At 38.2% G+C, this 138,997-nt stretch overlaps 16 protein-coding genes and 3 long non-coding RNA genes across 36 annotated transcripts in view; 8 read left to right on the plus strand and 11 right to left on the minus strand.

Annotated features, from left to right (window-relative positions):
- Positions 1-476: 476 nt before the first annotated feature.
- LOC135593787 (transcription factor UNE12-like) lies at positions 477-7,129 on the minus strand. Of its 3 annotated transcripts, none has more exons than XM_065084062.1 (7): positions 6,732-7,129; positions 6,486-6,662; positions 5,561-5,680; positions 4,831-4,896; positions 3,901-3,966; positions 2,653-2,727; positions 477-1,176 (listed from the first exon to the last, which is right to left on the minus strand). In XM_065084062.1, the coding sequence occupies exons 1-7, from the start codon at positions 6,981-6,983 to the stop codon at positions 946-948; spliced, it is 987 nt and encodes a 328-aa protein (XP_064940134.1). In that variant the 5' UTR covers positions 6,984-7,129; the 3' UTR covers positions 477-945. The 3 variants fall into 3 exon arrangements, with proteins under 3 accessions (XP_064940134.1, XP_064940133.1, XP_064940132.1); XM_065084061.1 differs by having other exon boundaries at positions 6,486-6,575; positions 6,732-7,116; XM_065084060.1 differs by having other exon boundaries at positions 6,486-6,632; positions 6,732-7,116.
- Positions 7,130-7,491: 362 nt separating this feature from the next.
- Positions 7,492-10,794, plus strand: LOC135585312 (uncharacterized). Of its 2 annotated transcripts, none has more exons than XM_065084065.1 (3): positions 7,492-7,668; positions 9,928-10,052; positions 10,598-10,794. In XM_065084065.1, the coding sequence occupies exons 1-2, from the start codon at positions 7,537-7,539 to the stop codon at positions 10,027-10,029; spliced, it is 234 nt and encodes a 77-aa protein (XP_064940137.1). In that variant the 5' UTR covers positions 7,492-7,536; the 3' UTR covers positions 10,030-10,052; positions 10,598-10,794. The 2 variants fall into 2 exon arrangements, with proteins under 2 accessions (XP_064940137.1, XP_064940136.1); XM_065084064.1 differs by lacking the exon at positions 10,598-10,794 and adding an exon at positions 10,131-10,322 and having other exon boundaries at positions 7,493-7,668.
- Positions 10,795-11,960: 1,166 nt separating this feature from the next.
- On the plus strand, positions 11,961-13,059 carry LOC103999025 (chitinase 2-like). Its single transcript, XM_009420654.3, has one exon. It carries the CDS (start codon positions 11,976-11,978, stop codon positions 12,909-12,911), a length of 936 nt encoding a protein of 311 aa, XP_009418929.3. The 5' UTR covers positions 11,961-11,975; the 3' UTR covers positions 12,912-13,059.
- A 7,638-nt stretch (positions 13,060-20,697) lies between these two features.
- On the minus strand, positions 20,698-22,536 carry LOC103999026 (uncharacterized). 2 transcript variants are annotated; one of them, XM_009420655.3, is made up of 4 exons: positions 22,379-22,536; positions 21,721-22,273; positions 21,456-21,645; positions 20,698-21,367 (listed from the first exon to the last, which is right to left on the minus strand). In XM_009420655.3, the coding sequence occupies exons 2-4, from the start codon at positions 22,126-22,128 to the stop codon at positions 20,817-20,819; spliced, it is 1,149 nt and encodes a 382-aa protein (XP_009418930.2). In that variant the 5' UTR covers positions 22,129-22,273; positions 22,379-22,536; the 3' UTR covers positions 20,698-20,816. The 2 variants fall into 2 exon arrangements, with proteins under 2 accessions (XP_009418930.2, XP_064940138.1); XM_065084066.1 differs by having other exon boundaries at positions 21,456-22,273.
- Positions 22,537-26,807: 4,271 nt separating this feature from the next.
- On the plus strand, positions 26,808-40,962 carry LOC135593790 (lysine-specific demethylase JMJ31-like). Of its 3 annotated transcripts, none has more exons than XM_065084067.1 (15): positions 26,808-26,927; positions 27,049-27,126; positions 28,244-28,327; positions 28,459-28,605; positions 28,750-28,818; positions 28,930-29,056; positions 30,953-31,025; positions 31,093-31,209; positions 34,615-34,734; positions 34,971-35,026; positions 36,152-36,235; positions 38,851-39,164; positions 40,049-40,164; positions 40,247-40,340; positions 40,617-40,962. In XM_065084067.1, exons 1-15 carry the CDS (start codon positions 26,829-26,831, stop codon positions 40,674-40,676), a joined length of 1,638 nt encoding a protein of 545 aa, XP_064940139.1. In that variant the 5' UTR covers positions 26,808-26,828; the 3' UTR covers positions 40,677-40,962. The 3 variants fall into 3 exon arrangements, with proteins under 3 accessions (XP_064940139.1, XP_064940140.1, XP_064940141.1); XM_065084068.1 differs by having other exon boundaries at positions 34,971-34,989; positions 36,157-36,235; XM_065084069.1 differs by lacking the exon at positions 28,459-28,605.
- Positions 40,963-42,958: 1,996 nt separating this feature from the next.
- LOC135593792 (26S proteasome non-ATPase regulatory subunit 7 homolog A) lies at positions 42,959-49,832 on the plus strand. 2 transcript variants are annotated; one of them, XM_065084070.1, is made up of 10 exons: positions 42,959-43,221; positions 45,539-45,631; positions 45,718-45,799; positions 46,513-46,609; positions 46,714-46,789; positions 46,974-47,032; positions 47,176-47,298; positions 48,866-48,923; positions 49,003-49,088; positions 49,159-49,481. In XM_065084070.1, the coding sequence occupies exons 1-10, from the start codon at positions 43,035-43,037 to the stop codon at positions 49,267-49,269; spliced, it is 972 nt and encodes a 323-aa protein (XP_064940142.1). In that variant the 5' UTR covers positions 42,959-43,034; the 3' UTR covers positions 49,270-49,481. The 2 variants fall into 2 exon arrangements, with proteins under 2 accessions (XP_064940142.1, XP_064940143.1); XM_065084071.1 differs by lacking the exon at positions 49,159-49,481 and adding an exon at positions 49,504-49,832 and having other exon boundaries at positions 42,960-43,221.
- An 882-nt stretch (positions 49,833-50,714) lies between these two features.
- Positions 50,715-64,169, minus strand: LOC135593793 (PITH domain-containing protein At3g04780-like). Its single transcript, XM_065084072.1, has 8 exons — positions 64,087-64,169; positions 63,922-64,008; positions 63,678-63,801; positions 52,488-52,536; positions 52,336-52,393; positions 52,178-52,224; positions 52,011-52,088; positions 50,715-50,935 (listed from the first exon to the last, which is right to left on the minus strand). The coding sequence occupies exons 1-8, from the start codon at positions 64,123-64,125 to the stop codon at positions 50,887-50,889; spliced, it is 531 nt and encodes a 176-aa protein (XP_064940144.1). The 5' UTR covers positions 64,126-64,169; the 3' UTR covers positions 50,715-50,886.
- Positions 64,170-65,420: 1,251 nt separating this feature from the next.
- Positions 65,421-72,624, minus strand: LOC103999401 (serine/threonine-protein kinase Nek2-like). 4 transcript variants are annotated; one of them, XM_065084073.1, is made up of 16 exons: positions 72,263-72,624; positions 71,993-72,029; positions 71,798-71,906; positions 71,635-71,701; positions 71,108-71,173; positions 70,266-70,312; positions 70,132-70,177; positions 69,925-70,005; positions 69,798-69,840; positions 69,637-69,686; positions 69,470-69,551; positions 69,291-69,340; positions 67,488-67,561; positions 67,352-67,403; positions 66,773-67,225; positions 65,421-66,190 (listed from the first exon to the last, which is right to left on the minus strand). In XM_065084073.1, the coding sequence occupies exons 3-16, from the start codon at positions 71,881-71,883 to the stop codon at positions 65,609-65,611; spliced, it is 1,779 nt and encodes a 592-aa protein (XP_064940145.1). In that variant the 5' UTR covers positions 71,884-71,906; positions 71,993-72,029; positions 72,263-72,624; the 3' UTR covers positions 65,421-65,608. The 4 variants fall into 4 exon arrangements, with proteins under 4 accessions (XP_064940145.1, XP_018686924.2, XP_018686923.2 ...); XM_018831379.2 differs by lacking the exon at positions 71,993-72,029 and having other exon boundaries at positions 72,312-72,624; XM_018831378.2 differs by lacking the exon at positions 71,993-72,029.
- An 855-nt stretch (positions 72,625-73,479) lies between these two features.
- LOC135593795 (uncharacterized) lies at positions 73,480-75,293 on the plus strand. 2 transcript variants are annotated; one of them, XR_010479823.1, is made up of 2 exons: positions 73,480-73,735; positions 74,286-75,293. It is a non-coding gene; the product is annotated as an uncharacterized LOC135593795 (long non-coding RNA). The 2 variants fall into 2 exon arrangements; XR_010479822.1 differs by having other exon boundaries at positions 74,326-75,293.
- A 3,309-nt stretch (positions 75,294-78,602) lies between these two features.
- LOC135585331 (protein NETWORKED 1D-like) lies at positions 78,603-87,318 on the minus strand. 3 transcript variants are annotated; one of them, XM_065084074.1, is made up of 6 exons: positions 86,645-87,271; positions 86,446-86,499; positions 85,935-86,240; positions 82,463-84,246; positions 80,248-82,140; positions 78,603-79,896 (listed from the first exon to the last, which is right to left on the minus strand). In XM_065084074.1, the coding sequence occupies exons 3-6, from the start codon at positions 86,035-86,037 to the stop codon at positions 78,796-78,798; spliced, it is 4,881 nt and encodes a 1,626-aa protein (XP_064940146.1). In that variant the 5' UTR covers positions 86,038-86,240; positions 86,446-86,499; positions 86,645-87,271; the 3' UTR covers positions 78,603-78,795. The 3 variants fall into 3 exon arrangements, with proteins under 3 accessions (XP_064940146.1, XP_064940148.1, XP_064940147.1); XM_065084076.1 differs by having other exon boundaries at positions 80,248-81,786; positions 81,862-82,140; positions 86,446-87,271; XM_065084075.1 differs by lacking the exon at positions 86,446-86,499 and having other exon boundaries at positions 86,645-87,318.
- A 2,982-nt stretch (positions 87,319-90,300) lies between these two features.
- On the minus strand, positions 90,301-92,675 carry LOC135594391 (probable L-type lectin-domain containing receptor kinase S.5). Its single transcript, XM_065084772.1, has 2 exons — positions 91,379-92,675; positions 90,301-91,313 (listed from the first exon to the last, which is right to left on the minus strand). The coding sequence occupies exons 1-2, from the start codon at positions 92,664-92,666 to the stop codon at positions 90,475-90,477; spliced, it is 2,127 nt and encodes a 708-aa protein (XP_064940844.1). The 5' UTR covers positions 92,667-92,675; the 3' UTR covers positions 90,301-90,474.
- Positions 92,676-96,412: 3,737 nt separating this feature from the next.
- LOC103999031 (protein tesmin/TSO1-like CXC 2) lies at positions 96,413-104,405 on the minus strand. Its single transcript, XM_009420664.3, has 11 exons — positions 104,147-104,405; positions 102,133-102,302; positions 101,332-102,037; positions 99,818-100,290; positions 99,666-99,740; positions 99,289-99,469; positions 99,104-99,199; positions 98,965-99,031; positions 97,190-97,343; positions 96,686-97,109; positions 96,413-96,599 (listed from the first exon to the last, which is right to left on the minus strand). The coding sequence occupies exons 1-10, from the start codon at positions 104,198-104,200 to the stop codon at positions 96,695-96,697; spliced, it is 2,391 nt and encodes a 796-aa protein (XP_009418939.2). The 5' UTR covers positions 104,201-104,405; the 3' UTR covers positions 96,413-96,599; positions 96,686-96,694.
- Positions 104,406-107,064: 2,659 nt separating this feature from the next.
- LOC135593798 (uncharacterized) lies at positions 107,065-109,663 on the minus strand. 2 transcript variants are annotated; one of them, XR_010479826.1, is made up of 5 exons: positions 108,817-109,663; positions 108,310-108,409; positions 108,089-108,200; positions 107,725-107,796; positions 107,065-107,635 (listed from the first exon to the last, which is right to left on the minus strand). It is a non-coding gene; the product is annotated as an uncharacterized LOC135593798 (long non-coding RNA). The 2 variants fall into 2 exon arrangements; XR_010479825.1 differs by having other exon boundaries at positions 107,725-107,793; positions 108,805-109,663.
- Positions 109,664-109,712: 49 nt separating this feature from the next.
- LOC135593797 (signal recognition particle subunit SRP54 2-like) lies at positions 109,713-112,574 on the minus strand. The gene is made up of 3 exons (XM_065084077.1): positions 112,393-112,574; positions 111,188-111,287; positions 109,713-109,966 (listed from the first exon to the last, which is right to left on the minus strand). Exons 1-3 carry the CDS (start codon positions 112,459-112,461, stop codon positions 109,779-109,781), a joined length of 357 nt encoding a protein of 118 aa, XP_064940149.1. The 5' UTR covers positions 112,462-112,574; the 3' UTR covers positions 109,713-109,778.
- Positions 112,575-113,479: 905 nt separating this feature from the next.
- LOC103999032 (non-specific lipid transfer protein GPI-anchored 15) lies at positions 113,480-114,528 on the plus strand. Its single transcript, XM_009420665.3, has 3 exons — positions 113,480-113,840; positions 113,926-114,099; positions 114,165-114,528. Exons 1-3 carry the CDS (start codon positions 113,519-113,521, stop codon positions 114,272-114,274), a joined length of 606 nt encoding a protein of 201 aa, XP_009418940.2. The 5' UTR covers positions 113,480-113,518; the 3' UTR covers positions 114,275-114,528.
- A 1,596-nt stretch (positions 114,529-116,124) lies between these two features.
- Positions 116,125-117,199, plus strand: LOC135594392 (uncharacterized). The gene is made up of 3 exons (XR_010480084.1): positions 116,125-116,592; positions 116,675-116,731; positions 116,818-117,199. It is a non-coding gene; the product is annotated as an uncharacterized LOC135594392 (long non-coding RNA).
- Positions 117,200-118,110: 911 nt separating this feature from the next.
- LOC135585340 (FCS-Like Zinc finger 8-like) lies at positions 118,111-121,056 on the minus strand. Of its 4 annotated transcripts, none has more exons than XM_065084081.1 (3): positions 120,532-121,056; positions 119,557-120,424; positions 118,111-118,635 (listed from the first exon to the last, which is right to left on the minus strand). In XM_065084081.1, exons 2-3 carry the CDS (start codon positions 120,408-120,410, stop codon positions 118,458-118,460), a joined length of 1,032 nt encoding a protein of 343 aa, XP_064940153.1. In that variant the 5' UTR covers positions 120,411-120,424; positions 120,532-121,056; the 3' UTR covers positions 118,111-118,457. The 4 variants fall into 4 exon arrangements, with proteins under 4 accessions (XP_064940153.1, XP_064940152.1, XP_064940151.1 ...); XM_065084080.1 differs by having other exon boundaries at positions 119,557-120,427; XM_065084079.1 differs by having other exon boundaries at positions 120,527-121,056.
- Positions 121,057-131,672: 10,616 nt separating this feature from the next.
- On the plus strand, positions 131,673-132,567 carry LOC135593800 (uncharacterized). The gene has a single exon (XM_065084082.1). It carries the CDS (start codon positions 131,963-131,965, stop codon positions 132,446-132,448), a length of 486 nt encoding a protein of 161 aa, XP_064940154.1. The 5' UTR covers positions 131,673-131,962; the 3' UTR covers positions 132,449-132,567.
- Positions 132,568-135,695: 3,128 nt separating this feature from the next.
- The window catches only part of LOC135594393 (E3 ubiquitin ligase PQT3-like), a 3,547-nt gene continuing 245 nt past the window's right edge, over positions 135,696-138,997 (minus strand). Inside the window, exons 1-9 of the mRNA XM_065084773.1 lie at positions 138,311-138,997; positions 138,016-138,094; positions 137,749-137,900; positions 137,499-137,572; positions 137,219-137,284; positions 136,958-137,114; positions 136,677-136,825; positions 136,047-136,196; positions 135,696-135,931 (exon numbers count right to left, since the gene is read on the minus strand). The exon at positions 138,311-138,997 is cut by the window's right edge and continues 245 nt beyond it. Coding sequence (XP_064940845.1) covers positions 135,801-135,931; positions 136,047-136,196; positions 136,677-136,825; positions 136,958-137,114; positions 137,219-137,284; positions 137,499-137,572; positions 137,749-137,900; positions 138,016-138,094; positions 138,311-138,384 — 1,032 coding nt within the window. The 5' untranslated portion in view covers positions 138,385-138,997 and the 3' untranslated portion in view covers positions 135,696-135,800. The remainder of the gene's footprint in view (positions 135,932-136,046; positions 136,197-136,676; positions 136,826-136,957; positions 137,115-137,218; positions 137,285-137,498; positions 137,573-137,748; positions 137,901-138,015; positions 138,095-138,310) is intronic.

Genomic DNA, 138,997 nt, shown 5'->3' on the forward strand with positions numbered 1-138,997 from the left:
GATAAATGGAGACCTTGCATTTACAAAGATAACAAAAGAGAAAGGGGTTAACTTAGAGAGTTGAATTTGACTTGTCTATTTTTCTAAACCATAGTTCAAATAACCAGTCTCAAGCAGAAGTTTTCTATTATCAAATTAGGGACATGAGAGAAGAACTTTGACAAAAGGAAGAACATGTAGAGGAAGAGTGAACTTTCAGTATGTTGATATTACATGGTATTTCTTAATTACTATATATTCATGTTATAGAAGATCATATCTATAGTGCTTTTATATATTTTTTTCTCAACTAGTCAATAAATACACTGCACAAGAAAAAAGCAAAGAGTGCAGATGACAAGATGGCCAGTAGGCTCCGGTTCAAACATGAAATGAAGTTGAAAGGTGAGGAAAAGATCTCTATCCATTAGATCAGCAAGCCACACCCCAGTAAAGCACAAACCACTAAGGAGACAAGCACCACTTAACAGCAAGAATGAGTGCATGATAGAAAAATATAACATCGCGATCATTATCATCAATGATCATGTCAAACTTGCTTTCCATTTCTATGAAAAGTGTGTAAATCCACACTCATCAAGCATGCTGCCCACTACGCTACAATACAGCAATCCCCACCCAAAAGTAATAAGCTTAGTGCATAACAGTACCCGACGACAATTAAGAGCAAGTGAGCACTTTGGCAGCTAACCTCTATCACTTAGAGATACATTGAGATATTTAGGTAATCGAGTAGAATCTTTACCGTGGGATTGTAATAATAACACCTTCATCAAAAGTAGGGGAAAGTAAACAGGAGAATGACATCATCTAGCACTTGCGCGACACACAGGACCTTTTAGGTCACATCCAACATGCCGTTGAAGGTCGGAGAGTGCTGGTTTCTACATACCGATGGAGACACGTATTTGCTGTCGCTATAGAGTTCTTGTTGATTGCTCGATCCTATGAAGGGGTATTTGGTTCAGGCTTGACTGTCTTGGATTCAGATTGGTGATGTGTGTCGAGGATTGCCATGGCAAGTGAAATTGGCATCATGCAGAGGGATTTGGATTGAAGGAATTGCATTGCAGCTCCAATATCTTCTTCCATAAGTTTTGCAACTTGCCGTTCTGTACCATCTGTTGACCACTTCTCCCAAATATGCTGTGTGCTCCCGCCCTCACTAGTTTCCCCCTTCACAAGTATATAATGGAACCAGGTCAAACTATTTATAAGACAGTTTAATCGGACACCCACCTACATAAAGTATCTTCTATAAAATTGTGCATGATCATCGTGAATATGTAGAAAATGTCAACAGGCATGTAGAATATATGATGGGATGAGAACATGATAATTGGGAAGTGCTTTGCCACTTTACAATTGTAGAAAACATCATCCTATGCTCGCAGGGTCTAGGGTTTAAAGATATGGAACGGTGTGATGGGCTGAAAATTTGGAAGTCAACATTCCAACTGACTGTGTGTACTCCATAAGTAAACTAAAAAGGCTTTTATTTAAACATAAATAATGCTTCAGATATCAGCAGAATGCTTGGGGTTAAACTCTCTATTAAGGTTTAATGACATAAAATCTACCAGAGTCAAAGAAAAACGAAATCATTCCATATTCTCAAGTTTAATTTATCAATCAGAGCTGCAAGCAATTCTTTACATCAACTCCTAAACTCCTCACATTTGCATTCACTCCTTCCTTGTCTAAAAAAACCACACAGCCGAGCTCCCTATTCACATGAGCTCAAGCCACATGATAAAAAAAGGTTTGGCGTCAACTCAATCTATTTTCTCAATTTCAGGCATGCCTATGAGCCTTTTTATGCAATGCCTCAATTTGTGGCACATTATGGCAAAAGCACCATCAACAGCAATACATTGTTCCCAATTATCTCTGGTCAACTACATGAAGTTTTTTCCAAAATATAGCTCCCGTTAAGGAAAGTGTCACTGGATGATCAAAAGTCATCATCTTCCCTATATATCTGGCCCCCTTTTTTGTTATTCCAGGCTTCCACTAATTGAACTGATTCACTTTACCTTAACATAGCCTATGCATTATTAGTTCTTCCATGGAGCAAACCACTTTAGATGGTATTCTTTATTATATCTTTAATTAGTACAACCAGTACCTTTCTTTCTACTCCACCTTTCAACTAATGTCCATGGGATGTTGACATTGTTTTCTTCTAACTTTCTTATTCCTTTTAACTTTCAATATGTTCTTAAATAATAACCTATTTTCACATTTAAAGTCCACCAATTAGTTCAAAATTTTCCTTTTACCCTTTGTTTCCTCTTCAAATTTCATACACATACATCTAATACCAGCATTTATGTGACATAGTCAAGTTTTTTTCCTAAGCACAAACTATACATTCAATTATCCTATGCAACAATAAAAGATATTAGCACTAAAATCTGCAGTCGTTTACGTTCAGATTTTTTTCAAAAAAATTCGATCCATGAGTTAGCTACCTATGCACATGCAATATATTATATAGGACATGAATTTCAGCTACTACTTACCTATTTGAACTAGGAATCAACAGCAGATAAAGAAAATACACAGAAACAACTTACATGTATATTAAGAGTGACCATAGTAGTCCCTAAAAACAATGATTTTATCCACCAAATGGAGTTTTAAGCTTACCTCAACTGACACTGGAATATCAGCTACCAGCTGGGCAACAGCACCTGCACCACCTAATCTGCTCATGCTTAGGACCTGCCATTAGTGAATAAAAACAATAAAGATCTACTTTCAAGAAAGATTTACTAAAGAAATGCAAAATCTGAAAAGAAACACTTAGTTAACTTCTCAGATCTCAGAATATGCTCTTATTTGAATTACTGAATGTAAGGTTCAAGGAAAGACATACATTGTGTGGCTTGGGAGAAATACAAATAAGAAAAAGATCTAGACAAAAACAATAATAGCACAAAACAGAAGTTTTGAGCCTCAAAGCAATTCTTAGATTTACCAAAAATCAGGTAAACTTCACATTTATTCCACCTGGCTTGGGTATTTTTCATCAACCATCAAAAACTGATGCAGATGGAGTATCTGAAATTAATACAGCAGATCTAGGCTAGAGTTTACAATAAATCCTCTTTTATGTTGCTTCAAAATCATAAAAATTAACTTTAAGTATGTGTTAGTCTAGAATAATATGCTATCTACTGCAGATGGCTGTTTTTTGGAACAGAAATAGAGGTTCTGATTCATTCAAGCTATCACTAACTTCACTTCTGATTAATTTACTGTAGTTGCAAAGCTATAGTCACTCAAACAAAACAAGATGGTAATATTATTCAGTTAACGTATAATGATCCTTTAATGTGGACTCAAGAATAATGACCGAGATATCTAGATGTTTGACACAATTAAAACATATATAGTCTATGAGAAGCTCAAATATCCCACGAGCCACTTTAAGAGAGAGAGAGAGAGAGAGATACTTGCTGATAAGAAAAAGTATTCAAGGCAAATGTATTGTTTTATAAGGAAGCCAGCAAAAACAAGCTAGGGCTACAGCTTTAAACTTTGTCACCATCAAGTCATGAGACTTATGATCTCCTATAATAGGTGGGTTATAAATTAACAGCAATGGTGTATCTTTTCAAAATATTCCTCGCTTAGCATCTTGAATGAAATGCTAATCACATTCTTACAAATTTGTCAAAATGCCATTAAGTTTAATAAAAGGGTGAAGCAACTGGAACAGTAAGAGTACATCAAATTTTGTTATGTTTAATGTTTTGAAATCTTAGCAGGTAAAAACTGTTTAACACATAAATCTAGCAGAAAAGAGACTAAAAATATAACTATAAGCATCATTGTTGTTTCTAATAAACTATATATCATAAATATTGCTCATTCAAATCAGATACCAATTACCTTCACTTGCAGCCTCAAAAACTTTACATAGTCTAGAATCTCATCAAGCATGGCTGCTCTATCAGTCTGCATATGTAAAATAAAACTATTGGTACATAGACAAGATAAAAATGTTTAGTCATTGTCAATAAGAATCACACTTTTAACAAACAGGTAATTAATCGAATTTAGAGAGAAATATTCTACATTTATCTCCGGAGATTCACCCGTCTTATTAGTCTGGTAACTAAATGGCAAGAATACCATCCTTAAAAAATGTAGTTCATTTAACTAACATGTATTCTGAGTTTTTTTACCATGTTACCGTATAACTTGGATCTGCAATCAGCAGATATATCTCTTCACTTCATGCAAAATATAAAAATGTAATCCCAACAAAGCAACTCAGGGTCAACAATAAAAGAACCAATTAAGTTACGGTCACAATAAGACCAGACAAAAATGTTCTTCCAAATACCAGGCAGACAGGTATATGCCGACTCACATTTGCTGGTCTACCTACGGACAGATATCAGACCATATAGCTAGCTACAAATCAGTTCTTTTATTTATTTTTCAGTTATGCCGGACAGTACTGGTCATTGTGCCACCTGGTATATACCAGTACCATATTGGTGGGACAGGATGACATAACCAGTATCAATCACCCGGTATACAACCACCTGGTTGCATAGTTGACATATGCTGTTCTCTAAAATTTTCTCAACTCCCCAACATATAACTAGAATAATGAAAAACCAATCATTATTTTACTTTATGAACAATGGAAATGAATCACCAAGGGTTGGTAACAAAGCTAAGTTCTTCTCAAGGCAACCAAATCAGATTTTGTTACAACAAAGATAATTCCTCTAAACATGCAAAGAAACAAATAGTTACAATTCTACGTGCTTTGTATTTTTCTAATAACATAATATGCAAGATACTGACCTTATTAGTGTTGGGGACCAATTCCTGCAAAGCCCTTAGTCTTTCTGCTATTCTTTCTCTCCGTTGCTGCAACCACAAAAGGCCCATTCAAAATGCCTTCATGCAATATGAAAATAAAAAATGGACAAAATGACAAGATATAACTAGATCATAAACACTTTATGGCTTGATATTGCTGTTCTTGTTGAGTGTACTAAAAAAAATAAATCCAGTTGGAATATAAAAGATGATTGACCAATGCTGATCCACTTATTTGCACATTTTCTGACAGTATGCATCAAAAATTTCCACACAGTGTAGATCAATATTAATAAAATGCTGTTGTTCTCTAATGAAGAATGATTTCATATCCCACAACAAGAAAAAGTACAAGAGAAAAAGTAATATTTGGATCCTGGTGCTTAACAAGTCAATTGATACTTCAAGTCATGCTAGAAAAACAGCACAAAAGATCATACCTTGCCTAAGCAATTAAAGATTTAGTGCAGATTGCAGGTCTGAATAAGCAAGGGCTAGAAAACCCATTTGAGTATAGATTTGACTCCCCAAATCCCATAGTCAGATTAAAAAATAGTCAATTGAATAACTCACTGACAGAATGACAAAATGGAGATCATTGTAAAGTTTTCCTTCTGAGATTCACTAAAAAGAATTAATTTCAATATAGGAGAGATGTTGATGCAGAAAAAATGGGGAGCTGCAAAAAAGGTACCAGACAGCCAAACATTACCCGCTCTGCAATGCTATGAGGATCTGTGGCTTGGCCACGCCTGGCTCGCACCTTTGGTCGTGGGGCTGGAGGCTGTGGCACTGTAGTGACTCCACCTTGTTTCACTTGTCCATGGAAAGCCTGTAAAACAATTGATAGAAAGAACTCGCAAAAGGCATATATTACCATGTCAAACATATGAACTTTCCAAAGAATGTCACATATGATAAGCCTCTAGCCATGCACCGCATGAGAGAAGAGTGTGTCAAAGCAAGCGCATGGATTGATATGCTCCTGCTGGACGAATAGTATAAGTTCCTCTTCTCTTTTTCTTTACCCTTTGGTACTAGAGTACAAAGAAGAATACACAGCTCACCAGTTAGCATCTTTGAAATGAGAGTTCACTCCAGTAAAATGTTCTTTTTTTTTCATATTAGCCATTCACACTTGAAATTGAAGAGAGAAAATATCTTCAAAAGTTTCATCCTCCAACACAATTGACAATCGCAACAAATTAACAGTAATATACTAAAACCTATATTGTTTTGTCCTTATCGATTTTTAATCTAGAAAACCCAACTATACATCAATTGGTAAATTTATGTTTTCATAATGATAGTCAATTTAAACCTTAACATAACACCTTCAAAACTTGAAGTCACCACCACCAACACAAAGGAAAGATAAAAGACTCCGGATGGGCGTACTTCATGTTTGAGCAGATGAGACCTTCATCGAACAAGATTCTTCCTAAATGAGCGTTATGCTGACACAACTACCACTTGAATCATTTCCAGAAAACACAATTTTTTCGTTCCATTAGCAACCCAATGGCATAAAAGAACCACTTTTTCAAGTATTCAATGAGTGACATTCAAGAATTTAAATTTCCAACCAAATCAGAAATAGAATAAACAAAATCTAAGGTTTCTAGAAGCCAACGCACCTGCGGAGGAGGATTAGACCGGATTTGATGAGGATGGATGTGCCCAAAGCCCGGCGGGAACAATCCCGCCAACTGCATCGAATCCCTCTCCTGCTCCACAGCCACACCCAGTGAGCTTCCCAACTCAAATTCACCCCCAACACCAGACTGCCAATTGGGAAACGAAGGCGCAGGATTCTACACACCCAACATTAAGGAGAAATCCAACGGGAAAACAACACGAAACAAAAGAGACGATGCGCTCACCATCTTCGTGTCCTGCCCCTCGAAGAGCCGCTTCCCGGTCGAGGACCCCTGTTCCAGGCTCAGCCCCAGGGGGAACGCCCCGCCCCCGCGGGCGGCGACGGAGGACCCATCGCCGGAGCTCCGATGGAGGGCCATCCCGGCTGCCAGCGAGGCGTCATCCCCACCGCCAAAGGACGAGGGCATGGAGAGGATTTGCTCCAAGAAATCGTCGCCTAGGCCCTCCGACGGGGGCGGGGGCGGGTGGCTCGCCATGACGGCGGCGTCAGCGGCCGGGAGGTTTGGATCGAGGCGAACGCTGCACGAAGCGGGCGGCGGCTTCGGGCACCGACGACTCAAATCGCATCCAAAGGGGCCGAGGAAGAGGAAGAGGAAGTGGAACCGTGTGATGTAGGTGGTGAAACAGAGTGCTTGTTTATATACATATATAGAGAAAGGAAAAGACAGGCAGCGAAAAGGATGTGAAGAGGGAAAAAAAGAAGCTTTCTTTAGAAAGAGGGAGAGAGAGAGAGAGAGAGAAAAATATTTTTCTTTTAAAAAGAAATTGATATTATTATTAAAAGTTGCGTTCTAAAAGTATTTAATTCTTTTTATTGTCAGTACAAAACAAGATTATGTCTAATAATTTAATGACAATAATGATGAAATAAATGTGAGCTTATATTATCAATCACCATTTTTAATCGCCGTCCGTAGGGCTAATGCACGAATCTTGAAGCTCGGGCTTGGCTGGTTCTAACCCCGTCGGCATCTTAAGTCCGCTCGAGGAGTGGCGCTCGCGATAGAAAGAGCGAGGAGAGAGAGAGAGATGTCGTCGGTAGGGACGTCGTCGAGGGGGCTGTTGGAGATCGGCAAGTTCGCTCTGTACGTGACGGTACCCGTCGTTGCCACCTATTGCTTCGCCACAGACTCCAAGACCCTCCACAAGCTCATGGCCTTCGTACGCTCTTACCCCGTCTCCTGATGTCTCTCTCCTCTTTTTCCCTAAAGCCCTAGTTTTTATTTGTTTGTGTTAGATATTTGGCTGATTATGAGTAGTGAGGGGATATATGGAAACTCTTGCTCGTGATCTCTTTCTGCCAATTTGATTCCTGATTACTTGATTTTGTGTGTGTTTGCCTTTCCCCTCGACATGAAACATTTAGGGCTTTAGGTTTTCTCTCTTAATTTCGCCTTCCAATCGTTTATGAAACGACTTGGATACACGAAAAAAAATTATTTTTGTGAATGCTGCCAAGGTACTTTGATTTTGCTTGTTTGTATTCATTTTTGCTCTCAATTTCTTTGTATTCTTGTTTGCTCTCAATTTCCTATTCGGACGTATCAAATGGAAAAAAAGACGGTTGTTCATGAGTGTTCAATTCTCCTTTTGAAAAGTACAAGAAAGTGTGGGCTTTGAGAACAATAAATAAATATCAAACATGAGTTTATATGCCAATGGGAATCATAGTAACTGGAAGTGGTTACGAAGGATCAGTGGTTGTCGATCATGTGGAACAGTACACTAGCATACAATTCTTTCTGGACGATTTGTTGCGACTTCTGGTCAAGACCGATGCAGAAATTGCAGTGGCCATGAATTGAATGAACTTTTTTCGGCCTTGGCTATCCTAATTTGAAAATTAATTGGGATATGCATCAAGAGTCATGGCACCTTTTGGTTCCAAGGTGTAAACATTCTAAACAAATTTGACTGGTGGCCCCATTCTGTTCAACCTTTTCCAGGTCAATCAAGCTAGACACTTATCCATTCTAGCTTACAACCTTCATTTGCTCTACGGGGAACAAAATTTGAATATTCTCATGGGTGAACAAATAAGCTGATTGAAGGTCTGAGATCTGAGATTTTGTGAGGTAAAAACTAATGCTACATGACAATTCTCACCTATCTTTTGTTCTTTGATTAGTTGTGGTTTAAGGTTTCACAATATTGTTAAATGTGAATGTGTTGATGAGTGACTGTCGATCTTCTTGTATTGTTCATCATATTAACCGGATAATGTGGCTTATTCTCTATTCATACACAACAGGTTTATGTGATGAAGAATCATTTTTTTAAATGCAAATTTCTTAACATTTTTCTGCACTTTAGATTGTGTATCTAATCATTCCAAATCCAGAATTTACTCTGCCATCATAGATGGCACTTGGACTCATGTACCCATTTTCAATACATTTCTTTCTTCTGGCCTTTTCAATGATATAAACAAATTCTTTCTCCTGTTCTTGTGGTACTTCATCATCTCAGTGATGCTTAGTTTGAGCAGTGAGGATTTTCTGACTAAATCATACAATGTATGAGAGTTAATTTTTTTTCCCGCTTATTAAATTACAAAGTTTCAATGAAAAATAAATGGAAGGGCAGTGAATAGTAACAGTTAATCATCAGTTAGATTGTGAATTAATTTGCATTTGCACCATATCATTTAATTCATGTGTTTAATTTTTTGATAATGAGACAGTGGTCTGTTAGTGTGTCTCATCTTCTTGAACCAAATATATATCTCAAGTCAAATGGCAGCAAGATTTTGTGGCTTGTACAAATCTTGGTATCGACCAATATCAGCTACTTGGTTGTCTTGAATGCCTTGGATGAGTCCTGAATCATCACCCATTTGATATTTAGATAGTCATGTGTCTTACTTTTGATCAAGCACCCCTTATTCTTGGTTAAAACCCATAGCATATTTGCTAGAATAGTTAAAGGATGCAACTGCTGAAGTCATTACTGTATCCATTATCTAAGAAATAGGAGAACGACCAGTTTGATAATTGTTGATTTAATGGAGATCCCATACGTTTTGTTTCTTTCTTGCTATTTACCTCTGCTGCATTTGTGCATCAATAAACTTATTTCGCCTGAACTTTGTTACTTGAGATAATTCCCAATCCGATAGCCATAATTGTTTGACCTGTTAAGCAAGAGGCATTTTGAACTATTCGGGTAACTTTTAGAATGTTTAATACTTACTGCATTTTGACAAAAGTACGAATATATTGGCAAAACTAAGTAGTGTATAGCTTATTTTATAAACTTATTGCAGAAAACATGAGATTAGTCTGGCTACTTGGTTAAACTTCTTGATCTGATTACCATTCCAGTCGTTTTGATAGTGGTTCTCTTTTTGTTTTGTGAACTCAGGAGAAATTCTCTATTTAACCATAACAGAAAGTGTTACTAATAATGAGCTTTATGCAGCGTTCTTATGTAGTTTATCCACCCGAGGGTCCTCGCCCTCCTTCACCAGAGGAACTCAGGGAGATGGCCCGACAAGTTGCTCGCAAGAACAACAACCAATGAATAATTCACAGTGCAAGTTTAAGGTAACAAGAACTTCTGGTGTTGCTAAGTTACTACAACACTGATCATTGAGATATTTTTGTTGTTTGGTTCTGTGGTAGGTGTTTGCTGGCAAAAGAATGATGTTATTTGCTGGTTAATTTCAGTCTTGAAGCTGGCAATAAGTTATGTTATGAAAGAAATTACCTTCAAATCTCAACATTTAGCTTGTTTTATCTTGATGCTTGTCTGTAATTTCATATAATTTCCTACGATCCACCGATATCCAAAATAAATGAATTAATTTTGTTTTCTTTGGGTTGCATTGTTAACATGTGGTCATAGTTTGCTATGACGGGAAAAGAATCCGAAGACAGAAAACACCCAAACAGGAAATTGTCATAGAATTGGAAGGTTTAGGATATCATAGAAACTATAATTTGATCGTAAATGCTCTGACTCTCCAATTGCCTCTGATAGATGATTATATTAGACTTATGCTTGCATTAACAGGGACTTGAATGAATAATGTTCAAGGAATATCCACATCCTTTTCTCTTTTTTTTTTTTCTTTTGAGCTTTTCTACAGGTCTCATTTTGCGGCTTTCTTAACTTGAAGGCTGCTAATTAAAGATTTCCTTTCAAGCATATGCTGCGAGCTATACCTCCTCCAATTGTGGTTGAAGTTCTCTTTTGAGACATACAGTTCATAGGCCATATGTCATAAGTTTTATGTAATAAAAGGTGATTTATATAAAAGTAAATTGCAATTAGAGTTTGTTTTCATTTCACTTGGCTGTGGATTATTGGAAGTGCATGTACAGTGGAAATCAAGATCTTCTCATCTGCCAGTCAACCCCTTTGAAAATGGAAAATGACAGGATCTAGAAATCATCTGTAAGTCAACCCCATGAACAAAAAAGCAGATCAGGAAAATGGAAAAAGGCAGGTGTAGAAACTTTGAGGTGCTCTGGAAAATAGAGAGATCATGATTCAGTCGTGGCATTAGAATCGGGAGATGAGATTGATGCTTTGTTTGTGGATGTTGAAGGTTCCAAGGAGGACAAGTCTGATATGGCGACTGTGGGATGGGTGTGGATAAGAACTCTGACTTCCTTGGCCATATTAAAGTCAACCCCTGGACTGGTTGTTAGATTTCGACTGAGAAAGAGGAATCTCAAGGCATGAGGTGATTCTTTTCTAATCTTTATTTACATTTAACACAATCATTTTAATTTTTTCTTAATCCAATTTGACATAATGTAGTCTAATCAAACATGTGATGTGATATTATTGCCTCCATCTGTTAGATCATTTTTTCTTGTTCCTCAATCTATAATCTCTATTCTTTTTTGGTTCCATAAATCATCACGACCTCCCTCTCATACTCTTACGTGAGATAATGATCGACTGTCGTGGGACTGATGTAATCATCCACCACCCATTGACCGAGTGCCGTCAAACATCAAGTTCCACCGAATCCGGATTCAAGGTGTTACACGCTTGGATGCGTCGAGTAGACGCTGTGTTTCCCAACCACAGAACAGGGTCAACGGTGCCTCAACCAATCACGTAAGACTGTCGTGGGAAATCCTTAATCAGTGGCATGACACAGGCTCGAAAGCCAACCCGGATTCGGATCTGTGGGCATATTGTATCCGACCCGATAACATCCCTATCAAGTTTGGCGCACACAGTCTGTCTGTCCTTCACAAGTCATCATCACGAAGCCAAAAATTGATCCCACAAGCTTTGCCGGCTGCATAATCTATTCGACATTTTAAATGATCGATGATTTTGTTTCTACTCCTCTAAGAATAATTTAATCTTATTAGCATAATATAATGGATCACATGCAAGTTTCAAGCATATTTATGCAATAAATTTGGATATCGGGTCCGGATCCGAGAGGATCCGGATCCGACTGAGCACACCAAGTGGACGCCTATAAGTAGTGACCCCGTCACATGATCGCAGCCAGGAATCTAATGGCTTCCTTCGCTGTCTTCTCTCTCTTCTTCCTCCTCCTCCAAGCTCTCCTCTTACTGCCACCTTCCGCCGCTTCGAACTCCAACCTCTTCAGGGAGTACATCGGTGCCCTATTCAACGGCGTCCGCTTCTCCGACGTCCCCGTCGACCCCGGCGTACAGTTCCACTTCATCCTCGCCTTCGCCATCGACTACACCTCCGTCGGCTCCCCCTCCCCCACCAATGGCAAGTTCAACATCTTCTGGGACAGCCAGAACCTGTCCCCCGCGCGTGCCGCCGCCATCAAGAGCAGCCACCCGAATGTGCGCCTCGCGGTCAGCCTTGGTGGCGACACCGTCGGGGGCCGCTTCGCCAACTTCACCCCTTCCTCTATCGACTCCTGGGTCGACAACGCCGTCGCTTCCCTCACCGGCATCATCAAGCAGTACCACCTGGACGGCATCGACGTCGACTACGAGCACTTCGAGGCCGACCCCGACACCTTCGCGGAGTGCGTAGGGCGGCTGGTGACGAGGCTGAAGCGGAGCGGAGTCATATCCTTCGCCTCCATCGCGCCCTTCGACGACGATGAGGTGCAGCGGCATTACTTGGCTCTGTGGAAGAAGTATGGGCAGGTCATCGACTACGTCAACTTCCAGTTCTATGCGTATGACGCGAGGACGACGGTGTCTCAGTTTCTGAGCCACTTCGATCAGCAGAAGTCCAACTACAGGGGAGGAAGAATCCTCGCAAGTATCTCCACTGAGAAGAACCCCGGCGGTCTGTCACCACAGAATGGATTCTTCAGGGCATGTAGAACTCTCAAGAAGCAAGACAAGCTCGGTGGCATCTTCATCTGGGCTGCAGACTCTTCCAAGAGCGATGGTTTCAGGTACGAGAAGCAGGCGCAGAGCCTGTTGTCAGTCTCCAGTTGATCGAACCTCCATGATCTGTGGTTGTAGTGCTTGTGTTCTTGGTGTTCTTCACCAGAATAATTCTTCACTTCATCAGTCGAGTGGCAACTCTGTATCTTTACTACAATAATGAAATCACCCGTTGGTTTTGTTCGTCTAAAAGCAAGAATCAGAATGAAGACAAAAATTCCAATTTGTTTTCCTTGATAGCGACATGTGAAGAACATAATGGTGTAGCATTTACAACATGCATATGATCCATACAAAACGTTGACCTTCTCGCATGAGACTTTTGATGGTCTCGGGTTATCAATGGCAGTAAGCTCTTCAGATAAGTTTTTGATGGATAGATATGTCCATCAAAGACGGATCTGTCTCGAGGCAACATTGCTTTCAGTTCTGACTATTTCATCTTATTAGTCATCAATCTCCAACCACTTCTATTGATATTTTGATGCTTATAATCTGCACACCTAACATTCATCTCAGCTGACTCTTTACCATCATTGATCAAGACAAAAGAAGTTCCAAACTGCAGCTAAAATACTCAGAGAGAGAGAGAGAGAGGTTATTGAGTGGAAAATCACAAGAAATTTTATCCAAAAAGAATATTTTTTTTGGCAGCAATCTGAAACATCCACTAAAAAACCTGCAGTGTGATAGAACCAGCTTTAGGATAGGATAAAGTGGCTTATGATCAGAAGATTCTACAGATATCTATTAAACAGAACCAATAAATATTATTGAGTAACATGATGATATTTGTTAGATTGAAGATGAATCTTCAACTGAGTTAATCCAAATATTACTGAAGAATTTTTTTATTGACTAATATGTGCATGTTTTTAGGACATAGGATTATTATTAGGTGTTTGTGGGCTATATATTTTTTTTTTCTTTCTTCTTAACTCCCCGGTGGATCATGTAATTAGAGGTTGTTAGTTTGGCAAGTCCCATCGGGAAAATCAGGCTTGTTATCTCCTGTTGGAGCTATAAATAAGAGTCTGAGCTTTGAAGTCAGATGTACCACAAGTGGCACCACAAGAAAAACCTAAGTATTTACTTTGGGTTTAAGTCCACACTCAGTTAAATAGTTTGGGCTTACAGTTTGGGTTTTTCTTGTTTAGTATTTGCGGGTGTTTTATGGCCTAGGAGCATCTTCCTAAGGTATTTGTAATTGTCCCTTTTATAGTAGTGATTTGCTCCTCTTTCGTCCGTGGATGTAGGTCAAGGTTAATTGACCGAACCATGTAAATCTGATGTTCTTGTCGCTTTTATCTTTTTGCTTTATTGTCTTTGTTGGGTTGCCAAAATTATCCTTTGGTAAATTTCCTGGGGCTAGCTCTAACAAACTGGTATCAGAGCTTGGTTTCAGGATCTTTTGGCAACGATGACAATAACAAAGATCGTTGTTGAGAAATTCGACAGAAATGTCAACTTTGGCTTGTGGCAACTCAAGATGGAGGTCATTCTAGTTCAAGACGGAGTTGATTTGGTACTACAGGGAGCCGAGAGCATTCCAGATGATATGTCAAAAGAAGAGCTTGCGGGTATGGATAAGAAGGCCCGATCAAGCATCATTCTAAATCTCTCTGACGAGGTTTTACGGGAGGTAGCTACGGAGACTACGGCTAAGAGCATGTGGGACAAGCTTAAAACTTTGTACATGAAAAGGACAGTGGAGAATCATCTCTACTTGAAGCAGAGTCTGTATATGCTTCGGATAACTGAAGGTACATCTATACTCTCGCATCTTGATAAATTTGATTCCTTGATTATGGATTTGGAGAATATAGATGCAAAAATTGATGACGAGGATAAGGCCCTATTACTCTTGTGTTCTCTTCCCCAATCTTTTAAGCATTTCCGTGATACTTTGATTTATGGAAAAGAAATAGTTTCGTATCAAAAAATTAAATCTGTACTGAAATCTAAGGAGCAGATAGACAGGAATATCACTGGGAAAAGTAGAGAGAATCAGGCTGAGGGTCTAGTTGTCAAGGGTAGAATAGATAAAAGAGAATTTGACAGTAGTAGATCTAAATCCAGACATAGAAATTTGGAATGTAGATATTGTCATAAAATGGGGCACATTAAGGCTGATTGCTTTAAATTGAAAAATAAATTAAAGCAAAAATGAAAACTTGTTGAGAAAACTACTGAGTCCGCTGAAGCTAGTGTAGCATTTGATGAGAATATTGAAAATATTTTATTTGCTACTGATGACAGGACGATGTCTAAAAATGAATGGATTTTAGATTTATGTTGTTCTTATCACATATGTCCCAATAGGGATTTGTTTTCCACATATGAATCTTGCAATTGTGGAATTGTTTTGATAGCAATAATGCCGCGTGTGATGTTATTGGTAGAGGAACAATCCGAATTAAAATGTATGATGGTATTGTGAGGACGCTCACTAATGTATAGGCATATTCCTGATTTAAAAAAGAATCTCATCTCTTTAGGCACCCTAAAGGCTCTTGGGTGTAAATACAAAGGTGGAGTTATGAAAGTTTCTAGAAGTACCTTTATTGTTATGAAAGCTTGTAGGTCTGGTAGCTTATATATTTTGAAGGGAACTACTATCATAGGCTCGGTTGCAGTGTCGTTATCATCATTGTCTGATTTTGACGTCACCAAATTATGGTATATGCGTTTGGGTCATATAAGCGAAAAAGGTTTGAGCATATTGAGCAAAAGAGGTCTACTTTGCGGACAGAGTACTGGGCCACTGGACTTTTGTGAACACTGCATTTTTGGAAAGCAGAAAAGAGTCAGCTTCACTTCTCCGGCAGTTCACAAAACGAAAGGTACTCTTGACTATATTCATTCAGACCTTTGGGGTCCAGCTCATGTTCAGTTTAAGGGTGGTGCTAGGTATATGTTGACTTTCATTGACGATTATTCCAGAAAAGTTTGGGTTTATTTTTTGAAGCATAAAAATGATGTTTTTCTAACCTTTAAACAATGGAAGGCTTTAATTGAGAAGCAAACAGGTAAACAAATTAAGTGGCTTCGAACAGATAATGGCATAGAATTTTGTGAAGGTGACTTTGAAGAATTCTGCAAAAATGAAGGAATCGTTTGGCATCGCACTGTTAGGATGACGCCTCAGCAAAATGGTGTGGCCGAACGTATGAACAGAACACTCTTGGAAAGAGCAAGATGTATGATCTCAAATGCAGGGTTGACAAAGAACTTTTGGGCAGAGGCGATTAATATGGCCTGTTACGTTGTCAACCGCGCTCCTTCTGCAGCACTTAACTTTAAAACTCCAAAGGAAGTTTGGTTAGGTACTCCTGCTGATTACTCTGATTTAAAAATTTTTGGGTGTCCAGCATACATGCATGTAAATGAAGGAAAATTAGAGCATCGAGCTAAAAAAATGCATTTTCCTTGGGTATGCTTCTGGGGTGAAAGGATACAAATTATGGTGTTCTGATCCCAAATCCCCAAAATTTGTAATCAGTAGATTGATAAGACCCTAAAGTCTTATCGTAGGCTCTGATACCAAATGATAAGACCCTAAAGTCTTATCGTAGGCTTTGATACCAATTGATAAGACCCTAAAGTCTTATCGTAAAAAGAAGAAGAGAAGGGGATGATCATTTCGAGGGGATCGGCCTCCTTGATCGCTTCGAGGGGATCGACCTCCAAGGGTTTGTCAAAAGACAAAATAGTATTTTTCATAGATAAGCGAAAAGAAACAGTTATATCTCTATTTATAGAGTTCCGACTTTAGTTAAACTAAACAGACTTAATAAATATGCAGAAAATAAAAGGAAAGCACAGAAAATAAAAGGAAAAATAAAAGGATCCTAACATAGATATGTTACTTTTGATGAATTGTTTATGTTATCTTCCAAAGAGGATTATACTAGTTGTACAAATGATAGTGCGCAGAAGCAGGTGGAGCTTGAGATTGGTAGTTCAGATTCCTTTAAGTCGAACTCTTCTACTCAAAGAATGCCAGTAGGTGGTCCCGAGTCTATTGACGCAGATGATCCAAAGGAAGAGCAATATTCCATAGCCAAGGATAGATCACGGAGAGATATTCGACCACCACAAAGATATGCAAATTTGGTTGCATGTGCTTTATCTGTTGCAGAAGAGACAAGTGAAGTTGTTGAGCTTACTTCCTACTCAGATGTAGTTTCTTGTGATAATTTCGCTAAGTGGTTGATTGCGATAAATGAAGAAATTGAGTCTCTCCATCGGAATGGAACTTGGGATCTTGTGAAATTGCCTTCGGGTAAGAAAATTGTTGGATGCAAATGGGATACTATTGCTAAGGGAAAGGTCCTTGATCAGAAAATTCATATGAAGGACAATCCAACTGATATGCTTATGAAGCCTCTTCCGGTTTACAAGTTTAAGCAGTACTTAGACTTGGTTGGTGTTCATTGTTGGTGATTGCCCGTTGGGGCTGTTATGAAGAAGGTGGAGCAAGTTTTGTTGGGACATGCCAAGGTGGAGATTTGTTAGTTTGGCAAGTCTCATAGTCCCACATCGGGAAAATCAGGCTTGTTATCTCCTATTGAAGCTATAAATATGGGTCTGAGCTTTGAAGTCAGATGCACCACAAGTGGCACCACAAGAAAAACCTAAGTGTTTACTTTGGGTTTAAGTCCAGTTAAATAGTTTAGGCTTACAGTTTGAGTTTTTCTTGTTTAGTACTTTCGGATGATTTATGGCCTAGGAATATCTTCTTAAGGCATTTGTAATTGTCCCTTTTATAGTAGTGATTTGCTCCTCTTTCGTCCGTGGATGTAGGTCAAGGTTAATTGACCAAACCACGTAAATCTGGTGTTCTTGTCGCTTTTATCTTTTCGCTTTATTGTCTTTGTCGGGTTACCAAAATTATCCTTTAGTAAATTTCCTGGGGTTAGCTGGAGGTGTCTTCTAACTCTCCTACCTTCTTCTCCGGCTAGTAAGTCTGATAATTTTTTATCTAAAACTATATAACAAACAGTAAACTCAAGCATTATAATCTGGACAACAATTAGCTGTATCAAAGTAATGCAGAAAGGTATAGCAGTGAGAGTGATGGAACAATTTTCTGAGACACATGTAAAAACTTAGGGTTAGGGCCACTGAATCATTGCCTCTGTTCATAAGAAGAATGAGCATATATATATGATCAAGGACATCTTCTGCCATGAGTCTCAACTTGTCTGTCTTGAAGTCTTGTACCTTTTGCCTGGAGGTCACTTTGTGGAATGGGTTTTCATCAATCAAATCATTTTGTGGTCATTCATGTAGATAACACTATGATCAGTTCTGAGATGCTTAAAGCTGCAAAGATTAATGGCATCAAGAGACTTAAATCTCCTTTTGGTTCCTGCATTGATTTCATGACTAGCTTGGTGATGATATATAGAACTGAGCCATAACCCACATCAAGTTTTAGTCTTAGCTTTCAGGGAATCTCATCTAATAGAATGATTTCATAGATTTAGACCATCTTCCACAAGAAAATACATAGTTGCAATAGAATGATGAGATTTATCACATTAAGTATCATCTTATAAACATAAATTGCTGCTGATGTTTGTCTTGCAGAACACAAATTGCTTATACTGAGCTGAGCTGAGACACTTTGCTCCTCTGAAATCTTACAAAGAAAGGACTGATGAACTTATGATTATGCTGAAATTTAGATTTAGACACACATATAACTACAAATGTTGATAATTCTATGCTTTGTTTGATTACACTTAAAAGTTCAAAAGAAAGAAAGAAAGAAAATTTTCTAAAAAGAATTCATGCACAAAGGGAAAAATTAAAGGAAAGAAGAAATAAAATCTATATATTTAGGAGATTAGAATCAAAACAATGGTTAACCTGCCTTAGCACCAGAATGATTACCTGAACAAATGTTCATCATTGTTTCTATGCCACAGTCTCCAGAATTTTCTTTCATAGCTGACAAATGCTGCAGAAATGATTACTGAGAATAGTACACTAAGAACAGTATTCTTTTTAGGTAGGAAACCAGGTGAAGCTTTAGGTGTTGCAATTCTTGCTGTTGGCAGGGAATCAAACAATGACAACTTTAGAGCTCTGCTTTCCTTTGCTTTCCATAAGATTTTTGCAGCACTGTCTTCAAAATTGATGAGACTTTAATAAAGGAGGCCCAGAAACTATAATGACCTCAACAACACTGAGGAATGCAAGGATGGCAGAGGGTGGGAAGTTGCTTTCCTGAAAGCAATGCATAATTACTAGTATCATTACTGCTGTTGTTGTTACTCATCTCTATCTTTGCACCAAACCCAAACACATAAATATTAAATCTAATTAAAATACTAATAAATTTTATTAATAATCCAAAGCTGTCTGAAGTTAATTTTTCTGCAAATTTTTATCCTAAGATAATATCCTAAGAATATTTGAAAAAAAATATGATGAAGGCGAAACGTCTCAACGATAAAATAATGTACTAGAAAATGAATTAAAACTTAACTTCATGCGTAAAATTATGATCATAGACCTCAATACATCTCTCTCCTCTTGGAACTAATTTGGGAACATAAAATAATGGTTAAATAAAAAAATTAAAAATCATGAAATTTAATTAATGGATAGAATGTGGATCAAAATAAAATGAAATCAACAATTGGTATCATTTGGGATTAAGAGATGAAAATTTGGAGGCTTTCTTCTTGGAATAATATCTAACAAAAGGCAAGCAACATTTACATTAAACTATGGTGTGCATGGTGTGGCACTGAGCCTTTGAATTGGGAGCCACTGCAACTTTGCTGCAAATCCTCGAAGGCAGGGATGGTTGCCTCCCAACGTCCCAAAGTGAAAGGAAAAGCAGAGTTGCAAGTCTCGAAGTCATAGCAGTCCACAGGAAACAGAGAACCCCTTAGAATATTAGCACAGTGAAAGCCGGAGGCAGCTAAGAAAAGTAGATCCCACGTAGTCCTCATGGCGGTGTCTCTCCTGCCACCACCACTCGAATCGAGACGGCACGAGGCTTCCTTTCCCTTTGCTTTTGTGCTCTCAGAGTTGGGCGTCTCGGGGCTTGGGAGAGAGAGAGAGAGAGAGAGAGAGAGAGAGAGCTTTACTTTGTGTGCCCTTCTTGGTCATGCTCCCCTCGGAGAGACCACCACTGCCATGGCTTCTGCGACCCAAGAAGACAACCCCAAGTTCTACAGGGAATGCTTCGATCAGTACAATAATCTCAGTTGCTGTCACAAAAGCTTACAGCAGAGAAAACTGTGATGAATATTTTATGGATAAGAAGTGCTAAGATGTGTGCATCACTTTCTATATGAAGTCCTTTTCATATATTCTTACACAATCTCTTCATGTTTAGGAAATCAAAACTGTAATAAAACCATGTAATTTTTCCTTCTTTAGATGCCACATTAAAATATTTTGTGATAATTGGTTTGGTCTCATATGATTCATAAGAACATAAAGGTTTTATGGACTTGAATGTTCTGAATTCTTAAAGACACACTGTAACAGCTGAATGTAAAGAGTTTACAGAATTATGATCTTTCATAAATCCTTCTTAAGAGTAATAATCCATCAAGTTTTGTTTCATTAGAACATTAGAGGCAGATATCATCTCCTCAACTCTTACAACTGCAACCATGATCATATATTTCAACTCTAATCTTTCACCATCCTCCAAATAATTTCTAGCATTAGATTTCATGGCAAAATGATTCTTCTTTCCATCTCTTACAAGCATAGTCTGTTCTTTTGCTATGCTCAAATTAATTGTTAGATATTAGGATGTCCAGATTCCATATAATTGCAGTATTCTACAGATGCAGAGTTCCTCTTCTTATCAACTCTCACAAAATCCTTTTATATGGGCAAAAAAAGGGGGCAAAATTATACATATTACTCACTGAACAAAGAAAGAGGAAAAAACGCTTCTTTGCTTTCCTTCGTTTCTCTTTAGAGGACCAGAGCAAGGCCGGTAATGGCCTTAACCCCTGCTGCCGTCGGCCTCGCTGGCGACGGCCGCCATGGCGAAGCTGCCACCTCGGTCTTCTTCTTTGCTACTGCCGTCGCAACAGGGCTGTCATCCCCCAACTTTCCGACGCCGGATTCCTCGAAGTCGCCAGAAAAATGGACGGCCGAGATCGAACAGGGGATTATGCCGCCCCCGCGGCCGCTCTTCACCCCTCCGCTCGCCGACTCCTCCTTGGCTTCCATGGCGGTCGTCCGCTGGTAGGGGGAAAGCCACTTGGCCCTCGTGTACTCGGGCTGCCTCCACGGCGGAACATGGAGGCCCTTCTTCTTCAGGCTCTGCCGCCCCGCTTCCGACGCGAGGGCGACGATCGACTGGAGCCGCTCGGGTCGTCCGACGAACACGGACGGCAGGTGATGGAGGACCGCGCGGTACGACTTGCTGGGCCGCGCCACCTCGAACTCCGATTTGAAGTCCACGTCCACCAGGAGGCGGTCACCGCCGTCGACGACCACGTCGATGTACTCGTACTCCCCTGCCGCGCGATCCACACGTCAAATGGCGATGAAGGAGAGAGGAAAGGATTGGGAAGGTAAGAAATCGGAGGAAAAGTGAAACGATACCGGCCGGGAAGGAGGGACTTTTATCCCACCGTGACTTGCAAATTGCGGCATCGTAGCCGAGGGATCGAAGCCCGTCGACCACCATCCTTCGGCAAACGTCCTTGTTCTTCGAGTTCCTCGCCTTCTCGAGGATCTTTGACGCATCCGCCAAGAGATTTCGCTCCGCTACGCTCGCGCAGGGTACCAAACCCTGCTCAAATTGCCGAGACGCGTTTGAATTCGAGTAGGAAACTCCCAAAATCGAAACTTTCGAGCAAGAAACTACCTCGATTGACTCGGCCGCGTCTCCCGTGGGAGAGGAGGAGCCCGAGGCATCGCCATCGCGGGCATCGAAGCCGTCGTCGGAGCTGTCGTCGAAGCTGGCGTTGAAGCAGTTACAGCGGCCCCGCGGCGGCTTCTCGTGGTTACCATTCTCAATGAAGCTGAGGACCATCGTATCCAAGCACACCGAGCTCGGCTCGACGTCGCCACCGTCCTCCTCCCTCTCCTTCTCCCTCCAGTCTCCGGAGCCAGCGAGCTTCTCGGCCAGGGAGGGCCTCAGGACGCTCGGAAACTGCCGCTCGAGGAGCCGCTTCAGCCTCGACTTGGCCGCGGCCTTCCACGGGTCGCTTCTCGGCGCGAAAGCGATCGCCCCTTCCGAATCGATCGGCCGAACCTTCATCTGGAACGGCATCGCTCAAGCGATCCCGACCAAAACCCCACCTTTCCTCCTCCGCGCACCGCCCCAGTCACGCCATCTCCTACCACTGCCGAACCCTATCAAAAATCGCAGCCTATAACCCGAACACCAGGAAGAAATGACCGAATCCGAGGACCACCTAAAACAAGAAACACAAAAGAACTAATTTTTCGACACGAAGAAGCTGGAAGACGCACTGCGACCAAGAACTCGTTCAGCAGTCAAAAGAACTCCGCCATCTCACCTCACGTCCGCAAGGATTCACCTATTTCAACCACAAAACGGCGATCTCCGAGGTCACCGACGCGATGAGACACTCCCCGTCGATATTCCAGCGAGGGTCGGCGCCAGAGATGCGATTTCCTCCATTGATTCCGGTGACTGAGGTCGAACAGTTCGGGGTCCGAAGGAACGGAGTGGTTTAAAAAGGCATGGAAAAAACCCATCGCTTTTAGCTCCGCTACGTGGCGGACTTCGCCGAGCGGCACGAACTTCCCCTCTGATCATGGCGCGTGTCCATTCTTGGTACTACCGGTGACGCACAACCGTCCACTATGTATAAATGTAAGACGCAAAATGTCCGAAATAGATCTAATCGATGACTTAATTAACTAATTATCCTCCTAATTATCCATAACTTCTCGTTAGACACGTGAGGGGTAGATCAGTAAATCGAGACATGACGCGAATTCCGCGGCTCGGCATTAAATTTCCTTCCGATAATGACACGTGTCTCATCCGTCCGGATGAGGCGGCGCGCAGCCGTCCACCAGATTTTTCATCACGGACACGAAACCTCAGAATATAATAGATTAATGTACCATTTTACCCCTCCATTAACGAGCTTTTTACCAGCATAGCCCACGACACGTGAGGGGCAAATCAGGGAAGCGATCCTGTAGATGTACTCGATTGATGGTATTTCGGTGAATAACGGAAGCGTAGAGGATTGAAACGTCATTATGCTCACTCGTGAATAAAACCGTAACCCGAAGACCGCGATGGTCTTGGCCTTTAGTCATTCACGTTTATAACGTGACTACATAAACCGTTATTTCCAATATAACGTTTTTAAGAGAGTGCGCTCGCTCGTGACCCAAGTCGCGGGCCCGCGGGGTTCACAATCTTTTGTGGTGCTCACGTTCGTAACGTGAGTACGGCAACCGTTATTTCCGACACAGCGGTTTTCTACGCGAGGAGTTGACCGCCACGGGGACGGTGGCACTCTGGCAAATAATGGAACCGTGACTCAAGTCGTGGGAACGGCCTATCTCGACGCGGAGATTCGTGAGGAGTCGAGATTATTCTTTCCGCGTGAGTGCAGGAAAAGAAGAGAGAAGGAGGCGACGCATCGGCATTAACTCCATGTTTGAACTCTTGAGGAAGCTTCGTGTCTTTTCTGGATCGAGAAAGTATGCAGAAACGTACTGTTTGGTGTGATTTGATTTAATAAACGTACTGTTTCAGATTTTTGCAAGAATTGTGATTATTTTTATGATTAATTTGATAGAAATATGGCAGACTCTGTTGATTGATCAAATGTTTGATAATAATGTTATTATTATTATTATGAAAATGAGTGAAATGACAAATAATTGCTCTAAATCTTTAATTAAGTATGATCATATCCTATACCATGAATGGCACACATCATTAGCTAGTTGGATGTGCATTGCTTGCATAAGCATGGAGGTGTATTACTAGCTTGCAGTGTAAGATCAAAAGCCAGAAAGATAGTTTTTGGTAGGGTGATTGACAGAGAAGAATCTGAATCATATTAGACATTTTATCTATGCACCATATAAAAATCAGACATGAGAAGAGAGGACACATGAGTCAAATCTTCTCACCAAAGCCAATTACTTTGACATGAAGAAAGCATTGCAAATAAAGTTAAAAGAAGCAATCTTTTCTATGGCCAAGAGAGAGAGAAAAGCAAAGTGAGAGGGAGCCTTGTGAAAGAGAAATAGGAGTTGAAAGCACTGGCTACACTTGTGTTGGTGTGTACTCCATCTCTAAGGTTAAAACAGGTGTCTAAAGTTCATGAGAGAGGTTACATCCTCAAGTTACTTTTGCTTTAAAGACACTCAGATGCCTCACTTTGATTTCCCCACAAGTCATTCTTGTACTCTTTCTTTGTATTCTTTCAACAAACAGTCAATTGATAAGCTTTTGTTCTACTGGGGAAGGAATGTTGTTACCTTGCTATCTTGAGATGCTCAAGTTTCCCATACATCTTCATCTCTGGACAACCAATTTAATTATTGGTAATACTACTATAGTCTAGTAATTGTAACAAAAGGGTCAACACATTTCTCATAGAGAAGAAATCTTTAATATTGAAGGAATAATTAGTACAAACAACAAAATAGAACATAAAGTCAAGAATAATAAATAGAAGATTTACTTAGTTCCAGACTCTTTACTTATATTCATTCTTCATCATAAAAAAGAAAAAAAATTCCTTCTTAACTCAATTGAAATCCAAATTCAAATCCAAAATCCTCATATATTCCATCAGATTTTCTCTCAAAAAGTTGAATTTCTTTTTTTTTTCTTTCACCTCACCTCCCAAAACCTCAAATTACACATGAAATATATAGATCTATGAATTTCTAATCTTTGAAAATTTTTTTTATCAAGGCAAAAGAATTTTCAAATATGAATTTCTTATTAATTATTCAAATGCATCCTGCCAGTAAACTTATCCTCAAAGCAACTTTTATTCAAGTTTTCCTGCAAATAAACATATTTCTAATTACATGTTTTCATAATGAACTGATTGTCCAGTTGTTACAAGATGGAGATTTGGTTCTTGCAGTGTATATCCCAATTTAAATCAATATATTCCTAAAATTGAAATTATATCATGAACACTTCATCAGTCAAATCTTTTTTTTGACTCCACCAACTATAAATATGATTCTTTATTTAGGTACACCTTGCAGTCACTCATTTTGGCTAGAGATTCTGACAAAAGAATTGGTAGAAATCCTTTTCTATCAACCTGCAATGGGTTTGAGGTAGGTGAGGATTTGCCATCATCAGGCAGGACCTTAATCATGTCAGCCAAAATTCTGCTGTTCACTGAAGTAATTAGCTATCCATCTCCAAGCAGTGAATATATCAATGTTAAAAGTGCTGTAGAACCATTTGTAAGGGAAGATTAGTACTAAACTTTTTCTCTCTGAACAGATACAGCAAACCATCCAATTCCATCTGAAGCAATTAGAAACTTGCAAAGGATTTTAAAAGATGTGGTAGGTGAGATTTTGTAAAACATGATAGTTTAATTTTAGCATCACAAGTCAGCAATAGGGATCTATATTTTATTATATTTATTTTTTAGTACAAATATTAAATGATAAAGATGGGATTTGATCCGATAATTTTACGATAATAGAAAGTTTTTATCATTAAATCTTACAAATTTATTAGATAAGATTTTGAATCTTCGGTCTTTAATAAGTCTAATGCATTATTATCGAGTCAATATTTTAAGTATAAAATAGGAAACTATTAATTTTTTTTTAATGTCTAAATCATTCTTTCTTCCCCTGCTTCTCCCAGTATTTTTCTCTTCCTGCACTTTGCTCCATATCATGTTTGCAAGATCAGCCTCATCCTAAATGCAAAAGATGAGTATGATGAAAACACTTAGTTTGATGCTTTTGCATGAATATAAAGGACAAACATATTATTATTTCTTGAATCTACATACATGCTGCAACAGAAGCAACCCTCAGCTGATCTAACTTTTTTTTGACAGGTGAATATAATTTCTTGTTTCAGGCTGACAATGAAGAGATTAAGTTTGATTTGATGTGCAGGATCTTTGTGAGTATCCATGAAGCTTTTCATTTGAGATTATCTTGACAACATAAAGCTTATTAGATTGTGTGATCTAATCAACAATTTATTAGCAGATAACCCAACCCCTCAAAGAACAAGAGATGATACTGTGTTCATCCTGAAGTGATGGCTTTGAAGCTCCAACAGGAACTGCTCTTGTGAGGCTTCAAGATTCAGCAAATGACAATTAAGTCTCCCTGATTCATCATCTGCATTCTGCAAAGGTGAATTAGAAGCTAAGGTAGAAAAGAATGATTTATCTGATCAAAAATGTAGAGTTAAACTGAGCTTAATTGAGAAATTTGGCATGAATGTCACACAAAAAAAAAAATGAAGAACATAAATCATGAATATAGATAGCCATCAAGACTTAAATATGATGATAATTTGATTTCTGTATCTTTCTTGCACAGGTTATATTTATCAAAATATATATTTAATTAAGTGTTGTTGATCATGAATTGCACATATGTAATGAATGAAATTACTGTGTATATTTGAGTAAATCTCAGCTAAAATAACTTAATTTCCCATCTTTATTTTTTGCAAGTAAAAGAGTTATTAGCTAATTATAATTGTGCACTTCAATTATCGATCAAGTATTTCATACAAAGATAGAATCCGACCCGTCAACCCATTGGGTTGGCTTAAACGGATCGAGTTCCGTCGTTTCCTGTTGCATTGTCATATGCCCGATCCGATAAAGACAAGTTTTTGGAGATATTGGATCCACGCGCAGTTATCGGGTCGGGTCAAGATTGCTTAACGGGTTATAAGATTCAATTACGACCGTCATCTCCGGTTTGTTTTGCACCCCCAAAACCTCGCCCTCCACTCCGACCATGAATCAAATGGAGTCGTCTCTCCGCGTCCGCCGCTTCGAAGGGCTCCCCTCCCCCGACGAGTTCTCCTCCAAGATCGAACCCGCCAATGTTGCCGCGGTACTCGATCTGCCTCCCAATCGTTCTTCCGTAGTTTCCTTCTCGTGTTTTGATTTCAGAACTCTTCCTTTTTCACCTCTTCACGAAAATGATCTCGGTCCTATTTTTGCCCTCTTTGTAGGTCTTTCAAGGCGCTGTTAAGGATTGGAAGGCCATCTCACGGTGGAACCCTTCAGATGGAGGTCTTGACTACTTGGAGGTTAATTCTCTCTTGCTGCTTTGCCATTTCATAACTACTCTCTGTCTCCGAATAAAATCTTGAATATTTTAAAGAAAATTGTCTTTTTTTATTAATATGAACTTCGAGAGGTCAGAATGATTGGAGATGTTTCGGTTTTATGGTTGGGTAATTCTGTCAGTTTGTTGTATAAGATGCGGGTTGGGTGCAAATTACTTGTGTATTCTAGAAAATAGCTGGTACTGACAGCAGATGAATGAACAACACGTTCGGTGATAACTCTGTAATTACAGTATAGGGGTTTGGTTTGTGATAAGAACACAAAGAACTCAGGATAAGTGTTTGTTGGTTGTTGATCTGTTTGCTGATACGATGATTAAGAGTTTAAGAACGTTTAGTTACAACTGGAAGTATCAGATTGGTTCAAGAGGGTCTGTTTGTGTGGATCAGTACCTCCATCAGTATATGTGATCTCAGGCCTCGAGTTGGATGCAAAAATTTATTGCCAAACTAAATTACTGAAACAACTTCTCCAGCACTAATGAAACTTCCAGATGAATGCTGCAGAATAACGGATTCACTTTGATGTGATATTTCGATATGCTAATTCTGAAAATCCATTGTTTTACAATGTTAGGGTGGCATCCTAATGTGTTCATAAATATTGTTGTAAATATTTGATGAGGGAATGTACACTGGCTGGAGTCCTATTGGAAAGACATTTTCTGTGTTTTTCTTACACTTTTAAGGATGTGCCTTCACAAGTTTCACACCTGTAAAAATTATGGGTGACTGCTGAGGGACTCATAGGCAATTTGAATGTAAGTGCTAGATTTTGTGTGAGGCTTTTTTGAAAAAGACTGGATGCCATGGGACGAACAGGTTTTATTATTATCTTGATTGAAATTGCAATCTTTCTTTTCTCAACACTTCAATTGACATGTCACATTTTCTATGTAAACATGGGTAAAATGACCTGTGGGTACTGCCTGCTATGATCTATTTTAGGAGATCCAAAAGTAGATAACAATTTCTAGTAAAGTAGGAACTTTCATGGGCGGCCATCTTTTTTACACGACACTTTATCCTTAGTTCACAATAGTGCAATGTTATGTGAAAGATGGTAAAATAACTGCAGGAAAGTGTTGGGTCTTCTGTCTTAGAGGCTATGCTGTCAAGATCAGGGCAAATTTTCTACGGTGATATTAGAAGTCATGAGAGGGTATGATCCCCCTTCCTTCTCTCTCTCTCAATTGCTTTTTAATATTATAAATCACATATCTCTATGCACATCATGTTCATGGTTTTCACAGACTAGCTTCCTTAGCTTGGCATATCTAAATCTGATTATAGGTACCAATACCGTTCTCTACATTTATTACCTCTTGCAAGAAGCATCTCCAAAATTTGGATGTTGGTAGCTCTTTTGAGGCACAAGTCTGTTCAGAAGATTCAGACTTGGCTAACTCAGATATCCCTGGTGAACTATATGTAGCTCAGGTTGGAACCATGAAATATTTTTAATATGAATCATTTAGCACATGTAGTACAAATGGTTGAAGTTGTTCTGAAATTTCTTTGCAATCATGAATCTAAGAAATAACCTTGTTTATGTGTGACAAAATCAGCTGACTGCATCCGCAGGTTCCCATCATGAACACGGAAAGAAATGAAAGGTGTCCGTTGGAGCCTCTGACAGAAGACATCCAGATGGTTCTGCTCAGCCTTCATTTTCCTTTGTTATTTTCCTAGTATGAGACCAGATCTTTCAGTTAGGATGCATATGGACATATGTAATTGTGGTTGACTTTCTTTGTGATGTAGCCTGCGTTTCTAGGGATCAAAACTTTGGCATCGATTAACTTCTGGATGAATATGGCTCATTCTAGATCAAGCACTCACTATGATCCACACCATAATCTGCTTTGCGTGGTATCTGGTTGCAAAAGAGGTATTATCTTAGTTCATGTTTTCTTACTTGACAAAAATCCTAAATCTGTTCCAATTGGAGGTTTTTTTCTTCTTTACCTTTTTACAACTTTGTGACCATGGTTTATAGCGGTTAAAGTCATTAGTTTTTTCTCCTTTATTGCAATGTAGGTTGAACAATTTGTTTGAGAACTGGTTGAGTAAATAGATTGAGCTGTACTTTAGTAATAGATCTATTAATTGGATGCCAGTGTATGCCTTGATAAATGACATGGAACTAGATAAGCTTATATTTCAAGCCTTTCTGGCATTTCAATTGGTCTGTAGAGTTAAATGGATTACGAACTAGAATTTGCTAAACCTAGTGGGCATGTCTTGCCTTGTGACATTTTTTTTCTAACTTACCATGAAGTTTCTGATAACCATACAATTGTTTTGTCTGGATTTTTCATTTTTGACAGTAGTACATACTGCAAGTACATGTATTACACATCATACTTTAGCTTTGGTAGGATGGACTTTTAAATCATATTGGCTGGTCAATGCACAAACAGTATCGAAGTCAATCTGTGACAGAACATCATGAGGCTAATAACTTTTGACCTGATTTAAAATAAACTTCTGGTTAGATTTATCAGGTGATGGTCTGCCCTAGATCGATATGTACTTTCCACTTCGGGGACATGGATTTTTGGGAGTCACTCAAGCTGAGTGTTTGTTTGTCTGAAGTGACACTTCATGATGTAAAGACTGACAATTTGCTTGTCTTGTTGCACTTCTCTTCATGTTTGATAACTCACACATGCCGTTCTACATGGTTGTAGTGGTCCTTTATTCTTCCCACTGACAAACTTGTGTTTTTGAATGTGTATGCACATAGTGAACACAAACGATGTAATGGTTATCCAGTTAGTTCCTATAGTGGTCTATGGTGTGCATAAGCTAGATTTTTTTTTAAAAAAAAGATGTGAACTCCTTCCATCATCATTTTGTGATATTTTTCCTATATTTTGATCACGGCTTATAATTAGTGCTTGTTATATTTCGATGATCCTGCACACAAGTGGTTAGGTCTCTATATTATAATTGATGGTGCCATCATGCTTCTATCTTCACACTCTATATTTTAATAGTAAACTCAAGGATCGTAATTTCGTATCGTACCGAGCGGTACGCTATGGTATACCACTCGATATATACGTATATATATATATATATATTTATATAATAAATATATAAAAAATAATATAAAATTTTTAAATAAGGATGTGTACGTTGCCTCGGCGATGTCGCCTCCTTTTCTTCTCCTTGTCATGTTAGACGAGGAGAAGACCACGGCGTTCTTCTCCTTGTCATGTTAGACGAGGAGAAGAACGTGGTCTTCTCCTCATCTACGGCGTTCGACAAAGATGTCGAAGGCCGCAGGCATCTTCGGCCTTCGGTGAAGAATGCGGCAAAGGCTGCAAGCTTCTCCAGCCTTCGGCGAAGAAGAAGTCGAGCCGTCGCCTCTTCGTTACCTTATGGATCGGGATCATCGAGGGAGGGCGACGCCGGATCGGAAAGTGTCGAGGTTCTCCCGATTCTCCCTCTTCTTCGAGCGTCTTCTTCCTCTTCTCCCTCGACGCTTCTTCTTCCCTTGTTGCAGCCAGGCTGATACCGCCCGGTAGTGGGCGGTTCGCGTACCGTTCTACTGGCAGACCGGTTTGTACTGCCCAGTACAGACGGTATCATTCGAAATTAAAATCAAGTAAACTTTAACTTTCTTCATGAACTGTTTTGTTGATAAGCTATGTGAGTCATATCTCATTTGGCCATTTGTGTGGCTTAGGTGTACCAGTATGACACGTGATAAATAGTCATTTTATGTTTTAATATAATGTATATTGATTACACCATCTGTCAAACTCTTCCTTCTCAGCTGTCTTATGGCCCCCTTCTGCATGTTCCATATTATACCCGATGCCAGTGTATGGAGAGGCCTCAAACCATAGGTATGATGTTCTTTGATTATACAAGGAAAACTATATAACCACTTAAAATCATCATTTTTCTCTGCAGTGCTGTTAATATAGAGAAGCCTGATTTTTTGGTCCATCCAAGAGCCAAAAACTATGAGGAGCATTCCCAGAAGGTCGTTCTACATCCTGGAGATGCTCTTTTTATTCCTGAAGGATGGTAGGGTAAATTGTTTGTTTGGTTATAATACATTTTCTTACTTGTTACCATAACCTTTTACATTCATCTGTGCTATAGGTTACAATTCTTTGTTTTTGTTTTGCAAGACACGTATGCTTGTTAGTTTATTTTTTTTTCAAGAAACACGGTGCTAACTCAGCAACTTGAGGAACAAACTCTTCTTGGTAACTTTGCATCCTGGCCTACCTGGTTCTTAAAAATAAAAAGATAATAATTCTTAATTGCTATAAAACACTGAAAATATTATTAAAATCTCCAGGAAATTTTTATTTGATATACTAATAGGAGTGCTAATTGTTATTGATTGTTGAAGATTATAGTAAGTTTAGGTTAAAGTTTTGTACTTCTATCTAATGGCAATTGCCATATACTCCTTTTGGGAGCGAGAAAAGTTTATCCTGCAAAATTGACATTGCATGTGTGTGTATGGATGATGTTAGGTTGGTCATGCCCAATGTTTTTAATAGGCGCTTGGGCGAGGTGAGGCCCGATCGCCTCGCACGACCTCTAGGCGACATGATTCACTGAGGTGTTGCCTGGGTGCTCACCCGAGTGAAAGTGGCGTAGCACAAGAAATTAGAAGAGAAAGGACGAGATTGGAAGAGAAAGGGGTCTAGGTGAGGAGGGCACTGAGTTGAAAGCGAATACAATAGAATTGATCAGTGCTCTGTCACAAACGGTCGTCGCGCACCCGCAACAACTCCGTTCAACGAATCATTCGTCGCTCTCACCTACATGTACAGCTACTTGGCAGCCTGTTTTGCTTTGGTTTTGAGTCATTTTGCTTGTAAAAATGTAAGTTCGAACAAGCTGCAGCGTTACAAAGCGACCGCTCACCGAACCGAGCAAAACAGCCCCAAAACAGCCCAAAACAGCTCCGTTTTCGTGTGCCGCGGGCTGATTTCTGGAATCCGCCTCCGCTCACCAAAACGTCAGCCATCTCAGCCCCTTGGAACCCCCCGGGTGGCACAGGGCTGGATGGGGCTTCGGTATAGTACCGGGCGTTGAACACTCTTTCACAAGTTCGCACGTTGCCTTGACGGGAACTTGTGGTCGCGCCCGGGACTCGGTGAGCAGCTGTTTGTGGGCTTGCAGCTATTCGTTCAACCTTCTAAAGCCCTTGTTTTCCCCCTCTCCCTCTTTTCTCTTGTGCACGCAAGGTGCTCGCTGAATTGCTTGTAAAGCTTCCCCTCTTTTCGCGAGACGTCGGGACTTGTCCGTCGCTCGTTCTTTCGAACTAATCAACTTTCTCTTTTACAGGTCCTTCGGGACCTACGAGAGGTTGCAAGTGGGCTGATCTTTGCGAAGCAATATCGCAAGGGCGAAGCGCGACTTAGGCAACGCAAGCTAAGTTCGCGTCTTGGCCGCAAGGGTGCCTCACGCCTTAGGCAATTCCAGCTAAGGCCGTGACAGCTCGGCGGCAAAGACTTGATCTGTGCTTGGTGGTGGATGAGAGGGTAGAAGATGCAATAGATGGGAGGGCAAGTGATCTTGCTGGAAGACGAAAAGATAAGGTTTTGAAGGTGGCGGATGGGAGGGCAGAAGACTCGCTGAAAGATGTGATCTCTCTCTCCCCTCTCTTTCTCTTTCACGATCTACCTTTTCTCACACTCAAGACATGATGCATGATGGACGTGAGAAGTAATTAGTGCTCTGTGAAAAGCAATAAGTAGTGCCCAAGACACGATGCATGATGGACATGAGAAGCAATTAGTGCGCTGAGAAGCAATAAGTAGAGCACTAAGTAGCAATAAGTGGCATAATAAGTAGCGCACTAAGTACTAAATCACAATAAATAGCACTCTTGATTCCAATTCCGTTCTGTCAAGATGCCAATTGACTCATTCATTTCTAAATTTGGGTCAGGAATCACCCTATCAAATGCTATTGAGCTCAAATTATGAGTCAACTCAAGTATAATAGTTAAAGAATCACATTCCGTAATATATATTTCAAGTCGGCTATGGGAACACAATTTGATGTGGTATTTTTATTTTTATGATCATATTTATCTTTTTTTATTTTTAATATATATATTTTATATTTTAATATTCTTGAGCGTATCGCTTTGCTCGGGCAGGCATGTAGCATCTCGAGCGTTTTGGGATCTTGATGCATTTTGGTGCTTAGCACTTTTAAAAACATTGGTCGTGCCATCGTGAGCTCAACCTTCAAAATTCTGAAGCATGCCTCACCCTTTTTACCTATGCATAAAGACATTGGAATAGCCTTCTTATGGTTTTAAACGGGCCTAACCTATTGGCTTAGTTTCCATCTTGACCATGACTTTGAGTGCGCATGTCTATCTCTCTGTATAGATAACATTAATAATATTAATACAGACATATATAAATACACACACACGCACACACACAATTACAAGGATTAAATTGTGGTGAGGATGACATCATTGACCTTCCTTGTAAAATGTATGGGTGGGCATATGCAAGAGTAAGGCGAACAAGATGGAAACCAGCTGTGAAACAAGAGATGTGGAGACTCAGAATAAAAGCCAGTGAGAAATTTTATAGGCAGGGGTCAGGATGCTGCTGATGAAGACAACAATTATTCATATGAATATCGCATGAGAGTATGGGTTTGGGAGAAACAGAAGTGGAGATGTAGGAAAAGTGAGAAGGAAAGAGGAGGTTGATGAGAGCAGAAGGGAAATAAGGCCTGAAGAGGAAACATTTGGGGGTTGTAAATTGATATGTATTAAACGAGACCTGGTCTAGTTGGGTTATTTGGAAATTACTTTTCCCTGATCCAAACTGGCCCAATTGGAGCTGGAAAACTTAATATGAGCTTGCTGAAATTTTGTTAGGTTCTGGTGTCCTTTTCCTTTTCTTTCTTCATATAGGTTTTCGAGTGTCTCAAAAAATAGATCTTTCTTAATGTAGTATCTAGAGTGTATCAAAAAATAAAAAAAAGACACCTTTGATAATCGAGGGGTTAATGAAAAAGATTTGTTGAAATGATCCACACAGAACAATTCTAACCTCAGTATGCATAGTTCTATGGTTCTATTCCTTTATTATGCATATTATAGTATTAAAGGCTTTAAAGCTATAAATTTCAGTATCTATTGTATTTGATTTGACAGTTAATGCTATTGTAAGAATTTATAAAAGCATAAAAGATACAGATAGGTTGCTTTTGCTGACATTAGTTTGACTTTCGGAAGACAAATTGTTGCACTGGTGTAACTTGTGTGATTGTCTTGCTTATTATTCTTGATACAATTTTGGAGGCTCGTTGCTATATTTGTTAGCAAAGAACACTTAGTATAGTTGCTGCCATGATTACGATATGTATTTCTTCTTTGAGTGAACTTGTTCTCTGTGCTTGCTTTATATGTTTCACTGATTAGGAAGATTTTAGCAGGTTTCACCAAGTGGATAGTGATGATTTAACCATAGCAGTAAACTTTTGGTGGAAATCAGACATGATGTCTAACATGTTGGAACACATGGATCCATATTATTTGAGGCGGATATTGAATAGGTATTATGTTGCATTACCCTTTTGAAATGTCTTTTCCTTGCAGTTGCTGTATTTTGTCTGGCATAACCAAACTATATGCATCTTAACCGTTGGTATTCATATCCTAATAAATGTTAATTTTTTCTATTCTTCTGAATGTGCAACTGTTTTTGTGGATATCTAATTAGAGTTTACATCTTTTTTCTCTTCTGTTTGCCTTATGGGATGGCATTTCTATCTTCCTGATGTATAAATAGATTGGTGGAGAAGGAAAAGGTACACATTTTTCAGTTTCAATCATATTATTTTAATGGTAGGAATTTTCTGTTTTGTGGAATCTTTCTGTTTAGCCTCCACTATTACATTTTATACCTAGTCTCTTGTTACTGATAAACTATCCTTTTGTCAGAATAAGAATTATCTAAGTTGACCTTGTGTCTTAGTTACCAAGTCCTTCGAATTTTCTATGCTTTCAGTTATTTGCTTCATCAAATATAGTAATGATTAATTATTGGTCATTAATTAAAAAGGTTGGAGGTAACACTTCAATAAAATGTGAAAAAAGATAAATAGGATGAAAAAGGAAGATAAGAAAAAAATCAAGAAACTCATGGAAGCAAGGTGCTTAAGGCAAAATCAAGCAAATATAAATAATTTAGGTTGAAGATTGTTACTTTAGGCGAATTCCTAGCATATCCTAGCTTGAATCTTGGGCACCATTAAGTGCATAAATATTTAGAATGTTAGGAAAATAATTTAATTTACTTCACTGTTATTAGTCTGAAAAAGTTTTACAATTTAATAGGTTCCTAAATCCACTCACATTTTGGAACTTCTATTCTCATCTCCATGGTTGTACCTTTAGTTTTCTACATCAAAATCTCTGTGACACCATATCTGTATTTTTTTCTAAAGATTTTTAATATGTAGTTTGTGTCTCATGCAATCTTAAACCATGCTAGCAAATGTAATCTGTTGATCAGATGGATCAAATATTTCTTCTTTATGATCAAGTGTCTCTTCTTTGCCCCAAAGACCATCCTTTTAATCTTATAGTTTATGGTTCAATTAGCCTGTATCTGCATTTTGGATGTGAAGTTTCTCAGCAATAAATGTTTTAAGTTTACTACCCACACTTTGCCTTGTTTTAGTGACCACCTCTGTTCTAACTTAACTATAGCTGCATTTTGCCTTATTTATTTAATCACCACCTCCACCCGTAGTAGCTACAACAAATATATCCGAGTCTGCAAACTACATCTTGTTTTCAATGTTTAATGGGCTATATATGAAGATGTTCTGCGAAGCATGTTAGTCTTGTTGATTTGAATATGTGATTTTTTATTGTATTTTTCAATGACTCTTGAACTGATAGGTAACTTATTGAATTTCAGTTGCAATTTAACTATGTAATCTGTTTACATTCTGCTGGGAATAGGACAGAATCAAATGTTACATGAGAGCTTCAGTGGTGGTTCCAAATTTATAGAAAATTATCAACTTGCTGATGATGCCTCAGAAGGTTAGCCTTCCTGAAAAATTTTAGATTGATCCTTGCAACTGCATGACTTTTATGCATCTTTTCATGTTATTGGCCTGTAATGAACACGAGTTTGATGAAGACATGTAGACACTATATTGTCGAGTAGATTATTTTTTATTAATATATAAGTAGTTGAAGATGGAAGCTTCAATTGCTACCTTGGATGTCTAATCAACTCTGAAATTTTAATAGTTGTTTTAATCTGTGTGTGAATTAAAAGTTATCTTAGATTTATGAAATGAGGTGCAGAATGCTCTGGCTTAATATAGTGCCTTATGCCCATGGTGTGGAGTAATAGAACGAGCGTGTATCCAGAATTTATATTCTGATGGTCAACATGAGCATGCCACATGCATGCAGGCCCAGTGATGACACTGTGTATGGCTATGCCTACTGTAGTAGAGTAGTGCTTCAATCCACAGTTCAGCTTGTTGACAGGAACATGTTGGGCCATGCTTTGCTTGTGAATTGAATATTTTACTTCTGGGTCATATTAAGGTCTTTGGAGTTCCATAATATTATTTTGAAAACAACACGAGTTTTTGTATGTGGTTGAACATGCCATTATTGTGTGCCATTTGCATATAAATGAAAAGATTCATATAATGCATTCTGGCCCATGTTGAATGGGCCTTTGTACAATGCAATGACATGTAGACACAATGTCAGTTAGTCACAAAACTAGGGTTCACCATTTCGGGTATCGGACTTGTCTCGGAGATTTATCGGGCCGGTACAATATCGATTTGTACCGATGTACTGACACATGGTAGGCTTGGGCATGCCAACGGGGACTCGGGCGTTCTGCGTCTCGATCGCCAGTTGTACTTGTCCATACCGCCCATGTCGTACCAACTCGGACGGTACAACAAGCCTTGCACAAAATCACGACCTTTTTGTTGATTAACAAGTCTCATGCCTACGCATTCCCAGCACAATTCCTTTCCACGAAATTGAACATCTTTGCTTGCACCTTATGAAGTTATAAATTCCAAAGCTATCATTAACTAAAAATGCTTACAGATATGCTAATAGGTTTCTTGTACATGTAGCATTGACAAGAGAATTGAGGGGTTAAAGAATTGGTCCGGACAAAGTCTTAAGTCCACTAAAGATGTGAGGGTTTTGAGGGAAACAAAGGGTTTTGAAATTGGAAGAATGAGCAGTGTAGATGAATTAAACTTGTAGCAACTATTTAGATGCAATTTTAAAACCAAAAGTAATTTCCAAGCAGTGGTGATTTTTTATCAAGAGTTAGCATTATGTCCATATTGTTGCAAATTAATGAGAGTTAAAGTTATCTTTATCCTTTTATCCATTGCATTTTAAGATAAATGTAATATTGATCACTTTGAATAGGACACTGTTGGATGCAAATACCTTTATCAAGGAACAATTTAAGACGGAACAAATGACTTTCCTAGTTTATTTGAACATATTTTCAGAAAAATAAAAATTATTAGCCCAAATTAAGAATTTTTTTGGGAGATGACAGAAATAGATTTTTCATGTCTAGACTAAGGTTAGAAGTATTGGTTTCAGTTTTAACTATAATTTTTTGCATAGGCTCCAAATTGGTTGATCTCAAGTCAAATTTGGATCAATCAAATCCAAATTAAAAAAATAAATTTGTGGCAGAATCGATCAGAAATAAGTCCAAATTGATCAGATTTTGTTGGAATCAGCTGATTTTGGGAAAAAAAAATGGCTGAATCAAACAATTTTCAGCCAATTTTGGCTAATTTTGGACAATTGAGTCATGAAGTCTTTATCTAATGATTAAATAAAAAGAAAGTAAGGAGGAATGGACATGAGAGGAGAAACAAAAGAGAAGGAAGAGAGAGAGAGAGAGAGGGGAGGACCGAAGTAGGAAGTGGAGGGGGGGGGGGTACTAAAAGAGTGGGGAGAAGATAGAGAGAGAGAGAGAAAATACAATAAATTCGTGCTTGTACATCCTTTATTTTTAGAAATTTTAGAATTTTCTATTTTCAGTTTTCATTGTTAATATTTTTAATTATTTCAGATTGGTTTAGATCTCACCAATCTCATTCGATTGGTCTGGTCGATATTGATTCTATTGTTGCTGGCTAATTGTGACTCCAATTTTGATTTTGTATCGGGTGATGAGATGCTTTTTCTTTTAATAAAATAAATAATTAGGTGTCTTATTTCATTGCTCATATAAAGATCATTTCCTCAATGCACGTAGTTGCAAACATAGGATAACATGGTTGTTGGGGAAAAAATAGTTATCACTTAGCGAATACTGAGTTGCGATAATCTCCTACACTGGCACCCACCCATTTATTTACTTGTACAAGCAGCTAAATCAAATGAAACACTTATATTACATGCACAAGCAAACTTACAAATCTTACTACAGAACAACTGCACTTGAAATGCAACTGCAGAATTGTTTTTCTTTGGATACCAGGATTTCCTTTCATAGAATTAGGATATTTATGGAAATCTAGCAAATAGCTTCTGGTGTAGGATTCTTGATGATTCAGTATGCTGATGTATAATCTGTCCCATGTTTAATCTGTTATTACATTTCCTCATGCAATATGATTCTCTTGTAATAACTTGATCAGACAATCATGAAATGGATCGTTGTAAGCTGAGAGATACTACAGAAGAAAATAGCAGGAGGCATGGAATCTTGCAGCAGCTGGAACCCTTTGCACTTCATGTGCTATATGAACTTGTCTCTTTAGTTCATAATACTATTAGTGTTGATAATCAAAATGGATCTACTGAGTCCACTTCAAAAGATTCGTCTAGTCCAGATGTTGAAAAGGAGCAGATAGTGAAAGATAATCCACCCTTGTCAGAAATTGACACAGTTGCAAACATCCTTTTGGCTGTTGAACCACTTGTGCTCCGAAATATTCTGCTGGGAATGGTGGTAAGCATATACTTTGCTTATATTTCAAAGGCATTAAATGTGATTGACATAAGTTGCCTTATAAGCATATCAATGAGAAAATTTGTTAGTCTGAACTGTATTCTTATAATGTTGCATTAGATTGGTCAAGTAAGCAAGCAAGCACAAATGATGAACTGGAGTAGTGCATTTTATTTCAAGTACTTTATTTCCAGGCACCAATTATGAAATAAGTTGATGTAACAAGATAATTTCTTGAGATCATCTTGATTGTAGGAACAAAAGTGCCCTAGATCATCTTCTATAACAGAAGTTTATCATCTTGAGATAATCTTTTATAACAAAATTCACATCCTTGAAATGTGAAGATGAAAAGATGCAGTTCAAGAAACTAAATCTGCAAAATAGTCCTGATCCTCTACCTTAGGGACAAGGTGGATCTGAGAGACATGGAGTTGTTACGATCCAATCTAGGGACATGTGGCAATTCGTTTGTGAGCAAGTTGGCGTTCAGACCATAACATTTTAAGCTAGGCTATATTATTTGTTCAAAAAATTGCTTACTTGTTATTTATCTGAATTGATTTTGAGTGTATCATCCTTTTCATTAACTGTTTTCAAGGAGACAATATAGAAACCATTACCTACTAGCTATCTAGAAGGGTTATTGGTTCTTCTTTCATTCAGTGTAAGGCTTTTTGCTAAATTATCACAATAGAAATTACTTGTTTTTGCAAGTGAGTCACCGACGATTAGCCCTACTGGAGGGAAATAAAAAAGTTACTGTAGTCCTACTTGAGGGAAATACAAGTTACTGTTGGCTTTGCTATCATACTATTACAACGTTCTAACAGCCTACATTATCAGTCTAAATTGAACTAATAGAGAATCCACTCTTCTTTTAGCACCACTTTCCAAGGACATTGGAAGCCCTTATCTTGCACATGCTTTCACCAAAGGGAGCAGAAGTTCTGACGAGGAAGTTTGATGAGATGGATCAACAAATCATGAAAGAAGAACAGTGAGCGGATCCTAACTTCTTTTTTCATAGACATGCAACTTGAGAGATGAATTTCTTATTGCCTCCCTTCTGTTGTATCCAGGTGTGAGTTTTACCGTCAATTTTATGGTGTTTTCGATGACCAGTTTGCTGCAATGGACGCAATATTGAATGGGAAAGAATTATTTGCTCTTCAGGTACTTGATTTTCTGCAGTAGTGATGTATCCATTCTGTGAACCGTCTTCTTTGAGCTAAATATTTAGCGCAGGCATTGTGCCTATCTAACACTAATAGAAATCAGCTGATATGATGAGCTTTGATGCCATCAGCTTTTTTCCCTAGGGAAGATTTTTTCTGCATGGATACGATAGCTTTCTTTTCCTTTTATTCAGAAAAGAAAGTGTCATGCGCATAAGAGAGACTACCAAGGTTGCATTGCTTTGCTAATAATAATCATGGAACTGCATTGCAGGCATTCAAGAATGTGCTGGATAAGTACCTTGGGGCACATCCTGACCAGCGAAATAGTTGACGGAGCTAAAGCCATATCCTGACCAGCGAAATAGTTGACGGAGCTAAAGCCGTCCGAATTCAAGATCAAGCTCTGAAAAAACTTAGGAAAGGTTCCATCCTTGCCAGTGGATCATTCGAGAATGTCGAGGTTAAAAGCCCGTGCTCAACTAGAGATGAGTAGTTTATGATGTAACTTATCAAGTAAGAAAAAAAGAAAAAGAAAAACTGTTTTGATTAAAAGTTACATTATTTATTTCCAATTGTTAAAATTTGATATAGATTTGCATCTTTTGTTTATCACTCAAGTTCTTGGTATTTGTGATAACCAACCAACCCACCCAGTTCAAAGTATTTATCATGACAAGCTGTGAGCAATCTTTATTTTACTTGTATGTAACGTCTATCACTCTAGTTTTTCTTATCAATTTGCACCGTACTCTTGAATTCAATTTGGGAATTTGAGTTTTTCTTCTTCTGACAGTTTGAAGTATTTGGGTAATCCTATTCATAACATGTATCGATCAAGTGTTTGTTTTCCTCTCTCTCTCTCTCTCTCTCTCTTTTCTTCATGTGGTAATCTCATCGTAGGTAAGCTTTTTTTAATTTATTTTTCTATTGCTGTGTTTGGGGGAGAATGTGATCTGCCAGCGGTGCGAGTGGGATCTGTTGAAAAGGATTGCAAAGGATTGATGTAATTGTCGACAAATCACAGTGAAATCGACAATTAACTTGAAAAGAGTCACAAGAAGGCTCAGCAAACCCCTTTGTGACACCACATCACCATTATTTGTGTCGATACTTAACAACACAAATGTGACTTTGAACTCATGACTTTGAACTCATGATACTTAACAACAGCATTAGAAAGTATTCAAAGTTCGTTCGTTCTTGATGCATTCTAAACTCTCTTTCGCACACTTTCGTATACGATACACTCGATACATTCTAAACTCTCTTTCACACGCTTTCATATACGATACACTCGCTCAGGACAAAAAAAACATTTACAAAATACGCTCGCTCTAGGCAAAAAAACACCCAATGTAACTAATGCAAGTGATATTTTCGCCCTACATAAAGAAGCAAGTGTGTGATATGGTCAATACACCTCCTTTGAACATGATGTGTTTGTGAAAAGAAAAGAAAATTGTGATATTTTCGCCCAACATAAAGAAGTGTGTGACATGATCAATGCATCTCCTTTGAACATGATGTGTTTGTGAAAAAAAAAAAAATTGTGATATTTTTGCCCAACATTAAGTGTGTGACATGATCAATGCATCTCCTTTGAACATGATGTGTTTGTGAAAAGAAAAGAAATTTGAAGCATCTCTTTTGCATATGAGGTTTTTGACTAGGAAAAAAAATACCCAACTTATCTCAAATAGTCCTCTTTGTGTATGATACACTTTATCCTAAACAAAAAGAAAATAAAAGGATAACTATCCTACAATCAAGATTCTAAAATTGACATTATACTCTAAGAGGGATAAGATTTTGCCTCGATCACAATGAAATTATACTCTAAGAGGGATAAGATTTTGCCTCGAGCACAATGAAGATAAATGATATGATCATTATTTTCGAGCAATTAAAACTTAGACATACTAAATCCTATTAGTGCATGATGAACGTTCTATCACATTCACCAAAGATAATAAACCAATTGGGCATGCCACATCAACATAAAACCTAAAGGGAATATTACCTTATTATATTAAAGCAACCTTCATGCCTATTCTTTCATTTGAAACTCACAAAATAAAGTCATACGAGCATATATTAATTTATCATCAAAGGATTTTTGTCGGATAAACTATCATCATTGATATGAACAATTTTCGTGTAAAAAATTCTCTTTATCCAAGTTTTGAATACTTAATAAAATTTTCTACATGAAAAAATAAGCCATGTTGGATCAATCTCATCAAATTGACTTTATAATCAAATTTGACTTCATCCCATAGGATAGTTTGATAAAAAAATAATATTATTTAGGGAATAATATTGATTGTAGCCCATTGCATCCTACTTTTTCGAACAATGTCTAACTTTATATTTTCATTGTGCACAAATTACTTCCATAAATTATTTATAATATATTGTCTATTAAATTATATATATACACTTATTTATGTATATATCATGTAATTGATCTCATTGTTAGATTAGATATGTAAAACTACAAACGTATATATATATATATATATATATATATCTCTCTCTCTCTCTCTGAGGATAGATATGTAAATAAGTTGTTGTTTTTTGGATTCTATATAAGCCCTTCTTTTCTTTCTCCTTTCCCTTAATTCTCTCTGTAGCGGAGAAGAGGGGAAGAGAGAACCCTAACAAGCGAAACAGAAGAGAAGGCGGAAGGATGGATGTGGTGAAGGTACAGCAGATGTCGGGGAGGGCGGTGGAGAAGGTGATCGTCCATCCGCTGGTGCTGCTGAGCATCGTCGATAACTACAACCGTGTCGCCCGCGACACCCGCAAGCGCGTCATCGGCGTCCTCCTCGGCTCCTCCGCTAAAGGCACCGTCGACGTCACCAACTCCTATGCAGGTCAGGGCGTAATCCGCCACCAGATCCCTTTCCCGATCTCTTGCCATCGTCTTCTGGTTTAGGTGTTGCATACTTTGTTTCATGTTCATAGAGTGTCTAGAAATAATATGGAACTATAGGTTAATGATTCAGTTGTCTTGATTCTTTCCTCTTTTCCTTCTCCATTTCTTCGTGTCGAAGGTTGCAAAAGATAAGAATGGAAGATGTCTCACGGCATAATTGGAATCAAAATTAGGTTTAGGTTGTTGCCCTTTACTCATGTTTTTGCAAATAAGTATAAAGAACCAATGGGTTAGAAGTTTGGTGTAGGTGTGAATTCTTTCTTTATGTTCTTTTTCTGTTTGCTTGTGTATCTCTGTTTGTTTATTTCAATCTATTGCTTAAGAGAAGTATGGAAGACGATATTTATCTTACCTGGAAATCAAATAGAGTTTTTGTTGCTGTCTTCTACTGATGGGTATTGGCTTCAGTTTGCTGGTATTGCTACTTGAGAGATATGGTTGATTTATTATGCGGATTGATTTCTGTTGTAATCTTGACTAGGTTTGAGTATAATTAGAATTTTTCTGTACGCAATAGTTATTTTTATAAATTAATTTTTCATTATTCGTATTTGATGTTGTTAAGTGCAGATGCACTATATTTTAGATGTATGCTGAGTTAGGATAGGTTCCCAAATTCTTGGTAGTCCACCTCCACCAGTGTTGTTTGGGAGCTTAAATGATTTTTAGTTCCAGTTAAAAATGAAGGGCTACTTGAATTATGATAGGGGATAAATAGTCAATTGGAACATTTTAATTGACTGATATGGTGGTGACCCATCTTGATCAGATGCTTTAGTATAACTTCTTATGATCTGAGCATTACTCACTGTCTATAATTTCTTATCTCCTACTGGCTGTAATTTATGAGCTTCATAGTGAAACATACAAAATCAGATTAGCACGGCATTTGGGCTGCTACCAACTGTTCTGAACCAAAATGTGGAATGGTTTTGTTATCCCAAGTCACCAATGCACTTAGCAAAAGCATCCAGACAAGATCGTATGAGATTAGTCTTGTATGTTTCCAACAAATTTAACATAAATGTAAAGGATTCTAAGTTTATGTATATGCTATCTTCATGCAGCATCATGTAATCAACAATGTTATGTTTATGTCAGCACAATTTGCAGAATGTGAATAATTTACCTCCAACTCATTTGAGGAGTTTGTCTTCTCTATTTGCATAAAATATCATCTGCAGATCCTACATATATGCTGAAGTATGCGTCATACTATTAGGAAGCATTTGACTAATATCTGTTTTTGAAATAACTATGCCATGGATGCTGAAGGCATTTTGAAGTGATTCATATTTTTCTCTTTTTCCATGTATGTTAAACAAAGAGCTAATATTTTCTCATCTTGCATTTCTTTTCTCTTCTTTTCTCCACCAAATGCCCAAAGAGAGTAATGAAATGCCAACATCAAAACTTATTGTAGAAGAACAAGGATATATGTATCTTGTTCTCATGGTTTCAAGGTTTGAACAAATAAGAATGCAAAGAGCAGAATGTCTACCTTAAGTAGAACAAAGTGAAGCCAGATGACAAATTGGTAGAGCAGAGTTATATGTCAAAATAATTGCCTTTTATTTTGATTTTCAGATTACTAAGTGGTTTATGTGAATAATCTGCTTAATGTTCTAAAAAAGGTGGATTTAGTTTGCAATTAGTGGGGTTTATGATTTTTTAAGTTATGCATCATTATAATAGTGAGACAAAGGGCATTCTATACTTTGAATAGAATTAAAGAATCAAAGTTAACAAATAAATTGGTATAGGTTGGATCATGTTAGACAGCTTTTATTATAACTAGACTATCACTAATTTCTGAGACCTTGCTTAGCATAATTCTAGCTGAATGCAGATAGTTGTTCAAACAGATAAGTGAAGTAGAGGTTTGCTCCATAGTTTAATGAATTTGTGAAATTGTGAGATAATGATTCAAGCAGATAATATAATGCGGGGATGACCAATTCTAAATGATTAAGCACCATTTAAGTTGCAAATTTTGAGCTGATGCATTATTTTTATGAAAGTTTCTTGGCTATATTTCTTTATTGTGCTTCATGCAGTTAGTTGGGTTTCTTGGACATCATTCCATCCCATTATATTAGTTGTCGTTGTTATCAATCAGATTTTCAAGTACCCTGTTTATTTCATTTAAGTGTTCCTACGTTTGATTTATTCTTATATAATACATACTGTTCTACCAGTCAGATTGGTTTTGTTCTAGTTCCTTAAAGCATATTGCTCATGTGTTTTATGTGCAGTGCCTTTCGAAGAAGATGAGAAAGACCCAAGCATTTGGTTTCTGGATCATAATTACCATGAGTCAATGTTCTCCATGTTTAAGAGAATAAATGGTACCACCTTGTTCAAACTTAAATATGTGTCCTTAAAGAGTTCAAAAGTTTCATTATATGTTTGAACCAAACTTATTGTTCTGCAGCCAAGGAGCATGTTGTGGGTTGGTATAGCACAGGACCAAAACTAAGGGAGAATGATTTGGACATTCATGCTTTGTTCAATGAGTAAGATTATGAAATCATCCAACTTGCTTTTCTTAGTTGTGAACCATGATATTTTTTTGTGGATTTTTTTTCAGAAACTTTATTTCCTAAAGCTATTTGTAGAGGATCAAAAAGCTTTTCTGGTTTCTTCATGAAGACATGACTGGTGGTTCTCTATATGGCTCATTGATAGAGTTTCTATCATGTGATCATAATTTGCACCTTTGCACAATGGTAGCTAGTTTCAACATCCCAAAGATTATTTCAGCTTGAATCTGATTTATTTGTTCAATTATTCTTCGGCTTATCCTGTCAAACATTGGCAATATTAGATGTAAGACACTTTCAACAAGTCTTTCCATGTTTGTGACTTTTATGATAGTTAATGGTGGATATCACAAATACAGTGACAAGAACCCATGAGGCCTCAGTTATTTGTGGTCGACTACATCAATATATTCTTTTGCAGAAAAGACCAATACTTCACATGTTTTCTATTTTTAAAAAAATAATAGGTCTTTCAGAAGTACACAGACCCACCTTTGTGGTTTCTGGATTATGCTCCCTTTCACTTTCTATTTTTTTCACCTGTTACCTTTGAACCTGTTACCTTTGAAGTTCTTGTTATGTACTGAAGTTTGCTGGTTAAGTTTAATTTCTTTTTCCATAATATTACATATACAGAGGTAAATTGATATTCAGGTTTTAAGTTAATCTTATGCTTCTCACTGCAGTTATGTTCCTAATTCTGTTTTGGTGATTATTGATGTCCAACCTAAAGAGCTTGGTATACCTACCAAAGCCTACTATGCTGTTGAAGAGGTCAAAGAGGTAAGGTTAACTGGTCTAGTGTATTATTCTACTATGCATTTTCCAATTTTATTTGGTGTGGTGTGCATGCAAGGCTCTCACACTTTAGGACACATTGATTGCAGAATGCTACCCAGAAAAGTCAGAAGGTGTTTGTGCATGTGTCTTCAGAAATTGCTGCTCATGAAGTCGAGGAAATTGGTATACATTAACTAAGATTGTTTAATTTGAAACCAGCTTTATTTGTTTAGATAATTTAATTCTTTAACTAGTTGAATAACCCCTCGAACTGCATTATGCTCTATACAATAAAGAAAATCTAGCAATTTCTTTACCTTAATGACTCAAAATAACAATTGTTTCTTAATTGCTTGTGTTTTTATAGGGGTGGAACACTTGTTGAGGGATGTCAAGGATACAACAATCAGTACGCTTGCAACAGAGGTTATTTTCTTCAGTGTGCTGAATGATTCTTTAAAGAATTGTGGCTAATTTCAGAGATGCTATTTACAAGATTGGATATCAAACTAGTGACATGATTTAGAGATGACAATAACAACAAGCTAATTTTCCTGGACCTGATACAGGTCACCGGCAAACTTTCAGCCTTGAAGGGGCTCGATGCAAGGTTACGTGAGATACGTAGTTATCTAGATCTCGTAATTGATGGCAAGCTACCACTGAATCATGAGATTTTGTACCATTTGCAGGTACATCTGTTTTCTATTTTCTTTTGTTCATTTTATGTCAATACTTTTCACATTGCACATGCATATATATTTGCATATATGATTCCTGTAGTTCTAGCAAATTTCGGACAAGATATATTGCACTTTTGTTTCGTTAAATATTTGTTTATATCCACTTGTCTTATGTGCATGAAATAGTGGAATTGATTATGGCATAATATTGCTTGTTCTTTGGAATTGCTTGCAATATAAATCTTCCATTTATGATTGGTGAAACAGTAGTTACACAGTGACTTCTTGAAATAAATGACCCTTATCAAGGTGAGTTTAACTAGAGAAGATTTATCCATAGTTTAGATTTGGGTACTTGTTTTCGTTTTTACAAAAACGTTCATAAAAATATCTTCTCTAGTATGGGTTTTTGTATCCCAGCTTGTGCAACTTTCTTCGCTGCTAATGTTTAAAAGTTGCTACACATACTAATTACCAGTTAACAGTTTAAGATGATCGTTTAAATTAACACAGTTGATCTTAATGTATTTTGTCTTGATATATTTTGAGTACTTCAATTTCGACTAAGAATATCAATGCGTAAAAGTAAGGGATGCAATCTTGGATCGGACCCTTGTGTTGGTCTCTAGTTGGACTGGTTCATACTGCAGGTACCAGTGCTTCAACATTCGGTACACTGGTATGTATCATTTTCTGAAAAAGGCTGAAAAAATAGCTAAAAATTGAAAGATTAGAAGAGCGGAAGTGGCAGAGGAGGGAAGGAGGAAACATGGTGGTACAGAAGGAGAGAATGAAAGGTGGCTGCAGAGTATAGGAGGAGAGGTGGTGGCATAAAAGGAGAGGGAAGGAGGTGGAGGACGAAAGGGCGCAAACAGGAGAGGAGGGAAGGAGGAGAGATGGCATCTTAGCACGGAAGAGTGGAGGAAAGGAGAGGAGCACAAGGCAGAGGATAAGGGAAGAGTGGTAAGTTTGGTATTTCCGAAATTGGGCTGGTCCTTGTGCTGGTCGATGGTAGGACCGGTAAATACCAGTCATACTGTACCAAATCGGGTCAAGTTGCATTCCATTCTTAAAAGTATGTCAAATTTTCTTTCTAAAATGTCTGGTCTTATGAGAAACACTAAGCACTTGCTTGTATGCTTATCTAATTTTTGCTTGGATTTATACTTCATTTCCTGGTTACGCTGCTGAAGACAATGGGGTTTTGGCCTAATTGTTAAGCTAAATTTGTCATGAGCAATTGTGCATATGAACGTCTACTTTTTTAACAAAATTTTCTGTACTATTTCTAATTAACTTTTTTGTCTATCTAAAAGTTCACCATATGCAGTTCAGGTAAAAGAAGTATGTTGTTCGTCTATCCTTGATATTTCTAGTATTTCATTATATAACTGTAATTATATATATTTTTTGGTTTCAGTTTTGTGCATTTTATACTACTGATGTCAATTTGCATTCATCGACCTGTGCAATTCTCTCCTAGATGCCAAACTACTGGCTAGAAATTCTTGGCAGAGATTTACAAATTCTTATTGTTCGATAATATATTGAATCTCAAGTGAAATTTCTTTTACAGGACATATTCAATCTACTTCCAAATCTTAACGTCAATGAATTGATCAAGGCTTTTGCAGGTAATGCTCCTGCCGCAAATGAAGGAAAGAAGTATTGTTAACTTAGCACCAATTTACTGTTCTTTTTTCCTTTTTGCAGTGAAAACGAATGATATGATGTTAGTTATATATCTTTCTTCCCTCATCCGGAGTGTTATCGCACTTCACAACTTGATAAACAACAAAGTAAGTTAAGCTTCTTTTCCATTTTTTTACTATATATAAGTTTATATATTAATTTTGTTTTACTGGTTAGGAAGTTTCAGATTGGATAGATTTGGTTATAGATTTCAACAGTTTGGATTTTGTATGTAACGGCAGCGTTAACACCTCATCTGACAGCATACTTTTTGGGATGATTTGGTGAACATGTAGATTTTTTAAAACCTATGATTCGAAATTGGTATATACTTTGTGGTTTGAATCAACAATTTAGATTCATCTGCTGTTGCTCTCTCTCTATAGAGAGACACACATACATATATATACCATGTTCAATTAAATTAATTGTGGAAGGGCTTTCTTGTATCTGATATTGTGGTACACTTGTATTGTTCTGTATGAAACAAACATTTGACATGACACTGGTTCATGATGTTAGATGCTCAACAAGGAACATGAGAAAGCCGAAGACTCGAAACCCACTGCCATACCGAGTGCAGCAGGAAGCTAAAGTTAAAGATCATACAGCCTGAGATCTTCCCATGGGGGAGATAGACCCAATGGTCTTTATTTTCAGTAGTAATCATTGTGCTGTGGCTCCATTTTGATGTGTTCTACTAGTGAAATACAAAGAATTAATTGATCGAGGATACATATGTTGAAATTCTCTGTAATCAGTATCTCATTATGTTTTTCTAGTTTAGTACACTCTGAAACAGAGGTTCTTTTTTATTTATAGGCTTATAACACCTCAAAGGTTAATCACTACATTGTTTCTTAAATCTTTGGACTAGTGAAAGATACCTCACTTGTGTCAGTGGCTAGTGGCACGTGCATATGAGAAGCCACTAGAGATTGGTTACAGGCATTATTAACCACTGTCGTCCCTACAAAAAGCATCAAGTCTTTTTAGGTCAGGCTTGAGAGGATTAATTATGGATTATTCATTATAGTTAGTTATAGTTAATATTTTGATTTTTATATTTTTAAAAATCATACTAAGATTTTTATATTTATGAAAGTAAAATATTTAATCTTATTTTTTTTCTTAACTCTGTTTTCTTACGTCATTAATTTTGTTGATGAAAATAACATATGTATAAAAAACAATTTTAAACTATTCTCTTTGATATTAATTTTTCCTTTTGTAATTTTTATGAAAGCACTTTCTTTTTTCAGTTTTGTCAGTTTTATAGTCGTCGATGAATGAGGAGATAGGATTATAAAAATTTTACAAGTGCCCTAATCCTATGGTTAATCAAATGTTAAATGATAATTCCAACAAATTGTTTATGTAACCTTATGAACACATTTATACTTGAGATTCGAATCCACATTGGATAATATCTAAACCTGATTGATTGGGTTCTGGATTTCCATGAATATTATCTTAAAGATAATATAAGTCAATGCTTAGATTAGAGGTTGGACTCGAAGCCTCTCAAGTCATGTGAGGTTATAGCGAGGTCCAAACCTTTTTTCATATAGTATCCGCCGATAACGATCATCAAATCCATGCAACAAGAGGCACAATATGCTAAAGTAATATGCCATACAACAAGAGGCACAAGACAACGATCATCAAATCCACCACAAAAGAACACATAAAAGACACCACATCACAATCAAAAGCAGGAAGCAAATGGAATCTGAGAAAATGCACCTCAACAACTCTCATTAAAGGAGAAAACAAGTAACGTATAAGCAGTACAAGAAGCATTCTGCAGAAGCTACATAGGAGAGCTTCATTCCATCTGTTAGACGTATACTGCAGGTGAAAAAGAGGAATCACATCTCACCTCAAGCGAAACGGTAAGATGTATTAGTGCTCTTCTATCTTTTTCAAATCTTTCATGTTTGTGGTATCAACCCTGCAAGTACATAAAGTATAAGCCACTGAAGATTAAAAATTGTAATTTGCAACTTAAAGAGAGCTTTCCCTAAAAAAATATAACATATGTTTCATGGACTGTATACATGGCTGCTCTGATGAAACAAAGATCCTAGAATCACAATCGGAAGTTGAGACTTGAGGTTATGCTCAACCCGGCCTATTCGAAAGTTACTTCTAACTTCCACTAATATTAAGCGAACCTAACTAGTCCCTGTAACAAGTAGTGAAGCAATATTCTATTCATTTGGTAAATCAAGAAAAACTATTGTGTCATTATTGACTGGCTTAATGAAAGTCGCAAGAATATCGGAGATGGCGATACAAGCCTAAGCTATAAGACACGATAACAAGCGTAAGATGTTGACGTTGAACACTTTGTGAAAAAGATAATCCAAATTCAAGCAAAATGTAGCTAGCATATAAGCCGGAAAAGAGAAAGTGTGGAACCATCATCAACAAAGGATCATCAATGTTATTTACCTGACTTTGATAATTAGAGTTCCTGGATTGATAGATGTTTGAATTTATTTTATTTTGTTATTTAGATGTAAATTAATTTAATTATCATTCTATTAACCGAGTGATCTACTCATATGTGTTTCATTTGATGTTTTAGTGTATCATCTTACACAAGAAATGGTATAAAACTCATGTATCGATTGAAGTTATTGTTTAATGATTATATTTATCCTTAAAATTTATCTTTTATAATTTTTATCAGGTAAGTCAGTTTCTAACGCTTTGGGCAACAAGGGTCCTTGGTGTCTTATTGTCTAGTGCTTTTGACAACGCTACTTTCTAGTATATTAAAGTTCCCACACTACCTCTGCACATACATAAAACTTAAAAGACCATTGGTCTCATCCTCGAATGTTGCATGTGAAGAGAATATTATAAGGTTAACTGTTTGTGTTTAGCATGTGCTAAACTCTTGGCAAGTTTCAACATTATTATTGCCAAATTTGAGGGCTCTAACCACAAGGATAAATAGATAAACATCTACAACAACACAAAATATAAGCCATTAATCAAATCATGACATGATTACTCACGTTGTTCCCAGAAAAGCAATCTTCTGAACTTTTGTGACATCACTACCACCTTGGTTGTCCTCAATAAAAATCGTTAAGCTGAGAAAATATAGTTAAATGAGATAACACTTATTTCTTGTTTGAATATCTACAGAAAACATTATTAGCTAAGGTTTCATGAAACATACCTGCGAATATTTTGAAACTTGACATACTTCACCGTAACAGGCATCCCCTGGAAATGAAACAGCTAAAAGATAAGTTATATGCCTACAGGATCTTATCCAAAAAAAAATCAATGGTACAGACACAGAAGGATTATAAAGACAAAAAACATAAACCATACCTTAAGATTGTCAAGTGACAAATCAATGGAATCACTAGGTGGATAGTCATTAACATTACTGCACAATATTATCAACCCATCAAATAAACAATACAAGTATGAAACATCCAATCTTGATGAGATGAACAGTTTAGAAGCTAATAAAGCAATACCTGAAGCCCATGTGCTCTTTGTTTGCAAAGAGTTTTACTGTCTTGGGACCTGACAATACAAAGTAGAGCTTTGGCATGTGATATTTCAACTTGTTTAAAAATGATAAACATAACAGAATGTGCAAGAAGCACAAATTTCAAAATCAGGACAAAGCACTTATAGTCACATACGTGGGTCCATGTGAAATCCATGAGTAACACATGTATGTTACATTGGTACAACATGGATGACATATGTTTTGCACTTGTTGGACTGGGAACAAAAATGAAGAAACTATAATAAGGTGGAAATAAGAACACCTGTAACTGGCTAGTCATTGTAGAGTGCCAACCCAAATCATAATGAAGTTTCCCTTTCGAAGGTTGAACTTATCATGGTGAATAGATGGAACATACAAGATCTTACTTATTTACCAATGTTATAAGTCAGATAAATCACGGTTTAATTGAAAATGAGTTATATTAGCAGATGGGTTGCATGTGTAATAAGAGAAAAAGGACTCATCAGATAGAAATCTCAAGTTAAATTGAACGGTACAGGTGAGGCAGAAAACCGTTCAGGCTCTTCTAGGAGCTAACATCTAAAGTTTTTATATGGATGGCATACTATTTGCAGTTGTGGAACTGGAAAAAAAAAATGAAGACACTACATTAAGATGGAAATAAGAGCTTTTGCAATTGGCATCCAATTGTTGTCAAGTGCCAACCTAAATTATAGTGAAGTTTCCCTTTTAATATTGAACTTATCTTGGTGAAATAAATATATTAATATAAGAGATCTCATACTTCTTCTCTAATGTAAGAGTTATATTAGCAGCTGAGATGCATGTGTAATAATACATACACAATAAAACAAAAGGTAGAAGTCATATCAGATAGGAATATCTCAAGTTAAGTTGGACAGCACAGGCGAGACATCAAGTTGCTCAGGCTCTTCTAGGGGGTAAGCACCTACAGATTTTACATGGATGACATTCTTTTCCACTTGTTCAACAAATGAAATGACAAAACTACATTAACGTGGAAACAAGAATATATGTAACTTGCATCTAATCATCATAGAGAGCCAATCAAAAAAGTTTCCCTTTGGGATTGAACTTATCATGGTGAATATATAGAAGAGATCTTATATGTTGTAAGTCACTTCATTTATTAGTCACAAAGAGAACTCCTGTCAGACAGAAATATAAAATTTGGATGGTACAGGTCAGGCAGAAAAATACTCAGGATAAACATCTAAATGTTTTATATTCAAATCATGTACAGAGAGTTCTGCCACTCAGGTACCAGATCAATCCAGACCCTTGAAAATGTAGTAAAGAGCACTTGGAAACCCAACCAGTGTAAGCCATGTGTCTGACCTTTAAGATTGTGCCAAGCATTATTCTTGCAATAATGTGAAGCTCAACACAAAACCATACGAAGCAAGGTCTAATTAAACCAATAAATTCCAGATGATGGGTATGCATCCAAACAACAAAAAGCAAAGCTTTAAAGGATTACCTTCCCACTGTATACCCAACCTGATCTCCCAGGAATTAAACTAAATCAATGCCAGATCCAATATCTCATGATTTCCCACCTTCAAGTTACAAATCTCTGTGGAACCATACAGATTATCACAAAAAAGCCACATCTTGGGACACAACTTGACATTCACTTTCCACACAAAAGACTAGCTACAGCTAACGCCACCTGGTTATTATAATGTAATCAGCACACCCTTTTCCTTGTTGCTAATAGGAAGCCTAGCAACAACCACAGTGTTCCTGGTGTAGAACTTAAGGCATCTACAACTTAAGCCTTACCATCCTAGTTCAGAAACTCTCTCTCCTCCAGTCCTCCTAATTCACCAACCACCACTTTCATACAATTGTCGCCATATTCCATGAATATAACAATAAATTTGGATCATTTACCTATGTAACAAGCCAATGATCAATGAACCGTTTATCTAAGATGTATTCTTCACTTACTTGGAATTTTTAAATCACGAAGAAAAATAATATCTGTCACATCAGTCGTACCAGGCAAACCATTGTAACCCAAAATTTGTTATTCGATTGGTAATTGGTCTTGTTTCGCCTAACCTACTGTCATGGACAAACTTCTAAACAGGATGTTTGATGTAATGCTTATGTATGTCCGTGTCTTTTGGCATGTTCATGCCTTGTACAGCATGTAGAGAGACGGCCGAAGGCTTAATAGTCCCACTTTAGTTGGGTTGGTGGCCTCTTTAGGCTTGTAAATAAAGGTTGTGTCATGTGGACATGTGCGAGGGATTTTCGGTCTGTAATGGACCATTTTACCCTTTGTTGTGCAACTGTTCAGAGCTTGTAAAGTCTGTTTGTAATTTACATTGTCTATGAAGTGTTTTTCGGAGATGTTTGCTTGTGGATCCCGATTGAGGCGTTCTCTCTAACCCGTTCTCTCTTTTGTTTGTCCTAAGGGACAATGGGAGGCTTCGGGGAGGCTGACCTTTGCGGACGGACACGCAAGGGTGCCGCACGACTTAGGCAAAACCAGCTAAATCCGTGACAGATGGTATCAGAGCGGGACAAGCACTCATAGAAACACTTAGCATGCAAACGTAGGAGACCTAGCGGGGCTGCGTTGAGGGCAGTCAGCACATGCGCGACCGTTTGGGGGAAAACGGGCATGGAGATGTGGGGAAAAGGAGTCGCTCGGAGGAGCGAGCATCTGACATTGGCATTCAGAGGAATGGCCAACCCTTCGCGCAAGAGGCACCACGAGAACAGACAAGCTTGGAAGAATGCGGAGCGCACAAAGGTTGGGATGGCTGAGTTTGAGCTACGGCTCAACGTTGACAACCATACTTGATGGTGCTCAAGGCAAGCGAGGCGCTTGGTAAATGATGAGACCATCCAAGGTGGAATGAGTTGCTCAACGACCAAAAGAGTTATGTAAGGCTCACAGAGGTGAGGGGAATTGCTAACTCGAAGAATTTGGTACTCATGCATGGGCTTGTATGCGGACGATGGAATGTTCGTGGCCATCCCAAGGCGACCGAAACTCGGCGCCATGGAGCATTGAAACTTTCTTTTCGGAATGGGAAAGATACGTCCGTAGGAGGCTGAAGTGTGCAACGAGTTCAGCATGTTGCTAGGCCTTGAGTGGTGCAGCGGGGGCTGTATTGACGTGGAGTCGCAATCTAGCAAGTGCGTTTGCAGGAGGCAGAACAATGCATAGTTTGTTCAGCAGATCGGAGTAGTCCAAGGGGATGGTGGTCTCTGAAACGAAGAGAGATGTTGCTCCAATGGGACAGTTATCCAGGAGGGATAAGTCTCGGCTCTCTAGAGGGAGAATCATGTGAGACGGACCTCACATGTTGAAGAGGAGTGCCTCGACAAACAACAACTCCACGAAGCTCAATGGACTGAGCAAGCGGCGAGGAGTTAGTCGCATGATCTCGCTCGAGAGAATGCATTGGTGGATGCATTGCGAGATCAAGTGGGGGAGCGACCCAAAGCAACTTAAATGAAGGCACACTTGGAGTCGATGTGGAGATCGGACTCAAGGGAGGGCTGACCCGTGGAATGGTGGGCACGAGGGCCACCATCGACTCAATGCGAAAACGAGGAGCGGAGCAACTTGGGTGTAACTTGGCGAAGTACCAAAGCCGCATGAAGGGAGCCAGCAGAGAAGTTGGAACATGGAGCAGAGGCACAGTGCTTTCCTTAGACAGAGGTCAAGGACATGAACTCTTGCAGAGGCAAGAGAAAGATCATGTTGTTCCATGGGTCCTTCATTCTGACGGAGTGGACTCATCTTGCATGGTGCCAAAGACGAAGGGAGCTTCTGGGCACATGCACCTTATCTCGGAGGAGCATTTGATGGAGGAACTAAGGCGACTCAATTTGCGGAGGCGAAGTTGGGTTCAGAAGGCCTTAGCACGGGGCAAGAGGATGCAGAGGCGGGTACTCTTGAAGAATATGCCACAGTGTTGCCATTCAAGTTGCCGTGAAGGAAGCGGTGCGCAGCGGAGATTGTGCTGGTAGGGGCAGAGGCCCAGGATCCAGGCAATGGTGCACAAATTACAGTGAAGTCGGTGGACTTCGGGAGCTACAAGGCGACGGACTGTCCTAGAGCGGTGCTTCATCTAGGTGTGACCCAAGAGTGGGTGGATGAAGGTCGATTGCCAAAGGAGCGAACAAAATCGAAGGTGGAAGAGACCTTGCGATGTATTGGCAGAGGCCACACATGGAGGGTTCACAATTCGAGTTTATTCCACAAGGATCAGAATGCAATAGAGATGTCACCAGGAGGCGACATGGTGCAGCGGATCGTGATGGAACAGTTCGTGGGCAATGCGATACACACGACCTAGTCCCGTGAGGGATTAGATCATATGGAGGTATGATCGAGAGCTACTGGAAGCTCCACTTCGGTGAACAACATGACGGCAAGAAGGGCTATGGATTCAAGGAGTGAAGGCCATGGTACCGCAGAGGCGGGTCTTCCGGGCGTGCATCGAATTTTGCATCGGATGAAAACCTTGGTCATCAGCATATGGGGGCTGTGTTCCACCAAGGGAAAAGTTTGAATGCAAGTACTAGAGAGTTCCATGGGAGGGACTTGATCATGCAGAGGTATGATCGAAGCAGCTGAAGAGTTGGACTGCTCCAGAGCTCATATTCGCTTAAGGGAGCCCGGCAAGTCAGAGGACAAGGTCGAGTAAGCGAACGTTGCTACCAAGGAAGCTAAGGAGAACAGAATCGGTGCAAACCCTACAACGTGATGGCAGAGGCCATGCATGGGAGTTGCAGTCTGTATTTCCATCGACCAAACGGACTGCTTGGAGAACACAGAGGTGTTGAAGCAGGGGGTCGAAAGGGGCGAGGAAGCGACGACAAGTCCAGAGGGACTTAGCTACCCAAAATCAAGCATCAGTTAGAATGGAGGTGGACTCAGAGGAGTGCCACGGAGACATATCTACTGATCGTGAAGAAAAGGGATACAGATGCGAGACGACGGATAGTCGGGCCATGGGCATGGCAGCGCCATGGTACCGCAGAGGCGAGACTTCCGTGAAAGTCATTGATCCCTTGCTCTCATGGAGGGAGAGCGCTTGATCGTGAAAGGGGCCGAGGAGGTGGAGCATGCAGAGACAATTGATAGAACCCTTGCAGATTCTAAACTTGGGGTTGATCTCTTTAGGAGATCGGCCTCCTTGGAACTCTATAGGGGTTCCTCCCTCCAAGTTGCTGCTCGAAGGCTGCAGAAAAGATTCATCTATTGCTTAAGAAAAGAGAAGGAATACATGACTATTTATAGGGCTTCTAAACTCTAACTCCTAATAGGACTCCTACTTAAGACTCTTACTTCTAACCAACTCCTAATAGGACTCCTACTCAAGACTCCTATTCCCTTACAACTCCTAATTCTTCTCTAAGAAAAAACCTCCTACATGAATGCCCCTGTCAATTAGGACTCTCCTAGCTAGAGTCCTAATAGAATGTCCCTCTCAATTAGGACTCTCCTAGCTAGAGTCCTAACAATTTTATATGAATGTCCCTCTCAATTAGGACTCTCCAAGCTAGAGTCCTAACAGACCCGCCCTCTTCAAATCAGCCTTGTCCTCGAGGCTGATGATTTGTGAATTCTGGGAATTTGATCTTCAAGTCGTCATAGTTCTCCCAAGTGGCATCTTCTGTTAGTAGGTTTGCCCACTGTATTAGCAATTCAGTAGTGGATCGTCGTCGTCGAGTCACGATCCGTCGATCAATAATGGCACTTGGCTGAGTCTGAAGTTCTCCTTGGGTAGTCACATTTGGTGGGTGGCCTTAGGTTGTCTCCAAGCACCTATTTACAACTTCCGTCTGGCCGTCGGTTTATGGGTGATATGCCATACACCTTTTCAATTTAGTACCCTGCATATGGAATAACTTTGTCCAAAATCTGCTCGTGAAGATGCAAATAGAATTTATCATAAGCATAATGCGTCCCTTATAGTGTAATTCTTTTGAGTCCCAATTATAATGAGCCACGGAGCTTGGTGCTTCCTCCAATTTTTTTTTTTTTTTTTTTTCTTACTAGTCTCCGAATTTTCCTGCCATTCCATCTTAATATCCTCAAGGAAGTCGCTGGTTGGAAGTAAAACGACCAAAAATTCAGCTTGCTCAGGTAGCTGCGAAAGCGCATCTGCAACAACATTCTCTTTCCACATTTTGTAAGTTATTTCATAATCAAATCCAAGAAGTTTTGTTACCCATTTTTGCTGCTCCAAGAGATATTTTAGGCTTTTATGGTCGATCTTGATTTGAAAGTATCGCCTGATCAAGTACAATCTCCACCTCGTTACTGCACGCACAATGGCGAGCATCTCCTTATCATATGTTGACATATTTTGATAGGAGGGAGATAATGCCTTGCTAGTGTATGCGAGTGGTCGACCATCTTGTATGAGAATGGCTCCAATTCTGACTCCAGATATGTCGGCCTCAATAATGAAGGGTCGGTTGAAATCTGGTAGTGTTAGCACCGGCGTCGTCGTCATGGCTGCCTTAAGTTTGTCGAAGGCAACGGAGCCTCTGTCCAACCATTGGAAGACATCTTTTTCTAGTAAGGAAGTAAGTGGTGCACTGATCTTTCCATAGTTTTTCACGAACTTGCGGTAGTAGCCTGTTAAACCCAGAAAGCCATGTAGCAATTTTATGTTTCTCGAGGTCGGCCAGTTTTGCATTGCTCCAATTTTGAAGGGGTCCACTGCCACACCTTCCTCTGATATGATATGCCCAAGATATTCCACCTTTTGTTGAAGAAAGCAAAAATTCGTGGTTGTTGTGTGTTCAAAAGGTGGTTTTCCATATGTCTTCTTCGCATGCTCGTATTTGATGATACCCGGATCAAAGGTCCAGCTTTGTAAAGATTTGTGCTCCCTTTCATCTAGTAATTCATCTACTATTGGAATAAAGTATTTGTCCTTGATGATTATGCCATTGAGAGCTCGGTAATCAACACATATTCGCCTTGTTCCGTCCTTCTTGCGTACAAGTAGCACCGGCGAAGAGTAGAGGTTGCAACATGGCCGAATAACTCCTGTTTCGAGCATCTCTTTTATAATCCTTTCTATTTCATCCTTCTGGAGATGTGGATATTGATATGGCTGAGCATTTGCTAAAGATTTGCCTGGAAGAATCATTATACAATGATCATGCCAACGGGTAAGAGGTAGGTTGCGCGGTTCGTCAAATATATTTAAAAATTCAGCAAGCAAAGGAAGTAGATTTGGATCTTCAAATTCTGTTGGCTCTCCCTTAGTTTGCTGCTCAAGTTGTACCAAAAAGCCGCTGCATGCTTTATGCAAAACATTCTCCATTTGTTGTGTGCAAATCGTTGTTATGTCGCCCCCACGTTTCCCGTGCAATGTCACCTGTTTCTCCTTACTGTAAAATTTCATAATTAGTTTCATAAAATTCCAAGAAATATCACCTAATATCGTCAACCATTTAATTCTGAGTATGGCCTCATGATTGTTAAGAGGGAGAAGGAAGAAATCTGCAATTATCTCTTGGTCCTGCAGCAATAGTTTCTCCTGCAAGCGCCTATGATCACAATTCAAAATCCGTCCGTCGGTGACCTTAACATCAAACCTGCAGCGATTCTCGATAGGTAATGATATCCGAACAGCAAGCTTACTATTTAGGAAGTTAGTAGTACTGCCCGTGTCGATGAGAACAGTGATTGGTTGTTGTTTGAGAAGGCCTCCAATTTTCATCGTTTGCGGGTTTGAGTAGTCAGCTAGTGTATGTACCGTAACTTCGGTCGGTTGTGGCTCTTCTTCTGCATCTTCTTCTTCATGTTCAAGGCTCTCTTTTGGATGTTCAATGACCTCTTCTTCTATCGGTTCAATAATAAGAAGACCCCCTTTACGACAGCGATGCTCACGGCTCCACGGCTCGTCACAATGCCAACATAACCCCTTCGCATATCGCTCCCGAAGCTCTTCTCTTGTTAACCTCCTTGGTGTAGGGACTTGGTCGACGGTAGGGGGGGCTAAGGGCTTCAATATTACTGGTTGAGGAGAGACCCTAGTCCTCCGAGCTTCATGGTTCAATTGCTCCTCTTGATGTCGTGCGAAAGAGATGGCTGCCATAAGCGTATACGGTTGTCGCGCTTTAACTTCTCCTCGGATCTCCGGCTTCAAGCCCTCAATGAAGGTCCTCAATAGCTGTTTTTGAGACCAATCATGAGTTTGATCAGATAACCTTTCAAACCTGGTTTGGTACTCCTGAATGGTGGAGGTTTGTTGGATCTTTGCTAGTTGTTCGTCAATATTCTCGTAATCGGTTGGTCCGAAGCGAATCAGCAGTCCTTCTTTGAATTGTCGCCATGAAAAGACTCCATAAGTATGTTCAAACCAATCAAACCACTGTATAGCATCCCCTTCAAGATGTATAGCTGCAATTTTCACCATAGATACATCCGCGGTTTTGTGGTACCGAAAATATCGCTCCGCGCGCGGGATCCAACCAATCGGGTCTCCTTCTTCCCATCTAGGGAAGTCCACTCTCATGCATGGATAGTTGGGGTTGGTCATAGAGCCTACCCTCTCTTGGAAGTCATCTCTTCGGGCTTGGTGTGATTGGGCAAAGCTCTCTCCTTGATATGATTTCTTCGGGCTTAGTGGTCGGCCCAATCTGAGTTCGGCAAAGAGCGTCCGAATCTTATCCTTCATTCGCGCCTCCAAGGCTTCGAATTTAGCATTGATTGCCTCCTTAGATACCATAGTATATGGCCCCAAATCAATGATGTTAAGATCTCTCTTTTGCTGTTGGGTTAAAGGAATGTATAGGTTGAGAGAAGTGATGGTCGAAAGTGTTGGTGGATTGGTGGATGTAGGCTGCGGTTTAGGCTTATTTTGTGGCTGTTTTGGGTGTAGCTTGAGGGTGTGGTTTGGTAGAGTTTTAGGGCTGTGGATGAAAGTTTTGGATCTGTGATAGATGGTAGCAAAGGTTTGACAGAAATTCGTGGAAGTTGCAGCAAGTATGTGCTGTCTTGTAAGAGTAGAATTGTCGTCGAAGAAACAACGGTTTCTCGACGTAATTTCCACCAAAAACTTGAGAGAATTGAGGAGGGAATTGATAGAAAAATCACAGTTTATATGACAGCAAGGATATCTAATTTAATCAAGAAAATTTCGACAGTATAACAGCAAGGAAATTGGTGCAAGTTGCAATTGCAGAATTATCGTCGAAAAATTTCAGCGGGTTACGATGAAAATTTGCAGCAACATAAAATCGTTTTTAGAGATGAATTTCTTAATGGATCAATCTTAGATGGAAGCCAAGATGATCTATGAAGTGTATAAGAAATTTCATTCAAAAAAGATTGCAAATAGATGGGTTAAGGCAACGATAGGCGAAGGCCAGTAACCAGCTCGATGCATGGAGTACAACCTCGAGGAGGCGGGCGAAGTCAAGTAACCTTTGCCTTCTCAACTCTTAAGAGAATGGGCGAAACTGAGTACCCCAATTCTCTTATCTATCCAGCAGAGGAGCTCTGCACAAGTTCAAAGACCCTTCGAAGATAATGGAAGATAATAGTTGTCAAATCCTCACCAACAGTGATCAGTGCTACTGAGAGTAGATTGTCCGCTTCATTTCCCAACGAAATGCCAATCGAAAGCGGAAGTGATGCGAACCTACTTGGATGTGACAACTAAGTGAAAGAAGAGTCGATGAGCAAATTTTGTGGAGGAAGGACCCAAAACTTCAGAAGTTTGCGAGACGATGCTCGTTAAAGCTCCAACAAGCATCCACCCAGTTCAAGCAGCATAAGGAATTTGAGAGACTGGCGCAGTAAGGATGGTCTTTTCCTTCATCTGGGGGATCCGCAGGAATCAACAAAGATCAACACAACTCAGCCAACCCCACACCAGAGTCAGAGTCATTGGTGAGTTAAAGCAGCATGGCGGATCAAAGGTTTGACTACTCAAAAACAACAGCGGAAAGCAGCTAGGAGCCAAGAGGCGCATTGTAGCTGGAGCAGAAGATTGAAGACTCAGCAAAGGCGAGGAGTTGCAGTGTCGACAAAGGCTTCAACGAGGACATCGAAGGAATAAGTGGGGGAGAATGTCACGGACAAACTTCTAAACAGGATGTTTGATGTAATGCTTATGTATGTCCGTGTCTTTTGGCATGTTCATGCCTTGTACAACATGTAGAGGGGCGGCCGAAGGCTTAATAGTCCCACTTTAGTTGGGTTGGTAGCCTCTTTAGGCTTGTAAATAAAGGTTGTGTCGTGTGGACATGTGCGAGAGATTTTCGATCTGTAATGGACCATTTTACCCTTTGTTGTGCAACTGTTCAGAGCTTGTAAAGTATGTTTGTAATTTGCATTGTCTATGAAGTGTTTTTCGGAGATGTTTGCTTGTGGATCCCGATTGAGGCGTTCTCTCTAACCCGTTCTCTCTTTTGTTGGTCCTAAGGGACAATGGGAGGCTTCGGGAAGGCTGACCTTTGCGGACGGACACGCAAGGGTGCCGCACGACTTAGGCAAAACTAGCTAAGTCCGTGACACTACGGTTACTAATAACGTTTGCATTTTGATTAAAGAGTTCCAATGATTTTGTAAAGCTTTCTGATTTGGTTTTTATGAAGTTTAGGGTTGCAGCACTTACAGGTAGGAAATCTATAACCTTAACATAATGAGATCTCGTTTTCCATGCAAAAAAGTTTCTCAACCAGAAAAGAAACTAGAACCATATAACGAGCATAGTATTTAAATCAATAGAACATACAAAAAGCATCAAATAAGAGAAAGCAGAGGCAGCATACACTTTCTATGAATATAGGAAACATCGCATAACAGTTTAAAAATCACAAGACTACTTAAATTTCATTAGGATGCATCTCAAAGCTGCCAATAGAAACATCAAGCAACTGGAGCACGACATTTGATAGTGCATAAATTGTAAGCGCGACTTGACATTATCTATAACAAACAAAGAGTGCAAAGAGTGCAATATCGTGAACACTATAATTGATGAAGGTACAACTAACTTCTGATGAAAATCATCGAAGAAACAATTAAACCAAAGTTTAATCATTTGTTCACTGATTTCTCTAATTCTCTTCCTCATCCATGAAACTATTCTTGATGCTTCAATCAATTAAAAGAGAATGAACTAATTCTGTAACATGATATTATGACAGAGCTCTAGAGCACCTTCCTCTTCCGGTCCCACGATGACAACCGAATGAAGCTTTATGACTTGGAGAAAAGGAACGTAAATCAAGAGCTGCTCATCCGCGTCGCTCTCCAGATGCAAACCATCGTCATCCCTAGAACCCTAAGATCAACAAAGACGCAAAATAATGAAACAGGACAGCAGATTCAGTAGAAATGCAGGAAAGCGCATCAGATACGAGCAAGGAACAAAGAAGATAGCTGCCACATGTGGACGGGTCACCTGCTTCAAGGCATTGACGATGGGGTGACTCGTTGTCTGGTTGAGGCACTCGACGCCGCTCCAGTCCACGAATTCAACGAGATCCACCTTGAGAAACAGCAATCGAGGAGCGATCTAGGCAGCGAATCGGGAGAAGATACTAGGGTTTCATCAAGGGGGAGTTACCTGTCCCCGCGGGATCGAGGAAGAAGGCGTCGAAGTCATCGCCACGAACGAGAGGGAGAGAGGAGACTCGGGTCGGATCGAGGGATTATGACAGGGCGGGTGTTAGTATGATCTATTAATATGATCTATTAGATCCGCATCCGATAATGACATGGATCCAAAATGGGGATCCATGACACATATTTCGGATTATACTCGAATCGGGTAAAATATGGATCCGAATCACTTGTTGCAAAATGCAGTAGATCGGCATCCAATAAGATCACGGATCCAACAAGTCCGAGATTTTGGATTAGATCCGAATCGATAGAACACCTAAATCCAACGGATCCATTAAACTGATCCCAAATCCAATTAGGGGACATTTGAACTAATTTAAGTGGATCAACGAACCCGAATATCCGAGAAAATCCGATCCGCTATCATATCTACTTACATTAAATATATTGCATTATCATTTAATAGAATAATGCATAAAAATCATTGATATGTTTATTATAAATAAGATGTATAATTCACAAAATTGTAACTTCTTATTTTACAATTTCCCATTTCACAATATGGAGGAATGCAAATTTTGCAATATTGTATATTTAATGTCATGTTAAACACATTTTGTAGAGCAAATGGATCAATCCAAATTCTCTTCATTCCCTTTGATTTGCTGGAGAATTTCTTGAAAAGGCAATGGATATTAAGAAATCATAGAAGAGTGATTAGCATATGCAGCAATCAATGGTTATCATAACAATATTACTTGCTTCATATGCTCATAATTGCCAGTTAGTAGCAATTACACTTTATAAGAAATAGAAATGTGGTTCTTCAAATTCCATAGAAATTGTCTGGGAAAATGAACCTGTTTGAATGAGAGGTTGACTGCATTCTAAGAATAAAATTGATTTTGATATCCTTTTTTTTCACTTGTTCTATAAATGCATGAGTATGAAATGATACTATCCAATTAGATCATTTTTTGGATTGACAAATTAAGGAAATGGACAAACAAAATTCTATTTGTAATTCAATGCATTAGGATTGCCAATTTCTCAGACATGAAGTAGGATCAGTTGGAAGCATTAGATCATTGAGAGTTAGCCAGCACAATGGGACCTCTGGCACAACAAGGCCATAGCCAAACTGGACTTGGTTCATTGTAGCAGGGAAAGGTTGCTGCTGATGCAGATAGAACCAGTGATAACAAAAAGTTCAGTAGTCTGTCATCTTAGAAACAAAATGATGGTGTATAAACTTGTATCATATTCTTAGGGAGACATGACTAACTCATCCCCTATTGGTTCAAGAAAAGGATAACAAGGTTCTGCAAGCACAAGTGCACCCAGAAATCTTCCTGATTCAAGCCAGCAAATGCACTTACAAGGCAGGAACAATATTGATACCTGTAGAGACTAATCTTGAGCTAAATTGTCAGCCTATAAAACTATTTCACATTACAAAACTGATGCAAGACCTACTGAGATCTAGCGTCAATAAGTATAGTATATGGACACAAGTGATTGAGTCACAGTAGATTTTCTTTGAAGCTCTTGGTTAGCCATATCGCTGTTTCCCGTGGTGAGACCTTTCCAGGACCAAAAGGCCTTAATAAGATTCCCAACTCTTCAAACCTTTCCTGTTGCAACAACAGAGCACTGAATTCAAGCAATCCCTCTAAGGCCGCAGCTCGCTGCTGGTACGATGAGGTATCAAACCTATGCTGCCTTGACTCTGATGATCCCCGGCTTGAGGCATCTGCAGCTGTTGAATTCTGGTCTGAAGGACCTTTCCTGTTGTTTCCTTCAGTTTGGGAATTTTGGATGGTACACTTGTCCTTGGTGATTGAATGATCTCCATAGTTTTGAGGGGTGGTTGAGGAACCATGAGCTGAAGAGAGTTTATGAATAGATGATAAGGGATCTTCCGATGAGGCTAATGGAAATTCTTCAATTCTACCAATTTGAGGGGAGTTGACTGAGACATCAGGGGATTCCAATTGGTGGAAAATGCTGAAATTGCATTTGGAATGCGTTTCAAATGAAGGTAAAGGAAGAGAGGCTCTTCGAGTGGTTTGTTCAATCCTATCTGCTGGAATTCGCAATGCAAGCTGCAGTAGAAATAAAATTAGTGGTTGTGAGTACAGTTAATAGATGAACCAATGCACCTACTGCATCACTAATAGAAAAACTAGTCACTGGATTATTCAAGACATTGAGACATTTGATTTAGAACATGTCAACCGAACCATTATACGAAGAGTTTACATGTGACTAAAACCGCTGTGATGAACTAGTCTAAAGAAAACCAACTCAATCTTTAAAAGCTGAAGTTTTTCTTTATCTTGATCAGAAAACTGATCGATAGGTATAATGAGAACAAAAATGTTAAATCTTATCCTTCTTAGAATAGCAACCACAAGAGTTTGCTACATCCCCCATGAGATTAGCATGTCAAAGACATTTATCATTTTAAGGAACTTTTATGTGATTACATTATAGAAAAGAAACAAAAACAGATGTGCATTTGTGTTTCGTCAGTGCTATCTGTGCAACAGCTTATAAAAGCTTCACAATCAGGCCAGAAAAAAAAAACTTATTTGTTTAGAAGCTAACATTCAAATTCTTTCAAGGAAGATTATTATTATGTTCCATGGTGATAAACATATTAGAAGGAATATGTATGGCCATACCACGTCACGCTTTGGTCCAGCATGCAATGCCTTTGTAGGCTCCACTTGAGTCCTAGGAGTCATGAAGATTTTAGCAGGAAGGTATTTTTTCACAGTACTTGAGTGCTTCTCACCAATTGCTTTGTCAATACCTCTCTCTGCAGCTCGACTGCTTCCTGCAGAAAGATCCATTACTCTTTGGTTCAGACGATTTGAAGAATCTTTAATAGTCTGAGTTGAACTTATGGAGTCCTCCATAGGCTTGCTCACTGTCAAGATCCTCTCGTTTCCTGAAGATTTTCTTTTGTCCTTGTCTTTATACATGGCATCATCTTCATCATTTTCAAATCTGATTTTTCTGATGTGCCTTTTGGTAGCTTGGTGGACAGGGAGCATTTTCCATGTAGGATGATACTTTAAATTGACTTGAAGAACGTAAGGCTGAAGATGTGGATGCTTGAGCAGTTCTGCGGCCTGTTAATGTGAACAGTCACATGAGATTCTGTTGACTATAAAATAAAGATGATAGAAACTATTTGTAGAATCATAGAATATTAGAGAACCTTTAAACACAATCATAATGCTTTTATGAAAACATACACTTGGCCTATGTTCAGGGATTCTTCTAAGCATGCTTCTAGTGAGTCCCCTACTGCACACAATAGTCATGATCTGTCACAATCACCAATATTTGAATCTACAAGAAGAAAATCTGTAAAACAAAAGAATGGCTCACAATGGACCAGAGAAAGAACTTGGTAGAGGAGCCACTATGGACTTGTTAATTTTGTTCACCAAAGCTGGCATATCCTGCATAAACAACAAACGATGTAGTCCAACATAGTAGACAGAACGACAAGGTATCACATAAGTTGCATAACAAGTTCTCCAATTAGGCATAAAAAAATCCAACTGCATATACTTTTCACCAGTTGGACCAGACAGAACACAGTTTAAATACATGCATCACTAAAGATGTAATTATGTTTAACATGTGATGGAAAATAGAAAAAAAAATCCAAATTGCTGCAGAGAGGTTGAGTTCTATAATTAGTTTTCGAGAAATTTATCTATTAATTGTGAAGTTATTACCTAAAAAATATCAGCCACTATTCTCATAAGTCAAGAGCTGGCTGCCTTATTGTAATAATGCATACACCATTAATTATTAAAACAACTCCTTATGGATATCTACATTCCTTCCCATAGTATATTTCATTAATTAAATAAACCCGGATGATTAGTAGTAGCTGAGAGGCTAATATTCCAATTATATTCAAAATTCTTCATCAAATTACCATCATTCCCTTCTCAGTTCCTTTCTTCATCCTTTGTCCTACCACCAGGATATCAAGGAGAGGATAAGATGAGGTTGTGTTTATGCTAGTTATAGGGATCAGGTGATCAGCTGGTGATGATGATAAAAGGGATGGAGAAAGATGAAAATAAGTGGTGATGGTGATAATGAGGAACAGAATAGCAGGTGGTGCAGATGGAAGAGGTGGAGTTAATGATGATGGTTAATAGTGCTGGTGACACAGGGTAGAGAATTAAGTGTGTCATAGTAGAGCTAATGAAAAGGATGAAATACAAGGGCATTCAGGTCTTTTAATTTATATTGTACAGTTATGTATTATCAGAAAATTTGACAAATTATTGTATGAAAGCTAGCAGAAGGCAGGGGTAATACTTCGATTATCTTGTGTCTTTTTGGGTGAAAATACTACCAAGGGGAATAAATGGACAATGCAAAGGTATGTACAAAGAAAGTTAATTTTTCAAAAAAAAAATCATGCAATATGCCCTGTAAGATCTCAGTATTCACCAATAAAAAATCTGAAGTCTGTTTTACCATAGAAAAGAACCTATATCTATTTAAAATATAAAAAAATTAAGAACAATAATGTGAAACATTTTCATATCATCTGTGCACTTCAGTTTGTGGGTTCTTGCAGTGTTGGGACCTAATAGACCATAGTTCTGATTGACCATAAGAACATCTATATTCTGGACATCATGACACTCAACTCTGATGCCATGCACTCAAGTAACACTAATTTTTCATCAAAACTTGGCAAAACTTCAAAACCTGATTCAACACATCATCAATAAAACATTATGACCAAAATAAAATCAGAAAGCAATAGATTCACAAGATGGAGTTCTGATGTTTTATCTCCTTTTCCGGCATTTTGGAACTTTGTAATCTTCCTATTTAAGCATAGCAATAAAATCACATGACCTAGTGACACTAGAGGATATTGTTGTAAATTGTGATATAGCTAAATGATGGGAAAGGTCCCCACTTAGCCAAGCCCAAGAGGTTCAGAGAAAAGAATAACCTACGAGTTGTATCTCAAAAGTAAGATGAATAGTTTGTTCAGTTATAGAACAAAAACCAATGCAGAATAAACAGTTCATGGTAACAGAACAGAAAGCTCTATTGCCTTGGAACTAAGTCTCAAAGCCCAATTGATTTGGAATCCAATAGTAAAGCAATATAATATGCAAATTGATAATCCAATTTCCATAAACTTACAAATGCTTTGAATGCAGGCTTGAGGGCCATCATCTCGTATATACAGCAGCCTGGACAATAAAAATATGTTAAACCCTAGGCAGTTTGAGAATCCTGAGATTGAATCTTCATAATGTAAAGTGAGCAGTTTGAGAATACTGAAATTGCATCTTTGTAATCCAAGTGGGAGGGAGCTTTACCAAGAGACCAGATATCAGACTTGGAACCATAAGGTATATCGGCAAGAAGTTCTGGGCACATATAGCTAGGAGTTCCTACGACCTGCATCAGGAAACAACAGCTTCCAGTCATAAGCAACAAGATGACTATTTTAAGATGAATTGGTTTTAGGAGATTTAGCACTCACTGAACAAGCCAAATCATCCGAGGTTAGTATTTTAGCAAGCCCAAAACCACCTGCAGAATGACAAATTCAGAATATCATGTCAGCTAATATGTCGAGTTTAATCCAATTAATAATATTTGCCAAAATGAAGATGCTAATTGCCATAAACAATAAGAGCTTACCAAGACGTATGCTTTGATCTTTTGTAAGAAATATATTTGAACACTAAAAAACATTAATGCATCATAATCAGTAAACATAAATTAGGCATCCACAGAGCATATCCAATAGCATCATGATGTCACTTACTTTTACATCACAATGAAGAATATGATTCTGATGCAAGTAATCAAGTGCCATAAGGAGCTGGACGAGCCACTTACAAAGCTTCTGCTTGCAGAAAGATAAAACCAATTGAAAGTTAGGATGCAGGGAAAGAAGAAATTGCAGAAAGTGGACACCTATCATAAGAGACATACTATAAGCATACTAGATATTATTAATAAAATAAACAACCTCCTCAGGAAAAAGATGTCCATTGGCTTTTTTTATGGCTTTAGCCCTGTAAAATTGCAGGAGATAGCCATGCATTCATAAGCATATCTCAGCATCATCAGACTACTAGACTTCACTTAAAAGGTAAAACTTACATGTTACCTCCCTCACAATGACCTGTTACGATGTATACATGGCAGCCCTGAAGGAAGCATAAAAGATAAAGCTCTTAAAATATGACAAAATACACAGAAATACAGCCAACGATGTCACCACCAATATAATTTCAGAAAGCATCTCCCCATAATAATGAAAAAATGAATCATATACAAAGTTAAAGTGGAAAAACATCATAGCAGGAGGAAGATTATTTATCACTGAAGTAATCATTATCTCCTAAAAAAAGATGCATCATTCTGATATTAGCTTTAGAGGTGTCTATCTAAACATGTATGCAACATATATTTGTCAAGATGCATGTATATTGTCCAGTGCATTACATGGTATACAATGTATCACTACGTTTATTGCTAAATAGGTGTCAGGAAGTTTGACCAAGTCTTCTAAACTACAATCACCTGAGGTTTCACTAGTGGTCAGAAAAAGAAATGCTCGCAGGTAAGGCAGGGAAACTAAGAGGTGATTGTGGAACCATTTTTCAGGTTCCCAACCACTTTCTTATGTCTCCGGTTGCCTATCCTCACACACAGGTAAGTGAGGCTGGCAATGGTAGGAAAATAGCTCTCAGTCAGAAATGATAGGAGCAATATGATAGAATAAGGATGATTCTTAAATGAATTATTGAAACATCAAAATAATGCTTCATATCATTATACAAGAGGATGATACTATGAAATGAGATATGGTAAAAGAACAAAAATTATGTCTTCATAGAACGTAAACAAGAATGCAGCTACAAATTTATGTAGACATGAGATGTTGATGAAAAGGAAGCAAAAAGATGTGCTTAACAATTTTCATCAAGAGAAATGCAAACCTTTTCAACCCATGAATCTTTATACTCCACGATAAATGGGTTTTTTACATTAGAAATAAGCTCCATCTGCACAAACAAGGAAGATGAACAAAACATTAAATCAAAACTCACCAACTTTTGCAACTCATGTAGCATAGAAAGAAGGGAGACTACAAAATTTTGTCACATATGACACAACAAACAACTGAAATCACCATCATCATCTAAATCTTCTTCAAAACTTTCTTACCCATCACACCTGGTAAGCCATACAGAACAATTCTGACCCAACTATGGTCCATACAAATCTTGAATGACCAAACATCAACAGGCAGTTCACACTCTGAAAGTGATGTCAAATTACCAGTAAAGGCATGTTTAGGAAAGAGGAACTTTGCTGCGATGTGTGACAGAATTCAAAAGAGAAACGTGTCCAAATAGGGAAGATGGGATTAAAAAGTGACTCAATAGTTTGAAAATAATTCTTGGTTCGATAGGATTAATGAGCAACAAAAAATGCTAAATGAGGACAGAGTAAAGATGCTCACTTCCTGGTGGGCGGACCAACAGGACGTTTCTGTCCGGTGTGTAAGACGGATCTTTTTCAAGACATACCTGCAACAACTCGATGCGAAAAGTGAAACTACACTCAGCAAGTGGAAAACAACACAAAGCACTGAAACAGAAGGATCGAACGTCGTCGTCCCTCACCTCTTGTTCTCAACCTTATGCCTCACCAGCAAAGCTGACCCAAATGCTCCTTTTCCTATCTGCTCCAAAACCTCATAATGCTCCATTTTAGGCCCACCGCTCGCCCAACCTGCCTCCATTTTAGTAAAAATCAAACCTTTTCCTTCCTACACCGAAACCAAACAACTCACAAACGCACAGCTCGGACTCGCTTACTTCTTGATCAATGAAGACATAGTCTCATTTATTGTAGCTTAACGCCACAGACAAAAAAGGCAGATGTTAGATCAAGAAACAAAAAGAAGAAGATAACTCTCTCTCTCTCTCTCTCTCTCTCTCTCTCTCTCTCTCTCTCTCTCTCTCTCTCTCTCTCTCTCTCAAAGGCGCACGAGAGGCAAAGACGCCAAAATCCAAATGCATCTTTAGAAAAGCAATGATTTCTACCAAAAACTAGAGAAAGCTACTCAGAATTCAAGCGGAGGAGACCTTGGTAGTAGGAGAACGAGAACAGGCCACGGAATGCAAAGAGCCGCACCGTTTCGAAGTGAATCGAGTTAAGGCTCAGCAAAGATCACGCATTTCTAATTGGAGTGTTGGAAGGGAGAGTGAGGAAAGGATTTCTTCGCTCTTCCTTCTTCAACACCATCTTCTTCTTGGTCTCCTCTCCATTGACAGGCTCACATTGTGCAGTCCTCGGGAGAGAGAGAGAGAGAGAGAGAGAGAGAAGGGGGGGGGGGGGCGGCAAAGTGGGCTAAAGGGAGGGAACGACAGCGGAATTCAAAGTCTCCCTCCCTTTCTCTTCCTCTCTTCTCCGTCTCGTCTCCTGTTCTGCTTTGCTTTCGTCGGCCTGCCCTTTTCAGTGCAACGACGCAAGTAACGGAGATGTCATACGAGCGCACCATATTAGCCATTTAGAAGCCGCTACGTGTCGTGCGTCCATTGGGTTTCTCACCTGTCCATGTTGTGCGTCAACAGGTTCACGGGCCTCTTTCCACGCCGTCCGTTCCACATCCACATAACTCATCCGACCTGTGACTTTTCATGTGGGGTCCGCGTAAAAGCCCCCGCGTCGTCTCGGGTCCCAGGGCCGGGTATCGTTTGGGTGCGAAAGAGCAAGTAGGAAAAGTATTTTTTGTGTCGCATGTTGCGGAGCACGGCCACACAATTCACGGACTCAAGAACCGTGTCCCTTCCGATATGCGTGGGACCCAATTTATGGGCCCGTCGTTTCACCCGATCACTGGACGGGTAATAAAATGGGTGAGATACGATGAGTTTAAAGGTTTTCTTGGGATAAGATTTTGCTTGTGCTCTGGTTTTGGATACGATGCAACAGTGGAAATGGCAGTCGCGGCGCAGTCTGGTTTACTGCTCAAAGCGTTCGCTAAGAATGGTGGGCTGTAGTTTTCACGTCTACTGTTCTTTTGTTCTTCTTCCTTGAGATATTTCTATTTGTCTTCTTGTTGGGAAACCGTATGCCTCTCTCACTGTAAAGTTTTCTGAGAGATGATTTATGATTATGTTTGGAAGTTCTCAGACCAAGACAAGAACAGTACGAGTGTGTCTATCTGACTCGGCAAAACTCACAGAGCCATCCTTCTCTCTCTTGCCATTAATGGTAGAAACCCCCACTTAGAAGTAACAGCAGAAGTCTGCATCTTAGAACTTGGTATTGTCAAGACTATGTTTGGATTTTTGTAGTTTTGAGTATAAGCAATTGCTTGTAGGATTGACAGAAGGACCAGCTTTAGAGTCAGTAGTTGGAAGTCTGTTCAGTAACTTTGTTCACTGTGTAGATTATAAATAGCACAAAATTAATTAGTGCTTAATCAGCAGCTCATCACTTGAAGTACATGTAAGAGCCTGTGACCGATACCAAGATCTCAATGACTGCCAGGGAAACTGGCAATGTTCAAAGGCTGCAGCAAGTGCTCATCCTTCATCACTAGCCTCAGTGTGGTATCTTCTGCAATCCTTTTACTTTGTTATCACCTTGCAAGAGCTGGGAATGATCAAACTTTACCATGCTGATTTCTGAGTGCAGTCAAGGGTGATCCTACTTTGTTTACTTCGTTTGCTGTCATGATACCAAAGTTCTTGGTTTGTGTGTTTGTTGTGACTGATATAATACTTCCACACTGCTGCTTCACAGTTACTGTAGAGCATCTTTTGACCTGTTAGAAGAAGGAAGTTGGTCCCTCTCACCATAGATCAGACTGCTCTATCTGAGCTAACCAATAGGAGAGTGACTCTGTTTTATGATGAACATGTATTGATGATCCATTTGAATTTTGCATTACATCTAGCTTAAGTTGAAGTACTACTTTCTTCCTTTTTCTTTGTGATCTGTTATACGCATAAATTAACATTAGAAGTGTCCACTGAATGAGGATCATGCAATCTTCAAAAGACCCATCAACAAGATGAAACATTATGCAAATGTGCCACTGGCTTTACCTGTTCATCCATGGCAGTAGCTAAGGAATTCTCCTGTTTTTTTATCTTCAAGCAATCAATCTAAAGCAGTGTGGAACTGTGGATGTCTTCAGTATCAGAGATTCTTTGGCTGTCTCTGCTGCTGCTTCTCCTGCACCACAAGTTTGTGTGGAACTGTGGATGTACTGCCAGATGTGTGGAACTGTGGATGTACTGCCAGAGCTTCTTTGGTTGTTTCTACTGCTGATCCTTCTGCACTGAAAGTATAGTATGGAAGTGTGGATGTCCTCAGTAGCAGAGCTTCTTTGGTTGTTTCTGCTACTGCTTCTTCTGCATCAGAAGTGTAGTGTGGAACTGTGGATGTCCTATCAGATCTTTGGTTGTTTCTACTGCTGATTCTTCTGCATCAAAATTATAGTGCTGAAGTGTGGATGGGGTTAAGTAGCAGAGCTTCTTTGGTTGTTTCTTCTACTGCTTCTTTGGTTGTTTCTTCTACTGCTTCTTCTGCATCAAAAATATAGTGTGGGACTGTGGATGTCTTCAGTAGTAAAGCTTCTTTGGTTGTTTCTGCTGTTTCTCCTGCTGCTGCTTGTTCATCAAATGTAGGTTTGGGACTGTGGATGTCCTCACAACCAGAACTTCTGTGGTTGTTTCCTCTGCTGCTTCTTGTTCATCATATGTAGTGTGGCACTGTAGGTGTTTCTGCTACTGCTGCTTGTTCATCAAATGCAGTGTGGAACTGTGGATGTCCTCAGCATCAGAGATTCTTTTGGTGGTTTCTTCTGGTGCTGCTTCTTTTTCTTTTTGCCTTCATCAGCCTTAAGACAAAGGAGTGAAGCTGCACCATGAATGCCTCTTTCCATGGGATGAAAGAAATAAACTCTTGCCATTGATTGTAGCTTTGAGGAACAGCTGCATATATCAAGGTTCAGGTGGTAACTCTTGTGAGCAGGAAGAAGCCTAATTGCTCTTCTTTCTTACTACTTGATGATCATGATAGATAAGGATTCTTCATCCTGTCTTGTAATGAAAGTTCAACATTGAAATAATATTGAAATCAGACTTGTCTTTTGTGCTTTAATAGCATGGATTGGACTATACTGAAACAATGTTTAAAGTAATTTTGAGTGCATCACTTGGGATTCAGAGTGATAAAGTTTGAATACTATATTATTAATATTTATATCTCAACACAAATCTTTTGATTTACTCATATTCAAAATTAATACAGTACCTGACTTACACTCAATTATTATTCCAACCAAAATTAGACTCATCTTTCAATCCCCTTTTCCATGATCATGCCTCCTGCAGAATTTAGATTAGTAATTAGATCTTTAGATACCTTCCTTGAAGTGTGTGAGTAGTTCTTTTCAATCCATATCATGCCAAAATTCTTGGACCTCATTTGTAACATAAGAGGCAAAAAAATAAATCACATGGATCTTACAGTTCCTAACCCTGAACATTTCATCTCACCCTTCTGTGGACTATATCTGCATAGGATCTTCTCAAAAATGGCTATGCATAGCTTGATCCACTAGAAGCTCTATAAAATTCCAACATAAGCAGACAAACAACAAGAGGAATCAGACTTGAGCAATGTTTTCTTTCTGCAAAGAACAAAATAAAGCAATGTTATAATACAGAGAAGAAACTGCAGGAGACAGGCTGAATTTTTGTTCAGATTTCTCATTCCACAAGATCTATATATCTTTCTGTTCTGCAATTGATTTTGTTACAAGAAAATGGCAGAAGTTGCACTGGGATTCTATGCCATGCACAGTTATACCCAGTTGTGGATCTATCAGTAGCTAAGTTTTTGCAAGGCTCCATCAATCAACATTAACTCAATATACAGTTCATTGCTTGTAACTGTTTGTTGCTACAGGATTCTCCCACAGATTCTTTTTCCAGTGAAAGAGTCTTTGTAAGCTCAAGTTGCAGTTCTGCTTCTGATTTCATGAAGTCATCGTTTTGGAGAACAAAACAAACACTATTGTGTTCTTTCATGTGATTCAAGTGCAGTTATATTAAAGGATATTGTGCATTAGTTCTTTGGCTGAAAACAGCTGAATCTTTTCTAGAGAGAGAAACATATTTAATTCTGAAATGGCATTGAATGTAATACCTGACAGAATAGTTTATCCCCAGTCAGATTAGCTGCATTCTCCTGAGTCCTGACTGATAAATATCACATAAATTTTTAATTTCATGAAAATTTTCATGGAATGATCAACAAAAGAAAGTTAAACTTATTTCATAATTTTATTCTACCAAACTTTTAGTCTAGGTCTTGATCCCCTACAGTGGTGATTGCTGTAGTACCTACACTTCTGTATGCACATCTTCCTCTCTTGAAACTTTTAAATCTCAAAGCAACTGGTTGGGAAAAAAAATGAGGCTGAAAAACCCAAAATTTCAGCATACTATTAGGATCTTAATCTCTACATTCCATGCAGCTTGGAAGTTCTTGAATCATTTGGCACTTCAGGAAGCAGGTAGAAAAGGCTTTATCATATTCTGAACATAGGTTCATAAGCCACATGATTGTGTCTGCCAACACCATGTCACTGCTTGCAGGTATGAGTTGGGTCAGATAGACTCTCTGAAATGTGAGAGCCTGTTGTTGCCATTAGAAGGTGGTTGAAGGGCCCTACTACTCAGTATAGTCCACACAAATACAAAGTGGTCAAGGGGAAGCCCTAAAGATGGCATGTAACATTATACTAATCAGTTCCCCTGATGATTTAATGTAGCAGAAACTACTCTAAAGGCCCATCATTGAATTAGTATCACCAGACAATGTTCACTGATCTAGTTGATGATAGAACAAAGGGGAAAGATGGAAATTTAAGGACTTACAGCTAGCAAGCATATAGATTGCAGAACAAGGGTTTAAAAGACCTTCCAAAGCTTGACTAGTAATAGAAAGCAGTATTTAGTCTACAGCACAGGGATGAAGGTAACAATAAGCATGAGTACAAGAAGCAAACATATCTTGCACCAATAAACTCTTTCCTGTTCATCTAAGAGTTGATCTGATATTGCCCAGTGTATGGAGAAATTGCTTTCATTGTTTCAAGCATAATTTCTAGACAGTAGTATTAGAATGAAAAGGTTTGCAAATATATACAAACAAACAAGAAGGAAATTTTGTGAATTGCAATAGATGATGTCCAACTGTTTTGGAGCATAAAAAATAGATAATGTAGATTGAAATGCCACACTATCAAGAACTGAACAGTATAGCAAAAGGGTGGAAAAAAGTTCTTTAACAACAAAGTTGAATAGAACTCATTTAACATGGTGCTTACTGTTATGAGGAATGATAGCTTGTCAAACATAGACCTAAAATTAAATAAGAAAGAAGGGAGGCAACAACAACACTGGTTTCAATCCTTCAGAAAAAATAATAACCAGCTCTTTTAATAGATAAGGAAGCATTTAAATGGCATATGCTAAGTGTCAGGTGTGCAAGATAGATGAACTCAATATGAGGCTCTATTTTGTAGAAAAATAACTTCATAATCTTATTTTCACAACTTTTGCACTACTTAGTCCCTGATGCAAATGAGAATGACAAAAAGGTATAATAATAATAATAATAATAATAATAATAATAATAATAATAATAATAATAATAATAATAATAATAACAACAACAACAGTGGCCTGTCATTGCTGGAGCTCATATGAGATCATTATGATTGGCAGATGCATGTATCACTAAAGTTTTGCATGTGCTTGGAACAGCACTTTTTGGCAAGATTCGAAGTGCAGTAGGAGCCAACTTCGTCCAGGCATCTACAATTTGATGTTTACAAAAAACAAACAATAACCATATCAGCTAGTCTGTCCTCATGAATGAGCCACCAAGCTAATGCTACAACATTAAATCTAGAAGCATACTTTAGATGCCTAACTAATACTTGCAACAAAAAAGAGAATTCTTCGAACCTCAGCTTGAATGTGCTGGTGGTACCTCTGCTGGGTAGAAGTGGTGGTTGAGTTGCAGGAGAAGAAAAATTTAGAAAATTAGAAAAATATGAGGATAGAAAAGGTTCCATTCATGACAGCTAGGGTCTGTATATTAGATTCTTTCAAAAAGGACAGTAATTGAGATGGAAGGATTTCAAATGCTTACCAATTAAGTACCAAATGGTTATCCAAAAGGACACTGGAATCCAATCATTTTCTGGGAGAGCAGGATAACATGTACTAGATTGGTTGTCAAAAAGGAAGAATAGTATTGCCTCAAAAAAATTGTGCAGTATTCTTGAACACAAGAAAAAAAATGCATTACAAATTCCAATTTTTGGGAAAATTAGTAGAGCTTCAAGAGATTCTAATGAGAAATAAATGCAAAAAGCTGTTAACTCTTGTCACATACTAAAACATACAGAGGTAAATTTCCATGAGCAGCTTATACAGATTAAGCCTACCATGGACAACCTCTTATCAAATTAGTTGCTAATCATCCATAAGAGATTGCAGTTCAGATTTCAAGTAAAAACCAACATAAAAACATTCTTTTTTACATCAGACAGGATGCAAAGTGGTAAAAGCAACATGAAAGAGAGTTAGTCACTATTTCCTGTTGGCCTCATACAGCCACAGGAAGAGCCTTCGTTTTGTCTCCTACTGTTTCTCCTTCCATATAGGTATTCTCTTAAACGAACCCTTGATCTTCTTTTGACAAACCTTGCTCTCTTACTCGGGAGCTCTTCCTCAAATTTCAGCAAATTATATTGAATTTTCTGCATCTCCAATTCCAACCTTCCAATTTTCTCAGAGACCTTTCTTGCCCGATCAGAAATTTGCTTGTGTCTTTTGCTCACACTATCTTTTTTCTCAGCATAATTGTCAGGTGATGCAGAATAGTCTTCCACTTTCTTTGTCAACTTACTGTTCACATCAATGAGCTTTGTTATGGTTCCCTCAGCTTCTTTCAATTGTCCCTTGAAAGTATTGAACTCAGATCTGGTAGGCTGGTTGATCTTTTCAGAAATTTCCATATTACTCTGGAGTTCCTGTATGCTTGATTGAAGAAGCAACAACCTCTGAGCATCAGAAAAAAGTCTTTCTACGACCCTTCTGTTCCATTCCAAGTGGGGCTCCAACTTTCGGGACAACTCTAGCTTGTCAACTGCCAACTCTTTCTCAGCTACCAATTCATCTGAAGTGTACTTGCCCTCCACCTCTTCAATCTGATAATGTGCCATACTGTTCTTGAATATCAAGGGACTTTTCTGCTTTTGGTTGCTGCATCCCTCTTCAGATGTCCCCCATAGTTCAAGCATCTCACTGGTGGCTTCATCAGTTCCTCTAGCTCTTCTATGTCCATGAGAAAGAATGTCATTCCCATATCGAGAAGAATTTAGAACAATATCAAGCTGTATATCTTTCATAATTTGTTCGTATTTTGATTTAGTGATTTCATTGTCCGGAATTCCCTTTGACTTTAGCAGTTCAATTTGTTTCCATGCAGTCTCCAAACTAGCACTTGAATCCAACCTTTCCAGCTCTAGGACATTCCCGGTATTCATCATGACCTCCTGCAGCACTTTAATCTTGTTATGAAAATATTGCAGTCTTAGAAGTCCTGGAGGTGTCATAGCACTATGATCCTGACTCCGTTTTTGACAGCTCATGGTATAAGGACAAGCCGCAATCTCATCATCCTGAATATACAATGGAGTTCATTCAAAATGAATACTTACAGAGTTTCCTTAGTTTTTTTTGTGCTAAATTGTATTGTTGGTTTATACACAACTGAACTTAAATTTTGAAAGGATTTCTGAAACTACTCCTAACTGGGTTATAAAACCAAGGCAAATCCATTGAATAAAATTAATGGTTTTCTTCTTAAATCTTTTTGGATCTTAAGAATGAAATCTTGTATTTTTGGGAGTGAAAGAGACCCAAACACAATAGTCAATATAGTTTAACAATTTTGGTTAACAAATGCAATTAATTTTTTCAATTAGACAATTAGAATCAGTAAGTTTCTCATTTTCTAGAGAAAGGAGTACCTCATTTTTCTGATTGATTGATGTAGAATGGCGCCTTGCAAGGGAAATTGTAAGCTCTTCCAGGATCACAATATCATCCCACAAGGATCCCAAAAACAGTGAATATGCATTCAAGTCAGCCCTCAATCCTTTATTTTCTCCTTCAAGGACACACATTTTTTTCTCCAACTCATGAACTGTCAAATTTCTTAGTGTCATTTCCTCTTGTAAAACTTTCTTTTGTACCGTAATACTAGTCACGACGTTTTCACTTTTATGTATCAATTCAAGTACCTTTTCTTTATATACTACTGCATTGATTGCTTCCCACTGAATATCATGCAGTAGCTCCTCAACATTGTTCTGCAATTTACCAATTTCGCATTTCAACACCTTATTTTCTTGCTGAAGACATTCATTCTCAATTTCCTCAACTGCAAAAACATCCAATAAGCTGGAAATCTTCTCTGTTTCTTCTCTGGTCACCTTAGCCTCATCAACATCCAACTTCGGATCATTAAGGTTTCTATGCAACTCTGGGTTCATGTATTGTGCTGTTTTCAAGCTCTGGTTTGCCTGTGACAACTCCATATCCTTCTTGATTGAAGAATTTTCTACTGTGTCAAGATTCAGTTCTCTCCTGGCACTTCGTGCACTGTGAACATCATGTTGGTCTTCTGACAAACTTCTTCTGCGCTCTTTCAAGTAAGCAAATGATTCCTTGAGATGTGTGTTTTCAACTTCAAGCATTGAACACTTTCCATTAATTAGTGAGATCTCCTGTTCCAGCTTGATTTTCAACCCACGGAAATAATTTGTTTCATTACTTAGTAGCTGTAGTGATAATGCTCTCTCTGAATTAAGACTCCTAAGCATCACAGACAGGTAGTCCAAGGACATAACATCTCTAAGGAAAACAGTGTTCTCCTCTTCCAGCTTGACCTTTTCTTCTCTCAAGTCATAAAGTTTCTTACACATTAAATTGTTTTCCTCAAATACCTTGGAGAATTCAATCTGTAATTTTCTGTGAGACTCCTGGATATATGTGAGCTGTCTGAAAAGAAGATCTACTTCAACTTCCAGTGCTTCCTCCCGTTGGTTGCTGACATGCATCTCCTTCCTCATAAGTTCATGTATCTCGAGGAATTCATCATTCTTGCTTTTTAGCAGTGTTAAATTTTCTAGTTTTAGTTTAGATTCTTTCTCAAGAGCAGCCTTTTCTGCTCTCAGATCTGCAACATACTTCCCAAACTGCTCCAGAAGGGTGACAACAACTGATTTCTCAAGAAGCAAATGTTGCTTTTCATCGTGGGCCTCTGAAATAGTATGCAGCAACTGTTGAATTTCGTTAAAAACAAGCTGCAAAAGCAACTCATCTTCGGTTTCATCGAAAGTAGCATGTTCGAGATCCACCTTGAGTGACTTTATTATTAGATAAATCCACTCCCTCAGTTTCTTGTTATGCTCCATTAAAGATTTTATCTTTTTCTCTTGCGTCAGGCATTGTTGCTCAAGCTCCAGAATAAGTTTCTCTGCGCAGCTCAATGCCTCTTTATGTTTCTGAGATCCAAATAAAAGAATCAGATTCTCCTCTTTCATGTCACATAAGCATCTGTGTAAGATGAAAATTTCAACCTGAGCGTTTATGATTTTGTGCTGTTCCATTTCAAAATTCTCCTCCCTTTGCCTACCTTCTTCCTGAAGGAGATGTATCTGATCTGCCAATGCATTCAGCTGACTCTTGCTAGACTGAACAAGGATGTCATGTTCTTCCTTTTCTAGTCTTAATAACTCTTGTAGCTCTGCCACATGATGAAGTCTCGAATCTTTCTCCCTCTCTATATTTGAGCATTTCACTTCTAACTCTTGATACCTGCCTTCCAAGTTCTGAAGACTCTGTTTAAAGCTTTCTACCTGATGCAAACAAGAATTGCATATTAAATCAAAGACAAAATCTGGAAGCTTAAAATAATTTCAGACTTCGAAGAACATATTGCACCCTGATCTAATCCCACACGGGAAGTGAGAGGATGGTTGTGATGATATGTAGTGCGAGAAGAGCCTTCTACAATCAACTTAGACTTAATAATTTTGCATCATGTGGTTCTAGGCTCAATTTTCCATCTAACTGGGTGGGTCACGACAGTAGATATCCAGTTTGAGGGGTCATGACAGTAAATATCCAAATCAAATACCTAGGAGTTTGAAGGTGAAAGAAATGACACTTGAAAATTACCTGAGACATGAGGGTGATCTTTTCTGAAAGATGAGCAGATTTCTCATCATGAAGAGAATCGCAGGACTCTTCTGCACCTTTCAGCTTTTCTCTCAAATATTCAAGTTCCACACTCATGTCAGATAAGGAATTCTCCAAGAATATATTTTTCCTGGAAAGATTCTCCATATTCTGAGCAGCAGCCTCTATTTGGGACAAAAGTGCAGCCTTTTCAGCTAGATGCACAGAAATCCTGCAGCGGAGATGAGCAGAGAAGTCCTCTAATTCTTTTATTTTCACTCTTAGTCTCACTAGGTCATTATTTGCATCCAAAAGGGAAGCTTCCAATGCTGTATTCTTCTCTGATACTGCTTGCATATGGTTTAGCTTATGTAGATAAAGATTTTTTTCATCCTCGTTTTTCTTGGTTGTATCTTTCAACTTGAGGTTTCCATCTCTCAATTCCTTTATCAGTGCCTGAAGGGATCCTACACTTAAATTGACTGATTGTATTTCGTCTGTTAGCAAATGATACTTCTGTTCCAAATCATTTCTGTCCTTTTTAAGACGATATAGCTCAAGCTCAAGAGATTCCTTTTCCTCTATATGAAGATCAGCTTCATCTTCAAGTTTCCTTTTCAGATCCATAAGAGAAATTATCTCATCCTGCATATTCATTATTGTCAGAGCAGATGAAAGATTTTGTTCACTGAAGCTCACATTCTCCTCCCTAATATTCTCGAGTTCAATCTCCATATCCTGCAGCTTTTCGAGTTTGCTTTTAAGCTCCAGTTCCAGATGCCTCATCTCCTCCTTAGTTTCTGTATGCTTCTTTTCCATGGACTGATAAGCCATTTCAGCCTTGAAATTTCTTTGGAGTTCATCTTGCAAAGAGGTTTTGAGAGTTTCCAGGTCCTGTCCCTTCTTCTTAAGCTCCTCCTGTTGTTGCTTTATTTTCTGCTTTAGGATGTCAAGCTCCAACTGTAATGATTGATTAGCCTTATCCAAGACAAGAGTCCGTTCCTTGGCACTGCTTAAACACGAAGATTCCATTAGCATCTCATCATTAAGCTTCTTAAGGTCTTGTTTGGTGCGAGAAATTTCATCTTCCAAGCAAGATACTCTTATCATGGATTCTTGGTATCGAGTCTGAGAGTCATCTTTTTCAGATTTTACCTTGGAGTAGGTCTCTTTTAAGCTTTGAACTTCATTCTCATTTATATCAGCACGTGCTGATTCTGAAGTCAGTTGTTTCTTCAGATCCTGGTTTTCCTTTGACAACCTGGAAATTTCTTTCTGAAGTAATTTATATTCTGAAAATTTTCCTTCCCTCCCTGCTGCAAAGTTTGTACCAGTTGCTTCCTCACTAGTTTCAAACATTTGATCCAACTGCTTCAAACAGGCTTCATTTGTTGTTACCTTGGTTACTCCAGAACAAGCTTCGTTCAATTTCATTGTGTTATCATGCAATAACAAGCCTAGCAGATCAACCTGTAGACCATCTGGGTGAATAATTCCTTGAGGCGTTTGGTGGGTATTTGTCCCTGCATCTGGGGTTACACACTCATCAAAAAGTTCAAGCGGAATTTGGTTAGGAAATGCTTCTGCTATAGTTCTGTGAGCCTGACGAAGTGCCCCAGTAGAATGATCATATCGTTCTGCTAAAGCACGGTATGCTCGGTAAAATTCCTCCACCAGTTTCATAAGCTCAGGGCGTTTCTTATAGTACATTTCTGCTCTTTGGGCAAAGGAATCAGCATCTTCTTCTATAAGCCTAATCATAGCTTTGACCTTATCATCAATATCTGCACAGGTTAGTGTCAATGTGTGAAATCAATAATTTTCATCATCTATGGTGAGAAAACATAGAGAAAAGATTTATTACTGGGAGACATATTGTCAAAGATAACCATTTGTTGATTTAGTGAGCTAAGTGGGACTAGAACAGGGGAGCTAATAAGCTAAAGGATTGACTGAACAGCACAATCAAGATGTCTTTGTTATACTTGATATAAGCAAAATAGGCTAAGTCAATTTGTAACAGTATAATATTGGATGAACTGGTACCTGCCATAACTAGAGAGCATCATCCTCATTATACATAAGCATATATGGAGAGAAAGCCAACTACAATTATTTTATACAAGAATTTCAAAGAACAGAAAGCACACTCTTGTCTGGCAATATCAACTTAAATCAGCAAAATCTAGTGAATACAGCAATCTAAAATTTATCATAATACATCATATAATCATGATTGACAATTCATGCTTAGACTTGAAGGACCTTTGCTTTTGTCTTTAAACATTAGTGCTAGAGATGGTTAATTTGTCCTGAAATAACCAATGGATTGCCCAGGACTGCAATCAATATCCAGGAAAACCAAAAGCTTTTCACTAGTAAACTATAAGATCTCTGCATGAGATCTGTGCATAATGCACAGAGCAACTTTTTTGAGAATTCCTCTTAAGAAGGAATAAAACAAGCTACTGTACAAAAATATGAGGAGACAAAACAATACCTTCTGACATAGTTGCCTATCGGCATGTCTATATATTAAATTTTACCAAATTACAGATTGTTTGTTTTTCAAAATGTGAAATCCTACAATGACCAGGACCAAAAGTCTAAGAATATATAAAAATAGACTAAAAGGGTCAAAAGAATTATGAAAGGCTATGCTACAAAGGGTCACTAAATTGACATAGAAAAGGAATAAGATCATTTACTATTTATGTATATTTGTAACTCTGTATTTTTTCCACCTAATTAAGAATATTAGATCATGAAACCAAGGTCACATTTGCTGAATTAAATGATGCCACATAATATTTTATTATGGAAAGTTGAATATCTTATGCTAGGCTGGTTGTGAGCATTGGAGACTGGAACAATTTTTACAATATTGGAAGAAAAAAATAGATTATTACACTTGGACCAGGGACCTCAAAATTTGAAAAAAGTGAAGGTAACTTTCTCCAACATAACATACAATATAATATTTCTGTCCCATTCATCTGGTATCAAATGAGAGATACATAACATTAGTATAGGTTCACCAAATTTACAATTAGCAGTGCTAAGTTATCTAATTGCTATAAACAGGCAATGAACAGATATTTTTTATGCAAAAGGTGCACTTTTATTCAACGAGATGAAGAAAGCATATGATGCATGACGAATGATAATAACTAGTCTCCTACACATCCATCCAAAGCCTCTCAATGCAAAAAACAGTAGTCCCACTATTTGTGCAGTGGTTTCATTTTCATTAATGAAGAAAACAATATGGTTGATATTCTCCTCATGCATTAGATTTTGGAGGGTCTCAACTGCAAAAAATTATGCAGCATTCAGCATCTCAGACTCAAATGAAACCTCAGTGTATGCTTAAAATGCAGAGGTTAGAAATTTTGATGTAAACTTTAACTAAAACATCAAATCGGATAAATTTGTCCCTGACAGGAGTCAAGGAGGAGAATCATATACATACCTGCAAGGTTATCCTGAAGCCATTTGGAGTGTTTTGGGCTGATATGACTATCCCACCACCACGAATACAAGCGTCTGGATTCAGCATGTGAGAGTGTGGCCATGATTCCAGGCAAGACGGCTACTACTGCCAACTTCTATCTCAAATGGCAATGTCGTTGGACAAATACAAAGAACAAAAAGATCCAACACAGAACAAGAGCTGAAACAGTTTCACCAGACACCCAACTAAAGCTAACACCAAATTTGGTGACGCAAACGAAGAGACCTCTGACATATATTCCAACTTGGAGGCATTTTGAACCACCTAAGTAAAACAAAATGGAGATCAGCTTAAGAAGAAGAAAGGGATATCAGATACTACATACTAAAGAACAACAAAGGTTGCAACATTTGATGCTCAAACATGATGGGAAAAAAAAAACATCGATCAATACCAACCACATACTAAACAACAACAAAGGCATTTATCAGAGATGAAAAGAGATTGATGAAAATGATGTTTCTCTCACCTCGATGTTGACAAGAGGCAATCAACCTTCCAAAACACCCCAAGGCCCTAACTTCTACGACAAACGAAGAACATCTTTTAGGAACTTAACCAGTCTAAGCATAAGATCCATCACCTAAACATGATCTAATGTGACTCTGCAACTTTATACACATAAATCATAGAAAACAACTGAATATACTCGGACAAATCAAACTCACCCAAAACAATAACCGAGGCAAAGACAGGAGCTCGATCCTCGACGATTCCTCACCCCGAAGGCTCAAATAGCAACCGGGAAAAAGAACAGTTCCTACAATGATCTACACCCTACCGACGCTGAACCCTCACGAATCAGAGAAATCAATCCCACCAAGCCAAAAGAATCCCAAAGAAATGGTCCGATCGCCAAGAGAAAAACGAACGCAGCAAGATCGCATTTTTCCCACAACTGCAGGTCAGCCAACAAAACAATGCAAGAAGCAATCTTTCTGGAAACTCATGATCAAACCATGAAAAAGGAGCCTTTTTTTTCCCTTTCTAACATCATCAAGCAGCGGCCGTGCTGAAAGATCCATCTGCTATCTTCATCCACTCTCATCCCATGTGCCCTCACTCTCTCCCTCCTCCTCTTCAAGATGCTGCTCTGTTATATTCTTTTGCTCTGGCAAGAAGAAAGGGAGGGGGAGGCAAGGAAAGCACAGGAGGAACTAAAATAAGGGGAAAGAAAGAGAGAGTAGAAGACAAACAATTAAGGGGAATGGCAGAAGAGTTAAGGAAGTGGCATGGAATTTTGGAAGCCAAAGTTGGTAGATTTGTGGGAATTGAGACAGGGATTGGGGATTACAGCTGGGAATACTGCAGTGAATAAAGGCATAGCTACATAACCACCTCCTCACATGTAGCTCTACACACTACAAGTCTATCATTATTAATGTACTGCACATGCTTCATAAGTGCATTAAATCACTAGTAGAGATGTCTCACTTTATTCTTAGGATATGTGTGGTTGTGATATATATATATATATATTTCTTGTCTATAAATTTTCCAAGATCAATGTGAAGAGCATTGCAAATTGGTTGCATGAGAGTATTATGGATCTTTCAATTGTTTGCTGTCATCAACATATCAGTTGGTCAAATGATGTGGAATTGCATGCCTACTTCCTGATGAAGTTAATCATGCTCTTATAATTTGCCAATGAATATTGTACATTATATATACCAAATTAGAAATATGTTATGATTTTTGTGCAATATACATATATATATCATTTATGTTTTTACTACTGACCTGATTTTATGTGATCTAGAAATTCAAGAAAATACCTTTTGAAATCTTTGAAAAATGAAGCAAAACCCTCTTTGGATTTTTAAGATAAATATATTTAAATATTTAATAGGTTAATAATTTCTAGAGATTAAATATTTAAATATGTGTATTCGCGTATATTAGATTTTGTATGAGGATGAGATTATTCATTTATGATCTAGATGACCATTATTTGAATTATAAAAATAATCTCTTCTTTGTAGGAGTAATTTGGTGTATTTGAATCTTTCTCTAACTCTATGCCTTTTCTTTATCAAATTTTAAGGTTTTTGGGGACAAATATTCTTCATTTCTTAAACAGTAAGTTGGTCTCCATTTTCTTCAAAGATAAGCCCCATTTTCTTTGTCATGTTTCATGGATTTCCAACTTGTCATCCATCTTATGTGGAATAAATCAAATGTCTAATGTTTCCTAATTGACACCAATAATACCATACCTTTCATTAAATTGTCATGTCAAATGATACATGAGAAAATTAAACATAGAGTTATTCAAATTAAATGATAGAATAAGCATCACAAGAAATGACTTATTGGGATATTATGGCTTGTTTTTTGTAATCATTTGCATTCACCTAAAAAATATGTCCTGTCATGGAAGGAATGTCCATAGAATCATCACAGAGACAATTGATAGATACTGCACAAGGAAAGTGACAATTGTTGAGACAATAGACATGCACTGATTTCATGTTAGGTTTATTTTAATTTTTATAGAATTTTATTATGTCTATCTTTTCCTATTTTTATTGTATTTTTTTTATTATATTTCCTATTATACTTAAAGTTTGATTACTCTCTCTCTCTCTCTCTCTCTCTCTCTCTCTCTCCCTCCCTCCTTATTTCTTAGTTAGGGGCTTTATTTTATCTCACCAAATATCTTTGCTTGCTATGCTTACATTCAACCTCACAATATGCTATTATATATGTACTTATGTCCAAGTCTCATACATGAAAGCCTATTTATAACCTAACCCCATTGCAAATTCTTGAGAACCCTCTGATCTTTATCCTAAGGCCAAAAATGAAAGCAAGGATCACAAATCAAGGTGCTTTATCTGCAGCCTTCTGCATTTATGTGGGGGTAAAGATGATAGATTTAGTGGTCCAATATAGTAAACCTAAATTTACATGAACCATAAATAATGAGTATATATTTGATCTTTATATCATTATAAACCACTATAATTTAACTATATTTTTACAATGCTAATCAATATCTTTTTTGTTGTTGTTGTGCTTATCAGTCAACCTATCTAACATCTTCTAAAATGAATAGTCTTTGGTTTGTGGATTAAAAATTTACCAAATGAAATCTCAAAGTTTTATTTTTTTTTATCATAATTTTATTATATTATTTATCAATTTACATTCTTAAGATATATATATTATAAACTTAGATAGATTTACTGATATGATAAAGAAATTATATGAGAAATGATCTTTCTATACTATCATAATTTTGCAGTGTTGCACTGGTCAGTCAATCAATCACAAAGGAAATTTCTTGAACCACAGCTTCTTTGCAATGAGAAATCTGCCAGTCTCATGCACAACCTATCTGCCTTCTTCCTCATCATGCCCCCCATATGTCTGCAAAAAGAGTCGAGAATCCAAAAAGGAGAGGAAAGGAATGGACATGAAGGTATCCTGTTGTTGTATCATGGTGCTTTTTGGGATGATTGCAGTGACAACCCATCTCATCATCGCCATGGACAGACCAAGAGAGAGCTGGGACCAGCACCGACCCTATAACAGTGACTCCATCACCCAGCAGATCATTGTTCTTGGCTTGCTTGTCCTGCTTTCCATCTTCCTTCTTTTTGTGTTGTATTGATTTATTTATTTTTATTCTGATGAAACTGTAGAACAAGGAGATCATTGGTCTTCTCTCTCTCTCTCTCTCCCTATACCTTTCTCCTTCTTGTAATGTATTGTTGTTTCTTTACTGATATATATAACCATAGAACAGGAGATCATTATTCTTGTCTTCACCTTTTTGTGATGTATTGGTCTTTCCTGATAAAACTATAGACTAAGATAATATTATTCTTCTCTTCCCTGCCATCCTTTCTCCACCTTTCTTTTTTCCTTCTAGTAATGTAATGTTCTCTTTTTGGTGTGTCATTGAAGTACAGACATGGTGGAGTGGATGAGTATGTAAATAATCCAAGCACAAAGGTCTTCTACACTGTTCACAACTTTTTGGAGTATCCGATGAGAACAATAGAAAGATGGGAACATTATTGTTCTTTTACATAGCATCACAGAGTCATGGAAGTTCAGATCAAACCTTTAATCTTTGCATGAGGAGCTGCAGGCCTTTCAGGTACTGATCATTCTGCCAAGTTCTGGTCATAAAATACTATAACCAAACAGAGCTAATTGAACAGAGCTGCACCAAATATAGAGAGATGGATACAAAATTGGAACTTGTAATTTACTGTGATATCATGATAAAAATAATTTATTAGATTATCAATAATCTTATGTCTTTAATTATAAGATTTTTGATTAATCTCACGGATAAGATTAAGATTGACTTATAAGAGTCTGAAGAGTGTGATTTCTCCGTGAATAGCAAGTGGGAGAGATTGACTTATAAGAGTATTGCTGATGATTTCTCCATGGGCTGGATGATCTTCTCCATGGGCTGGATGATCTATGTTTGAATCCATGTTCATATTGATGGGAGCCCAATATGTTTGAATCCATGTTATATATAGCCAATCTCTCCCACTTGCACTTCGAGGCTGCTCGCCGGCGTCGCTCGTGCATTACTGCAATTAGATGTCGTCGTCACTGCCGCCGCACCGGCCGACGTGCTCGACATGGCGTCGCAATCCTCCGCTACGATCGGACCCTCCGGTGGCCACACAAATGCTGGTTTGTTCGACGGCACCTCCGGCGGCGCCACTGATCTCGACATGATCTGTACAATCGCGTGGGTCTTTGGTCGTGCCCCCGGAAGAGGGTGGCTGCAAGCAAGCCCCAGGAGCAGCAGTCTCTTCGCGTCCTCCGCCACGTACTCGCTGCCTAGCCTGGCGTCCATGGCGTCCAGTATCCGCCCCTCCCCGTGGAGGCTCCACACCCAGTCGGCGAGGAGATCGAAGCCGGCGACGCGGCACAGCGGGCGGCGCCCACAGACGACCTCGAGGACCACGGCGCCGAAGGCGTAGACGTCGGACTCGCGGGTGAACTTGTGGGTGATGCAGCACTCGCTGGCGATGTAGCCTCTGGTGCCGACGACGCCGTGGTCGGTGACGGAGGTCTTGTAGGCGTCGAGGGTGCGGGCGAGACCGAAATCGCCGAGGCGGGCGTTGAAGGTGGCGTCGAGCATTATGTTGGAGGCCTTGATGTCCCTGTGCACGACCATGGGGTTGTACTCGTGGTGAAGGTAGTGGAGGGCGTTGGCGGCGCCGGCGATGATGGTGTAGCGGCGGTACCAACCGAGCACCGGAAGCGTTTTCGCATTGCCGAATAAGTGTTGGTCGAGGCTGCCGTTCGACATGAACTCGTAGACGAGCAGCAGCGCCCCGTTTCTGTGGCACCACCCTGCGGCCGACAGAGTCTGTTGAGGGGGGAGAGGGAGAGAGAGAGAGAGAAGGGGGAAGACGTACCAAGCAGAGGAACAAGATTCTTATGCCGGAGGCGATTGATGACGGTTAGCTCGGAGAGGAAGTCATCCAATCCCTTGGTCCTGTCCCTCAAGAACTTCTTGACGGCCACCTCGGTGTCTTCCCCGGGCAGCATGCCTCTGTAAACCACCCCAAACCCGCCTTGCCCCAGCTTCATCTTCTCATCGAAGTTGCCGGTGGCCTTCTTCAACTCCCCGATATCGAACTCCCTTGGCATCCCCGGGAGACGCCTCAGAGCGTTCGCCACCATCTCGCTCCGCTCCTCTTGCGCCTTCTGCCTCCTCCACCTTCTCACGTACAGCCCCGCAAGTAAACTTGCGAGTGCTACAGTCGCACCTAGTGGCGCTGCTATCTTGAGACTTAGTTTCCCTCTTGCTGTAGCACCGTCGTCATACCGCTTCGGGAGGTCCTGCAGCTTGGAGAGATTCTGCACCTTCAGATTCCATGAAAGCACACAGTTAAGCTCGTAGGTGGCGCCCGTGGAGGCGGAAAAGCCGAAGTAGGAATATCGACGGACGTGACGGCTAAGGTCGAGCGACGTGTTGAGGACCGGAACAAATGGCTTCGGCGTGCCGGAAACCGCCATGTACACAGACACGGCGCGTCCTATCCCGTCGTAGTCCACCCACACGGTGTAGTTGGTGACGTTAACAGGGGCGATCGGGATGTCGACCTCGGCAGCGACGTCGGAGACGACGCTGTTGACGTTAAGTCCGACATGGTTGTCGTTGGGGTCATATGACTGCTTAACGGTGTCGAACTCGATGGCCACGAGATGGTTGTCGGGGTTACCATCGAGGGTGGCGTTGGTGAGACCAAGGAAGCCGCGCTCGCTCCCGGACGGCGGAGCATCAAGAGATGGGAGGATGACGAAGGCGAATCCCTCGCCGGGGACGGCACCGCCCGGGCGATAGATGATGACGTCGAAGTCGGTGTTGAAGGAGGCGACTGAGTTGGAGGCGTCGTCGTCGCCTTCCCACAGCTTGAACGGGATGGTAAAGACGATGCGGCCGGACTTGTTGGCGAGGTGAGCTGAGTAGTTGAGGCCAAAGGGGGTGACCTGGAGCGCGCCTTGGCCGTAGCCGGCGTCCTTGAGCATGAGGAGCGTGGTGCCATTGGCGACGTCGTTGAAGGAAGAGATGGAGTAGGTCTCGTAGCTGGTGGTGGTCGTGACGACCTGTTGGAGGTCAGCCACCTGAAAGTGGAAGAGGAGCCAGACGACGACGACGGCGTTGGGGAGGACGAAGAAAGCCGGCGGCGTGCGTCTCATCGGTGCATTGATTGCATTCAGTGTCTATTCCTTCTCCTGTAAAACAGAGGACACATGTTGGGTATAACGCCGACCAAGTCAACGAAATTATTTCGTTGACTACTAAGGCAGACTTCTTTTTTGTGGTAGTCTTCTCTCTTATAATAGATTAATTTATTTAGCATGCTTGCAGATTAATTTATGGTAGCATTACTTCAGTTTAAAGGGTTAGTCATTTTGTTGATCTGGTCATGGAAAAGTTTAATATCCACATGATTACAGATTAAATGATAAAAATTAAGATCACATCCACAACATCAACTTTACTTATAAAAAAATAGGATTATGATCTAAATATTCGAATGTCAAATTTTATTAATTACATTAAAAGTATTTAAAATTAAAAATTACTATTAATTAGCTTAGAATCATGTCATAATAATAATACAGGAGAATTTGATTCTGATTTGAGTAAATTTTAACTTGAGTTACACTCGAGTTACGGATAGGATAAGAATTATAATTTAATAATCGGATCACTGCATGATAAATTCTACTAATTATATTAAAATTATCAAAAAAATTAAAAAAATTATTACCAATCAACTTAGAATTATGACTAGTAGTTTTCGATAAGTTTCAATCGATTATATATATTATAATAGTTTATTTCAAATCCCTAATGTAACACTATAATAATAGCGATAGTACCCCTAGACAAGTGATAATACCGTACTCAGTGCTCTATTGACTTGGGGTGATGGTATCGTTCAAAATTATAGTATATTTTTATAAAAAAAAAATTCTAAAATCATCTAAAAAAAAATAAATTATAGAAAATGATAATAAAATATATTAGAATTATGTTATGATTGTTATAGAGAAGTTTCAATATGTTTAGAAAAAATTAGTAGAATTATATTCGAGTAATACTTACATTACATTCAATAATAGATTTGATCTCACACATCCCCTAGTTAGACAATTTAGCATCCTAAAATAAAAAATGATAGTAAATATGCTATGATCATGTTATGATAGTTTTACAAAATTTTGAATATGATTAGAGATAACTCGATGATTTACACTTGAGTTACACTCAATCAGATATTCAATGTAGAAATCTATTATTACGATATTTAATGTCTTTAAAATAAAAAATAAAAATAATGCTAAACATGTTATGATAGTTTTGAAAAAAATTGAATTGGTTTGAGGATAATTTCTTTATTTACATTAGATTTATACTCCGATTATACTCGGGTTACACTTGAGTCATACTCGAATTATAATTATCACATATTCAATCATAAGTATTTTATTTCAAAAGTGAATCATCCTAATACACAATTGAGAAACATGATAAATATATACAATGTATTAAGATAGAAATACTTGTTCATAATAACATTGAAGCAATTCACAAACCAAATAAATTACCAATATGACATGAAAATAATTCACATTAACATTAATCCAATTACCAACATGACATTATATTGTCAAATAATTTGGATAAGAACAGAGGCCATCATACAGGATAATAACAATAATAATATTTTTAATATTTCATAAGTTCAAATCTCTCATAATATTTTAATATTTAACAATAATAATATTTTTAATATTTCATAATATTTTATTATTGTGTGCCTTGCCACACAATAATAATCATCAAATATATCATTAAGAATTTGGATCCTAAATAATAGCATGTCCATTTGGCTAAATTTCATTTGTTTGTCCATTAACAAGTGATCCATCTACTTCATCACAAATATCATGCAATCATTGCTTAAAATAAATAAAATCAATTAGTATAATAATCATACAAATCGAGCAATGTGAATTACATGATTAACTTATGATGCTTCTTGTTGAGGATATTTTATTACCTTTATATTTTATTCATTACTAGTAGTTTTCTCTATAATAGTAGGATGAAGACTGTCTAAATCAACAGGTGATATTTTCTTGAATTTTTGTACCTATTTTTAATAAATAAATACTTAATATAAGATAAAATATATATTGTAAAGGGGGTAATGTATATGAAAGTTATAAGATTGACAAAAGGTTTTTATAACAAAAAAAAAGAAGAAAAAAAAAAAGAAAGGCCTTCTAGGAAATTTAGTGGATTTCCTATACCGAGTAGTACGTGCTCGTATCGTTATACCAAGTTGAGAGAAAGAGGAAGGAGAGTGATGGAAATGGGAAAAGATACGAATCGTATATTGGTGGGCAAGAGACACTTGACTTCTTGATATATGTCGATCAATTGATGCCAATTGACTCGATCGATCTTTTGATATGATACTTAAACTTATCATGGATCACTGCCTTTGATATCGTCGAAGAGGAGCAGAGATCCACGCTCAATGATGCCAACGGCTGCGATGCTCGATGATGTCGTCAATGAAGTCAGATGCCTCGTTCAACATGCTAGAGGAGAAGAAAGGATTAGCTCAGTGTTCGATGATGCGATAGTCATCGATGAAAATACTATTATTTTTCAAACTAAAGAGGAGATGAGGTCATTACATCTTATGCCAAATAGGGGGGATGTCATCCTCATACATCACTTAGAGAGGAGTAGAGGAGTTTGTTACTATCATTTATCATTAGAGAGCAACGTTAGTCATCCTTGCCTACACTATTGTTATACTCGTACAATATAACTCTCGTGTGACTCCTGACTCCCTTGCCAGCCACATTAAACCCGATCTTATTCGTTTTGTAAAATCTGACCCGAATGGATTTAACCTAGATCGAGACTCAGAACCAAACCAACACTTGGATCGATCGGGTTTAAATCAACCCACCCAATCCAATAAAAAAATATCAGACTTGAGTTGAAGGGTATTATTGATATTTAAAAAATACCCTCTCATAAAAATAAAATATGAGGACATTATATGAGAAAACTTTATTATTAGGGGCTTTTTGATAAATTATCCATAAAAAAAATGAAGAGTTTGAAGAGACCAAACATGTAAAATAATAAAAAAAATGAGTGGAATAAAAAATATTTTGATTAGATAAAAAGCATGAAACGTGTTGGGTGACAATTGATCGGCCATAAGAAATTGGCAAAATCACATGACCTCATATTTTAATCCTACTCCAATTCATGACTTCTGTTCTTTAAATCCTATAACAAATTAGATTCAACTTTATCCTGTGATGTAGCCATCTTTGACTAAAAATTCTCCCAAGTTATTGAAAATATCCAATAACTTTTATTTCAATTTTGTTATTTTATTACTTTCTCATGATCATAAGTTTCTACTAATCCAACTTATACCTTTCATTTAGTTCAGCTAAATATCATACTGCTCTATTTTCCATATGGACTATAATTTGTTAAGCTTTGATGGTAGAGAGTGCCAAAATTGATACTCTCACTACTTTGTTAAGATATATTTCTACAAGCACAGCTCATAGCTACATTTTGGATCACCCATTACCACACCATCACCATCAATGTCTATATCATAGATTAGATCCATCATTGTCTTCGACAAGGATCGACACTGCTCACAAGAGTAGTTTCTTGGAAGAGGGTGAGGCAGCACAAGAGTATTTCTTTCTTGTAGATGATGTGGGAGTGCAGAGACCTGTGATCTGCCATCATCACCACCTCACCAGTGGAGTACCAAGTTCTTACAGGTAGTTTCCATGCAATACAACAGTTAAAAAGAAGGGAGAAAGTAAGAGATCATAACAAATGATGGGCATCTGCACATATTTACTCAAGTAGGAGAAGATAGACATGTCGAAAGATCTGTAATGAACATACTGATATATCAAAGAACAACATATTTCAAGTACATATGAATGCATTCCATTAACAATACTTGCAATAAGAACATTACTTTTATACCATAGACTGCAAGTCTCGTGGAATGCAATGGGCAGCAACTGATAACAATTGAGATCTGATGCCACAGAAACCTGATTACAAAATGATGAAAAGATATTATATATGTGAACTAGGAGAAATATAATAAAATTGTCTTTTCAGATGATTCTGTGAGTACCTCAACATATCAATTGACAGTAGATGAACTAAAAGAGCTGTTGCAGGAGTAGCTCAATGGATGTTCAGTGGATGCATCATCGTTATCGAGTGAAGGGAAGGGAGGAATAGATTTCAGTATCAGTTTCCTGCAACTTCTACGGTTTGGTGGTGACAAGCCAACTCCAATATGTGGAGGTGAGACCCTCTTCCGATTAGGTGAAGCAATCTTAATACCGGTGGTGGGTGATGCATTGGATTTTAGAATAGTTGGAGTGTCATCCTCGAAATTTGCATTGATCTTGTTCTCTGATTTATCTTGAGAGAGAAGGATTTCAGACTTCCAAAGTATGTGAGAGCCATATAATCCAGGAGACCGTCCAATTGAAAGCTTGCTAACTCGTGGGGGCTTTGCACTTGAAGAAGATGGCAGTTTGATCGATCGCCTAGGGAAAATCATAAACTTTTGTTAGATAGTTGTGGGAAAATGAGAGTGAAGACTAAGCTATCAAAATGAGTGCTGCACCTGCAACTTTGGTGAGGTGTAATGGGTAATATATTTCCAAAAGAATTACGTTCATCTATTTGGACTTTAGCAATTTGTGGGCCATCATCTAGACCCTCCTTTTCCTTGTCATAAGCATCAGTTTCTTCGTCCACATGTTCAATTTCTCCAACACCTGGGATAAAACATTAATAAAAAAGGAATTTATCAACCAGAATAATGAATTATGCTTAAGAAGGCTTAAAGTTTTGATTTAAACTTGGTTTCAGACATAAGAAACACAAGAAAAATGCAACAATATAGATACAAAATAATCACTTAAGTTTTCTCCTAAAACATTGTCTTGTTAAATACTCTTCTAACTCAGCGGATAAGTATGAAGCATTGAGTATCTTTCCTCATCTTATATTGCTGACATTGAACTAAGACATGAAATTTCTCATCATAATCCTAATGATATTACTTACGTTCTTAAATATACCAAAAAGAAGATACAATACTCATTTCCTGGATGTAGGTTTGCATGCCACGATATCATATTTACCATAGAAACACATTATCTTTCCCTCTACACATAGTTTGTTTTATTGGTCTACAATCATGTTCATAGAAAATATGTTTATCCTATTTATCATAGAAACATATCAATTGTCTTTCCATAGACACATAGTTTGCATTATTGGGCAATTATCAGATGATACCCGTGATCCTTGTTGGTACATCTGAGATCAATGAAAGACAGAAAAGAAACTTGTGCTTTAACAATGAAATGGAGGAGAAGCAGTACCATCCACTATTTTGTAAGACAAGGAAATGATATGGGACAAAAAAAAAAATTGACGAGTAGCTCTTAACCTCTAAAGAAAAAAGGAATTATCATAGACAAAAAAGATATCATGTGATCTACAATTAATCTTGAATCATGTGGACACACCTTCAAATGATTTTTTTTCTTTATTTGTCTCTGTAATACATACAATTCATCTGTCAGTGCATATAGAAGCATCCCATTTATATCTTCAAAAGGATAAGTGGGTAAATTTTGGGTTTGTGTATAACATACACAATGGTTATTTAATTACATTAGTATCTTTGTCTGACATGTTTCATATTTATATTTAATAAATATATTACGGATGAATTAATGTCCATTATGTTTTATTGTTATCATTTATATAGTTTTATTTTATTTATACTAGTTTTATTTTTTTTATAAGTTAGATATTACAAAAAATAAGGTCAAAAAATCCTTTATCATATAATGTTTTATTGTCACAAAATTTATTTTAAATTTTAATCTCAATTTTTATTATTTTAAGTTTTTAAATTTCAATTATTTTCTCGAATGTACCTGTCATGACCCGACCTAATGAAATAACTAGCATGTTAACTTTGTTGAGCCCAAACCACTAGTCAAAATGCATAGATTAAAGGCTTGATGTCCTTGTCAAAGCCTAACATAGCCCAAATCAAACCCTTGTATAGTGCATTTGAATCATAACCCAGTGGTGGCTCTATGCCTTACCAACTTCGTTGAGCCCAAACCACTAACCAAAATGCTTAAGCTAAAGTTAACAATAGTACATTCATCAAACCCTTATAAATTATTCTTAATCTCACCCACTTCCGATATAGAACTAATTGGGGTGTTATAAATCCGACTTATTCTGCCAATCTTAAATCTTCCCTAGATGATCCTAATTGACATACTTATTGCAGACTATGTTTAGATAGTAACTTGACGTTAATATGGCCTTAAAAAAATAAATGTAAGTATTTATATAAATGACATTCACCTTCTTTCCTTCCAAATGCATTTTTACATCCTTCACATCTGCAGCTGATTGAGCATCCAACACCAAACTAAAAAGAAACAAATATGTCCAAGTCATGCAACATAAGATAGTAAAAGCATGTTGTAACCAAGACATAAACCTGATAGCATTCACAGTATTTCTTCAGACAATTTGACTTTTTACAATTGCATCCTCTTTTATGTCGTGTTGAAGCAGGAGTCTTGTTAGCATCATCCTGAAGATGTCAAAAGAATGATCACATCAAAACCAGAAGTAGGAGAAAAGGAAAAGACAGAAGAATAATATCACATATGATATTCCCACCCTCATTTCCACACCAGCCTCAGATGTTCGAATTACTTTTGGGGCAAATGCAAGTGGATTGCGAGATTCTATTTGCTTCCGAGTAGCCAGGACAGTTTCCTCATGAATGGGTTTGTTAAAACATCCTTGGCATGAACAAGGCTCGGAACAGTAAACTCCAGCAGCAAAACACTCACAATAACTACATAAGATGTTGACATGTCAATACCAAAACTTAAAAAGACATACTAAAAGTGACAAATTTAAAACTAGATTAATTGCTTGTTCTTAAATTAATTACTTAAATAAACAAAGAAGGCATATGAAATACAATATCTTTCTTATATCTATCACCAAAGTTCTTATAAGAGCATCAGATGAAGTGAAAAGAGCCTCACAGTTTCAGGCATTTTGACTTCTTACAGTTGCAACGCTTGCATCCTTCACTTTCACCTCCATTTTCTGACTTGCATCTAGATCATGAGGTTCCTTTGTTATTGATATAATGAAGAACAAAACATGACCATGCATAGGAACATATGCAACATACCTTTTCTTCTTTGGACTACCTTGACTTAACTCCTCATAATTGCCAAGTGAAATATCCTTTGCAGCAGCATCATATGTAACCTGAAGGTCTTCAATTTCACCACTGGTCAAAAGATCAGCTTCAATAGCCAAGGACTTCTGTGGACTGTTCCTCCCAGTTGTTGCTGATGCAAAGGGATCAATGGGGCATGGCATAGTGATTAGTTGTTTTCCGGGAGCCAGTTTCTCATTCTTGACCATTCTATCCATTGATGTTGTAGCAAGAGCGTTCAGATGTAACCCAATACCAGGAAAAGCACACAGTGATGGACTAATGGCAGGCTTCAAGTTGGCATCAAAAATATTCCTGCTTTTGGATGGTAAAGTAGTTGACTGGTTGTGGCTTGAGTCACCATATATGTTCCTTTGAGAAATACCAGCTACTTCAAAGACCAAACAGCGTCTGTGAATGCCATGTTGTTTGCTGTCATCAACCTAATAAGAGAACTGGCATAAATTACCTCTAAATTGTCCAAAACATATTTCATGTATTCAAAGTAATGCCAACAGGATCAATGTGACATGATGAACACATATCAATCAAATCTACACAGTGTATTGTTGGAATGGGCAGGTTTATGTCATAGTTTGACATGCAACATTCAGCTATAGACCTAAACTCCTTATGGGTGAATAATGCCCTCAGCTGTCCACTCCACCCCTTTGTATACCTTCTCCTCTGTAAAAAGTGTGACATGCGCTTAGAGGCAACACAATTATTTTCTTGCAGAAATGACAAAACGTCCATTTTAAATCTCCTCAGACACAAAAGTATAGCAGGTTAATTGACCAGACTACCTAAGCTTCTGACATAAGGCTTTTACAGTTTCAGGCATGAACACATAAAACAAATCGAGTATAACTATTCCTAAGGCACATTAAAAATGTTGTGAATGGACTAGGGGGTAATTTGATAGATTTATGAAAAAAGGGTGAACCCAACATTAATGGAAGATCAAGCACACAGAAAACATCAATAACAGCACATGCCATAAAGTCCCAGTTATAACACAGTTAGTGTAACTCAGCCTTCTATAAAAAAGTGTAACTCAAGGCATAGTTTTTTCTATGATCTAAAGCCTGATCACCCATATCGCAAGAGAGTAACCTTACTATTATACCAAAACCCACACTCAAAATGATAGATATATCAACTTAAAAGAATTCACACAATGTAGGTAGAAATCAACAGTAGTTAAGGTACTCAAGGATATTGTAGTCGGAACCTCCATAGAGGAAGAAAGTGGATGGAGCTTAATGGAGTCCTAAACTTCATGAAAAAATATGGGACAAAATGCCCCTGCTCAACAGATCAATAAGAAGTGTCAAGATTGAGCAAATAAAATGGGATATAGAGAAACAAGAGCAGAATAAACAAACAAGAAATCACTTTTTGGAAGACAAATTACCATGTTGCCAGTAGGACATCATCACAGGCTACATAATCAATTTTGTAATTTAATAACTCAACATTACCTGATTTTGGTGAGTTACTGAGAGCATTTTTTTGCCATGTTCTGTTTCAGGTTTCTTCTTCCTAGAATCTTCACTACATTTCAATTGAAGATCTTCGGTGATATCTTGGACACAAGGACGATGAGGGATATCAGGTTGTGTTTTCTGTAGTTTATCAACATTCTCTGTGTAATTTGACAATAAAGAAACAAAAGAAGTCACATCATTGCCTATGACTTCCTCACCTCCTCGTTCATGAACCACTGGTTCCATGAATGAATCAAAAATCAACATATCTTCAGCATCATCAAAGATCAAATTTTCCTGAACCCCTTCCACTTCATCTTTGTTCAGCTCAAGTGGATGATTTTCCTGAACTCCAGTCTCCATGGTAAACAAAATTTTTCGTCTGTCTATATCATTCTGAACAAAAGGAACAAGTTCTGCTGGTGCATGACCTAAGTCTAACGCAAATTTCATTTTGGTGTTATGATCTGGACTTCCAGAATCATACTGCGATGACTGAGGAAGAGTACTTGGAAGGATTGGACAGTGCTCAGGAGGATCGATGGCAGCCTCATTGAATGAACATGTTATATTGCAATTATCCTGTGTGGTGGCAGTAAATCTCGATGGCCTAACAACATCAGAAACCACTGAGCATAGGCTACTTTCACCAACATTTTCCAAAAATTCCTCACGTCTGGATAAATCTGTGGAAGGAGGCCTGGTAACAGAAGAAAATAATCATTGTCAAATTTGGATCAATTGGAACATACACTAATCTGACCTTAATATATGCAAAATGTGATTGATAATTACCCTGTCAAGTTCCTGGTAACTCTTGGAGGATTGGCATGTGGTGAACTAAATATAGATGAAAGAGAAGCAAAATTCAATGACTGATATGTATGTGCAATATGTGCTGAATCGGTTGATTTAACAGGTCGGATAGGAGATAAATTATTGATGAAGTTGAAGACGGGTGAATCCTGCAATGCAGAAAGAACTTATCAAGCATATAACGCGCATAACCCAAGAATGTCATAAATCATTTAGAAAATGCAGCGAGGACAACAATGGTACTCCATAACCTAATTACATAATACACTTTCTACCAAGATAAAGGAAGACCATAGGATAAACACAGATGAGACTCCAAAGTTGAAGGCCAATGGTATAAATAAACTTTACCAGCATATGTTACTACCTAAATCCAAGGACTAAGATAATGGTCATGCAAGGAAGCATGCAAGCAACAAGACAGCACAACCATGCCTGCAAATAAAACCCATTCATCCATCTATAGAGCAAACATGGTCATTACTATTGTAAGCACACATCTACAGGATGCATACCATCCACTTACCTACAAGCACACTCATGTCATACAGCATTTGAGCTAGCAACAAAGTTATACAGGTTGATTCTACAAAATCAGAGTCTAACAAGGATTTAGGCTGGCATACAGTCAAAGAAACTCGAGCACTAAAATGTTTGCATTTGAAAACAAAGCAGGGAACAGCATTAGTTGTGTGGATGTAAGAATTTAGTAAGATAGTGGTAATCATTCATCACTTACACGGTGAAAACCTCAAGAAAATATTTTAGAGTGCGATGTATGCACAAACAAAAAGACTACTAAAGAATCAAGTCAGTTTTGAAAAATGCAACTATTTGTTTGACAATATCCAGAAAGAAGTGAAAATCTTGCCATTTTCACCAAAAAGATTAAACCACCAAATCACATGCAAATTTTTTTTCTTCTTCAGCTAGACAAAAACCAGAAGGACATATGACAAAATAAAGCAGTTATGAGACGAGAATTCATAGGAAAAGTGATGCATAAAAAGGAAAAAGAAGAAGCATCAAATCTTATCTATATGACTGTAACCGCAGCAAACCGAACCCCCCAAAAGCTTGTCAAAAGAGGAAACAATAAGACAATCTCTAAATAGCACTTCAGTCAAAAACATCACCACCAAGAAAATTCTAGCAGAAGCAAACAATTTAAGGACTTTCTTCAAGAAAGTACACAAAAAAAAAATGTAGAGACAAATGAGCATAAAATTGCCAATCTCAAGTAATCTCAACGAAACAGACCGATATCTATCTTATCTATATATGGCTATATAAATCAAACATCTATGACTAAAATAGAAACAATTTGCAAATGAAGTGAACTAAAATAGAAAAAGAAATAAAGAAAGAACATAAAGTGATAATAACGCACAACACGACAGAAAGGTTAGGTCTGTTCATGCATCAAAGACACTCAGAAAAATTCATCCTCCAAGACACAATTAAACACTGCAGATGACATCCGAGCGGCATCTCAGTCGAAATGTCACCACATAAAATGAAGTCCCAAAAAGAATCGTGACAAATTAACCCATTAAAAGTGCCTGTTTCTTTCAAGAAAAGAGAACGAAAACGAAGAAACCACATCAAAAAAAGAATACAGAAGGATAAAAATGTCCCGACAATTCTACATCAAGAATTCAAGAACCCAAAGCAAACTTAGCCGACCGAACCTCCAGTCTTGCATCGAAGACAGTCAACTCGAACCCAATTCAGCCAAAATGTCACTGAGCGAACAAGTTGTAGCATAAAGTACCCATTTTGAGCGCTTATTTGTAAAGAAGGCACATGAAAACGAAGAATCCACCGACCAGTGACTCAACCCGTGCAGTGAAATCTCAGAAAGAACATAAAAGAATAACAAAGATCCAATTTTTTTCCAATACAAAAGACAGAGACACTCGACCCAATCCTCCACAACACATTAGAACACCCAAAAGCAGGCCGAACAAGGTCACGTCTTGACGCCAATCACCTCAAACTTGGAGAGCGACGCGCCGCCGGTCTTGCCTCGCTGGGGCGTCTCCATCTCTCTTGGGCGCCCTCCGGGAGCTCACCCGCATCTCCCTCCCCTTCCTCCCCGTCCCTTCCTCCACTTTGCTTTCTCCTTCCTCTCAGTCTCGGAGCTGCAAGATTTGAAGGAGGAGTTTGGTGGCAAGGGCGGGAATGCGATTATTTTTGGCTCCTCCTCCTCATCCTCGATGCATTCTAATCTAATCCACTCTCTCTCTCTCTCTCTCTCTCTCTCTCGTCCAAATCGGCCGTCCCCACCACCGCTCGCACCCTTTCGCCATTTCTCCTCGACAAAAGTAGGGCAAAACACATTGATTACCAGCTTCCACGTCGCGGTTACGAGGCGGTAAGAATAAGGACGACTCGAGGACAGAAAAGTAAAATGGCGATCCGACGATCCCTCACCAGATCCTGCGGTATTCTCACCAGAATTACATATATATATATATATATATATATATATATATATATATATATATATATATATATATATATATATATATATATATATATATATATATATATATATATATATCTCTTAAGGAAAGCTATTGATGTTGTAAGTAAATGATATAATTAATATTAGTAAAAGACATGTGGTTTTACTATAAATCTTACTTAAGTAAGATTATTGATTCACATAGAACTCAAGAACAATATAAAATTCAGATTATTTTTATACCTATATTTTATATTTCCTGTTATTTATATTTTCTTAACATATATATCATACTATCCTAAAAACTTGTGTTAGTAGAGTAGAGGCATTTAAATTCTAATTATTGTAATCATCCTTTAAAATTAATTATACTGTGATATTGTTAGGAACACTAAAGGTAAGTGTTTATTAGTGGTTGTACAAAATATCTACCTATTTATATGTCATGATTAATGGTTGTAAGTGTTTTCTTTAGATAGATAAAAATTTATTAGGGGTTAATTGCTATTTCAAACTTTTGTTTTTTAGTTCATATAAATAAAAGAAAATGCATCTAAATTTGCATTCATGCAAATCATTCAATTATGTCTATTTACTTTTTGAGGTGCATGCATAGATTTCATTCATCTTTATATTATTATCAAAGAGAATGCACCTCTTCTTGTCATATATTCATAAATACATAAAAATATAATAAATTATTTTATAACATTTTTTATAAAAAAATATTCCCACCAAAATTGTGTGTGATTGTGGTCAAATCAGCAATAAAACGTAATTTGATGTACAGATGGCAGACAGCTACAAGAAATTAGGATTAAGTCAATAATAATGGGAAATAATGATACATTAAATCCTCCAACTGTGAAGAAGGCTTATACAGCCACACTCGCGGATGGGTAACACTAATGCTACACGCGCAACCAGCGGTCGAGTGCATTGGACCCCGCAGGACGAAAGAGAAGGTGGACAGGCGTGTAAGTCCGGCAATCCTCCCTGGCAAAATGCGAGATCCGGTGTTTCGAAGTGAGAGTAAGGAGCGAGATAACGGCTGGGCTTCCGTTACGGTTGTGTTCCGATGGGGACGCCATCGTTGCGCGCGGGGAAGAGCGGAGGAAACGGAAACCGTTAATGCCGTATAAGACCATGAAATGAATCCCCATAAAAGAATAATAATGGAATTTTACTACTTGAAATGAACTAAAAAATAATATTTATTTCCCGAAAACAAATAAAACCTGAAGAACAGATGTATCATAATCTTTTTGAGCCCAATAGTCTAATGAAACAAAAGCTGATGTAATCTTGACCACGAGATTGCTAAAGTTGATATGAATATACATGTAATATGATAACTAAGCAAAAGCTGATACAGTCTCGATCACAAGATTGCTGTGCTACAGATGAGATTCTCCCTTGTCACAGATAACCAATACTTTTGTGTCTTTCTGTTCTTTCTGTAACTTTGCTGGGAGTACCAATCCTTCCATTCCCTCCTCCTGCAGTTGTTGGACAGTATGTATATACAGAACCCAACCATGAGCTTTCGCTGTGCTTAAACACCCCCTCGAGCATCACCTGATTCCTGCCGTGGCCCTTGTCCTTGTGCTTGGGGTGGCTCCTCAGGGACAGTGCTGACCCCATGCCACCTTGATGATGGCTGTCTTGTGTGCGTGACTGTGAATTATTGTGGCCACCCGCATGCGGGGCTCAATCACGAGTCTCATGAGAGAGAGAGAGAGAGAGAGAGAGAGAGAGAGAGAGAGAGAGATGAGTCTCAAGTGGCATTTTGCTGAGATAAAGGAACACAGGCAGTATTGCTTGCATGCTCTTTTACTTTTACTTTCAGCAGTGCAGTGTCCCCATGGTGATGCAGGACACTGATAGGTCCATGATTGCATGAAGTGACATTAGGAGAAGAAGGTTTGGTGAGAAATCAGGGGATCAGTTTGGTTGGGATAGAAGAAGGACAATAGACTTTGGGAGGGAAGTTTTGGGCTGTAATTGAACTCAAATATGAACTTGTTTAGGGTTTGTACATTTCACATGGATGGATCACATTCTTACATCCCAATTGTCCACTTCCGTCAGCTTCATTTGTCATGTGCATGATTTTGAAGTTTGGATCATGATAAATGAACAACATTCCTACCTCTAAGAGGCACAGTTTATGTTCTTTGGGAAATTAAAGAGAGAAGTGAATATTTAGGAAAAAAATGATAAGAATGAAAATGCTCATGTTTATGTTATACACTACAAGCAAAATAGTTATGTCAAATTGCAGCAGAATGATTCTTAATATTTTCTCTAAGAAGACAAATGCCAGTTTGTAACCAATCCATTTTTAGTGAGCTGAAACATTGTCACAAATTTGACCACATATAACAAAACTCAACTACCACCAGTTCTTGATGATTGAGACATCGATCGACACTTACGAGTTGGATCGAATGATTTATAGACACCTTTAACACCTTAAGGTGCTTCACTTCTTGAGTTTAGATACACACAACACGGCCCATTCCTTGCATAAATCATCCAGCGATGCACAGGCAAGGCAAAGACATCCAAAATAATCGAAGGATTCATGGATGTCCGAAAAATAAACCATCTTGATAATCACAACACAGTGAAGTATAATCTCAAGGCGATGTGTTAGATTATATAAAGTATTATACTCTTTGTACCCTCATCCGAAGATCCCACCAACCCACCCATGACTTTCAATCCCATCTGCTTCATGAAGTTCTGCAGGCCACCCATGCTACCGATCTGCTTCAGCATCTGTGGTGGTAGGACCTTGCTCATGTGCCGTGCATTCATGTTCCGAGACAATGCACTCATTTCACCTTTCTGAGATCTTAAACTACCCCTTCATCTCGCTGCACATCTTTGCGAAGCACTTGTGTTCCTCCAGCATTTCTGTGACATCTCTGACTGACCTGTCCAAACCCCTAGCAGAGTGCAGTGTACAGTATTCATTCATCAGTTTTGGGTTTGTGCCGTCCAGCTCTGGGTGGCACAGAAGAGCAGTGTCGGGATATATCATTCCACTGGAATTAGATCTCTACAGCAATACATATAATTAAGGGACATGTTACCTGCATTTGTCATGGAATCCATTATTGTCATAAACAGCTTGATTTTTGCTTGACTTTCCTTTTCATGACCTTCTGACATCAACTTGGCACTAAACCAAGTTAGCATAGAGAAGAACTGAACGTAACAGAAATACTGAGCTCTTTATTAGATGATCGAAAATATTAGAAAAAGAAATCAGATTCTGCTGAGATCAAATAAATCCTGAGATACACTAAGAACCAAATATAAAGGAATACAATGACCAGAGAAACAGAATAATTTAAACGAAAATGGTCAAGATATAATACATGGTTATTATTTTTCAAAAACGGTGAAGAAAATACTAGTGAAAACTAAATATTCAGAACCATATGTCAACCTGACCTGTAGGACCCATTTTGAGAAATGTTTTTGAACAGCTGGTACATAAGCCGCAGGGTAAAGCTTCCTTTGGAGAGCTTTTGAAAAAGCTCAGGTTGTTGATCAGTCGGTACAACTTCATGAATTTTGTCCATGAATCCAGACCAGTCACCCATACCAATTAACAAGCGCCGATGAGTATCATTACAGGAGGAGAGATCCGAGCATCAAAGATTATAGCTCACCTAAAAGACGACTGACAAATGGCTTGACATCGAAAATTTCAAACTCCTCCTTGTGCTTTCCTGTTCCAATAAAGGGACTGGTTTTTTGGTGGCTGCAACTCTGCAAGCAAACCAAGTAGCAATAATCACTATCTATTTTAACAGAAAAACTGGGAGTCAAATGTAAATTCAAATTTGTATATGCAACAAACACAAGTTTCTATACGTTGGTAAAAAAGTGTCTGAAATATAATTACAGCTTGCTATATAATCATATCATGTGCTATACAAGACAACATTGTATAGTGCAATACAATTTCCTATTGTTTCCAATGGACAATTCAAAAATTTTCTCAAGGAAGGTAGGTCACCAAAAAGGAAGAAGAAGCTGCCTGCAAGAGGGTATAACTTAGTACTTAGTAATAATGAAAAGTTGCAGTGTACATGCTAAACAAAATATCAATCAAAGTTTCAGAAAAGAAAAAAAAAAGATAAAAAGGCCAGAGAGGTCCGGACCAGATTGTTGACCTTGCAAGTTATATTTGAAAATAATAATCACAGCTCCAATGGCTACACTTATTTTGAAGGCTTGTGCTTGATCAAATGTTGCTTGACCAATACTGCTCTCCATGACTCCATGACAAATATTATAAGATCGGTATTCTGAGAAAAAGGAACAAGAAAAACCAGCAAATTTCTGTTAGAACATCTGTCAGTTGAATATGTGATTGAAAAGAACAATATATCTACAAAAAGCTTCCTGTTTGTGTTGTCCTCTTGTATCCACAAAAATCAAATCACAGTTTTCTTTCTTAAATGTTTCAACTCCATCAACAGCAATTTTTACAGGATCTGATTCCATGTTACTGCTGCAGCAAGTGATCAAAGTGACCATTAAAAATGGAAGGACTTACTGTAGCTGCATGTACAAACCACACATGATCAAGAACCACAATAGACTCGATAAACATTACAAAAATAATTAGCTCAATACCATACAAATAAAGTGCAGTACAATAGAAACCTGCATTGGTGTAAAAAAGTGCAGGACAAAAGAAACTCGTGGCCGTGCATCTTCATACCACTAAAAAAAGAAATAAAAGGTAGTCCTGCAACACTAGTTAAAGTCTCTGCCAACAAAAAAGTGAGGTCCAATACATAAGACTTCCAACAACAACGAGTGTGTCAAATGTTACCAACAACTGCCGAGTTCACAACATGATTATGAAGAGCACAATAAGGTAGCACATTCATGAAAGGGTGAATTCCAATAATCAAGAGCTGTTTGGCTATATATTTAACTATATCATGCTTCTAAAAAATCAACAGTGTTAGAACCTCCAAATTCCTTAGCCCTTGGCGCTGGTAGAAACTCCACCTAATTGTCAAGCATGATTGACGGATACAGTATGTATATACCTAACGGGTAATTAAAGATGGTTCCTTGATCAAAAGAACCATAAAATAGAGAGACTGCAACTAATAACACCCTAAATAAAACATTCCGACAACTCAAGCAATACATTCCATAGTAAGGAATTTTGGTTTTTGTTGCATTTTTGCTTGAACTGATCAAATGCACCGGCTCTAAATGTATCGGCGCAAACTAATGTTGGTTTCCATCCCTTCTTTTGATAATAATATGCATGTTTAGTACAAGTTGTGGTCTTCCCAGAACCTGACAATAGATTAAAGGGCAAGCAAAGTCAATAAGTGAAATAAGTTATGACACATTGGAAACTTAAATCATTTGGGGAAACAGAAACATTTCTTAATCAGAAAAAAATGCATAAAGTATTACTATCCCAAAACTCAACTAAAGTACATGCAGAATAATCACAGGGTATAACTGAAAATCAAATGATAAGTTAGATATGGGGTAACTCTCTGTGAAAAATGAAAAATAAGAAAAACTTAGATATCTACACAATCTAAGTTCAATACTGGATTCCAAAATTCTAGTACAATCTCAAAGTTCAATGCCACCTGAAATTTCAAAAATTAGATGTCTACACAATCTAACATTAAAAGACTAATTATATTTCATTGTTTATTTTAGATGCATGCAATCTTTTTTTGTACCAAGGACAAACCTTGGCAGTTGGCATCATGGTGAGATTGCTCCTTTATGACCTAAGTGACCAAGGTTCAAGTCACAAAAACAACTTCTACACTTACAAGGATAAGATCACATAGTTGACCTTTCTCAGATACTGTGTTGGTGGGAGCCTTATGCAGTCGACCGAGGTCTTAATTCTTTATGGATTCAATCTGCTAATAAGTCCTACAACAACCAACGGTTAATTTTACATAGGACAGCCGTGGTTATAATGACTAATAATTTCAAAAATAAATGAAACATGCCATACAATAAACTCTAAGGCAATTTATTAACTTCTGATAAATTAACATTGTGGTCAACACCTTTAGGGAGTTAATTCTACATACAAGGAAAAAATGGAAAATATGTGAAATGAGATTGAAAAAGGGGTTGAACTAATAGAAATCACTTCTCAATTTGCATATATGAGAAATAACAACAGTGGATGTTGTACATGGTTATCATGTGACAAAAAATGGTCGAAGTTCAAGCGAAAAACACCAACTAATAATAACATGAATCAGCATTTAATATTTATGCATTTCAAACTACATAAACCTTTTAGTGGTTGCATAAAATGGTCTGCCGATAATCATGTTGTCGACATATTTCTTTTAGATTTTAGACTATCCGGCCTTTTGTCATTTGCTTTCTTCAAGTCCTTTGAGTAAAGTTATTGACCATAGTATCTATCTAATTAGTCAATGAAATCTACTATATGATTTTGTCAACTACTTTTCCAAAAGTCCTAACCATATAGATGATGCAAACGTCAACTTAGAGGTGGATTTTTGTTACCTTGTAGACCTACAAAAATTACCACACTGGTCTTTCCTTTCTTAGGAGTGAAAGAAGGTTTTCCAGGATCCAATATTTTGCAGTGTTCATTGAAGACAGCCTGAGAAAAGAACAACAGAGTTGTATCACACATCAAAATCAACAAACAGCATCAGAAGGACCAAACTATATTGAGTACATATATGTTTGTTGTTTAAAACAAAGGTTTCAAATCAGACACACTGCAAGAAGATAACTAAGTGAAAATGTCAAGACAAAGGAAAAAAAAGAAGAAAAGACAGTCTCTGTACGAATGAGACAATAATGCAAATGCTCTCAAAACAAAAGAACATAAGAAGATGAAAATACTATGGTTCCACATGGTAGCCAGCTGATAATTATAAATGGGATTCAGGGACCTGTCCCTTTTCTTCAAAGCAAGGCCATTGCTTATCAAGATTTCGAAATTCCAATAATCAGACAGGTTGCATGAATATGATTCTCGTTCCTCATGGTAGCCAGCTGATCAACGTGATGGGCAGTCAGGATTCTGCCACCTTTCTGGAAGGGAAGTTTTATGGGTTCTTTGAAGTTTTAATGATCAGATGTGTTCCACAACCAGAGACCCCTCTGAAAATAAATTTGGAACCATCCGATACAAAGAATGACATACCACATACAAGTTCAATAAAACTAATTTCACGCCCCATTTAGTCATGGCAAGCTCATAATGCTTGACCAAATTAGAAGATAGTAGACAGAGTCAAGGTACTACAGGTTTGCATACGAGTTCTCTTGATCAATTTTGATGTTTCCAACCTCATCATAACTAATGGATCCAAAAAGACAAGTAGCATTCCCTTCCAACCACATCTACAGCTTCAGAAAACCTGATCCTTGGACCTGCATCACTTCCACTCCATACAACATCCTTTTAATTTACAGGAAACCTTTTAGAACTTCCATCCTATTAGTTTCAATTATCACTTAAACACCGAAAAATTTTTATAAAGGAATCCAGAATCTGCAAATCGAAATGGGAATAAAAAGAAAAAAAAAAAAAAGAACCAATGGTAGAATACGAGAACCCTAAATTCATATCCGATTACCAATGAAACTTATAAATGTGATTCTTCTTTCTTTAAAATCAAGGACCGATTTTTGAAGCCGATGATCGGAAATTGAACCCTAACAGAAATCCTAAACGATTCCATCCGATGACCAACCTGTTGGATGATGCGGTGCTTGTTGTGGCCGGCGGCGCGGTTGACGATGCGCTTGATGTTGGCCTGCATGTCGCGTACCAGCTTGAACTGGCCGCCGGACGACTGCAGCGCACGCGAAACATCGTTGAGGCACTCGCTGAGCACCTTCTCGTCCCACCGAGCTGTGCGAGCACCATCTTTGGGCCGAACCACGTCGCCCGCTTCCAGGGTTATAGGGTTTCGGATGGCGGGAAGAATAATATTATTTTTAAATATCGATCTTATATATATATTTTAATTATATTAAGATCCAAACATTTAACTTTATTTCTCCTCGAGTTGTTGACTCTATTGATCGAAATATCATAGGACTTATAGCTGAGTGTTAACTTTGATTTACGATGCACTTGATGTTGGCCTGCATGTCGTGTACCAGTTTGAACTGGGCGTCGGACGACAACAACGTATGCGAAACATCGTCGAGGCCCTTGCTGAGCACCTTCTCGTCCCACCGAGCTGTGCGAGCACCATCTTTGGGCTGAACCACGTCGCCCGCTTCTAGGGTTATAGGGTTTCGGATGGTGGGAAGAATAATATTATATTTACATATCGATCCTTATATTTTTAAAATTATATTAAGATCCAAACATTTAACTTTATTTCTCCTTAATCGACGATCGAAATATCACAGGACTTATAGCTGAGTATTAACTTTGATTTATTTCGATTTATCACTGAGTATACGAGAAGAAACGAGATTACATATTTTATTTTCATAAGTATTATGATTCTAATATAATTTTTAAAATATAAAAATTATTATTATTATTATTATTATTATTATTATTATTATTATTATTATCATAATTAATATTCAAATGACTTTTAATTTTTTGTTCACCTAACCAAACTGGCAAACAACAAACAACGAAACAAAAGACCAGATTGCATCTCCTGCAGACCACCTAAATCATCCACATCCAGTCTCTGTCGAGCAAGAATTGGGCCAACCACCCTTAACGAACTACACTTTGCTTGCTTTCTTCAACCACCAAACCTCTCCCTACAAATACTCATCTCTCCGTTCCTCTCTCCATCAAGTTCAGCAAATCTCAGCTCGGCGGAGACATCACATTCCCAGTGATCGATGGCGAGAAGAGCGTTCGAGATAACCCTGGCGTTGCTGGTTGCGGCCGTGCTTTGTGCACCGTCCTCAGCTCAAACATCTGGTTGCTCTCCTACCTTGGCCGGCCTCTCGCCCTGCATCGGCTACCTCGTCGGCAACTCGTCGTCCCCGACGTCGACGTGCTGCACTCAGCTCGCCGACGTGGTGCAGACGCAGACGCAGTGCCTGTGCGCGATCCTCGGCGGCGGAATCACCCAGCTCGGCTTCGTCCTCAACCAGACGCAGGCCTTCACGCTCCCCGGCGCCTGCAAGATCAAGATGTCTCCGGCCACCCAGTGCAGCGGTCTCCTCCTGTTTGCTGCTCCTGCTCGAGCGTCTCTCCATCGGTTAAGAGGTTCGCGTTGCTGAAGCGTGTCGTGGTGTTGCAGGTTTCACCGTGTCTGCACCAGCGGCAGCCCCGACGGCCGTGCCGACGCCCACCGCATCTCCTGCAGCAGCACCTCCCACAGACGCGCCTCCTGCAGCCGCACCTCCTACAGCCGCACAAGCACCTGAGAGTGTGCCCACTGACTCGACCCCTCCAGTCTCGACTCCTCCTTCAGGTATATACAGGACATGAGAAGCTAAATCGAAGCAAATCAACAGCTTATGTTTGGTTTTGCCGCAGGAAGTGGAGCGAAGACGACGACCCAGGCATCGATGGCAAGGAGCTCTACAAAGTCCAATACTGCTCTCTTCTCCTTCTTCTTCCTCCTCTTTGTGGCTTCCTGTGCTTGAAGTTGATCCATGGAGTGTTATATAAATATTTCTTTGTTATCTACATGTTATAGATTCATATTTGAGAGATTGGATGTTCATCTTTGTTTACGTTGTAAGAAATGGATTGAATGTAGTTGTTAGATTGCACTGGGTTGGAGTGATTGATGTGTTTGGTCAGAGATGGCCATCTCGACCAGCTATTTTTTTAGAATCATTCGTTATGCTTGATTCCAATTTAGTACATTGAATCTGCAAATGTTTACAATGGCGAAGTCTTGGTGCTTATGTCAAGTAATTCGATATTGTCGGACTGCTTTGATCCAAAAACATCATCACCAGTATGAAGTTTGGAAATGATCAGTACATGTAATCTTATTCATGGTCTGAAGTTTTGAAGGACTTTTTGTCTGGACTAGTATGGGATACTTGTCGACCTCATTTCGATTTGCCGAAGAGTTCATCAGGAATACTTGTCAAGAATTTAGTGTTGGATTTGGTTCTGTGTTCAAGCAGCTGATTGCATGTTCAAATATCTACTACATTTGGAGAAAGCAGCTCATATTCTCGATTGCAGTAGACACCAATTCTATGTTGTCATATGGAATTCAATGGTGTTCAACAATGACAAATGCTAATCTCAAATGAAACAGAGCCCTCTTTTCTGGCACAAAAATGGACCTGTAGCAATCCTCTAAAGTGATACTCAAAGCCCAGGAAAAGTGCAGTGAGTGTGCATTTTAGATTTTGACTCTTAAACCTTTGATTGGAAAAGAGGATACTTCCCATCTGAGCTAAGCTTGATTAGCAAATTGAGATTTCCTAAATCTAATCCATGTTTGATAGACTACAGTCAACTGTGTTGTAATAGTCAGAATTGAGAAAGGCCACCTTGTATCAGACTGGAAGAATTCATCTACTGTTCCTGTTAATGCATTGTGTTCTGAATCATCATAATCAACTTGATGGTGTTTACATATTAGTCATTCCAATGACTAAAATGAATGATGCATTCTTCAGAAAGAAGAAAAAGAATATACATGATGTAATGATTTCTTGGTCAGCAAGAACATTGGGATGCAGGACAACAGGTTGCAAGGAATTCCATTAAGTTTTCTGTTAGTCTAGTCTAATTACTAACTCATGGGAATTAAGAGCTACATTGCAATCAAACTCTAAGTGAAGATCTCTTTGACATGGAAATTGAGAGATACAAGCATTGGCATCACATGGAGCAACTTTTGATCATAATTAATCATTTCTTTACTTCGTGCAGATCTCTCTTCTTTTTTGGCCTGAACTGCTCTCCATTTGTCAGTCCAAAGAGACAGAGTAAAGCCAGAATTATTGGCACCTGATGCTAATCAGTGGAGTTACTCTCATCATTCTTGTTTAAGTTGAAAATTCATCCAATTAAGATCCATTTAGGCAGCTTGTTTGAACCTTAAAAGATCAAGAATGACTTTTAGGAGACTAAGAAGATAATTAAACAAAAGGAACAGATTTACAGCATGAGGATATGATGGATAGTCCTATTCTAACAATTCATAACTTCTAAGATTATGACTGCTGAATCTGTGACTGACTTGATGTGCTTTTATCCAATTGATTTGGAATAGAAGAAAAAAAGAATGTTCTTAATCTTATGGTATCACTGTTTTGCTAATAGTAAGCCATAAGAACCTATGGAACTGCAGAGAAGGAAGGAATCCATGGCACACTACAGTCATCAGATGGAATCACAATGCTGAGCTAATTGATAGGACATGCCTCATACTTATCCATCCCTATTCTCCTGCTGTTCTTTGGGACCATTGTTCTTTTGTCAGGTTAACAACAGTCCAACTTAATCTTGTGCTTTTCTTACAAGAACCTGCATCACTTCATCATGACCTACTCAATCATGAAGGACTGCTCATTCACATGCACTACATTACTGTACTCTGCTTTTCTTCTTTGTTTCACTCTCATCCTGTAAGCTCCATTGCCAGACCACCATCTTCTTTTGATCATATACTTGGACAAGAGAATGGGTGTGTTGCTCCTCCTGATAACAACAATCTGCACGGCGACATCCCGCTATCGATCGGACTGCACTGATGTGCTCTTCGAGCTTGCTCCCTGCCTTGACTATGTGACTGATGCTTCAACCTGTCCATCCTTGGACTGCTGCAAGCAGTTAACCAATGTGATCAAGACTCAGCCTCTCTGCCTTTGTGCTGTCTTCGATGGAACAGCATCGAAGCTGCTTGGAGTCCCCATTGACACCGACCGTGCCATCAACCTCCCTGAAGCGTGCCAAGAAGAAGAAGAAGAGTTACCTCAGGCCTTACCAACTTGTAAGTGTAGTTGTAGGACATCATTCTATCAAACACTTGCTTGAATGGGGACTAACAGCAGCACTTTCATCACTGAGAGCAGCAGTAGCTCTAAGAAATCATATCCCTGCCGTGCCACCACCTGCTGGAATTCCTTGAGGTACTCTTCCTTGTACTTCCACATTGCAGTAAACTCAGATCTTTCACATTCAGCTTACTGTTTAAGGCATAACTTTCTCCCTTCAGGTAGGAAAAGCAGGGAGAAATGATCCCATTGCTAGTATGTCTGATGAAGCTTTGTAAGAGTTTGTAAGCAATTTGAAGTTTGCACGAAAATTCAAAGGTCACAGTCATAATCCAAATCCCACATTTATGCTGTTTGGCAATTCTTGCAGAAGATGGTGAAAGAGGATTACTTGGAGAGAAACATCCTAAGCTACTAAAATCTCAAGCTACCTGCTTATTTCTCAGAGACCTTCTCACTTGCAGTGCTCGGACAATTAGAACCTCCTTATTAGCTTCTGAATGCAGTTGTCTGGTTGTGCTCTGTTGTCATATCTCTTCATGTTAGTTGTTTGTCCACTCTCTGTTCATATCAGTTTGGAAGGGTTTTGATGCATCAGATTCAGTTTGGTGGAGTTCTTGTGTTCTTGAATCAATTACTGATTACATACTACAATTAAGAGTCCATACATGGATCTTCCTGCTCAAACAAACTATTCTTATATACTGCTATATTACAGCAGAAAAAATGATACTGTAAAAGGTTGAACACTGCAGGCACTCAAGAACTTAGAAGAAATGGACTGTGGTTGCTGGTATTTGCTGGGGAATGTGTTGTAAGTTCAACAATGCATGATCAATCTATGTGACAGTAGAACTCACCAGTTAAACTTGCATTGTGCATGCTAATGTCATGTACTACTCTACCAACAGTAAGTGCACTGAAGCCACATCCAAGTAAATTAAACTGAACTTACAATCTGATATGGTCAAACTGCCTACTCTCAAATATTTAGCTTTGAGTCAGATGACATAAAGCTTAATAATAATTTATTGATAAGTATAAAGAAAACAGTGGTGGAAAATATTCCCTCTGAACAGGCAAGCAATAATAACCTTTAATTTATACTTCACTTTGTCTATGCAATTATTCTGTAAGCACCCAAATCATGACACCATGCTACAAAGTAGGTAGGTTTTGCCATAAAATAAATATAGCACACAGTTGCAGCTGCCATAAATTATCAAGTCTTGACAAATTAGCAGGTTTTGACCTATTGATCATTAATTAAGATAGAATAAATACTAATCAACCATGCTGTTTGCACAAGAAATATATAGTGATGCTGGTTTTTGAAAGCAACCACAGTATCATTTATAATCTGGAAACATAATTTATCAACTCATGATGGCAACTCCACCAAGGGAAGAACTCTTCTGACTTTTGGGACACATTATGAGTTAAAATCCATAATGAGATGGAGCTTCTTTTTCCACAATGCACATTTTATTCTCCACTTACTGCTTGGACTAACATGTAGTAAGAGAGCATCTATTAGGTAATCTGAAAGTGATAGCTTGAGAACAGTGAGCCAAAAGGAGATGAGTTTCCTAGTGAACATAACATTGATTGACATGATTAACCTTGACATGTCACTCTCTCAGCCAAAAAAACTGTGGCACAAACCCACAGTAGCAGGCACAAACCCACAGTAGCCTGATCCAGAGCCATCTCTACAAAACCTCACCATTCTCCCTCCACTGAAACCAGAAACAATGAAAGAACACCCACATGGATGCAAAAATGACCAAGCATTTTCCTAGGATCAGCTTCATCTCTTTTGGACCTAAATCCAACACAATAAAAACAAATTCACAAGAAGCTACATATGCTCCATGGTCGACGTCTGCGACTTCCTCATCACCTGCATAGTACACGAATGAGATGAAGAGAAGCTTGGGCTAGACTTTAGCGATGAATCTGTAGAGTGATTGTCCAACTCTTCATAGATGAGCATCTCATGGTACCGGCACTCATTGCTGCAAAATGCTTTTTCACCTCTGAAAGAAACATGTATCATCAGTCCTGCACATCATACTGGTGAAATCCAAAATACAAGCTGAACAAAGTATTCTCAACTGAAATGTTTTCTAAGAACAAATGTGGTAAGGTCAGAAAGAAGCTACAGTGATTAAGCAAAAACCAAGTGCAAGAACAAGGAAGGAGAGCAATTCATGGATCAATCAAATAGATCAATGGCTGAAATGGCCCAAAAGAAAAGGACATGTATGGTGACCCTCTTGGCCTCTCCATGCCTAGTCCTTGTCGGGTAACAGCAACACAAAGCATGAAGTTATTCAATTCTGAATCAAGAGCCGAAAGCTTTTTATTGACCTCGAAAGCAATCCCTGCAGAGAGATTGGGGACCCCAATAGCAACCAGTGGAGTCATGAAGATCCCAACAACAACAGCATGTACATGGTCTAATGTCTACAGTTCTGAACAGAAAACATATGAGACAAAATGAAACAGTAGTGTCTAATCTTGGCTATGAAAGTGACAAGGAACCTAAATGTTGCCCTCAGTGAGCAAACACCACTATTATTGATCTCATTCAAGTTAATCAAACAGCTTGTCTAAGAGTTCCATAACATAATGGCACAAAAAGAGAACTATTCTCTTTTTAGTTTGCTCGGCGATTGCAGGACTGATGAGCTTTCATGGTATAAGTACCTAAACATGATCACAGGAAGCTGAAATTTTAACAACCAGCAAAGAATAAATCTTCAGCAAGCACTGATGAGCTTTATCCCCAATACTCGTGCCTATAGCATGTAATAGAGTTTCATGACAGACATAGCTAAAGATGCCTCAAAAATAATACTATAATCCTACTTTCTGCAATTTGAGTTCATGCATTGTCAAATTAAAGTAAATAACTTAAAATGTTAATTTCACGAAGAAAGTTTTAAGAGACTAACCTATACATAAAGATATCCTTCCCGTGTCCAAGAATCTTCTTGCATGCATAGCAGAAGGTTATGAAATCATCTGCAGGATAGCCTTGACTTGGCACAAAACTATTATCCTTCCTTGCAGGCATGAATTCCTCACCACAGCTTTCCACAATGCAATTGTCAAATATGTGTGTGGTCTTCGGATTTGGCCCATGGGAGATCACACAAGTGTAGTCCTCTGAGAGCTCCATCTCGCTCGCAGAGATGCTCCCGGTGAAAACACGAGGGGAAGAGACAGACACCTCATGGTGATGGCCCAAGGATCTCCGGATGGGAGAGAACAAAGCCAATTGGGAATCCTTGTTCTTGATGCCAAATTCTATCGGAGAACTAGGTAGCTCCATGGACCTGCCCAGCGAATTGGAGTTTGAGTTGACGGAGGGGATCTGAATCCTTAACTGTGAGCCAGACACGACCATTCTACGCTCAGCCTTAGATGACTCCTTGGCTTTGTCATCATTGAGTGCATCAACTAACCCAAGGCCAATGGGTTCCGGTCTACCATAGTTCCGAGAATGGTGTTTGCTCTCTGTTGAGGCTGAGACAACCTCACAAGGAGGCTTCTTTGGCTGCTTGTCAGAGTACAAGAGATTCCCAAAGGAAGACAAGTGTCTGGTTTCAAGTATGGAGGTCGGGCTCATGGCAACTTCACTGTCTGCGAAGCCCTTCGAAGAGAAGCTCCGAAAGAGCCTTGGAGAGGGGAAGAGGGAGGAAGCTGTGGGCTTACTGAGGCTGTTGCCAGTGGGAGATGGGAAGGGCTGGGAATCAGACATCAAGCCCTGTTTGCCACCAACTGCTCTGGATCTATTCCTCAGCATAATATTTTGCTCCTCTGCTATGGAGATGGAAACAAATGAAAAACTTCAGAGAGCAGTTCTGTAATCCAAAGCAAACAAATCCAATAGGACAAATATAATGAGATGTATGAACTCACCAGACCTGGCCCTCAGCTTCAGATTCTCTTCTCTTCAATGTTCAGAATGAGGCAAAAAGGAAGCCAAAACTCTTCCATTTCCCTTCGTCTAATGCATCGTTAAGCTCCTGCTTCTGTGACAAAGAAGATTGGATTCCTACAGACTATCAACGGGTCTTCTCTACTCCAACAAAGAAGAGCGCCTCAACCTCAAGAAACTGGAAATAACATGTCTCTATCAACCATTGCAGCCCGCGGCACAACAGAAAGATCAAAGGTATCATCTTTTTGATCTACTTGACTCGACCTCCATTAGAACAACGACCAAAGTGATTTCTCCGAACTCAATCTAAGACCAGAGACCAAAAGCCTCGAAATGATCGCTCCTTGCCGCTCCTAGAGCGATCACTTTTACTCAAAGGTCCGATTTTTGCTGCAAAAACCTTTAAAAGATCGTTCCTTTCCGCTTCCTTCCTTCTCCGAGAGCGATCACTAGTGGTGATCGCAGGGCCAGGGGAGGCTGTGGTGGTGCTATGCCTGGGGAAGCAGGAAGCAAAGGTGGGGGCCTATTTAAAGGCACCGTGCGCTGGGATCACCTCACCAAAACAGAGGAGAGTCCTCCGAAGCGTCGTATTTGCTTCCACTGAAACCTCTCTCTCTCTCTCTCTCTCTCGCGTCTTTTACTGACTGTGACTGCAATCAATGCCGTAGTTATTATTTCTTTTATGGTAATTACTCTGAAACAGATGGCATTGGCAGAATACTTAGAGAGAGAGAGAGAGATGATGGCACTACGCATTCAATCCAAATCAGTACGGAGGTTTAATCTTTACTGTGACACTGATGTGAGTATGAAATGAACAGTATAGCTCAGAAACTGTAGCAGGGTTTTTGGCTTGGCTTAGCCAAGTGAGAATTGTTGATGACTATCATATTCATTTTTCTAAAAAAAATAAAAATAAATAAAAGTTCATATTTTCTTGTATATTACAACATACTTGCAAATATGAAGTTAGAATTCGGTCAATGGTTAATGTTTAATATTTAATGAGTCAAGAACATTATCTGCAAATTTATCATTTTATTTATCTATCATAATATTTACTTAGCAGAGGGAGACATCACAATGGCTAGCAAAAAAAAAAAAAAGGTGATTTTTTGGTGAAATTACATATTTATTTCCCTAATTTGAGTTTAACAAATATATCCATGTAAAACTCAAAAAATTACCATCATGTGACTATCAGCATAATAATGACATTAAAATTTTGACCAGCATTAACACTTTTTCAAGAATATCATGTATATATTAAATCAATAATTTCCATATTTTCTACTTTATTTTTTGAACTCATTGGTACTCATGGTTGCTAGTGATTAGCCTATATGGAGGTGAATAATTAAAGCAATATTAGTGATTAGCCTATATTCTATATATACCATAATATGAAGGGGCAAATATGATATTTTCTAACATTGAAAGGATAGATATGTGAAACCATTGGGTGGTGTGGCCTAATAGTTTTTGTTGAAGCCTAGTTTGAGTTGTTGCTTGGTGACAATCATTGGTGGCCTTGAAGTGGGAAGGTGTTTATTCCTCTACTTAACTTTAGCTTGTAGGGGTTGGAGTAGGGGAGGACCATGGAATTTTGATGGCAGTCATAAATGGAAAATCACCATTCTGTGATACTAAACCTTGGATGTAAAAAGTCCATTAATTGAGACAAAAGCACTAAAAGTTAAGGTTCTTTCTTTTTCTCATATATAATTTGTTCAACAATGTCCTGACCATGGTTAAATGGAAGTATTACCATGTGTAGAGGAAGAAAAATGTTTTGGAGTATGATGGAATTGTTCTTGGGGACCTAAAGTGCATCTCTTGATTGCTTGTTGGCTAGTGGAGAAGCTTGGTCTTGTGGGGTTATATTTTATAAAGGCAAAAGGTTCTTGTTGACTAAGTCCAATGTTTCAGAAAGGTGGTAATAGAGAATTAGATGATTGAGGGCCAAAGGCATTGCACTGTTCTAACAGATGGAATGGTATGAAGGAGGACAATCAGTCTTGCTAGGGAAATAGTTTGTCAAAAAGCATCAAAAGTTTTTTCTTTTTCTTTTTTTGTTGAGGGTTCAACCAAGTTGTTGATGTGTGTTTTAATCCTGTAATTTTCTCATATATTAGCCCCAAGTATATAATCATGAAGTTGGGCTAAACTTCATGATCACAAAAAAATTTCTACCTTAATCATACTCTTCCTCCTAATAATAGCTCTTGATTTGATGCTTGAAGATGTATCATTAGAAACCTCCAAGGTTTGGTGGAACAGTGTGTTGAAAACTCAAAACACCCAGAATTAAATAACCAACCTTTGAAAAATATGATTTGTTTGTTCTGTGCTTTCATCAGCTAAATATCAAGTGGACCCTCATAGTATCATCTCAATGTCCACATTCAATCATATTATTGATTTGTAAATGTAGCTCCTGTAGATGTTTAATAGAGATTGAGTGACAGAAATCTTATTAGTCATAAATAATTGGCTTTCATTTCAATAACTATTCAGTGCAGTTATTAGTCAAATCTGGATTTATGCCACTGAGGCCCTCAAACACATCAAAATAGTCCATTGAACAACCCAACTGACTTGACTTTTCCTCATCTCTGATGCAAGACTTCCTAGCCAACTTGTGATTCTTCTAATCCAGTTTTGTAATCTGATCAGGTCTACAAGTAAGTACAAACCACATATTTGTTGAGAGCAGTACATGTATTTGAAATCATTTGATGGTGTTGTGCAAGAAACAGTTTCCTGAAGTTCACAGTGATTAGCAGTAGAAGCTGAAGAGCATCTGAATTATTGTGGAAGCTGAAGAATACAGGAAGCATATTTCACTATCATTTGATGGATCAGTGCAAGCAACAGGCCACTTTTTTCTGAAGTTAACAGTGTAGGACCTTGAAAATTGAGTAGTATAAATTTAATATTATATGAATTTTTGTGGAAGCTGAAGAATACAGGAAGCATCAATTGATGGATCAGTGCAAGCAACATCCCACTCTTTGCTGAAGTTATCAGTGGTGGAAGCAGAAGAAAATATAAATTATATAGAAATGAATGTTGAGTAGCAGAAGCTGCAGAGCATCTGAATCTTTGTATAAGCTGAAGTTACAGGGAGCACCATTTGGTGGATCAGTGCAAGCAACAGCACACTATTTGATGAAGTTACCAGTAGCAGAAGCTGAAGAGCATATAAATTATATAAGAGTATCTGGATTTTTGTACAAACTGAAGAATACAGGAAGCATCACTTGATAGATTAGTGCAACCAACAGCCCAACTTTTGCTGAAGGTAACAGTGTAGGACATTGAATATTGAGTGGTAGAAGCTGAAGAGTGTCTGAATTATTGTAGAATCTGAAGGATAAAGGAAAAATGTTTCACTGTCAATTGATGGATAAGTGCAAGCAACATCCTACTCTTCGCTGAAGCTAACAGTGTAGGACCTTGAATGTTGAGAAGTAGAAGAAGAGGAAGAGCATCTGAATTATTACAGAAATGATTCATATGCAGACAAGAGAAAGAGGAAGATGCTATTGGCTTGTTCTCATGTCTTGCTTGGGTCATGAGGCTGCAAGAAGTCTGTTTGAAGGGGCCAACAATGACCACAGTACAGTGACCACCTACAATTGTAGCTATTTTTAATGATCCATTTGTTCCCATAGGTGTAGGCAAATGGATTGTAGACCTTTGGTGGGTTAAGTGACAATGGATTATAGACATTTTCTAAAGAACAAATTACAGTTGGATAAAGACCAAAATAACTGTGTTTGAGTGTCATTATTATGACTCAAAAGCCATTTGTTTTGAGCCATCCTTGTTGGAGTTATTTCTAATATCTAGATTTGATTGTCATATCCATGATATCATGATAATTTAATAAGAAGGATCTTTGTCATGACACTAGCATTTGTCCCTATAATGAGTGCATAAAGTAAGTTTTTGTCATAAATTATCTGTCTTCTTGGATGAGAAGTTAAAAGCCAAGGTAATCAAGTGCACAACATCAATGTCTTCTTGGGGGTGTAGTTGGTGCTGAGGTCCCATACCCTTTTTCTATGTTATTTTCCTCCCATTGAGGGAGGGGGATGTTATCAACAATTCAAAAGTGGGGCCTAGTCATGATGGCTGGTTGATGCTTGCCACATACTGAGTTAAAATTGAGGTAGATGGTTGATGGGTCTCTTTGGCAATGGTTAAGGTGGATAAGTACAAAGAGATTGCAACATTATGAGTTCATCATTCACTCAATCACTTGTGCACCATTTATACTACTTTCTTTTGTGTTGCTTACTTTGAGGGCAAGTTTGACACTATTTATCCTACTGTTTTCTGTTTTACAAATAAAAAATTAAAAATCAAATGATTTTTTAGATTATTACTTTTATTAAGAACACATTTCCACTTCTGAATATTTTCAAATTGGAATTCATCTAGATGTTGTTGTTGTCACTAGGAAAACAAGAAATTGACAAAGAAGTTGATGTTAAATTTTAAGCAACAAAGATACCTTCAAAAATGAAAATGTAAAAGAAACAGTTCATGTCTCTACTTAGTTTCTGAAAACTTAATGCATGCATTACATTTTTTAAATGCATACTTGGGTTTGATACCTTTTTTTAATTAAAAAACTTCTTTTCAAAAGAAAAAAAATTATGACTTTATGGTTTTTGACATAGACTTTGTTACAATGATTAGGTTGTTCCTTTGAAAAACCAAGTTCAAGTAATGGAAACGAAAACCGTCTCTTTGTCTTTAACGGTAAACTACGTATGTTATGTTGATCCTCCCTAGACCTCATGTAAAGGAGATGGAATAAAAATTTCAATGCTATAATTACTTCCAATCATTATGTAGACTTTAACTTTTGCATAATGATTTTTGGTTGGAAAATTGTATGACCAAAGGAAATTAAGTATAAGTGAAACAAACCAATGCTTTATTTCCCACTAAGAACTATAACAACCTAAATGTGATATGAATAAATCCATAATTAAACTACAAATTCTAAAACCACTAGTTATATTTTGGTTTCATTAAGTTTATGCACCATTTTATAATGAGAAATATAATCTGTATTATTATTTTATATCATGGAGCCTAAAACTTAACATGCATCGCTTATTTTTTGCAAAATCCATGACACAATTTCAATTTTTAACTCATATATAGAATGATCTACACATTCATTAGATAGAACAAAATAATATCATATCATAGATTACAAATCCTTTAGATTTATAAATCATCACATGAAAATGAAAAAAATCCAAAACCATCCACAAACAGCCAAAATAAGTGCCCTAGGCAAATTAAGTGATAGATAATTTATCCACTATTTTATAAAATATTTTTAATGCACCATGTTTTTGTCAAGATAGAGACACAGAGGACAATAGTTTCCATATCCAGATTGATGGAAGAGTTTCTCCAAAACATAATATCTAGTGATGCCTTATCTGCTGGAAGTGGGTGGTGTAACTTCAAAAACTAAACCATATAATAATGATATATGAGATACTTATATAAAAGATAAGTGTCCTTCAAACATGAGAAGCTCCTTAATTGAAATTTTAGTAATGCAACAATATTTGGGAAACAATTTATATTTCATCATGTAAATCAAAAATTACAGAAAAGAGCTCAGTCTTTTTTTCAACCATTGCAAGTCTAATCATGGCATTTGGAAGTGCATGCTATTCTTCTTGACTGAGTAGTATCAAAACTTGGAAGGAAAAAAGCTTCATGCTAATAGACATGGTCTCCATATTACTTAAGTTGGACCTTGGTGACCCTATCAGTGGGCTGATGGATTATGCCTTCTCTTCATATCTTAATCACCCAAGTGGTTGTTCCTTTCACTGCTGATGATAGATGGAGTGTGTATTGGAAGAAAAGGATGACTTCCAAGCACTTCAATTTGAATAGGACAACCATGTTCCATCAAAGTCTCTCTTCAATTGTTGCCTCACATAGCCAAATTGTGGTTCCATCACATATGATCACATAGATGTTGATTCTCATTTCTTGTGTGGGTCACTTGACAGGATTGGTTGGGAAGGAAGAAATGGAAGGAGTTATGTTTTCAAAGATGATCTTGTCCTTCTCAAAATTGGTGTTTGGCTATTGAGAACACAAGATTTTGATGTCTGCAAACAATGGTGAGTCATTTTATAAACTTTTTGGCAGATTCATCAGTGTGGAACTTTGAATTTGATTGCCATCATGACTTAACATATAGTAAATTAAAAATTATTTAAGCTAAGACTTCCTGCTTATTTTTAAGTTTACATAGAATAAGATAGAAAGAAAGAAAGAGCCCAAAGTTTTGTTCAAATTTTGGCTGCTTGCACCACAATCAAGCTTAAACAAATTTAGTTTCTAGCAAATTTCAAGCAAATGTTGAGACACAACCCTTTAATTCATCCGACGAAATTGATCTAATTTCTAGCTTGAATGTTAATCTAGTGCCAAATCAATTTTTTTTTGTTGATGTCATTTCGGAAAGAATATATATGATTTTCATAATAAATAATCACTTTACAGCTTTTTGGGACTGCCTCAAACTTTCTGAATCTTTTAAGATGGTTAAACTCTGTCGCAGTTATAGAGAAGATAATCACTGTGTTGATTGGTCTAACTTTTTTTGGGACAACTGTGATACATGGGGATAATTGTAATAATTTATTTTTGTAAAAATAAAAAAGAAAAGAGAACACTGTAGATACACTATGCATATGACTGGTTTAGTCAGGTGTTCAGGCTTAATGTTGTTACCTTCAAACTTGACTTCAATGTTCAAACTTGAATCTTTAATGCTCCAACAGATATTAATTAAGCTGGAAAAAGTAGATGAGCAGCAGCTGCTCACAAGCAACCTGGTTCAATTTCTGGCCATTAAGTCAAAGAATATCTACTCTGCCTGTGAAACCATAAGAAAGAAATCCATTTGCCTGCCACAGAGTTTCAAAAGTGACAGAACTAACAAAGATCAAGGATATGGACAAAAATCATGTCAATGATGTGATCAGGTAGTATCAATCAACAAATTTTGCAGCAAAATATTGACATACTGAAAGGGGCTGCTAAATTTCTCCCTTGTTTTATTGGTCACCAATTTAAGCTCTTAAATGAAGAATAATCCAAAGTTGCAATCAGTTAAAAGTTGGGAATTGACAAGTAGACCTTGACAGAATGCTTTACTAACACCATACCATGCAACAGTCAAGTTCATCTTATCATAATTTACAGAAAATATTATGAACTCAACATATAACTTTTGAAGAACTCCACATTCAATTCAATATGAAGGATTTAGAAGGTAAAGAGATGATTCTTGATTGATAGTGAGAGCAAAACTTGTGCTTTAATGGTTGTCTTAGCACTCTGAATGTTAGAAGCAATCAGAATCTTACTATTTTCCAGTTTAAGAAGTTTAAGTAAATATTTTGAGGTGGAAATGTCATTCTCTACTCCCTGAATTTGTCATTGATTCTAAATGAACATGATGCTCAAACAAACAGCTTTTCTCCATAATATTACAGGATGCTATTTTAAATGAAAAACGAAGATTGCTCAGGCTATGAAATAATATGATCATGAAACATTGCAATTACAACATGGAATTTGGATCCCTACCTTGTTTGGGATTTCATGATAAGGAAAAGTATAAGTCCTTGGTTCAAATCAAGTAGTTTTGGATGAGAAAAGACTTTCACAGTGTCGTTTGATATATTGATCAGACAAGTTAGCATACATAATGAATCCCTACAGCTCTGCCTGGAGTAAAAGAAAGTTGCCTTCAAGGTGTTGATTTCAAGCTGAAGACCATATTATTCTAAAGAACAATATCACTAGCATCTTGTGGATGCTCTATGAAACAATGGAATCTATCCAAATTAAGGCTGTACCAAGTCACCTATTGAAAGCTCCAGTGGAATGTCATCAGTTCTGAACTTTTGTTTCTTCTCTGTTGAAAACAAAATGCAATCCTCTTGACACCCACTTCTGAGGCCCAGTGTCAGCAATAGTAGCCTCAGGATCAGGCTTGCCCAAGAAGGTTTCAAATCAATTATTAAATTCAACTTGCAACAAGGTGCAGTATAGTGTCCACAAAGAAAAGCTGGAGATGAGGTCAAAAAGGAGTAAATTCAATGTGGCCTAATTTTGGCACATAGAATCTTCAAGTATGTGGCACCAGATGCAGCCCACAGTTAGATAATGTCATCTCAAAAGAAATGGTGACCCAACCATAGGATAACAAAAGCTAGAAATGATGACAACAAAGATCTTTGAGATCAAATTTATCTGTGGGTTGGTTTCAATTTCAGTCCTCACTGACCTAAACATTTCAAATTTGATGTGGGTGTCACTATTGATCTGGAAATTATCCTTCTACCACTCCAATTAAGGAAACAGATGCAACTAAGTTCATATTTGTGTTGCATGAATTAGACAGGTTACCTTAGAAAGAGAAAGTGGCAAGCAGATTTATCTGTTTCCACAGCTTTCAGTGAATTTATCCTGGTTTTATTCTCCTTCTTTCCTTTTTTTCTGAACAATCTTGATAAATATTCTGCTAGTAGTCTCTTTCTACATGCAGAGTAACATAAGCAACAAGTTGTTGAATGAGACCTGTTGGTATAGCTTTTTCCAGCTGCCTGACATCATTGAAACTGACATTATGTGCCCATAAAAACTTTGTGCTGCACTTGATGTGATTCCTTGGTACAATTACTCAACCAGACATATCCATCAATGCAATATTGTCTAATGAGCATGTCAGATCAGGTGCATTCCATATGCTTCTCCTGACCATTCATTAATCATTTACCTTAATGAGAAAGAAATTGTTTTGCAGGCTTCTACAGTGAACTTCTGCATGGAGATTGCTAATTATGTGGACTGAATCACCTCTTGAAAGAGTTAAGGGTGATGTCTTCAGTCCACCTAAATAGCTTGTTCCATTTTGCAGGATTGCAGTCACAGCTAAACCTCTTACTAAATCAATGATCAACTTTGTTGTCACTTATTCTTTAGTATGATATTTTGATTTCATTTAATAACATGAGAAATCCTGAGCTAATTTGTCTGTTGCTTAAATTCCAACATAAGAGCAGCATTATCCATGGGAGAAAAACCAGTAGAAAGGAAGCCCAAGAACTCAGGCAACAGAAGCATCAGGAATTTCAATTACAGCACAGAGTAGGTATGAAACCTTTTACTGTCAGTCTTTCCATAGAACAAAAACAGGGAGACATAAGCTATATTATTTTATGCTGATCTCCAGTAATCAAAACCAGCAGTTTCTAAGGAACAGTAAGCACCAATGCAAGTATATACTGATGCATCTTTTCCCTTCATTTACTCTTTAAGCAATCCCAGTTTCTCTGGTAAAGCAGATTTAGTGGATCACATTTGAGCCTACAGTGACAAGGAAATAGGATAAAGTACTGCTACCAAGTCCACAAAGATCTGACTATAATTAAGTATCAGAATACCTTCAACAAAAAGATGAAGTACTTCCTAACATAATGTAGTTGATCAGCTTTGCTAAATCAGTGCAGGATTTGTGTGGCATGGCATGAGGTGTGGATTATGCTATTGATGATTGCTGTTGCATGTCCAGTAATATGAACCATTTGAGCATCAGATATGGCCCAAAGCAGACTTTCACATTTGTTGGGCTAGGCATGAATTATTTTCGTGTTTGATGAGTTGTACATAGAAAAGCCACGTGGAGGCGACGAGCAATGACGATGAGAGTATCAGAGGAAAAAGAGTACAAAATGTAAAAATAAAAAACGATACACCTTCCAAGAAAGATTCAAAAATAATAATTTTTTTAATAAATAAAATCTAATTTTTCTTTCCTTAGTCATTCACCACCCACGAAAAAGATCATAAGATCACTATTCAATGACTTTTAAGATTCAACTCATTCAAAAACCCTAATGGATAAGACTTGAGAATCGATGTATATTCGAATCAAGCTCATAATCATCGATATATTCGTATTAGTGATGTTATTATTGCTAGAAATATCAAAAGTAATTAGAATTGTAATTGTTGGTACATGTAAAGAACGACAGTAATATGATAATACTTTACGATGATACCTATTTATAGTAAATATAAAAAATAGATTTATATGTAATTATTGATGGAGAAAGATGATGTATGATATTGTTGTCATCCTCACCTAATATAGCTTTTTAAGATAGAATTCTTTTTGATTTGTGCATCAAACCTGATCTAAACTTGATCCAATCGAACAGGATTGAATGGCAGTGATCGGACCGGGCCGGTGCGCCACGAGTCGTGGTCGAAATATAAGCATTAGATATTTCTGGCACACCCTCTCGTGATCCGTCACGGACGTCAGATCACAACCGAACGGTTCGTGCTGCCCTCAAATTCCCTCTTCGTGGGCCCCAGCCTGCATTGGTACCACAGTCGAAATCGCTTTGCAAGGTTCTCTCAAGAAGCCCCGACTTTAGTCACGCCTTAAGCCACGACCCGACGTTGCCTTATCACCAAGCTGGGGATGCGATGGGTGTGGGGCACGTCGCGACTTGAGTCGCTGAATCCGTTCTCCGTCAGTTGCATCAAGCGGACTCCGGCGTCGCGACAAGTCATGACGGAAAAGAGTGTGTCATTTGTCGCGTACGAAAGGTATCTCGTTTTCGAAGAAAAGTTTCACGTCCCCGATTTCCGACTCAGAATCTTAATCTTGTTTCTATAGGGACCCACTATTCATGTGGACCCTCATGTCTGTGAGTAAGAGGGAAAGTTGTTGGAGTAGTCGTTTGGGACGTGCATTTGAACTACTCTTTTCTAATTTCGCGGCGTTTTTGGTTACAACTTCAAGGAAATCCCGGTGCGTTATCCCCAAAGGTAGTTGCCGGATCCAGTCCAAACATACCTTCACTAAAACCTTCCAAACCCTGCATCAAGAACGTCCAATTCTACGGAGATCACCTTAAACTCCTTATACCATCGGCGAAGGTCCTTGCATCCGTACGATCTTTGGAGAGGATCCTTAATTAATCGAATCCGAAGTCCACGTAACCCCGCAGATCTTGTTCCCATAACGCCCCTCTAAAGTTTTCCTTTCGTTCCCCAAACACCCGTTTCGCTGCTCTCGGCTCGCCCTATTTCTTCTGTCGAATTGCCCTCCGCTTCGGAGTTAGGGTTCATCTTCGCTTCCGAATCGAAGGGTTTATTCCGTCGATTGCCCTACTTGATTTCGATCAAAACTGGTGTTTTTAATCTTCAATCCTGGTTTTGATCCCGATCGAGATTTCCGGGAGAGTTTGACATCCGATCGGTGTTTGCTGTGCTTTTTCGTTTTTGGGGTTAGATTTGAGGTTTTTAGGGTAGATTAGGGTTCTGCAGGAGGTATGAGGGTTCATCCAGCACCCAGGAAGCGGAACATCACCTTCCGCTACGACGTGAATCCGGCGGCCACCGCCGCAGCCGTGCTCAACCGGCAAAAGAAGCTCCGCCGCCTGCCCCACATCTTCAGCAAGGTCTTGGAGCTTCCCTTCGAGGCCGATGCCGACGTAGCCATCGAGGAGAACTCCGAGGGCTTCCGGTTTGTCGCGGCCACTGACGATCTCTGGGGCAACGTCCGAGCCCACGCGATCGAGATACACCCCGGGGTGATGAAGGTTGTGGTACGGGACGGCGGCGGCGTCGACCTCGAGGAGGGGCTCGAGCTCGATCGATGGAGGTTCCGGCTGCCGCCCTCCACCCGGCCGGCGCTGGCCACCGCCTCTTATACCGGCGGCGTGCTCGTGGTAACCGTGCCTAAGGGGGCGAGGTCCGAGGAGGAAAATGGAGGAGCACAGGAATTCCTCGGTGGCCGTCTGGTAATTGTACAGTAAGTCTATGATGCTATGTTCTCGCTGTTTCGATTTCGGAGTCATGGAAGAACAATTAATGCCTGGCACTCTTGAAACTAATTATCCTCGATGTAATTACGAGAGGTTGCTATTTCTTTTGATTCGCACTCTTGCTAAGTTTCATTCAGCTCTGCACACTCTTAAAAATGCGATCTTTTGATACATTTTTCATTTAATTAAACCATATTGTCAAAGCAGGATCGAGACAACAGTGCCTGTGTTCATGAAGGCTGGGTTGTGCCTCAGACTTCCTTGGTTATTTGAGCATATGCTACCCATCTTGTTGATAATTCAGCATCTAATCAGTTATGTATTCTGTTTGATGCCTAAGTGTAGTTTATTCATGTATCATGATTTGATGGCATGGCTTCAAAGTAGTGTTCTTTTGGATTGAAGGATGTATTTGGAACTACAGCTACTAAATTCCATCAACCTTTTGCTTTTAGTGATGTGTGTGTGTCCATGGTGATGATTATTTCCCTGCCTATACAATTCCAGTGACCAAATTGTGAGTAAAAAATCGTACTGGGGACTTGGGTCTGCAAATTTATAGTCTTTTGAAGTGTTCGGTCTCGAGATGTGAGTGATCTTATCTGCTCTAGACTGAGCTGCTGTGCAAAATGCACAAAGTCAAACATCTAAAGGCTGGGGATCATTCTTTTTTTCGTTTCAAATTGATCGTATGTTCGCTACGTTTTGCATTGCAATTTGGCTGGAATTGATCTCGTATCATTCTTATCCTTTGTTGAGCTTCTTCCACATTAGCTTCCACGATCCTAACATTCGAGACACTTCCCAGTTGATCCGTATGCCGATATATCATCCCTTGACATTTCATATACTTGTTCAAGTCGCCTTATTTCACTATCATCCAGATGTTTGTTGCAGTTTGGATCTAACCAGGACTTTATTTATGTCAAGTTTGTGAATCATAACAGTCAATATGTAGGCATCAAGTATTTGCATCCGATATGTTGGTTTAGATCACAAGAGATATATCTTGCAACTATGTGTAGCAAGCTTTCTGTAGTTTTTGAATTAGTTTGTATTTCTACTGTTCTTCGAACCAAGCTGTATGACTTGAAAATAAGGGAATGTATTGTGTGCTAGCCGATTAAACCTATGAAATGTTTGAAATTTTCTCCTTGCATAGACGATGTTAATGGCATTTTTCATCCTGAACTAAGGAACTTGTTTGTATCATATCTATTTATTTAGTGTCTAAAGTACACTACCATCTTTTCTTTTTTATGTTCTTGTGACTAATGATAGAAATGCAGAGGGTTTCTCCCCTCTTGCATACCACATGCAGTCTCAAATTCTGTGATGAACAAGTTGTATTATCCTTGTGGCTTGTAAATGTTTGGCGACAGGCAGTAGCACAAATGATATAAAATTTGACTCTACTGTCTCTAACTTGAATCCTTGATGTGTTTGCTGAGGCATTTCACCATTGTGAAGTACTATTATTATTTGGCATGTCTTAAGGGTCAAATCTTTTGCTTTCAATTTGTTCTTTTTAACAGCTTTTTCTAGTTATGGATGGCTTCCATTGTTGATGGAGGGCTGGCTTTAATTCACATCCAAATTATATAGCTAAAAGCAGGTAAGATCTTCAAGAGGCATTGTATCTTCAGAAAAAGTGGGGAGCTTAGAAAAAGGTAATTCGTTTATGCAAGTAATTTATTATTTATTATTTTGGAAAAACAGGTTTCTAAACAAGCAATTGCAATTCTCCTCACTCTGCCTCATCATACTGTCTGCCATCTTCACTGAAATCAAAAATCAACAATGTGGTTTAGCTGTTAGATCATGAACTGTGACTTCATATTGCAGCTGATTCCTCTACTTGGAGATGTTCCAGTCCCAGCAAAAGCTAGCAAGTTTTAGCATCTTATTCTTCTCACAGTGGTGTCCTTTTGACCTGAGTGTTACAGGAAAGGAGGGTCACTCCAGAGAGAGAATAAAGCTGGCAAGACACAAATATAGTAGGCTTCCTTTAGGGTATGAAGGACACTTTGCATTGGACTATGGGTGGACAAAGGGAACCCAACCAAAGTCAAATACCAAGCAAAAAAGAAAGGTTAGAAACAAAGATTCAATTGGAAATTGTGTGATGGAATGGTGTTCTTGTTATCTGCAGGCATATTCTTTTTTTCTACAAAGTAGGAACCTTTGAAGGCTGGCAACACAAAAGCATCACAATGAACGGCCACAACAATGTCAGCATCACAATAAGTTAATGCGAAGGAAGGTGACAAGCGCTGGTAGATGCGATAACTCACAATAAGTTCTGCAATGGAATGTGCAATGGCTTCTCAAGAAAGAAGCCATCAGATAATGAGACTGATGTAACTTCTCAAAAAAAAATATATACTTCTTTTTATTCATAATCGTTGCATTACAATTTTTGCCTATAAAAAGAAGAAAAAAAATTTCACTCAAACTTCTCACTTAGTGTGACAAAATCTCACATCAATCTAAAATCTTTTTCTTCGTCTTAGTATTTTCGTCACTATCATCGGCGCATCCTTTTCTTTTCTCTATTGTCCGCGTCGTCATCACGCTCCTACAATCAACCGTTTTGGCATAATATTAGTATGAATCGAGACATTGGGCAAATAAATTAAAACATATTAATATGAAGAGAAAAAAAATGATATTAGCCATGAATCTCTTTAATAATTTCATTATTAGGCCTGATTTTAGATTTGATTTGCGACAAACTTAAGATAAATGAGTAAATAATTTTAGCCTTACATGTTTAGGTAATATATGAATTGTTTCAAAACCAATATCAAATAAGCTACAATGTTTAATTATCCTGAATAAACTACATATATCTTTTGTCCATACCACAATGTATTTAGTTAAAGAACATTTGAATATTGTTTCTATAATTTTTAATAAAATCATCTTTGATCTCCATTGATATTAATTGCTTCATTTCCACAATTCCTCTTACATATTATGCCCATCCCATGATAAACACAGAACAAGTTATTGACTTAATAATTATCTCATTTAACTTTTAAATCTAAAAAGCACTTGCTGATCACGGAATACCGCCGTGTACGCAAACCTTATCGTCGAGATGTCCATTATTCTTGATTATATAACCTAATGCCATTTGCTTTGATGCATCTCACTACCGCGAGAAAATATCGATCACATATCAAAATAGAGAAATTTGCTAGGAAGCTTTAAAAATCACAAAAATCGACTTCGATGCATCCAGCACGACTACCGCGAGAAAATATCGATCACATATCAACTCTTGCTGTAATTTGAAATCATTCATTCAAGCCCATCTAAATGCTTCGTGGTACCAATATCATACAACGACATTCACGACAATTTGATGAACAAAAACAACAAAAATGGTGCGAGACGATGCCTTCTGTTTACTCATGGAGGCCACAGAAAAAACTGGAGAGAGAGCTTTTGATGTCGCCGATCCCATATCTGATAAAAGAGCAAGTGTTACATTATGCACAATAACTTAAAATCTAGCACGATTATTATTAACTAGTAAAAAGTGGTACTAGGCCAAACAAGAATCGATATCGAAATGGCTTACCTGTGCTTCCAGCACTGCTTGACCTACTGCTTATTACCAGGAAGCTATTGATTGTTTCCCTAAGAGTCACATTTGGGATTAAGTCATCTGCGACCAGCTGTTTGGCCCCACAAATGCACATTGATTTGGTGATGATGTGGTCCCTTATGCCTGAGCATAATAAACAATAAAACCAAGTTAAACAAAGAAAAAGTTTTCATCAAGATATATTTCTCACTGAAATATAAAGGACGAAGAAAACATGAAAACAATTGACTTTTCACCACATGAAGGAAGATAAAGAGGATAAAGGACTATTAGGTAGTTAAGAAATAACTTAAATAGAAGTAAATCAATCTGGTCAAGATAACGACAATGCAATAGTCAAATCACTTGACATTTAATCGTATTGCATGGCTAGCAAAACAAAAAAAAAAAACAACAACATCACTATGTTTTTTAGCCATGTGCAAATCTGAGTTTTTTTAAAAATAATTATTATCAAAAAGTGAAAAAAAACCACACAGGTTTATGATTATAGACATTTTCAGGCTTGTAAAAAATTTGGAAATAAGAACTATAGATCGAACTAAGAATTAGAATTCCAACAACAAATAAGAAAACAAGGTTCCCAAATCTTGGCTCACTTACATTGGTCACAGAAACTAGCGAAACAGCACTTGCTACTCATGACGGCATCTTTCATTACTTTCTTACACAATGGACAATTCAGTTCGGGAGGAAGGTCACTGACACGGCAGACAGAAGGAATCCCCTCAATTTCCTTCTCAAAAACAGATCTACGCAGAAAGAAGAATAATCATAAGTAACATATCAAGCAACGCAAAACAGATCTACCCAGAAAAAAGAATAATCGTGAGTAACATATCAAGCTATGCAAAGAGAAGCCCCATGATGAAAAATCAACTTACTCATTTGGCTTTAAAACAGCAGCGACACCATCTGGGAGTGAATAAGAGCCATCTGGAGTGGCCAATAACATAGATCTGGGAATACCAGTTGCCGGTTTCATCTTTTTTATATCAAACTTGGGGTCACCATTCGTAGGACAATGCTGAATGAAATGTCCTGGTGAAGAAAATGTAATAGAACAAACAAATTTGGCTTTAGCACATGCAGAAAAGTAAATCCATATAATAGGAAAATATCAAGACAAACCACTTTGAACGTACCAGGCATTTTGCATCTATGACAAACGTAGCCAGCCGGTGGTTTCTTGAATCCCAATAAACCATCACCTAACATTAATCATTTCCCAACTTCAGCAGATGTTATCCCAACATAAAACTAAATAGGTAGAAATGCTACAAAATCAAGAGACCATTTTTGTTTCTAATGATAAAAAAAATCCCTAAAAGAAGGCAATCATACAAAAAAAAAAAAAGAACAGATCATGTGTATGAAAGCTCGAAAGTTTACAAGATTATAAATCAAAAGAATTTCAAGTATTACCAAAACCACAAGCCATTCTTCCACCCCATGTCCTTCCGGTGCTTCCTTCAAAATAATAAACTTCCTTGGGTTGGCTGCATAAAAGGATAATATATGAATTAAACACCGAAAAGTATGCCAGTTCATATATCAGCATGCACCATGTAATTTGTTAACTTTCTCTCTATCTCACTTTACTTTTTTCTATTACTAGAGATTTGAAATAAAAGAGCAGTATATGTTGGAAAATGCTCTGGCAAAGATGACCAACCTTTGCCAATCAATAGCAGGTGTGTCAACTAAAGCCTTGATTCTCCTGTCCTCGTCCAATCTACTTAGCACTTGATTACTTGGCTGATCAACAACCTCATTATGAATAGCAGAAAAGGCTTCCTCAAAGTCACAGGAGTCAGACTCATCAGGCTGAAAAGTTCAATAGAACATATTACTTCTTTCCACATTATAAGCCCATAACCAAGGTGAAAAGAAGCTATAATCAGAAACCTATGTGATGAGATTCAGATATCAGTAGTCTTACAAATTTATAGGAAGAAGATTCAGTTGCTGATGAACCACTTTGTGGCGAAACATCTTCACTACTTTCTGCACTTTTTGGCCTGCCAACCGATAAAAAACTTTAGGTTTTTTATTTCTTCTTTCTGAACTAGAAACCAATGTTACTGCTTGTGTTTTTTTTATCTACTCAAATGTTCCAGAGGTAGCTCAAGAAAAAGTTCATGCAAGCTAAAGACATAAATATAAGGCCTAATTTTTCCAAATTGATCACGGAAATGCATAAGAATTCAACAAAAGACCAATGTTTGAGTTCATACTCTCCGACAACAATACTCTTGCCCTTTGGCCCTGGAATTCGGCAAATCAATACTGATGTGCCTGTTGGTATCATGACTGCATCATCAACATATTCTGAAATAAAGAAGCCATTTCAAAAAGATAATTAGATTTCCTTGCCAAGAATTAAATGTAGCAAATCATACATTACTCTGGAAAAAATAAAACAGACAGCAAGCATAGACAACAAGTAACTGCAACAGTAAAACTTCCAGCAAAGTAGTTGCGGACGACAAAATTGAGTTACCCTAAACATGGATTAACCAGAGCAAATCACACAACCATAAAGGAATTGAGCAAGAAATTAGTCCTGTCCACAGATCATCAATAATTGCAACGCTTAATCTTCCGAGATAGTGAGTGTTGTAGAAAAGGCCAACCTTCGTTCGTCTGCGCATTCATGACAGTGAGATCGAAATCCCTACCCTTTCCATAACGCTTGGAATGGAATATTCTCAATTTCAAATTGGCAACAGAGATCGAGGGACCATCAACAGGAAGAGAACAAAAATCCTTAGCACTCTTAAATTTGTAATACACAAACATTGTTTTCTCAGTTCCAGATCGAGAATACATCCTCAGAAGGGTAACAAATTGATACAGAAAACAACAACAACTCTTCCCGAACGAAAGAAAGAATCGTTCTCGCAAGACTTCAGGGAGGCGTG

Source organism: Musa acuminata, chromosome BXJ1-9, assembly GCF_036884655.1.
Source record: "Musa acuminata AAA Group cultivar baxijiao chromosome BXJ1-9, Cavendish_Baxijiao_AAA, whole genome shotgun sequence".
In the NCBI taxonomy this organism is placed as follows: Eukaryota; Viridiplantae; Streptophyta; class Magnoliopsida; order Zingiberales; family Musaceae; genus Musa; species Musa acuminata.

Coding starts and splice junctions, on each gene's coding strand:
- LOC135593787 (XM_065084062.1), bottom strand. CDS start 6,983: ATGGCGAGCCACCCGCCCCCGCCCCCGTCGGAGGGCCTAGGCGACGAT. Junction 6,663..6,731: donor AGGGGCAGGACACGAAGATG/GTGAGCGCATCG, acceptor TTGGGTGTGTAG/AATCCTGCGCCTTCGTTTCC. Junction 3,967..4,830: donor TGGTCCCCAACACTAATAAG/GTCAGTATCTTG, acceptor TTACATATGCAG/ACTGATAGAGCAGCCATGCT.
- LOC135585312 (XM_065084065.1), top strand. CDS start 7,537: ATGTCGTCGGTAGGGACGTCGTCGAGGGGGCTGTTGGAGATCGGCAAG. Junction 7,669..9,927: donor TCCACAAGCTCATGGCCTTC/GTACGCTCTTAC, acceptor AGCTTTATGCAG/CGTTCTTATGTAGTTTATCC.
- LOC103999025 (XM_009420654.3), top strand. CDS start 11,976: ATGATCGCAGCCAGGAATCTAATGGCTTCCTTCGCTGTCTTCTCTCTC.
- LOC103999026 (XM_065084066.1), bottom strand. CDS start 22,128: ATGCCGTTCCAGATGAAGGTTCGGCCGATCGATTCGGAAGGGGCGATC. Junction 21,368..21,455: donor AAGTCCCTCCTTCCCGGCCG/GTATCGTTTCAC, acceptor ATCGCGCGGCAG/GGGAGTACGAGTACATCGAC.
- LOC135593790 (XM_065084067.1), top strand. CDS start 26,829: ATGAATCAAATGGAGTCGTCTCTCCGCGTCCGCCGCTTCGAAGGGCTC. Junction 31,210..34,614: donor CTTTTTATTCCTGAAGGATG/GTAGGGTAAATT, acceptor AGATTTTAGCAG/GTTTCACCAAGTGGATAGTG. Junction 40,165..40,246: donor CAAATCATGAAAGAAGAACA/GTGAGCGGATCC, acceptor TGTTGTATCCAG/GTGTGAGTTTTACCGTCAAT.
- LOC135593792 (XM_065084070.1), top strand. CDS start 43,035: ATGGATGTGGTGAAGGTACAGCAGATGTCGGGGAGGGCGGTGGAGAAG. Junction 43,222..45,538: donor CGTCACCAACTCCTATGCAG/GTCAGGGCGTAA, acceptor TTTTATGTGCAG/TGCCTTTCGAAGAAGATGAG. Junction 47,033..47,175: donor TCAGTACGCTTGCAACAGAG/GTTATTTTCTTC, acceptor GACCTGATACAG/GTCACCGGCAAACTTTCAGC.
- LOC135593793 (XM_065084072.1), bottom strand. CDS start 64,125: ATGACTTCGACGCCTTCTTCCTCGATCCCGCGGGGACAG. Junction 52,394..52,487: donor AAAGAGCACATGGGCTTCAG/GTATTGCTTTAT, acceptor AATATTGTGCAG/TAATGTTAATGACTATCCAC. Junction 52,089..52,177: donor AAGTTTCAAAATATTCGCAG/GTATGTTTCATG, acceptor ATATTTTCTCAG/CTTAACGATTTTTATTGAGG.
- LOC103999401 (XM_018831379.2), bottom strand. CDS start 71,883: ATGGAGCATTATGAGGTTTTGGAGCAGATAGGAAAAGGAGCATTTGGG. Junction 71,702..71,797: donor CATAAGGTTGAGAACAAGAG/GTGAGGGACGAC, acceptor GAGTTGTTGCAG/GTATGTCTTGAAAAAGATCC. Junction 70,006..70,131: donor GACATCTTTTTCCTGAGGAG/GTTGTTTATTTT, acceptor TTCTGCAAGCAG/AAGCTTTGTAAGTGGCTCGT.
- LOC135585331 (XM_065084075.1), bottom strand. CDS start 86,037: ATGGCCACACTCTCACATGCTGAATCCAGACGCTTGTATTCGTGGTGG. Junction 84,247..85,934: donor GCTTCAGGATAACCTTGCAG/GTATGTATATGA, acceptor TAACCTGTGCAG/ATATTGATGATAAGGTCAAA. Junction 79,897..80,247: donor CAATCAATCAGAAAAATGAG/GTACTCCTTTCT, acceptor TTGTATATTCAG/GATGATGAGATTGCGGCTTG.
- LOC135594391 (XM_065084772.1), bottom strand. CDS start 92,666: ATGAGACGCACGCCGCCGGCTTTCTTCGTCCTCCCCAACGCCGTCGTC. Junction 91,314..91,378: donor GAATCTTGTTCCTCTGCTTG/GTACGTCTTCCC, acceptor TGTCGGCCGCAG/GGTGGTGCCACAGAAACGGG.
- LOC103999031 (XM_009420664.3), bottom strand. CDS start 104,200: ATGGAGACGCCCCAGCGAGGCAAGACCGGCGGCGCGTCGCTCTCCAAG. Junction 99,200..99,288: donor AGGCTGGTGTGGAAATGAGG/GTGGGAATATCA, acceptor TGACATCTTCAG/GATGATGCTAACAAGACTCC. Junction 99,032..99,103: donor AATACTGTGAATGCTATCAG/GTTTATGTCTTG, acceptor GTTTCTTTTTAG/TTTGGTGTTGGATGCTCAAT.
- LOC135593797 (XM_065084077.1), bottom strand. CDS start 112,461: ATGCAGGCCAACATCAAGCGCATCGTCAACCGCGCCGCCGGCCACAAC. Junction 111,288..112,392: donor AGCACCGCATCATCCAACAG/GTTGGTCATCGG, acceptor TTCTTTTCTCAG/GCTGTCTTCAATGAACACTG. Junction 109,967..111,187: donor AATTTTTGTAGGTCTACAAG/GTAACAAAAATC, acceptor ATCTATTGTCAG/GTTCTGGGAAGACCACAACT.
- LOC103999032 (XM_009420665.3), top strand. CDS start 113,519: ATGGCGAGAAGAGCGTTCGAGATAACCCTGGCGTTGCTGGTTGCGGCC. Junction 113,841..113,925: donor TCCGGCCACCCAGTGCAGCG/GTCTCCTCCTGT, acceptor GTGGTGTTGCAG/GTTTCACCGTGTCTGCACCA. Junction 114,100..114,164: donor AGTCTCGACTCCTCCTTCAG/GTATATACAGGA, acceptor GTTTTGCCGCAG/GAAGTGGAGCGAAGACGACG.
- LOC135585340 (XM_065084081.1), bottom strand. CDS start 120,410: ATGCTGAGGAATAGATCCAGAGCAGTTGGTGGCAAACAGGGCTTGATG. Junction 118,636..119,556: donor AAGGATATCTTTATGTATAG/GTTAGTCTCTTA, acceptor TGTTTCTTTCAG/AGGTGAAAAAGCATTTTGCA.
- LOC135593800 (XM_065084082.1), top strand. CDS start 131,963: ATGAGGGTTCATCCAGCACCCAGGAAGCGGAACATCACCTTCCGCTAC.